The 124,139-nt window shown below is 36.5% G+C and overlaps 2 protein-coding genes and 3 long non-coding RNA genes across 6 annotated transcripts; 3 read left to right on the forward strand and 2 right to left on the reverse strand.

The window, feature by feature from the left end:
* Positions 1 to 25,080: 25,080 nt before the first annotated feature.
* Positions 25,081 to 28,468, reverse strand: LOC144421951 (uncharacterized). Its single transcript, XR_013475063.1, has 4 exons — positions 27,877 to 28,468; positions 27,254 to 27,340; positions 26,270 to 26,492; positions 25,081 to 25,762 (listed from the first exon to the last, which is right to left on the reverse strand). It is a non-coding gene; the product is annotated as an uncharacterized LOC144421951 (long non-coding RNA).
* Positions 28,469 to 34,451: 5,983 nt separating this feature from the next.
* On the forward strand, positions 34,452 to 76,134 carry LOC120327022 (uncharacterized). Of its 2 annotated transcripts, none has more exons than XM_039393399.2 (20): positions 34,452 to 34,595; positions 34,913 to 35,140; positions 36,666 to 36,747; positions 40,670 to 40,859; positions 41,160 to 41,222; positions 42,777 to 42,822; positions 42,896 to 42,986; positions 46,862 to 47,005; positions 49,404 to 49,482; positions 55,213 to 55,294; positions 56,168 to 56,307; positions 56,501 to 56,880; positions 57,754 to 57,817; positions 58,555 to 58,883; positions 59,503 to 59,606; positions 59,868 to 60,085; positions 65,625 to 65,718; positions 65,926 to 66,076; positions 71,390 to 71,526; positions 75,003 to 76,134. In XM_039393399.2, the coding sequence occupies exons 2-20, from the start codon at positions 34,953 to 34,955 to the stop codon at positions 75,352 to 75,354; spliced, it is 2,934 nt and encodes a 977-aa protein (XP_039249333.2). In that variant the 5' UTR covers positions 34,452 to 34,595; positions 34,913 to 34,952; the 3' UTR covers positions 75,355 to 76,134. The 2 variants fall into 2 exon arrangements, with proteins under 2 accessions (XP_039249333.2, XP_039249332.2); XM_039393398.2 differs by having other exon boundaries at positions 34,455 to 34,595; positions 34,832 to 35,140.
* A 550-nt stretch (positions 76,135 to 76,684) lies between these two features.
* LOC144422149 (uncharacterized) lies at positions 76,685 to 82,332 on the forward strand. Its single transcript, XR_013475157.1, has 2 exons — positions 76,685 to 79,292; positions 79,815 to 82,332. It is a non-coding gene; the product is annotated as an uncharacterized LOC144422149 (long non-coding RNA).
* Positions 82,333 to 93,834: 11,502 nt separating this feature from the next.
* On the forward strand, positions 93,835 to 99,333 carry LOC120326873 (uncharacterized). The gene is made up of 5 exons (XM_078111543.1): positions 93,835 to 94,069; positions 94,566 to 94,723; positions 95,102 to 95,300; positions 96,825 to 96,923; positions 98,426 to 99,333. The coding sequence occupies exons 1-5, from the start codon at positions 93,866 to 93,868 to the stop codon at positions 98,627 to 98,629; spliced, it is 864 nt and encodes a 287-aa protein (XP_077967669.1). The 5' UTR covers positions 93,835 to 93,865; the 3' UTR covers positions 98,630 to 99,333.
* Positions 99,334 to 118,953: 19,620 nt separating this feature from the next.
* LOC144421876 (uncharacterized) lies at positions 118,954 to 120,225 on the reverse strand. The gene is made up of 3 exons (XR_013475008.1): positions 120,001 to 120,225; positions 119,783 to 119,850; positions 118,954 to 119,635 (listed from the first exon to the last, which is right to left on the reverse strand). It is a non-coding gene; the product is annotated as an uncharacterized LOC144421876 (long non-coding RNA).
* Positions 120,226 to 124,139: the final 3,914 nt, after the last annotated feature.

Below are 124,139 nucleotides of genomic sequence, written 5' to 3' on the forward strand. Positions count from 1 at the left end.
TTTATCTTGGTACTACATACTTTTGGTGTGTTTACGTATGGTTCACTGCATCGAGATTATTGGCTGATTACTTGATTACTTCTTGTTATGGTCAACTGTCTAGGGCGTTAGTCTGTCTTTAGATCTGTTCTCAAAAGCTTGTTAATGGTGCTATAGTCATTGAGTATGAATAATCTATTTCTTAAGTTTCCTACATTGGGATATTCTGTTCTGACAAAGCCTCATTTAAATGTAAGTGAATTGGTATATTCTTGCTTTGTATTGTGCCTGGTTGCCTGTACTCATTTTAATATTCATCTTTATTGTTTGTCAGGTCACTTTGTTTTACTGATATCTGGATTAAATCACTTTGGGAGAAATCTATTCGTTTCATTTCGGGATATTAGTTAAAGAGACATAGTAAACAAGGGTGATTTGTCAATGGGCAAAAATCCAAATTACTATTAAACATTTAAAAATGCCATTATCATGGTTTAAAAGGGGGGCCTCTAGACTTAACAAAAACGAACAAAGTACTAAAAGAGACTCAAAAAAGGCACGAAGAGGTCAAAACAACAAAAGACAAGTTACAACAAGACTTAGCAACAAAACAAAAGCTATTTACCCAGATGAGGAAATAACATCCTGAAACTCAAAAGGAGCTAAAAACTGCTCAAGCTGAACTCAAAACGGCAACGGGTGACCTAAAATCCATGGAAAAGGCCGCTACTAAAGCCGGTTTCAAAGTAACAATGGAAGAGTTCGACCAAGTCCTGAAAAAGAAGTTCGAACTGGGCAAAAGGCAAGGGCAAGTTCTACCTGAAAGTAGAAAAATGGAGCAACCGGTGTACGTAATAACGCCCGCGGCTGACCTAACACCGACGGCCCCGATAAACGACGAAAGCCCGCCTGAATACAAAACAGTTGCGGAAAAAAGAGCATCTAAAAACCAACTCAAGTCAATGGCGAGGGACCCAGAAATTCCCGAGGGCCCCGTCATTTTAATAGAAAAGTGATTAGACCACCAGACGATAAAGAAAGTATACCCGAAGCTGGAAGAAAAGGCGGTGGCTTATCCGGTGGTGAGCGTACAAGGAGTCGACGTGGTGAAAGATGGGAGAGTGAAAGGCGGGAGGTTGCTCACGACACCAGGAGAAAACCCTGGAGGAGTAAAGTTACTACCATCTCAACGAGCAATGTTAATACCTCAATCAATCTTCCCAACGCCTAGATTTAGCCGATCAGAAGAACAAGACCACGAGAGATTTATGAACAACAACTGGTGGCTAGCAGACGCTGGAAAACTTTTCCCTGTATACACCGGATCCAAGGGATACCAGGAGGCCAAAATAAGAAATCCTGAGATAGTGATACCGGCACCTGACGCTGCTCCACGACAGCGGCTGTTAGCCCGAAGGCTATCCTTGGATACTTCCGATTCTGACGTCACACCAGAGCCTTCCACACCCTGGAGCGTTAGTGAGATGATGGCAGTGATGAAGATGCCATCGGAAAATTCATATCCTTAGATGGATGGAATATGCGATGAAATTTATTCCGCACGGAGAAGGTAACACAATAGCGATCGATACTTGTCCAACGACATGCAAGAAAAGTTAAGTCAGGCTGAAAGAGTTGGAGATGCAAACCAAATTGCGGAGTTTTTCAATGAACCCAATCCCAGTTGGACAGAGATAATGAAGTTACTGGCGCTATCAAACCTTCAAGGGATTGTAAATAACAAAAGGGTGATAAACAGATTCGCCAGTACGTACACTTGGAAGCAAAGGCCCATCCAGGCTATCCATAGAGCGTTGAGGGAAATGGACATTCCATTCACTAGCCCTATATTAAGTGATCAAGATGATATAAGGCTATTCAGGAATCTTCGCGCTAAACTTCATCTCTCGCTTCGTCAATTACTGCAAGGGAAAGAACATTATGATTGGCACAGACTCTCGCGGAAGAACTAGAGCAATTCTGGAACTCGGAAGATCTCGATAAACAGGTGTAAGGTGGTGTGTACACACGCACAACTATATTGCATTTGTAGACTTTATTCACATTCGAAACACATTCCAGATAGATAAACTTAAAACAGTTAATGCACACAGTACCAATTCATAACAGCTAATGTGACACAGTACACGTGATAAGTACAGAACTTAGAAGTCACCTTCAGACATGAACGGACACGGGTCAAAGGTCACTATATTACATCCCTCCAAACTTTAATAAAAAAATAAAAAATTGACATCGATGAACGACAAACCATATGAAGACTTGATATCAAAATTTTAGGATTCAGCACACAAACTTTTAGTTCAAGTCTTCACACAGATAAATATCGATATCAACTTAATGAAATACAATGCAAAACACAGTACACATTAGTTTCAAAATACAGTTAAGCAGTCAATACTGTAATTCGTCCCATATGAAAATCTTTAAATCTACTTGGCACTTTTGGACATCTTCTAGGACGATCTCTAACACTTGGAACAGGGGGAACAGAAGGTGCTGGACTTTCAGCAATAGGATCTGCCGTTTCATTATCAACATTCAAATTAGCAGTATCGTCAGAAATATCATTATCATGTAAAACATCAGCACCAGTGATATTTGTAAAACGCTTGCGAAAGGTACAATCATTCACTTTTTTAAACAGAGAAGCATTTCTAGTTTTACTGCCAATATTGGGACTTTGTGCAGTAATCATAGAACCTTTTACATTTATAACATCCATAGGCTCAGGTCTATATGCTGAAGAAAGCTTATTGCTTCTATTTTGTCCCATGATCACGGAGTCACCAACATGAATTTGTTCAGTCGGCTTTAAACAATTTCTTGCGTCAGCATACATTTTCTGTTTAGCCCTATGAAAACAATCACGATCACGTAAATCATTATAATTTCAGGTAATAGGACTTTAATATTAGTACCATACAATAATTCAGCAGGTGGTCTACCTGTTGTAACATGGGGGAATGCTCTATAATTTCTCAAAAATTTATACATTTCCTGCTTCCAAGACTTGCCTTCAACCGTAGCAGTCTTGATAGCCTTACCCAAAGGTTTCATAAAATTTTCGGACTGGGCATTAGCTCTAGGCCACAAGGGAGTTATCTTTCTATGACGTATGCCACACAGTTCCATGACACGTCTGAATTGATAACTTTGCCAAGGAGGACCATTATCAGTTTTCACAACTTCAGGAAAACCTAGCATTGAAAATATTTTATCAAGAACAGGAATGACATAAAAATTAGACGTAGCTTTTACAATTTCAACAACAGGAAAACGAGAGTATTCATCAATAACAACAAGACAATAGTCTCCACTGGGATATGGACCAGAAAAATCACAACTAACAGCTTGCCAAGCTTTTTGTGGCAACTCACTCATGCTTAAAGGGAGCATTCTCTCATCTTTCACAACAGAAGCACAAGCAGCACAGCTTTTCACCACATTTTCTACCATAGCATCCATACCAGGAAACCATATCTTTTCTCTTAACAAAGATTTTGTTTTACTCATAAACAAAGATTTTGTTTTACTCATACCCATATGTCCCTCATGAACAATGTCAACGATTTTACGTCTCAAACATCAATTCGATTACCTCGTAATAAAATACCTTGCTCAGTCACACAAAGTTCACTGGCAATTTTGGCAAAAATAGACATTTCTTCACAATCTTTATACTTATACCATAAGTTATTTTGCAAACATTTTATCACATTCTGTATCACACTATCATTTTCAGAAGCACTTTTTATTTCACACAGTTTGATAGCTTTGGGACATGTATTCTCGCATACATAATTCACATATTCTTCTGTGACTTTATCAGAATGTACATTTTGCATTTCAATGGGATGCCTTGACATGTAGTCAGCAGGGTTAGTTTTCCCTGGACGATGTACAATATTAAAGGTGTACTGTTGTAAACGCAAACACCAACGCTCAATCCTGGCAGAAGGTTTAGCAGTCACACTAGAAAACACACTCACTAAGGGTTTGTGATCAGTAACAACAGTAAATTTTACACCATACAGATAGAGATGGAAATGTTCTATAGCCCAGCACACAGCAAGAGCTTCTCTCTCTATCTGAGAATAACGACTTTCCACATCACTCAACAATCTAGATGCATACGCAATCACACGGACATATTCATTATCAATGTCAGATTCTTTCTGGACTAAAACACAACCAAGTCCAACTGGGGATGCATCCACAATAATTTCAGTACAAAGCTTAGGATCAAAATAAGACATAACAGTATCACTTGTGAGACTATATTTCAATTCACAAAAAGCTTTTTCACAATTTTCACTCCATATAAAATCAACATTTTGTTTAGCAAGCTCTTGTATAGGTTTAACAATAGTTGAGTAATTAGGTATAAAACGAGACACATAGTTCGACATACCAAGAAAAGATTTAACTTGTTGCTTATCAGAAGGTCTATCAGCCTTGTTTATAGCTTCAACCTTATTTGGATCAGGTGACACACCTTTATCACCAAAAATATTTCCAAAAAACTTTATAGACGATTGAAAGAATGAACACTTTTTCTTATTCAAAGTAAGGCCACAGTCTCTTATACGTTGCAAACAGGCTCTTAAATCTTTCTCATGCTCAGCCTCATTTACACTACTGATATAAATATTATCTGAGATGTTTTTGACACCTCTTAAGCCGTGCAATGCTTGTTCAATCAAATATTGAAATTTTTCACTAGCAGCATTGACTCCATAATTCAATCTTTTATATCTGTATAATCCAATATGGGTACTAAAAGTAGTAATATGTCTACTGTCAGGGTGTAATTCAATTTGGTGATAACCCTGGTTCAAATCCAACTTGGAAAATACTTTATATCCATTTAAATCATGTATAAGTTCATCAACAGTAGGCATAGGGTGTTTTACTCTCTTTATTGCCTTATTCGCAGGTCGCATATCGACACATAGTCGAATGTTTTCTGGGTCACAAGGTTTAGGAACACATACAATAGGAGAGACCCAAGGTGTAGGACAATTCCCCACACTTTCACAAATGTCTTCATCACAAAGTTTAGCAACAGCACTTTCGACTTTTTGACGCATTTTAAAAGGAACTCGTCTGTGCTTTTGATGAACAGGGTTTACAGAATCATCAATATTCAACTTCAATTGGAAGTTTTTCAATTTCCCCAACCCTTGAAAAATTGAATTATAATCCCTTAAAATATTTTCAGTGAGATCCACTCGATCATTTGACACAGAGTTAATAATTTTCAAAATACCAAGATCACTAGCAGTCTTGAAAGAGAGCAAACAACCAATTGCATATCTAACAACATAGAATACAGTGTTGATGCATTTGCCACACTTAGAAGTTACAACTGCATGAAATTTCCCCTTCACAGACAAGGGTTTTCTACTTCCATAAGCATAAAGCTTAATATTTGCAGTTTCCAATTTGCATGGTTTACTGGATCTACTTTTTAAATTTTGAAAAGTTTTGTAATCGAGTACATTGACACTAGCACCACTATCTATAAGCATAGAACAGGAAACATTGTTAATTTTCAACTGTACTTTTGCAGGATTATTGTTATTGGAGCAATTACACATTGATCCATTCACTGAGAGAATATATTCATGATTCTCAGAGCTCATTTCACTCAGTTCATGATCTCTGCAATCATGTTTAGGCTCATTTTGCACACTGTTCAACTTGAGCTTGTTGAATTTACTATTCGCTTCTTTACAGAATCTAGCAAAATGACCATACTTGGAACAGGTATAACATCTGCGACCATATGCAGGACACATTTCTGCATGTGGATACACTCCACCGCAACTGAAACATGATTTTCGTTTTGTATGAAAGGTTTTACCTTTATTACTTTGATGCTTCTTTGTCTGATCTCTTGAATGACTAGAATTGTTGGATGAAATGTTCTTTTTCCACTTTCTTTTGTAGGAACTAACTCCACATATCCCTTGGATACTTGACTCACTCTCCATTGCACACAGTTGATCTTTAGCCAACTCCATCGCTTTTCCAGTCTCAAGAAATGTTGTGAGATTCATTGACTTTGTGAGAGCTTTCTTTCTTAGTTCTGAAGATAGGCAACCTTGTATAATTTGACTTTTAATCTCAGAATCACGATTTTCTCCAAATTCACAGTTTAATGAAATCTTCTTCAATCTCGTACAAAACTGATCTAAACTTTCACCTTCCTCTTGTTTTGAATTTCGGAATATATATTTTTCATATTCACTGTTTGACTTGGGAACGAAATATGATGTCAGTTTGTCTTTTACGTCTGAGAATTTGTCAGATTCTTCTTTTAATGTTTCATATATATCATAGCACTCATCACCCATATAGTGCAGTAAAAGATTCTTCTTCTTTTCTCTGTCATCTTCGGTATCTTTGTGGTTCATGGCTAACATTAAAACTTCAAAACGCGATAACCATTTCTTCCACCGGGGACCAGCATTTGATAAGTCTTCACAATCAAATGATCTGAAATCTGGTAGATTTGCCATCTTCTATATGTGGGTTGTAACTTGTAAACAGCCTAGACCACTTAGGAATGCAGTATAGAATTCTGGAATGTTTCTTAGCTTTTGAAACTGTACAACACTTAGTTGACTCTTGACTTCCGTTGACCACTACTTCACACCAAGTTCCGTAGGTCTTTCCCGTATTCGAGGTTGCACTTAGCTTCCTTTACCACTTAGGTTAACGTTATCTGTTGCCGTTGCTTCATCCTCGTCGCCAATGTAAGGTGGTGTGTATACACGCACAACTATATTGCATTTGTAGACTTTATTCACATTCGAAACAGAACACATTCCAGATAGATAAACTTAAAACAGTTAATGCACACAGTACCAACTCATAACAGCTAATGTGACACAGTACACGTGATAAGTACAGAACTTAGAAGTCACCTTCAGACATGAACGGACACGGGTCAAAGGTCACTATATTACAACAGGCACAGACATTTTAAGAGGACTTGAAACAAAAGGGGGAAGTTGTAACCCACCAGCATAAGTAATCGCAACTAGCACTCCTCCAGTTAACGTCCACAACATACACCTTGACCTAACTGCAATAAAAAACGTATCCCATAGATGGAGTAAGTGAAGAAGTGCAAAGGGCACTAGAAAGAAGGATGCGAGAGCCAAGCAGACCGTCTCCCGTACCAAGGAGGCAAGTACCTACCGAGCAACCAAGGAGAAATCCAGCCAGAACTACGCGAACAACTGACAAACCATGGTTGAGGGGTGCACCAAGAAGAGGTAAATAAAAGCAAGCTACATGGGGTGGTTTCACGTTACAAAGAAGCACGCCCGTGGCACTCAACGAAAGAACTCGTCCAACATCGAGCAGACATCAGCCACCGGTTGGAAGAGAGACGACGCCTAGCAATTCTGAAGAGGCCTTGTAGATTGCAGAGCGAGAAGGTTCGTCATATGACTTCTTGGCTAATACTAACATATTTGCACCATTGGGGCTGTACACAACACCTACTAACGGGCAATCATTGGCTGTTTGTTATTTGTGTAAGGCACCGGGCCACCTCTCAAAAAACTGTATTGTTAAAGCAATATTGTGTCTAAGTGACAAAGTTCTGGCCAAAAATGACGGTGGGCAATGGGAGATTGAAGAAAGAGCACGACCCTCCTATTTCAATCATGACGTTAAAGGCCAAGGGTCAAACAAATTGAACAGGGCCACCAAAAATGGAGAAGGGGAAAGAATTGATGTCTCCGGGCAAACTCGAGAAGTTGACGCTTTAGAGAGAACTCAAGAAAACCCTAAACTTGAGCCCAAGCAAAACGGGGGTCCCAGGACCCATGCTTGGGTAATTTAAGCGATTTATCGACTGCAGCGAAATCGCCTGTCATAAGCGTACCAGATAAAAGAATGAAGTGGGAAAATAGAATTTCAGTAGACGACTATGTGTTAAAGAAAGGATCAGCTGAAGCAGTAAGAACGGAACTGCGACGGTTGAGTGCGGAAGCAGTAGCCTTGGCACGAGAAAGGTACGTGTCACTGATGTAAATGCTAAGGAAAATACAATAATTACCGAAGAAGAGTGGAAAGTGATATACGAGTCCTATTCTAAAATACTGGAGGACTTGGGGGGCAACCTGAAGAAGCCCCAAGCCCTTAAGTACCCGTGCAAAGTTGAATTAAAGAACCCCAATATAAAACCATTTGTTTCAGGACCGTACAACTTAAAAGGTAAAGGACAAATGGAGGCTCTAGAAGAAGCAGTACAAAATTTTCTGGATTTGGGGGTAATCGAAGTTGGATTTGCAGAATGGAAGCTGGCTATATTCGTGGTACCTCAGAAAATGAATGAACGCCAAAGACAGGAAGGTGGATGGAAGCAAGCGTGGAGAGTTGTACAGAATCTACAACCTTTGAACGCAGTGATATAATCGGTCAATATCCCGCCACCTTTGGTACCTGATATATAACAGATGGTGCGGGGTAGAGAAGTATTAACTCTGCTCGATTTAAAGAAGGCTTACTACCATTTGGAAGTAACGCCGGGTTCCAAACAATACTTAGGATTAGCTATCAAGGGCGAACATTTAAGGTGGAAGAGGATGCCAATGGGGATAAAGAACGGAGTTGGCATTTGGTCCGCAAATATGCAAGAATGCATTGTTAAACCGATAACCGATCGATACAGACGACACATGAGTGACAAAAGTCGAGACGATGAGTCAAGGGCAACGCCGATAGAAGCCTATATAGATGACGTGTTCCTGAGTACCAAATCGGTAAAAGATCATTTGATTCTCCTACAAATGACATTTGTAACAATTGGCGAAAATGAGACTTACCCTGAGTATTGATAAATGTTTCATCGGAAAACGCAAAATAAATCTTCTTGGAGCCACCCTGACGGGAAAGCAAATCGAGGTGCAACCCGAGAGAATTCAGGCTCTTAAAGAATTAACTTCCCCTAGAAATATTTATGAGCTAAGGGGGTGGATAAGTGCCCTAAGGTATATTTCGGAACACATACCCAAACTGAGCTTGAAATTAGCTAAATTTGATGCTTTAACAGGGAAGGTACCGGCAACACGAGAGCTCCTGAGAGATTATAAAATTGCCAGAAGTCAGTTGGACAAGACTCAGGTACTCTATCATGTAAATCCAGAGCTACCACTGTACGTGGAAACGGATGCATCTGAAAACGGGTTCGGAGCAGTGATGTTCAATACTGAGAAGGGTGAGGAACCTCCGTTTAAAAGTGTGTACCCCATAGCGTTCTATAGCAAAAAATGGCTTACGGTGGCAGCCGGCAGTTACGACCCATGCACGAAAGAGTTAAAAGCACTCAAAGAGACTGTCGATGAATGGCAAGCTATTTTATATGGGATACCGTTTACGGTAATAACAGACAATACGGGGGTCTATGGCCTTCTGAAACGGATGAAACTTGCAAGAGAGCAAAAGTAATCTCGACCCAGCCCGGAAGTTTAAGAGAAACCGGGATAAAACTTTGGCAAACCCCTAACCCGGAAGTTATCTTGTGTAAAGTCCCAATACCCGGGAAAATGTTGAAATTAATAAACTAAATATAAAAGGGAAATTAGTGCACAAATAATATCAGCCTATCTATGCTAGTGAGTCATCAGCTTAAAGTGTTGCTCACCAGACTAATAAGATGATGGAAATGACTCAGCACAAACCAGAAGCATGCTTCTGGAGGCCCAAAAAATATACTCATGCATGTCACAATACCATTCCTTTGGTGCTGGACTGGGTTTGGCCAAGTCATGGCAAGATATAACAATATTATTATAGCTGTTCAACATTTTCATTAAAACAATAATGTGCAAGTGTGGAGTGTCCCAAGTTTTTGTCATCGGATACCACCAGTAGTAATTTTTAATATTTGGAAACTAAATGAGACTTGACTTGTTTTTGAAAAGATTTTTTGGACTTTAACGTCCTCAAATTTAAGGGAAGAGAATTCCAAAGTTTGGGTCCAGTAAAAGACAAGGAATACTGACTCACAGATTTACTCATGAAAGGTACGAATAAATCAGAACTACTTCGTCGGTTGGAGGTATTTTTGACAAGTATGTCGTTAAAGCAATTGGGCAGCGCATTATTATGGAAGTCGTAAGCTAGGGATAATATTTCAAATTTCATCATATCTTCAACCTTAAGTATATTTAGTGATTTGAAGTAAGGGTCTACACTTTCACGTTTTCTTTTACCAAAAACTATTCTTAAAAAATTATTACAAATACTCCGCAGTTTTGAGACAAGTGTTTTATTACCATGAAGCTAGACTGAACAACAATATCGTAGTAAGTTGTACAAGTAGTAATGATTGAAACATTGCTAGTACAGCTGATTGATCAACACACTGAGATACTTTGGCAGAAACTGCTAGGTTTCTTTTTGTTTTACCAATAACATGCATTATTTGTGATTTCCATGACAGATTTTCATCAAAGATAACTCCTAGAAATTTTATTTCTTTCACTCTTTCAATTTCATTGCCATTGAGCAGTAGTTTTTTTGAACAACTCACACTTTTATGCTTGCTTGGATGGAATAATACAAATTTAGTTTTGTTAGCATCAAGAGATAATTTATTAACTAACATCCAGTTATGAATGTTGGTTAATTCTTGGTTTGCAACTGTGAATAGATCTCCAAGGTTTTTCCCATGAAGAATCAAGTCAGTGTCATCAGCAAACATGATCGACTCAGAGGATTTCAGACACCTGGACATGTCATTAATGTGAGCTAGAAAAAATGATGGGCCAAGTAAAGATCCTCTAGAACTCCGTGCTTCATGAATCATGACACAAATATTTGTAGAGAATGAGTTGTCATATTGCACAATTTGCTTCTTGTCTTGAAGGTAGCTCCTGATCCAATTGAATGGGACGCCTCTAATTCCATAGAGCTTACTTAGGAGGATGGAATGGTCAATGGTGTCAAAAGCTTTTGAGATATCAAGAAATATTCCAATTGCATGTTGTTTGCATTCAAACGCCTTGGTCAGTTTGTGTACCAAAACATTAGCAGCCATAGCAGTGGAGTGATGATTGTGGAAACCAAATTGATGCGAGTGGAAAACATTGTTAGTTTCAAAGTAGTTTGACATTCTACTATACATTATTTTTTCAAGAATCTTAGAAAATTATGGTAAAAGACTAATAGGTCTATAGTTTCCAAGATCTGAAACACTACCCTTTTTAAAGAGAGGAAGAACTTTGGATGTCTTGAAGCTTTCAATGAATAATCCACTAGATAGTGAAAGATTAAATATATATGTCAGGATATCAATAATATGTTCTGGAACATATTTCAATATTTTGAATGGAATACCATCGATTCCAAAACTTGACTTGGGCTTCATATCGCGTATGATATTTTTTATTTCTAATGATGTAGTTGGCCTTAAGAACATGGATGAGGATTCTTTATTCCCAAGATATGAAATGTAATTTTTGTCACAGCCAGCTGGTTGTGGCATACAGTCGAGCAGGCTTTGTGCCACTTGGAAAAATTGTTCAATAAATTTATTTGCAATTTGTGTATTACTGCAATCAAGTCCAATCAAAGGACAAGAATTTGTTTATTTTTACCAGTAAGTTCAATAATTGTTTTCCACACTGCCTTGATGTTGCCTTTGTGAGAAGCAAATTTAGATTTGTAATAATTTGATTTCTTTTCGTGGAGCAATCGAGTATAAAGGTTCCTGCATTCATTGAACTGTAAGACTAATAGGTCTATAGTTTCCAAGATCTGAAACACTACCCTTTTTAAAGAGAGGAAGAACTTTGGATGTCTTGAAGCTTTCAATGAATAATCCACTAGATAGAACATTGTAAAACAGTCAAAAACCGATGTAAAGCTTGTGGAATGGTGTCCTTCAGTGCAAGAGCTTTGTAAAACCGCAAAAAAAAAGATTTAAAGCTTTTGGAATGGTGTCCTTCAGTGCAAGAACATTGTAAAACCGCCAAAAATCTATATATAACTTGTGGGATGGTGTTTTTAAGTGCAAGAACATTGTAAAACGGCCAAAAGCGATTGCAAGAACATAGTAAAACCGCGAAAAAACGATATAAAGCTTGTGGATTGGCGTCCCTAAGTGCAAGAACATAGTAAAACCGATATAAAGCTTGTGGAATGGTGTTCTTAAGTGCAAGAACATTGTAAAACGGCCAAAAAACGATTGCAAGAACATAGTAAAACCGCGGAAAACCGATATAAAGCTTGTTGAATGGCGTCCCTAAGTGCAAGAACATTGTGAAACCGCCAAAAACCGATTTAAAGTTTGTGGAATGGCGTCCCCAAAGTGACTAGAAACCAAGTGAGGACATGCATTGGTAACGTTATAAGCGTGCGTGTGACGTCACACCAGCCATTTTTTGTCCAGAGTTCTATCGCTGTAAGCGATAACTACGGTAAGTGATTTGAGCCTGCGATCGTTAAACAGTTGAATAAAAAAAAACGACGCTTAATAATTTGGACCAAATTTTCGCAGCGGCATATCAGATGAACATTCTTCTGAAAAATTAATTTAAATTCCTCAGATATCTCGGCTCGGCGGTATGGTCATTGGTCAGCATATACGAAGTTAAGGTTAAAGTCATCCAACTTCACTCGATAAATCAATACAATACACACAATAAGACCAAAAATATTAAACAAAGAGATGCATATTTTACTATAAAAATCCTGATGTAAGTATCGCTAATTGTACAGAACTTATTTTAACAAACTGACGGAACTACACTACGGGAACTTGCAACTATTTGTTCAACAATGTGTACATTGTCAAAATACCGTATTTTCCGGCGAATAAGTCTACCCGGCGAATAAGACGAGGCCTGCTTTTAAGCCTAAAAAAAATGGGTGTTTACATATAACCGGCCAATAAGTCGGGGTAGTAAAAACGCATCAACATCGGGATCTTAAATTACCTTGCAATACCTTTTGAGCGGTCGCCGCGTTTGCGCACTGGTTAAAATAGCCTATAATGACTTTTCTTGTAGCTTAATATTCAATCCATATACGGTTTGTTAATTCAAATATGATAATCACAGCTTTACAATTCCAGATTCACAGCGCGAAAATGTCGATTTATTTAAACTAACCAGATGAGGACGTGGGGGATGCTATCGCCGAAGGTATTCTATTGCCGGGATTCAATAATAGGGCGACACCAAAAAAATGAAAATGATCATACTCGCCCAATAAGACGACCCCCTCCCAAAAAAAAAAAATCAGGCCAAAAATTTGGGTCTAGTAAAGCGACTTATTCGCCGGAAAATACGGTATATTAAAAAAATATTCTACATGCACGAAATGAAGGATATCGGCATATATCAGGGTTAAAAGAAAAGAGAGAATTTATTTATTTCGTCAAACCAGAAAACATAATAATGATACAATAACAAATACGGTCGCACATGCATTTCTGTTGGTATTTGACTGAAATTAAAAATTTCCACACATATTCTAATGTTAATTCATTTCTTATCAATTGCGGGGCGCTGTCAAATCCCAACCCAACAAATCACCTTAATTATGGATGTTTTTCAATTAGGATAAGTCGTAGATAAACAATAAGGCCAATGTATCATTTGGAAACGATGTATCGCGGCCACGTAACATGATTACCTCTCCATTTACATGTATTTAGTATTTTATTACCTATCTCTATCCTTTGCGCGATCACAATATCATTGCGTGACATGGCTCTGTAGTACCCGCGATATATATTCATATATAACTAGAGCAGTGTTTCCCAACCCGAGTCCGCGGTCTCAAATGAGTCCGCAGAGCGTTTGAATGAGTCCGCAACGAGCCAGAAATTCACTTCGGGCAGCAAACGTTTTTGCGAAACTCAACTATCAGCCAAGTTACGATTTACGTCAGAATTTACATAAAACATAAAAAGCAAGTTTACTCACATAACATTAATCGAGTTAATAATTACTGGTTACTGAGTAGGGCTGATCATATATTCGAAAATTCGACTATTAGAATATAAATTTACTATTCGAAAATTTGGTAACAGGTGACGACAAGGTCACCTGCGCGTCGCCTAATCAAACGATCGGATTGCACAACTCACTTGCGGATTTCCGACGGAAAACACGAGGGTGCACACGCTTCGATAGATATCTAAATGGAGTTTCGCAAGTTCGAACAACGAGGAATAATTTTTTTTTTTCTGATGATAAGTGTCAATGGTGGCAACCCGAATTTTCTAAATTGAAAAGCGGCAATACTAAAAATAAAACGGAAAACACCTTAAATTTTGTTTTATGATGGTCCGCGACCGATTTAAAACGCTTTTTTAGACATTACGAATCGCAAAATTTCGGGTAGTATACGTACCAGGGCATTTTCCCTTAGAATTCTTTGCTTTACTGCCTCCACATTGGTACGTACAGTACTGGAGCACCGTAAGTGTTGTACGAACAGCTCAGATTTGTCGAATTTACAAAAATACGAATCAAAACAAAATATAATCAAGCACTTTACCACGCATTTTTGTGTCCACGCATTGTTATGATATTTTCTGAGTAGCACTGCTTTTATTTCGACAACACAACTGCAGATTAAAATGATCACAACTAAATTAATAATAAAGCAAGACGATGAATATGTATTTTTGATTTACTGATATACTTTAAATATATTTTTAATAAGTGCTAAATCAAGTTGTACTTTCTGGAAATTTATAGCAGATGGTAGGATTTTTCTAACGGCGATAACAAATTCGCAAGATCGAAAAAATATAATCGGGCAATATTATATATTCTCACATTATTATAGTCGCAGATTGCCCTGCCATTTTAAGGAAGTAATGCTTTCATCTTGTCGTAAGTCGACGCAACCGCGAGTTACCATGAACATAATTAAATTAAAATAGAAGGACATTTTAAATTCTCGTCGTTGTGATAGATTGAATATTGTGCGACAAAAATCGTCTTTTTTAACGAACGCGTAATTGCGGCGAATTTCCGATTTCAAAATTCGTTAAAATTCTGTTGTAATTGGTTTTATTGCTTTTTCACACAGAGTACGGTTGCAATAAACGCACATTGAGTCCGCAAAGGTTTTCGCCGGTGAGAAAATAGTCCGCGACCAGAAAAGGTTGGGAAACGCTGAACTAGAGACTAGAGTGCGATTCATTGTCGTTTTGCGGCATCATCTGGATATCCCATTTTGACTTCGGTAAATGAACAAAATCGGTGAACGATTAGAAGCCAAGTTTTCGTAACGACGCAAAGTACAATTAGGCATTGACGTTCAGGCGACGTTGTTCTGCGGAACGTTGTAAATTACGCAATCGCGAATTTTGTCGTTCACAGCTGGAGTTCCAATTATATCAGTATTGTAGCATCGGCCGCGTTTTAAATAATACCTGCTTTAAACGTATGCTTTAGGTTAAAGATGTTTCACACTTACCAGGGTAAGTGATAAGTGTTTTTCATAAGGAACGCAGAGCTGCTACGTTGCAACACTTTGGTCGCAACGTAATTGCGAAAGATCGCTGCGTAACGAAGTAATTGAGGAACGTCGCTGTTTAACTCAAGTTGGCGCAGCGGACATATGAAGAATTGGAGAACATTGAATAAAATAGCGTATACAATTTTACTGGTGCACGATAAATTCAATCTAATGATACCATTCGAAAGCTATTTTTAACCTCTACAAATGTCAAACTTACACAAGTGTATGTGTCGATATCGTATTAGATTAAAACAAGAACAAATCGGAGGTTTTGTCATTTAATTGAAAAGTTTTTCAAAAAAATTCACGCTTTCAATTTCGCCGATTTTTGTACGATAATCGGGACATTTTATCCCCATCTCATAATTATAATTAGTCTCCTAGATTGTCTCTCAAACAATATAAAACTTGTCTAAATATAATGTAAGGTTAGTGAGATATGAGGTTTCGAAGTTGCATAACTCACACGCGATACCTGTAGTAAGATAACTATCGCACGAGGCGTCCGATATGCATCGTCGCACACGGTGTCTCCACTTGGTTTCTAGTCACTTTGGGCGTCCCTAAGTGCAAGAACAATGTAAAACCGCCAAAAACCGATATAAAGTTTGTGGAATGGTATCTTAAGTGCAAGAACATAGTAAAAACGGGAAAAACCGATATAAAGCTTGTGGAATGGCGTCCTTAAGTGCAAGAACATTGTAAAACCGCCAAAAACTGATTTGAAGCTTATGGATTGGTGTCCTTGAGTGCAAGAACATAGAAAAACCGATATAAAGCTTGTGGAATGGCGTCCCTACGTGCAAGAACATTGTGAAACGGCCAAAAAACGATATAAAGCTTATGGATTGGTGTCCTTAAGTGCAAGAACATAGTAAAACCGCGAAAAACCGATATAAAGCTTGTGGAATGGCGTCCCTGAGTGCAAGAACATAGTAAAACCGCCAAAAACCGATATAAAGCTTGTGGAATGGTGTCCTTAAGTGCAAGGACATTGTAAAACCGCCAAAAACCGATTTAAAGCTTGTGGAATAGTGTCCTTGAGTGCAAGAACATTGTAAAACCGCCAAAAACCGATTTAAAGCTTGTGAAATGGTGTATGGAACCCCCGACGAGCTAGCTATTCACTGCTGCTAATCGAGTCTTTTTATAAAAATTATTATGTATGTATGTATGTATGTATGTATGTTTATTCGTCTCGTAAAAGCAAAAACACAGGAGTTAGTAAATATCAACATTGAAGACGGGATGTATACACAAGACCATACTGGCCTAAAACACATGAACGTGCGGCATACACCCTTTATGATAAGCATAAAATGCAATAAATCGAATAAGTATAATATGGTCCTTCATACAGACAGTTGTGCGAGGAAGGTGGATTAGGCAACATGGGTAACGGTGGAGTATGCCCAACTGTTTGTACAAAGGAGTTGGTAGGACAAGACAACATCAATAAATAGAGACAATACAACATGAAATATAATACATAATATATATACATAAAAATAAAATTTGGACATATAGCACCCTCGAATAATGATACCACATACTATAAATGGGAGAAATAGTCAACTTTATAGGAGAATGTGCATATATGGTATGTACCACTAAAGGGTGAGTGTCTTAAGTAATAAATGGCTAATCTAGCAAAAATGCGTTCCTTCCAGGCTTGGGGAAATGCAATGTAATAAGTTCTGTCAAGTTATACGCTTTTTTAAAGTACTTTGTATTTTATAGTTCTGAATACCGCTAAAAAAGATCAGGATTCAAAAAAAGGATATTCAGGTTGAATTTCCATAAAACCTATCATGATCGCATTTCAGCCAGACAATTCAAAGGTATAAAAGTATATTGAAATAGAGAACAATAAATTATAAAGAATATCATTTTGCCATGTCATGGAATTTCCAAATTGAATTAAAATAATAATAAAATATGGTATCCTGTGATGAAGAAAGGGTTAGGATTGTTCGATTTAGTGCTGATAATAAAATAAAAACAATAATATAATTGAATAATATGATATCCTAGAATAAAGAAAGGATTGAGATTGTTTAATTTGGTGCTGGGCGAGAATAATGGAATGAAGTTAAATAAAGCAGCATGCTACTTTAACAGTGATCACTGTCCCTATTGTTTGCTACATTTAAATTTTGTTTCTTTGTCTGATTATTTAGGCATGGTGATGAAATTAGAATGGTGTGCTAGTTATTGAATTAGTCCATTGTTTCATGTTGAATCCGGGTGAAGTATCCTGTGGAGTTATTGAAGTTGCCATCTGTTCTATGGCGACTGAAGATTTCGACCGGTTCCTGATAGTTGCCCAATCAAAATCATGTAAGGTTCTCCTTTTCAGTGTCGAATTCACCTTAAAAAATAATCTCAAAGACAGTAATATGTTCAAAGCAGAGAAATTTGCTAATATGACGATAATATATATTGTTTAAGTTTGGAACGAAATTCTGAGTTTGATTTTGACTTTTTGATGTCATTAGGTAGGGAATTCCAAGCTTTTGGCCCACATACTACAATTGATTCTTGTGAAATACTTTTACTGACGAATGGAATAAAAAAATTATCTTTATTTCTGCTGTTTGAATTTGGGTTTGCTCGGAACAAGCTGTTCAGACTGGACGGGAGTTCTCCAATGTAGCAAGAGAACATCATAGTACATAGTATCAGCTTCGTCAAGTTCATATTATGTCCCAAGATATTCATCAAGCAGGACACAGAAATCCATAAAATACACGGGTGTGAAACTGTGGAATGCCTTACCAAGTACCATTAAATCTTTAGGCTATTACGGTTTCAAATTATATCTAAAAAGTAAATATATTAGTTATTATCTCTCTTCCATCAGCCATTGATTGGAGTATTCAGTATGATTCGCCATCTTCTGTCCATAGCCCAGTAGTCTCATTTGTAGACTGTCGCCATGGCTGCCCAAAAAGCCGGAGGAACTATAGGTGTAAGGAGTCTATTTCTAAAGTACCCGGTACTTTAACTTTACCAACCTTGGTGCAACCTCTACACTAAAATGCCAAAATTCGTTATATTTTAATTTATTGAGCAAGCATATGCCTACCATTCTTTCGTAAATTTTATGCCCACTTACTATGGAGCGTATTGTATATATATATATATATATATATATATATATATACATATCAACGTTTTATGATTTATTAGAGCTTACCAACTTCTATTCAATTAATCACTTACAATTTTGTCTTTGGTCTAACCATTTTCCCCCCGCTTGTCGTTTGTCTTTTATGTAACTTACATACATTTATTCAAATATGCCTTTTTTATAATTTATAGTTGAGTTGTTTTTCTTTTTTTTTCTCTATTATATGATTTTAGTAAAGTTGCGTTTGCTGCGAATTTTTTCAATGATTTAAAATATGTTCATCATAACGACTATTGCATAGTCAATGTTTGTAGCAAATGTTGTTATTTTTTACACTGAACCAGTAACAGCGCTGTAGGTGTCGCTGCTTGAAGACCTAATATGGTCCCTCGCGACTCCTGTCGCACAAATATCATTATTATTATATTTATTTATTGTACCAATTTTTTGTGCATTTGATGTTTTTGTGACGACGAATAAATGATTGATTGATTGATTGATTGGTTCGAAGTTAGCTAAATCATCTACTCGTAGTAGCCCATACTCTTTGAATAGGTCATTGACTTTTTCTCGATTTCCTCTATGGAAAACTCTTCTAATAAAACGATTACAAACACTTTGAATTTTTTTTAGAATGGAAGATTGGCGATGAACATAAGCTGAGGCACAGTATCGAATATGGCTTTCTATTAGAGAGTGGTATAGGGATATTAAACAGGAAGTGTTCAAATTGTTGGCTATTTTCGTAATGGCACTAAGAGACGATCTTGTTTTCGATAGCACCAGATTTGTGTGTTGTTTCCACGACAATTTATCATCGATCGTTACACCCAGAAAACGAGTCTGGTTAACCCTTTCTACATTTATTCCATTCAATTTCAGATTTTGTTGCGGTGTTGGACACTTTTGCTTTGACGCGCTAAATACCATATATTTTGTCTTGTCTACATTAATAGTAAGTTTGTTAGCAGACAACCAAGTATGAATATTTTCTAAGTCAGTATTTGCTTTGGTCAAAAGTTCAGGCAAGTCTTTGCCTCGAAGATATGGTGTTGAGTCATCGGCAAACAGTATGATATCAGAGTGAAGAAGAGAATTTGGAAAGTCGTTAATAATGACTGAAAAGCACAATGGAGCCAAAATAGAACCTTGTAATGTGCCTACAGTCAAATTACAGTATGTGCTAGATGCTACATCATTATATATTACTACTTGTTTCCTTCCTGATAAATAGCTTTTGAACCAATTATAGCTCTGACCTCTCACACCAATATGGTGCAGTTCGGCTAGTAATATGTCATGGTCAATACTATCAAATGCCTTGGAAAGGTCAAAGAACATACTAAGAGTATACTCATTCTTATCAAATCCCTCTAAAATTTTACTGACAAGTAGAGATGTTGCATGGCATGTAGAGTGGTTTTGTCGAAAACCGAATTGCTTGGAATAAACGAAATTTTTTTGATCTAGGAAACTGTTGAGTCTTTTGTACATAATTTTTTCGAGTACTTTGGAGAAAGCGGGAAGTAAGCTGATTGGTCGGTAGTTTTCTACATTTTTTGCATTTCCTTTTTTAAATAATGGCATAACTTTAGATAATTTGAACTGGTTTATGTATTTACCAGATTGTAAGGAACAGTTGAAGATATGTGTAAGAGCACAGATACAATTCCAATGCATTGTTCGTATTACTTTAAAGGGAATTCCATCTATACCACAACTGGTTTTAGGTCGAAAAGATTTCATAATAATTTGGACTTCGAACGCTGATGTCGGGGCAAGAAACATGGAAGTTTTACTGGGCTGCCCCATGTATTGCTTAAAGCCATCCCTTATGGTATGAGGAAACCGTTCAATCATTTTATTCCCAATTGTAGAAAAGTGTGAGTTAAAATGATCTGCTATTTTGACAGGATCAGAGGTTTCCTGTCCATTAATAGAAAATACTTTTGTTAGATTGGGTTTAGAACGCCCAAGCAGATCGTTCATAGTACGCCAAGTTTTCTTAAGATCATTACGATGTCTACCTAGTAATCCCTTATAGTAATTTTGTTTTTTCACAGTTATCAATTTCTCATATTTTTTCTTGCATTCTGAATATTTGGATTTAGTCTGTTCTGATTTTTCAGTAAGATAATTTTTGTATAGTTTATGCTTTTTCTTCTGCATTTTTAAGAGTTCCTTGTCAAACCATTTATTAATAATTTTAGTATTTCTTTTCTTTAGAGGGAAACAAGTGTTAAAAGATTCAGTGAAATACTCATTAAAAATTCTGAAGGCTATATCGGGATCTGTTTTGCTGAACACAATCGAAAAGTCACTTTGTTCTAGCATGAGTTTAAAATTATCTATATTTGTGGTATTATATTGCCTAAAGTATCCGTTTTCTGTCTTGCGATGTTTTTTCTTCAGTGGAATACAAACTAGGACTGGCAGGTGGTCTGAAATAGAATCGACTATTATTGCACTAAGGGGTTTACAATCAAAGATATTAGTCCAAATATGGTCAATGATTGTAGAGCTGCTTTGAGTGATTCGAGTTGGCTTCGATACCACCAGATAAAATGAAGCCGAATTCATCAGCTCACAAAATTCGTCTACAGTCTTGTTATTTGTTTCAAGAAGATTATAACTTAGGTCTCCCATGATAATACTATTTTTCGATAACGATTGGAGTGTTGATTCGAGAATACTAATAAATTGATCATTGCTTTGACTATCTGATAAAGGGGATCTGTAAATTGTTCCACAGGTCACAATTCTATCTTTCAAATAAATGTCTACAAAAATGGATTCAAAAATTCGCTCATTCATAACTGAAATGTCAGGTCTAGCCTTGAAAGTAATATTGCTTTTGATGTATAGGCCAACACCCCCACCCTTCAAAGTCACTCGCGAATTTGATAAAAAAGTATAACCACCCAGGTTCATATGGGATCCTAGCTGGTTTGGTTTTAGCCATGTTTCATTGACTGCTATTAAATCTGGGCAGATTGTCATTGAGGCTATAAGAGCTTCAAGTTTGGAAAAGTTTCTTGGGTTAGCCAAGGAACGCATATTGATACACATTGTGATAAGCGGGTTCATGTTATCCTTGCATAGGGTATCTAAATAAGCGGCAGAAAGGTATCGACAATCAGACATACGAATTTTTGTGGAATCGCTCATTTCATCATTATCAATATTCGGTGGTGAAGCCTCAGTAAAAAATTCATTGAGAATTTCTGGGGTCAGAGTCGAGGGAGAGTCAACATTCAGGCATAGGTCATTTACTTCTGTATTAGATAACGAGCTAAATGGCAGGCTATTTTGTAAGCAAAGTCTACAGTACCAAGGTATATCATTTGGTTCATTACATAGTTTACGAAACTCTAGTAATTTTAGCCCACTACATTTTAGATGAATCCAACGACTACATTTATCACAGTAGATTCCCCTTTCCCCATTGTTTACAGTTTTTTGACATCCATGACATGGTAAATTTCTCTCATTGAGATTCATATGGGCAAAATAAAAATGAATAAATTCAAAAGTATTCTTGCGTTTAGTGCTGCTGTTCAGTCGGGATTAGGGCTGTTCTAGCGTATCATAAATTTCAATCTGTAATTATATCATAATATCTGATACTGTTCTAATAATTATTTTTTTACCGTTATGAAATCCATAAATGTCCCCATTCATAGTCCAAACGTTTTTAAGTCCAAGAACTCTTCTAGCTTCGGTGAGGAGTTCGACTCGTCGTTTTGTTAGCGATTTTTTATATAGAAATTTAATTTTCCTCCTGATGTGATAGCTATATATAGTACATGAGTTGGCTTGCATGTAACACCAACAGTTTTCATCATAAGCCAAACTATAAACTATTCAGCATTTGTACTTTTTGACATAATATGAGGTTATAGTAGTTACCGTAGGCGTAAACCCTTATATTGTTACCTGATAAAATTTGACTGCTTTTAGCATATGTACTTTTCATAGTTAACTTTCCCAATGATGCTCTTTATTTTCATTACTTGCAAGAATGGAATTACCAAAATGTCAAATTTCATCTCTGCATCACAATTGTTTGTCACTATAATAGTTACTATCATTGTTGTTCAATTCAAATGTTATCAGTTATGTGTGGTATCTATTATTATATTTCGAGATTTTTTGGAACAAAGTTGCCTCTAATTGCTCAATTTTCATTACGGTATATGTTGTGCAGTTGCACTTGTCATAATTGAATAATGTTAAATCTCTTAGCCAAATTGATTGTGCAATTCCAATTACCCTGCATTTCAGTCATTCCTGACTATATTCGTATTTTTAGTTGTGTTGTGTAATGGATAAGTTCCACTCCCATAGCTCAAATCACTTGTAATATTTCTTCTCAATACACACAACTTACTGCTCTACATTGTTGCAGGTTTGTGTCAAGGTCCTTTCACCATACCAGTGTTTATTTAATTACTATCATTGCTATTGTTGATCAATGGAATGGTGCTTCTTTCATATATTTTGGTGTATATGATATTGCTATGTGTTGTTGATTAATTAATGTATGTAGTAGTATGTGTACCAGTGGGCGGGTAACTGGTTTTGTTCGCCTGCTTTACATCGGGTTATATGAGGTGACTGAGTCCTGTTTGGAAAGAAACTCATTTGCTCCCAAGCCCTTGATGGAACTAAGATAAAGAAGGTCTGGATAGGATTTGGGTCTGGCCCAAACATGGTACACATACTGCGGGAGTTCAATTAATATTTTCATGTTTTTGTTATTTACTTTCCTAATACTGTGTATGTATCACTAAGTTGCACTAAAATATTTTCCACATTCTCGTCACATTAAAATTTTGTCCCTGATCCACTGTTTATATATATCCAATTATTTATTATTTCTATTTATTATCGTAAAGACCTGGATTATACTGCTGAAAAACTGGAAGAACAGGAAAGGAGGTCAAGACTCGACAACTTAGAGTTTCATGGCCTTGCACCATCAGTGAACGAAGACACAGATAAACTTGTAATTGAGGTTGGTAAATTGATCAATGTTGATATTAAACCATCTGACATCTCAATCACTCATCGCAGCCCAACCCACAACTCGAACATTCACAAACCTATCGTAGCCAAATTTACCAACAGGAAGATACGGAATAAAATCCTCAAGAGTCGCAATTTAATCAGAAGCCCCTCACACAGATCATCCTTAACTAACTTGTCCAAGGCCTTCATTGTGGAGAATTTGACTGAAAAAAATAAAAATCTCTTTTACCAAGCTAAAATTCTCAAAAAACGATGTGGCTATGCTTTCCTCTGGACATCGAACGGGAGAGTATTAGTGAAAAAAAATAAAGATACCAATACCATTTCAATATCTGATGAAGATGATCTGCAAAAAATCAGATAAGTGTCTCTTCTATTTGAACTATTGTCCTATATCTTTTATTCCTACTATGGAAAATTTAAACAACTTAGGCCAGATTTGTAGAGAAATACCCACATCCGCTTGTCATTTTATTATTCGTGTTACTGTTTGCGACAAATTTTTCTCATTTGATCATTACAACTCAATCTCATTTGATAGAAAGCACACACTTATTATCCTAAATCTCCTTCAAATCTATGTGCCCTGTATATGATTTAACCTCTCATCCTTCCCATGTAAACTGGGAATCTACCATTCTTCATACCCATGTTAGTTTACCACCATGTCGGCACCTCCAAATTAATGAGATCAACGAGGTCTCATCCAGCTTTCCACCCTCTGATCTCATTTTAGTGCATTTCAACATCAGGTCACTGCCAAGATATGCTGACAACCTTATCGAATTAATATCTCATTTTCATGTTCTCCCTCATATAATTGCCCTGAGTGAGACCAGAATCATTCATGGAGCCACGTTTGTAAATATCGATATCCCGGGGTACGCGTTTATTCATGTTCCCACCCCAACCCAAGCTGGAGGCGTGGGATTTTACCTCAGAAAAAATTTAGATTACCAAATCATCCAAGATTTTAACTTAGCATTTCCAAACTGCGAAGACTTGTGGATTGAGGTCAAACAAAACTCAAACAACCAGAGCCTAGTAATTGGTGTAGTTTATAAACATCCGAAAAGTAACATCCCATCATTCACAGGAGCAATGGCTCGTGTTCTTGGTGGGCTGGCAATGGCGAAAAGGAAATTTGTGATTCTGGGTGACCTTAATATCAACCTACTTAACACCCATGATAAATCCACCACCAACTATTTAGATATGCTGACGTCCTATTTCGTATTTCCATTGATCACAAAACCTACTCGAGTCACGCCATCCTCTCAAACCCTCATCGATCATATTTATACAAACGCCATAAACCATTGTTCTTCATCCTTTATTTTACTTAGCGATCTCACCGACCACTTTCCAGTAATGTGTACAATTTCGGGTATGAATATTGGCACAAAAACAAAGATCCGAATGAAGCGAGATATGACTAAATTTTGTAACGTCTCTTTTAGATCTGAAATTGAATCAATGTGTAATAATTACATGAGTGTTACTCTTACTAGAGAAAATTTCAATAGCTCTTTTGATGATTTCCTGGGTCAAATGAAATGGTTAATAAACAAACACGCTCCATTAAGACCCCTATCACGAAGAGAAAATAAATTATACTCCAAACCGTGGATCACTAAGGGAATTCGCAAGTCCATCATTCACAAAAATAATATGTTTAAAAAAAATTTTTTGAAAGGTAATACACTTCAGCGTCTCCACTTCAAAAAATATAAAAATATCTTAATGCACTTGCAGAGAAAATCGAAACAACTGCATTATCGCTATGCCCTCGAGAATAACCGGGGAGATATCAAACAAACTTGGAAAACTATTAACGAGATCATTAAGACTAAGTCCAGAGATGATACATCCATCTCAGAATTGAAACTCGAAAATGGTACCACAGTGACAGACCCCATCATGATGGCCAGTGAATTTAATGAATTCTTCCCAACGGTAGGAAAGAAACTTGCGAATAACATCCCTGGTAGCTCTAACCCTTCTACCGATTTTTTGGGTGTTCCGCTGCAAAACACCTTTTTCCTGGAGCCAACGACACATACAGAGATTCTTCAAACCATATTGAACCTGAAAAATGGAAAAGCAGTTGGCCCAGATGGTATTCCAACTTACTTTCTAAAACAAGTCGCTGATATCATATCGCCAACTCTGTGTCATTTTTTCAACTCATCTTTTAAATTAGGTATTTTTCCTTCATCGTTAAAGATTGCCAGAGTGAAACCAATATTTAAAAATGGCAAAAGAAATGACCCGTCAAATTACCGACCAATTTCCATTTTACCCTCCCTAGGCATCATTTTAGAAAAATTAGTTCATAGTCGAATGCTGAATTTTTGTAAAAAATTTAACTTGATCAATAAATGTCAATTTGGATTCCAAAACAATCACTCGACCAGCCACGCTATCTTGGACTTAACTTCATTTATTTATGATAAACTTGACAAAGGGGAAATCGTCTGTTGTACTTTCTTAGATCTGAAAAAAGCTTTTGATACTGTCGACCATGCTATTCTCTCTCAAAAACTTAGATATTTTGGCTTTCGAGGTGTCGCAGGCAAGTTATTAAATGATTACCTGTCCGGACGTTATCAATATGTGGAGTTAGATTCTCACAGGTCTTCGTTATTACCCATCCATTACGGAATTCCACAAGGTAGCGTATTAGGACCTTTGAATTTTTTAATCTTCATAAACGATCTTTCAAATTGTTCAAATTTCTTGAGCAAACTCTTCGCCGATGATGCCTGTCTGCTCGACAGTGCAAAGAATCTAACCTCACTGCAAGCCGAGGTGAACACTGAAATTAACAAAGTGTATAATTGGATGGTATGCAATAAACTTACTGTGAATGTTAAAAAATCTAAAGTTATGTTGTTTGGTCCTAAAACTCGAACCAGACATGAAAACTTTTCAATTAAAATCAGGGGTGTCACACTCGAAATTGTCCACTCTTTCAAATATCTTGGGCTTCTTATCGACGACAAACTAAATTGGAACACTCATACTACTGAACTGCATAAGAGACTGTCAAGAGCAGTTGGAATCCTGGGTAAGCTCAGACATTACGTCCAGGACTCAACTCTCCGAACCATATACTTCGCACTTTTCCAGTCTCATATACAGTATGCTATAACTGCATGGGGCTCCGCCACCCAATCAGCGTTGCACAGTTTGGAAGTTTTACAAAATAGAGCAGTTAGAATTCTCTCTAGAGCACCCATTCGATCTAACTTAAACACCCTATACTATAAGACCAGGGTGTTAAAATTAGCCGATATCTATCAACTAGAGATTTCCAAGGTCATGCATCAGTTTCATAGCAACCATTTGCCCGCTGCTTTCGACGATTATTTTGTTTCGCTCAGTAAAGTGCATGATCATAACACACGCTCTTCGACAAGGTCTAATTTATTTGTACCCAGATTTTCTCTAAGCAAATCCCAAAACTCCTTGAAATATAAAGGTGTGGTAACTTGGAATAATATTCCCTTAAACTTACGTAACTGTAGTTATGACACTTTCAAATTCAAATACAAAAAATTCATGCGCTCCCTTTACCTTTCCACTGCCTCTACATCCAGTTGATGTGGTCCCAGCAAATCTTTTCGTCATTGCCAGCTCATCATTTGTCTCGATCCAAATCACCTGTAACAAAACAATGTCTCGTGTAAATATTCGTATTGTATTTTAGCTTATAATTTTAATTGTGTATTCCATACTGATGGGCACAAGCCACTTGACAAGTATTTCTGTCACCAACACATTGTGGGTTGAGGTAAAGCCAAAAATTATATTTACTAAAATTATATAACAAAAAAATATTGCAGGCTTTTTGCCCTACTATTGAGCCCGCTCCTCAATGATCTTGGTCTCCTATTTAGTGTGTAATTTCTTGATATCTATTCTGTTAACTGCCAATGACAAATTCATGCCTACAGTCCAATGCCCATAAATACACTTATTGTTACCATGCCATTTTACATGCCTCAACTGGGATCCAAACTTAATTGGCATCCTTCTGATTACTTTCATTATGGGCAGTCAAGCCTAATGTTGTATTTGTTTTTACTATTTATAATGCCTCGGTAACAGTGATCCAGGTCAATTGTTTTTATCCTTTTGATTAACTTAATTTTTTTTTTTTAAATTTTCCTAGTCTACTTCTATGGTATGATACTCACTTCATTGTGTTGTATTAATACTGCTGAATATTTCGATGTATATTTTCCTCATGTCTATACAATTCCCGTATGTGAATCTTTGACTCCAGCATCAAAACACTTGTTAGTCCAGGTCAACATTTTAGCTTTCACACTACTAGCTTGTTTCTGCCTCAAAGTGTCAATATTTTGTTATTTGCATACTTGATTGGTACGGTATTCTATACTTTTACAATTTGTGTACTCTTAACATCCAGTTTTATTTCAATCTGGACACTTATATGCACATAATCGACTTGTGTTGCACTTTACCGTAGCCGAACTATTTACCTGCCATGACCACACTGCAAGTCTGTTTGGTTCACTTAATAATTTCCATGGTTACCTAGACTGTGGTGCATGGAGTCGATTTTCTTATTTTTAAACGGCGTTTGCTTGGTTTTTACCGGGTCGCCTTGACGCATCGATTGCGTTTCTTTATTTATTTATTAAGTAATATATTTTGTTCGATTTAATTATATTTATCACGTTTTTGTTAGACTTCCCCGTGGGTGCCGCCGCTCGATAACCAGAATTGGTTTTCGGCGTCTCCTTTCACCCTGGAATGCGGTCTTTTATATTTTCTTTATTTGTGTATGTAAAATTCGTACTTTCAGCTTGGTGAAGAAATAAATTACTGATTACTGATTTCAAGCCCAATTGAATTTATGAATTTAGTAATTTAGTTTTCAGCTAAATATTAAATTTCCATAGCATTATTCTGGTCGCTTTAGATTAACATAGGACACCCCCCTTCCTTTTTTGTTTTCTTCTATTTTCTTTCTTTTAAAAATACTCATAACAATGCATTTACCCACGAGTCTCCTAATTTTATTCAGAATTTTATTGTAAAAATATTAATGTAATAGTTTAAGTAGTTTTGTCACTGGTCATCTTTCAGTGTTATCTTAATAAAATCAGCATATATGGTGGGAGCTGACTTCGATGACCGTATGGTCGTATCGCTTCCTCCTGTCCATACCAAAAAAAAATTTTTTTGCTAGTGCTATTTTACTGATGACTATTTTTTACGTTTTTTGGTTGACGAAATAATAAAATCTCTCTCTCTCTCTCTTTCAGTAATTGAAAGTCCGGTCTTTTTCAGTCTTCTTTTCATTGAGTAGATCAAATTTTTGGTGCTTCGACGAACAAATTTGACTATAATAGGAACATTCCCTCTACTATCTGCCGGGAGGATATGCGTTACATCTATATCCCCATACTGTATGGGCCACTCCAATTTCAGGGATGAATTTAGTGTGTTCGCCACATATGCCTCAAATTGTCCATAGTGCCCTGATTTTGGTATACGTTTACAACCATGCAGTATGATACAGTTTCTTCTCCCATATTGTTCCAAATTATCAATTGTTATTTTGTTTTTTATGGTGCTTTCTTTAATTTGTACCACCATTTTGGTTAAGCACTCAAGTTTATTGGAAATGCCAATAGATTTCTCTTCCAGAGCATCAAATTTGCTTGTTGGAAGATTAGGTACCGGTATTCCATTATTGTTGACCTCCATGTTTGATTTTCCAGAATTCTGCTTTGCTCCAATTTGATTTCTCGTTGTTACTGGTATAAGGACGTTGCCAGAATTTCTGATCTCAGATAATTTATTTTCAACTTCGACTCTTGCTTTCTTTTCTTTAGCAATATCATGTTGCAGTTCTTGTTGTTGCTTTTGCAGACATTGTAAGGTCGCTAACACATCTTTCATGAGTTGACTATGGTTGTTGCTTTCTTTAAAATTCTCCATGTTGCGGTATTTCACGTAGTCCAATACGGTATTCAGTTGTTAGTAGGTACAGGTTAATAGTATTGTTAAGTTAGCTAGAACGTTAGCCTAAGTTAATCAGCAGCACATCTTAATTATACAGCGAATAATGCAGTTACTGTATTTTCGTTGAAGGAGCACGTGCATTACACGTTATAGATTTTATTCTTAAGTTTTGCTCGTTTTTCAGATATTCCTGTTATATGAGTTGTTCGTTTCATTGAGTGTTGTGTTTTCAGAATGCTGAAATAAATTGTATTGTATTGAGCACGACTAGGATTTCGTGAAAAAAGACGTGAATATCACTTTTTTATTGCGCATGCGTAACAGGGCCTTGCCGTGTTTCACGAAATAGCGTGTGCTGTCGCGCTCACTGGGTCACGGATGGGCGTCCGGGATTATACAAAACTATTCGATTTTGTTTCGATGTTTCGTCCGCAACCATGTTTATCCTGTGTATCGTGGTAATGAAATCTACCACGAATGGCAAGACTCGTCCATTTGCCAATGCAAGTCGGTATAAGTCAGTGAACATATCAAACATAATACAGTAATACAACCGTACCGTACCAGATACCGTAGGTTTGTAGGTACCGTATTGTACCGGTCAGCCAGCACCGGTACCGGTACCGTATCATGAAATCTTTCCATACAGTAAGTTTACACTCATCTCTGAATCTTGTGCTCAATATTCAGATTTTTCATCTTTGATGTCGGTCATGTGAGCATGTTGGTGGACCTAGACTAGACTACCGTAATGAGATAAGTTACGGTACCGTACCGTACTACTTCTGGTTTTATATCAGTATTGTTCATAAAAATTGGAAAGTTTAAAAGTGTTCTGAAGGTGCCGTACGGTTAGATGGAACCGGCACCTTACCGCTAGATCTATCGGGTCTAGTAGGCTATAGGGGTCTGGCGCGGCGGTGTGGCTCAACGGGCTAAGCGTTAGGAATACGCTCGCCACCGCACCTCTAATTACTCTGCGTGGGCTCGCAGGTTCGAATCCCATGCAGGGATGGTTATGTGCGAGAGGATTGCTGGACTCCTCGCCGTCGTTGGGTGGTTCACGTAACCGCTGGTCGGTTACGGCTTCCTCCACCACCAAGTCCAGGCTTCCGAAAACAAACAATACAGTAAAATTAATCCCATACCCGACTTGGAATGGTAACCGGACGAGAGGCCGTGGTTCGCCATATGGATAAGCCGTCTTATCGGCTTTCCTCTCCCCCGGGATAAATATGTAAATCCTATCCTATCCTATCCTAATTTAGTACCACATGCTCAACAATTTCTGCATATGCCAATCCTAACCCCCACCTGACTACGTCACCGAAAAATTACATCATTTCGACGTCACATTGGCGTATTAAGGCCCGCCAAAGTATGTGGATGGTCGTCCAAAACGCGCAGATGATCACCCGAAATCGAGCAAGCTATTTCTCTGGTTTTCCCGTCATAACGATCACGATAGGAGAGAGATCGCCGGCGTTAGCGAGTTCGCAATTGGCGGCGCAGATGCCATTTCGGGCGATCGTAATTATACTTTGGCAAGCTCTATGACGTGTTTGTGACGTCGTATTGACGTAATTTTTGGATGGCATAGTCGGGTGGGGGTTAGGAATAACATATACAAAATTGTCGAGCCAGGCCAACTAGAAGTGGATGTGGTACTAAACTATACCAGACCCGATCCATCAGTCCTCCAGTCTGACGGTAGCCTAGCTGTGTCTATGTGTAGACAACAATACCTGAATACGGTACCAGCTGACAATCCTATACCTGTATACGGCTATAGCTGTATAGATACCGTACTGACCCGCGGCGGTGTGGCTCATTGTGCTAAGCGTTACCTTACTGCATTAGGAATACGCTCGCCACCGCACCTCCAGACCTCTGATTACTTTGCATGGGTTCTAATCCCATATAGGGATGGCTGGATGGTTATGTGCGAGAGGATTGCTGGACTCCTCGCCGCTGTATGGTGGTTTACCGACCCCTGGTCAGTTAGATAGATCTGTAGATAGCTTATTTCGAAAACTCCATACCGGTGACAAACATAAATTAAAAATGGAGATTCTGGAGGGCAATCAAAACCTATAAAAAAGTTTAAAACATGAGAAGTATATCATGTGCCTGCCCACGGCCACCAGCACGCACACAAAAACACAAGCCCAATTCAGCAATTAAATGAGGCTTGGGCCGAACTTAACAAACAAAATACACAATAGTATTGAACTTTTGGGCTGTTGTATTTTTAACAATTACGTTGATAATGACCAATACCTACAATCTTATGCAAAGATAATGTGGGAAGTGGAATGTAATAAATTTGTGACGATAGTCATACTTATGAAGCCATGAAAAACTACATGCTAAATTGGGCATTGCGAAAAAGGTGATAAGTGGTTTAATATACAAACAAATGCAAAACCATGGCGGCGAATTCGGCGTGCTGACACTCATAAAAGCAATTATCAGGAAAAACACTAATCACACGTGAGCAGGTCTGTAGCCTAATTGATACATTAATAATGTGGCCAACATCGTTACCTCAGAATTCCGTCACTTATTTTCAATTTTTTTTATCCTAATAGTTTTACCATTAATTATGTTGCATGTGGCATTAGGATTGTCGTTAGTTAGATCACTCTATGTCCCATGTGAGTGGTGATTTGTAAAGCATTTGCTTCTTTTAAAAGAGTCCGTGTATTTATCTTATTATTACATTGAAATTAATGATCCGCAATTCAGATTTGGTCTTATAACGCAGTAACGATAGAATAGAAACTATAAATATGACCATATTTCTAATAACCATATATTGCAGGCACAGAAAAGAACTGTCCGCGCCTGTAGATATCATGCCCAGCAAAAAGATTTAACCATGTGTGCTAAGTTGTTTATTTTAGCCCCTGAGAATACTAAAAAAATGAAGCATATTTTGCTATGTAACGTTGTCTAAGTCTTTGGTGCAAGTGATTAAAAATATTGCAAGGGGTGCTTCAGATGTTTTGGTTGATTTTGTATATTGTAACTCATATGTCAAACCTGTTTTATAAAACCTATTTTTTTTTCCCAATTTGTCACATATCAAGCATTTGTCTCACAAATATATAGTGTTAAAGGGTGAATTTTCTGTGGCAAAAAGACAAAAGTTGATACTTGCCTTTGCCGCATCAATTAGCAAATGGATACAATCGCCAATTCTACAAAATTTATCATGTAAACAAGTTAAGCTATAAGGAATATGAACTGTAGATATGAATTTTTTTAGAATTTCAGTGTTTGCCTCTCTTGTCCTGATACCTTCGATTTGTATTTTTCCATTTGCAGAAAAGCAAAAGCCACTTTATGATATGTTATCTTTCATAGTGATGGGCAATATAGAATAATTTACTATTCTAGAATACTTGAATTGAATCCAGAATACAGAATCCTATTCTATTTTTATTGTTATTCAAATGTGGGAATTCTCCCACCATATTTATGGATTACAATTTATAAAAAGCAAAATTGTGAATGTACTTACAATTCAATTGAAAAATACCCTGAGCATTGGATTTTATTCATTACCAAACAGGACAATGAAATATAAGAATTTTACTCAATTACATTTTGCTTTGACTTGTTCAAATTTTATGTGATCCCTAAATACTTATATGCTAAAATTATATATTATGCGCATTATACACTTTAATACTAAATTGTCAAATACAAAAAATAGTTATGAAAAAACATTAAATTATTATTAATGTAAGAGCGCCGGAAACACACAGTCAAGACCGAGGCCATTGCAATTTATGGGGCAGCACTTGCTGGGGCGTGTTAATTAATGTCGTAAAATTAATTTAAAGACTATCAATTATAATCAAGTATGTCAATGTGTTTATTTTCTGCGACCAACAAATCAGCCTTTCGCACACGACTAACGGACGAGAGTTTGTATGCAAAGACCAGCAAACCAACGCAAAATAAGGCCAAACATCGAGTCTCTCACCGCTACAAAACCAAATATGTGCCAAATATCCAACACAAGTAAACAAATATTTTTCATGTCTCGGTTGGTGTAAGATTCAGGGGTAATTTCAACAAATATATTCAGATTTACTTTGTTAATTTTTGTATAACAATTTTGTATATAATTTGTTAGTTTGCGGCCCGCATCGTCAATAAATTTCAAATAGTGGCCCGCGACATATTTTGAGTTGGAGACCCCTGATCTAAATAAATCGCAAATAATGTTTTATTATCATCTAATGTCTGGTACACATCATTTTCTGGGAGAACTCTAAGCCTGCAAAAAGTCATTTGATTTAAAATAAAGAATGTTTCGCGTATTCCAAAAATTTGAGATTGTTGCAATCGGAAAATCGCGGCAGTCGGCACCAATAATGATTATTATTATAACCGAACTAGATAGTAAAATTGTAAAACGCGAAAGTGGTACAATAACGCCATCTTCACGTTCTGAATATGCAAGCTGGGATTACTGTGTTTGACGTCTGCCACATTTGCGGGTTCGTTCTGAGAAAACACAAGTATAATCAGACGAGAGAGATTTCGTCGTGAGAGAACTCTCGCCACTGATTAATGAATTAGAAATCTCAAATACAAAAAATGACGCATGGCGTCGAAGAGGCGGAAACTGAATTCTGTTATCGGATAATTTGGATTCAAATACTTTGGGATTTGAATCCTCCGGATTCGGTATTCTATATTGCCCATCCCTAATCTTTTATCATACATTAATATATGTTTTTCATTATTAATTTCTCTATGTTATTGATTATTACTACCACAGCTATATATATTCTTAGTCCTTCATCTCTGGATAACAAAGAAAGAAATTATTAAATAAGAGTGCTCGAAGACGATGAAGTCTGAAAAGCGTGTTCTGGAACAAACTTAACAACTTCAATAAGTCAGTCATATAATAATTTTTTTAAGAATTATAGTAATAATATGTTTCATGTGTCTGTGTGTTTGTTATGTTTAGTGCATGTTTTACTGATGTAACATAGATTTGTCTATGTGATGCATTCACATACATAGAAACTAATTATTTGTATGTTACTATTGTTGTGTACAACAAATGTTGGATTGATGATGAATGTATAGTATTATACATATTGTTTTACTATATTATTGGAATTTTAGACGTAAAGAAAAGGTTTTCAAATTACAATGAAACTTCATTCAAGATCTGCAGCTGTCAAACAATGTAATTAAATTATCAAGGTCTTGTGGCAAAGGGTGTGTATTATTTGCTGAAAAGACAATGAACAACTCTGGGAGTGACACTGTTGCACTCATTAAAGATAAACCCTTGGGTGAAAAATGGCTTTTCACTCCAGACCAACTTCAGAACACACCCAGCAGAAAAGATAAAGTTACTGCAGAAAAAGAGTTGAATTACCGCCAACAAGCTGCAAATCTCATACAAGATATGGGCCAAAGACTGCCTGTGTATCCTTTTAGTCAACATGATTGGTACATGTTTGTTTTACTGCATTTATTTAGAGGCAAACTGCCTGCTATATTTTACTTCCTTTACAATGATTTCACTCTCGATACTTTCCTCTAGAACAGTGGTTCTCAAACTTTTTCTGCTTGCAGCGCAAGCAAACAAAAAAAAATTTGCGGCACAATTGAAAAAAAAATTCTTATATCTAGAATTTTATTATTACCTGGTAATTATAAACAAATATTTCAATGAAATGCTAGTGGGTTTTTCAATGCGTAAAATACAAAATAGGTTGTTATATTGGCACTAAATCCTGCGCATGTAATTCAATGTGTCTGTTTGATAGGATAAGTAAACAATAATTTATTTTACCACCCACAGTAGCCAAACCCTATGAGTTTTCAAATTGAACATCTAGATTACTAGCGTCAGCACACAATGCATCTGAATCAATTAACGCATCTGGCTCCAAATATCCATTCATTATTATGTGGTATATCTCTTTTTCAATCTGAAATGATGTGCACTATGAATAATGCTTATTAAAGACTATTTTGACCTGTCTGCCCTGCACGCTTGAGGTAATAATTACATAGTATCGGAATATCGGCTTTTTTGGAATATCAATATATAGGTATCGCTTTTTTTAGTTGATATTGGCGACAAAAGTGGTACCGGTACATCTCTAGTTCACAGACCCATGGAGATGCAAATGGCTAGATCATACCGATGATTGAGTAGGATTTGCAAATGGCCAAAAGTCGTCCAAACTTGCTTTCCTGTTAGCCCAACTAATCGCACAAGACAACATGGTGGAAGTGGACATCTTATTTACAAATACATTATAGCATAACAATCCAATACAGTTGTAATGTGACAATCCCCCTTACTTCTAATGGATAGTGCGGACTCTAGTCTCACAAGCTTGCTTGTCTGTTGCCTGCATGACCATGTGTAATACAAATGGCTTATTATCTAAAATTCTGTAAAGCTTCGTGGCACATCCGAGAATCTCGTTGCAGACAGTTTGAGAAATGCTGCTCTGAAGAGTCAGCAATTGATGCAAGGCTAGGAATATCGATATTTTGTAATTCAGTTTCATTTTTTGAATAATTCTGATCCCAAATGTTTTGAACAGATTTATTTTTAATAAAAGAAACCGTAATTTTGATGAACTGCTTATAAAAGCATTGATTTAAGCTTTAGTTAATATTATTTCTCTTCAAATCTCAATATATATTAATGTTAGGCTTTCGATTTATTTTATTGGTGTGTTTTCTGACGTATTTAACTCAGGTATCCAATCCTATGAAATCAGACCTATAATAATTTCAGTATAACTTGTTTTTTTGACCTGTCTTATGCTAAAATTTATATTTTTGTGAGCCCAGTATTAGGCACGTCAAACTTTTCAGAAGTTGTCTGTGTGTTCTAAATATGGCAACTGCAGTTTTAAACTTTTACTGTTGCACATGTTTAAAAATTTTTTCCTTAACTTATTCATTCAATAATGATGATTACCAACAGCAATCAATTGACAATCAATACAGCAATCGTTTATATGCATCGCTTCTACATGTTCCATTCATTTCAGGCATTTTCCAGATTTGTAAGAAATGTTTTTGAGTTATCTTGTTACTGTTATTACAGTGTTTACAACTACAGATTCATATTTATGTAGCACTTCCACCATCTAGACCATTTTGGGCCATATGGGGCTCTATTTCATTTGGACATTATAAATTGCTGATTGAGTACAGTATATAATTCTCTTTACTCGTCTATGCTTTTGTACCTGTTTGTCCGAATTTGGTCTGAAAAATTTAAATTATAATAACCAACTGAAAATTTTCTCATTCTATGAGATTGAAGTTTTAGTAATACAGGATCTCTTACAATGCCATTATCTAACTTCTTCAAAAATGATAGCAAGGCACATTTGTCACATATTCTAGACAGAATTCTACACTTATAGTCACAATATGGTCAAATTTAGGTACTGGTAAGTGGTAACTTCGTCAATGAACCTCGTTCCTTGTTTGGGTACGTACTGTATACATGATATGGTACACAGCAAATTTCAGGACAAATACTTCAACATTCAGGAACGCCACATATGCAACAACAGGCTTGCAAATCCGTGCCCGAAAACGAGAGTCTAGGCATACTCTCGTCGACCTCCTAACGGAATTCAAAAGATTCAATGACGTCATAGTGACGTCACATATACTCCCGTCCCAGGAAAATGTTACGCGAGTCAGGCGCGAGTCAATGTGTCTAATTATATCTACGCACACACTATCTACACACCTACTTTCGCTCGATAAACACTACTCCGTCGGTACCCTCGTTCTGCGATATTGCTACTTGCGAGCGTCTCATTAAATACTAATCAAGATAGCTGCGTGCTCTGCGACGCCGTTCCCGCACGACGTAAATGACCTAATTATATATCTGAAACTGAAATCTATAAAATAAGTTCGCATGTAGCAGATGAGTTCATGCAAAATAAACATCGCACAGAAAGAACGAAATTGAATATTAAACGCTAATCGCCGCCCGTCGACTTCGCATCATTTAAAATGTATAAAAAGAAAGGTTAGAAATTGTGTCGACGAACAAAGAAATGCGTGAGACGCTTTTAGGTTCACATATCACAGTTTTAGTCTTCTTCCGACGAGCTATCGTCGATGTTTATTAGTTGAGGCTGTACCAAGCTGGGCTTTGCTGTTTCCAACCCCCCTAAAATTGAATTTATACGTAGTTTCACGAGACCTCGTTCAGACGTCCCATCGCTTCCCATGAATCGGGCGGAAGCCTTGTTGACCAGATTTTCTCGAATGGCCCCGTCTTCGAACTGTTCTTTTCGCGTGGCAATTAATAGAAGATCTTTTATCATATTGTGTCCGAGATGTGATCGCCAATCAGTGATAATTCGCCGTAAACAACTGAACCCTCTTTCGACAACAGCATTTGAGAATGGTAAGCAAAGCACTAACTCGACAACGATCAACAAATTTTTATATGCCTCCTTCTTTCGCTGGTGCAACTTGTGCCAAAAGTCGGTAGTGCTCAAATCTTTGTAAACCTCATTTCCCTGGACGTCATACTTCAAATCATCCCATTCTTTCAAGCATGCACCCTTCTCGCACCCAGCTGCGTGTAGAGGTACTTTGAAGTACTCAAAGACTTGTGAAAGATCTTGATTGCCATATTCAGGGACGGACGCATTAATCCCGCCATCCGACATCAAGATTTCAGGGTACAGCCATGATAACTTACTCAAAATGTTTTCTTGTTCTTCTATTTTTGTAAATCGCTCGTCCAGGCAATCACGCAGATTTCTTATGCATTGCGATCTTGTTGTTTGGGATCTCTGGATGATGGTTTCCTCTGCAGAATGAAAAACCACGCTTTCCTCGTGTTCCAGGAGTCTGGCGGTCGGTGTTTCACGCCTTTTACAAGTAATGCGTATTGCCTTCGTTTGTCCACCATCTTCGTGTCTGGTAAAACGGAACGGAAGCGGAGTGCAATTTAGGTCGCCCCTGTCATAAGCATCGAGCGCTTCTCTCTCTGCAGGACCGCAGCGAAGTTCCATAGAAGTTAATTTCATTTTCAACCGTTTTATCTGCTTGGTAGCGTCAATAATGGATGACCCGTCATAATCTGATTGTATTGCGATTGACGTGGCAGATACCCAATTTACGATATCCTCGTATTGGCGACATAGGATATAGAACTTGAAGCTGTGAAGATTAACAAGAAATTTCTCAGCCTTCATATCTGACTCAGCCTCCCTCTGGTTAGTGAAATGATGTATGTAAACAATCCAATTTGTTTTTAGCGCATGGAGTGCGTTGAGTGTGTGTGCCACAAATCTTGTGCCTTGCGACTTTGGTACACTAACAACCGTGGTCTGCAACTTTTCTGCGGCATTACATACGGCGGCCCATTCTTTAGGGCTATTCCGAAAATGATAATATATGTCAATAAGGAAGTCAATAACTTGTTTGAAATGGGGGGTCAATGCGTCTTTCGATGCTAGTTCAATTCGATGTGAATAGCAATGTACTTTGATTAGCCGACCAGGACACACGTCCTCCCATTTTTTAAGTAAACCCGTTTTACGCCCAAAGTTAACAGCAGCGCCTTCGGCGCCGGCCCCGATAATTTTTGAAGAAAAAGGCTTAATAAGTTCCACAAGATTTTCAATGGGTGTCTCACAATTTGTTGTTATATCGGGAATCAGGAAACTCAACAGAGAGCGCAATGTAGCGTGGTACAAATTGTTTGCGTCCACTCGAACATATTCCTTCATTGAAATCAAGTCAATTTCGTGTACAGCTGGTTTGCATTCGTGCGCTATTCTTATGTAAATTAGTTCCGACTCGTACGATAACTTGCGCTTGGCGACTGTTGACCCATCCACCATCCAGCTAAAAAAATTTACTTTTTCGTGCACTTCATTTCTTATTGAGGACAATATCTCCTCCGCGAGAATATGTATAAAGGCTTTACAACCTTCTCTGTTACCATATGACGTGGTTATTTTGCCGCCATTGTCTGCGCACAGTTGTAATAAGTCCGCAAACGCATTGAAAGGCAGTTCCTTCCTAGAGACATACAGTGCAGTACGAACAAGAGGTTTTATGGCGTTCTCTGCCCTCTGTTTTTGGCAGCCCCATAAGCGAGCGATACTTGTTTGCGTCAGGAGCTTCCCATTCTCAATTTCGACACACTTTAAGTGGCCCTCGGAATTGAGGTGTCGTTCTAAATTATATCTTAAAATCCAGTTGGTGCCATTCTCCCCGTAAGTCGTCACATCATTAACAACTTTGCCTCCATAGCCGCGCTGTATTCTGTCACAATGTTTTTTGCATACAATGCATGCTGCATGTACGACTTTGGTATTATCTTCGTTGAAACCGAACGTAAAACTGTCCTTTAATCTGTTTGGCCAAAACTTCCAGGCCGCTACAGAGACGGACCTTGATTTTTCCTCCATTTACTCTAATCATACAATTTATAATATCTCCTTTGGTATTTTTAAACAAAAAAAAACGGTGTTACGCAAAGATACCCTTTTACCGGTAATTTACAACAAAACAGCCGTTAATATAACTAATTAATTACACTAGCCCCAATCTTACCGACATCTCATCTTTGTTAGTCTGCAACACTTCTATTAAATTCATAATACGCATTCGCAGTCTGCCTTATTACAAGGGAACATTCGCCAACGCCAAGTCGTCCGGAGGCGTGCCCGTGCTTGATTCCTCGCTTTTCGCTCTAATGTACTATTGTGACATCATAAACCATCGCCCGCAAACGATTTTACGTCACTAAAGAATAAAGAGAGAGAGGCGGCGGAAAAAATCGCCTCGGACTCTCGTGTACTGCTGGACGCGAGTAATGACGTTTTTTACGGGAGTAATAGCTAGACTCGGGTAGGGCAAAATACGCTAGACTAGAGTATGACTCGCGTACTCGCGTAAATTTGCAAGCCTGCAACAACATTCACTCCATTTCAGGCCATGGCACCAACAGCATTATTTCTGGCAGCAAAAGTTGAAGAGCAACCAAGAAAATTGGAACATGTTATCAGAGTTTGTCATTCTTGTCTCCACCCAGATAAACCTCATTTGGATGTTCATTCTGACACTTATTTGAAGCAAGCACAACAACTTGTACAACATGAACTGATTATGCTGCAGACTCTAGGTTGGATTCTACCGTAATCATATTTGTGAGGTGCAACTACAATCATTGATCATCAAAACCATCATTTTGTGATCATTAAATTCCCATGCCATTCAAAACTGTTTTGAGTCCAATACTTAATAAAATGACTGTTATGGTTATCATATGCTATGTGGTGATTGATACAAAAACATATATCTATTTGCCTGGCTGAGCCACTCTGAATGCTACTTGAGATTCCATACCTTTGTGGTTAATAAGATAAGGCATCTTCTAAATTTCAGCTCAAAAAGTATTTTTCAAATGATCTTCTATTTCTAGGTTTCGACATATCAATTGACCATCCTCATACACATGTTGTCAAGTGTACTCAACTTGTGAAAGGTATCTATTCAATTCAACATATTAATGTGTTAATTAAACCTAGGGGTGGCCTATACACAGATTAAAGATCATTCTTGTGTAGCCTATCACATTAAATTAGGCTACATGGAATTTAAATGTAAGAGCTTGCATATTGATTAAAGTAATTGTGAAAATTCAACAGTTCACTCGTGAAAAACACAATTGCTTTGATTAGTGTCTTTTTCACCTCAATCCTTCGCTCGGCCAACTTTAGTGTCACATTCATTGTAGTTGGAGGAAGAGCTTCTGCAATCAGATTCATTATTGTTGGTTACAAATAATGATTTTGTGGATATTGAAATTTGAATATTTATCTATTCTTTCAACTCTCTATAATGTTTAGATGAGAAGTTAATAAGTTAGACACCCCCCTAACGCCTGCCTAGAGCTTTTTTTATAACTCTCCTCTATGCCAGGGCTACTCAAATGGCGGACCGCGGTCCCAATCCGGACCTTTCGAGTATTGGATTTGGACCGCACCTAATAATTTATTTTGGATCATTAGCCCCACTTTTTGAATTTCCTATTATAAAATGACTTTCATAGTTTTGAATATATACGAAAAGAACTATAACACCATAATAAACAATTTTAATTTGCTACTAATCATTAGTCGGTCGAGGAAGTGCTCGTTTAAGGATGCCGAAATATCATTTCTGGAAAGACCGGACCCAAATAATTTTGAAGTTTTGTTTGTGGACCTTCGATAAAAATAGTTGAGTAGCCCTGCTCTATGCAACACCATTAACTGCTCTTCAATTGCTTGCTGGAAAATTTTGTTGACACAACAAACAAGCTCTACCACTTTCTTTAGGATTTTCTGTAGTTATTTTAGTCATTTAATAGATTGTAGTATAAAATGGACGGTTATTAGATTTGCCACTTCTGAAACATTTTTTCTAATTGAATCTCGAATCTGAATCCATTAGGCTTTCTATGAAAAAAAATTTTCGAATAAGGTTTTTGAATAAGCTCAAAGTCACAACATAACAAGCCCAATTCTAGTAGAGAAAAAACTGACACGCAACCATGCTATAGCAAGGGTGGTGGAGTTTTTTCACTGAATGTGTCATGATAAAAAAGAATGTAGGCCCTAGATATATCGAGCGCTTCAGTATTAGCAACTCGTAGCTTTGAGCGTGCAGCCCTGTATTAAGATTGAGGTAATTTGATGGAATTCATATGTGAAAATATACTCAGTGAACAGCTTTATTATGTTGGTATGTTATAAATGTAACAGCACAGCTGCCAGTAGTCACACACCAGTTTACATGACTGTAGTATCTCACGTATTGTTATATTGGCTTATTAACCCCCCTCCCCATTTTAGAATTTTTGAAAAACTAAAATGTCGACCGATCAATGTTTGTTTCTTTTCGGTGTATCGCTGTCTTTTTTCTAGACCATGTAAATCTGATTCGAATCAATCCGATTCCTAAATCCAAAAGGGGAATCCTAACTGCAATGCCAAATGTTCATAATAAATTGTGCAATGACACCCATGTATTTATATTCTGTTTTTTTTTTTATTAGCGAGCAGAGATTTGTCCCAGATGGCTTACTTCATGGCTACAAACAGGTACAACAACTATTTCACATTACCTTCTTTTGCTATTTAACACTAAAATGATATATTTACGTATTCATTTCAGTCTGCACCTCACCACATTCTGTCTGAAGTATAAACCAACTGTTGTATCTGCAATGTGTATTCATCTCTCATGCAAATGGTCTAATTATGAGGTACTGTAACATCCTGAAATCTTTACATTTCATAATGAATCTACAATATCCAATGATATAGGATTTCATGCACTTATAAATAGGGGTGAGAAATTTAGAATATTGAATCCAGAATCGAATCCCTAATATGACATGAAAAGGGATGGCCCTTTTTTGGGTCATTTTTGCAATAAAGTCAATCAAAGTAGATATAGTAAAAAAAACTTAAACATTTCAGCTCTGAATAGTTCAATAATAACTGCTACACATAGTTTTTTTTTTGTCTGCCCAAATATTGAAAAAAAGAACTTTTTGTCACCAATGAAAATCCTTAAAATTTGTATTTTTCAATAATCCTAAATATGAGCAATCCAGGCATTAATCGAGGCACTTTTTTACTGTTTTGTGATTTTCAATAGACATACAACGATTGAAATGGGCTGCGACCACTTGATAATGTCCTAATTGTTGCATAAAGTCCCTATGTTTTTTTTTTCACTGTTCAACGATATTGACCAAATTGAACAATAATAAAGTGCTAGATGAAAGCACGAAAAGTTGTAGTCGCAGGCCGGTGTATGACCAGATAATATAGTAATTATTTTGTCTTTATATATTCAAAAACTAGAAAGTTACTTAGTTCATTGATCTATGAATGTGACAAAATTTTGTTGTTCCGGTTTCAAAAAATGTATTCTTTGTAATTGCAATTTGCAGGTACTTTTTTCAGACGAAACAGGATTTCATGTTGGTTGCTTGATTTATTGAGAAACAAAATACAGTAGAGAATGTTTACTGGTATAGAAAACTTGGACATTGTTAGATAAAAATGAAGGCTCTTCTGGAAGGCCCAATGAAAATAACCACTTTTTTAAAGGAATCCAAAATTAAATACAGATTATCATATTACAGATTAATGGAATAATATATTTAAGTTGAAGGTATACAGAAGGATATTTCCATGACGAATACTGCAAAGTTTAACGCTGCTGAATTCAGTGTCATTATAATTTGTGGTTGAGGGGTTGATATTTAATAAAGATTTTATTGAAGAAAGCTAGAGTGACATTTCATTATGATAATACAGTGTGTGACATCGACTATAAAGATTTAAGACCTGAAATTTCAGATGAGGAGAACATAGAGAATTCGAATTATATAGCAAGTAGCCTATCTGAACTAGATGTACTTGCCGATAAATTTTATAAAGAATAATTTTCACCAGCAACAAATAAGAATGACACTCTGGAAATATTCATAGTCCGAAAGTCGCAGAAACTTATTTGCAAATCTATTTGTTATCATAACCATGTGAGAACTGGACCCTTTGGTTTTAAAGATGTGTGATCTTGCGTCAACTGTTAATTCGAAGCAATATTGGGTTTTCCGCTGATAAAAGCTGTCATAGTTCATTACCAAAGGCAATGGTAGCAACCAAATCTTTCAAGATAATCTTCACATGACAGGCTCTCATAAGGTGGTAGAGATATGCAATTTCAGAAAAAAACACAGAAAATAACTTTCTTGTTAAATAACTTGACTTAAAATAATATTACTTATTATGTTGATGGTGGTACATTCTCTAATTACTAAAATATATGTTTTTCAAGTTACCAGGGCCTTCCGGAAGGCCCTTTTCAAGGAAAATTTTGAAAGGGTCTCCCACCTAATTATCATGTTGTTTGTTTTGGATTTTTTCTTAGTTTTTTGTGTTGTGGGTTTTTAGAAAAAAAATGTACCAAACCTAACTGAACATATCAAAAAATTGATATTTTTATTGAAAATAAATAGGTCAGTGATGAAGAACTAAATTGTTTTATAGATATTCTAACCCATGTATATATTTATGATGAACCAGGCAATTAATTAATACCATAAACTAAGCAAAAATCAAACTATATAAAATAAGGTTCTAAAACCATCTGATTAAAACAGCATAGTATGGCATAATAATCTTGGCGCCTTACAGTGTCTAAAATATCGCAAAATTTATGATGTTTTTCATTTATTAACCTCTTTCTTTCCGATAGATCGATATATTGGTAACAGTGTCATCCTTGGTCATAATGTGGCAATAAGATGTATTTTCAGGTTTGTGTTGTGACCAAAGTATTTCTGCATTAATATGAATCAATTTAAGCACTCAACCATGATCCTTGCTTGATCCGAGTGTTTATAACCACGGAAACGCATCATGTTGCTTTCGTATATTTTACTACATGGTGAATTTTATGTGTGTAAATATTTCAAAGCTTAGAAATATACAAAGAATTTGGTCTGACTTAACTCTTTTTTTCCGAATCTCCCATATATTCGCACTCCACCATCCTTGGTCATAATATGACAATAATAGTGACAATGGGGCTATTTTATGTTTTGTGAAGTATTCCCGCATTAACTAAAATCATTTTAGGCATCCAACTATGATCCATGCTTGATCCAAGTGTTTGTAACCACGGTGACGCCATCATATTTTTTTTGTAAATTTTTTATTTTACTACTAAGTGAATTTTATTTGTGTAAGTATTTCAAAGCTTAGAAATACACGAAAGAATTTGTCATTGCTCCAAAGATAAGTAGTTTTAACGAGCGAGAAATACTGTCGCGCACATAATAAACAAACAAAGATTCCAGACATCTATCGTAAACATGCTCTCACATAACATTGATTATTTCGTGTTTCACTTGCGAAGCCCACTCTGGTATTTCTGCAAAGGTTACGTAACGCTCGTTCGAAAGAGCACTCGAAATCTCTTTTTTTGTAACACATGTTCACCGCAGCGATAAGAGTGAGAAAATTTTTCTTAAAATTTTTCTCTTATATGCGGCATGGCGTAATGAGAAATAGCGCGCCGAATATCTGAATACTGTTATTAAAAAACGACAAAAAAAACTCTTTTCAGCGGGATATTGGGGGCGTTTCTTTCATGTTTGATTAACTAGTTATTACATATGATAAAATGGGTACAAAAGTCGATTTGGAACAGCGGAAAAAAAGGGATTTGAAAGAAAATTATTTTGGACGAGCAAGCGATCGATTTGCGGCACATACCGTTATAAACAAAACAAAAAAGGAGATGACCGGACAGCGCTCATATCTCTTCAATATCTCGCGTTTAGTTTCAATTCCAAAACCGGTCTGGACTTGTCTGAAAGGTGACGTAGTGCTCTTTTACGCGAATATTTTTAGATTTCTTCCATCTCGCATGTGTTTACTACAGTGCTCATAGTTAAAAAACGTTTTTGCAAAATGTTACATTAAATGTTTGTTGGATGCTTCCACATTTTTCAAAAAATAAAGTTGTAAACAAAAATCCAGACGTTGAATGTTTCATGAATATAGTTTGAGAAAAATTTGAATTTGGCAAACTAAAAACCACTTTGCCCCTAACGACACCACTTCTATTTGGGACTCAATAAACAGTATGTACGTTTTGGGAGTTTGTTCAGATCATCCGAGATTGGCACATGCTCGCTCGGTCATTCAGTCATCTAGATTCGATTTTTGCAGATTAAAAATTACTAAATTATTCTGTATCACCCACCCTTATTGATAATGTGGCCTAATTATATTGTGAATCATTCATTTTATACAATAGAAGTTAGGGTTTAATAAAAACAATCTACCATTTTATACATATCTTCATTATTTGAATCTTTCAAATGCCTATGATAACCTCATTAAAATGAGGTAAGGGGCATTAAACTTGCTGGGGTTGTATACTAATTATTTACATCAGCAAACATTTAGCACTAAACTTTAGCAGTTTACTTATCCTTTATGTTATTTGTGTCATTCATAGGTATTGCTTATCTGGTAATAATCGAAACAGGGAATGCTGTTAATGTAACGGTCGGTTTTAGCAAGAGGTCATATTATCTTGGCATTTTTTCAGATTCCTCTATCCTCTACTGGCAGAGCATATTGGACTTATATGGATTCCACAATTACTGAAGCAATGTTAGAAAACATCATTAAAGAATTCCTTGACATTCTCAATCTTTGCCCAACCAGGCTGAGAAAACTTAAAAATTATAAGGTGTGTATGTGGTTCTGCATTTTTTTGACCTTATTTGTTTTATCGAGCTGTCAAGCGATTCAAAATTTAGTACATCCTCGCATATGAGCCGATCTCGCATATAAGCCAACCCATTAAAAGCGGCACTAAAACAATGAATTTATAACAATTCACATATTAGCCAACCCTACAAATCGTAACACGCAGTGTCACAGCAAATGGTTGTAGAAGAGAATTATGAAAATGCTCAAAATCCTTCAAATTCATCCTCACCATCACTGTCAAACTCCCCAAAGAGATCTTTCCAGTCCTGCAATGTATATATAGAACCAGACATTTCTTTGGTATTTTTTTTTTAACTGTACTGACCGTCCAATCGTCCGTCCAACACACAAGCGATCATGTGTATGACAACCAATTGTAGACTGGTATTGCTGCCATAGTGTAAACACGCAAATGACCATGTGTATGACCAGCCAATCACAGACTGTTATTGCAGTCATAGCGTAAACATGCAAGCGACCACAGGTATTACCAGCCAATTACAACTGTTATTACTGTCATAGCGTAAACAGGCGAGAGATCACGTGTATGACAACCGATCACAGACTGTTATCGCTGTCATAGCGTACCAAGCGGTGCTCTGCGTGCTACATACACGTTCTTACCGTGAGAACACAAGCATGGTTCGAGTTGTAGCTGTTGGAATTAAGTTAGCATGATGTCATTTTGTTTGAGCGCGATCAGAGTTATGCGCTTATAAGCCGATCCTTTAGTTGATCAGAGGTGTGCACGTATAAGTCGACCCCTTAGTTTGGCAACATTTTTTTTAGTTTCAAACTCGGCTTATATGCGAGGGTATACGACTGATTAATTATTCAAATATGCAGTATGCTTTGTACAAGGCTAGCAGCTGTGAAAAAACAAAAGGCTATGCTGATCAATCACAGTCACAAGCATTCAAACATTCACATGAATGGTTTGTGCTTATTAAATATCACCTTTGAGAATCTTTCCACATGGTAATAGCTTATTTAGGTAAAACTATTTTATAACCAACGAAACTGCTAAAAATTCCTGTGTATATTGAATTGATAATTTTTTGACTGATATCTCAAGCATGTGAGGCTAAAGCTTATGCTACCTAAAATCTAATGCAGTGCTTTCCAAACTTTTTGTACATTCGAGACATGTTCCTGTTTATTTTTTAAATCCTTATAACAGCAACCCTCAATTTTATTCGATATATGAATTTGGTGGGATAAACACATAATTTGAATATTGGGTTGAAATAAAGACTGTCAAATTTTGTCCTCAAGTATTTTTAGGTTATAACATTTCATTAACTTCAGATGAGTCATTGTTGAATAAGACTCTTTTGCAAATGTATGTGGTAGAAAAAAAATCGGAACTTTTCAGCTATGTTCCGCTGAATTTTTGAAATGTGAGGCTGTTCCCATTTGAATGTAGGCCTGTACATAAAAATTCAGTAACTCCAAGATCATAACTATTAATAAAGTGATGACAATCAAGAATAATTAAAATTGTTGTCCTGTAAATGGATACATATTGTCACATATTGTTCCAAGTCCAGTTGGCGAAACTCAATTTCTCAATTATCATATAGTTTGGAAAGCACCTATCACCTTGTCATTGTATATTGAAACGATTTCCTGATGAATAACTTAATAAAATGTTAAATTTTGTACAGTAAAAGTTGCTTTGTTAAACAAACTTCTGAATGTCTAATGAATAGCATATATTTTGAATTTAATTGAATATCTAATTTATAACATATTTAGCGTTATTACATTTTATCACAATTCGATGCATTTCTTTTTCTCTTTGTCATGGACAGGATCGCACTTTGGTTTACTTGTTGGGAAAACGTCATGAAATCTTTAATGCTCACAGCTCCACATTCCCCCTTAAGAGGCGCTACAGTGTCGGTTAGTCAAAGCCAAAGTATGGTGACATCTGATGTTAATCATTAGATTTCAAAAGCGAGTCTCAAGTTTTGAAATGAACTAGGTAGACAGCAAAAAGTCACCCTTCGGTATATTGGCTGGCGATCCCGACACTTTGTGCTCATTTAAGGGAGAATTAAAGCTCTACAACATTCTGCACATAGCCTTTGAAAGCCTTGTGTTTTCAACTCCCTCCTATTGTTTCTTGAACTAAATTCAGGTAAATAACAACCCTCTTTGTTTTGAAAATTTTGATTTGGTGTTCATATTGCATCTTTCATTGAAAGCATTTTTGAAAAAAAGACTCAAAATATTGAAAATCTTATATCTTTCCCATGTTTGTAATTGTTTGAATGGGTGTACTGGGCAAATATAAAGGCTTTCTGAGGCTTTTTCGTAATTCTAAAAATCAACTTCTGACATCCCTGATGAATGAAATATTAAACATCCAGCCATCATCAAGAGATGGAGGCGGAGGATCAACACCCCAATCGAAAGATGGCCAACAACTCAAATTATCGACAAGTAAAGGTAAGAATTGTTTCATATACAGGCACTAATGCAGTTTTATAAACTGTGGTAATCGTACATGTCCTGGAAACTGTTGGCAATCTTGAGGTTCATGTAGTAGTTTAGCATCATAATATGTTACCCTTATATTGAAAGTTAATGGTAGATGAAGATGCGAAACCTAGGGAACAAAATAATTTTAAGTGCAACTTTTTCTATAAAATCCTAGCCAGAGGTGGAAAAAATAAATTAAAAACGAAAAACAATGGAAACCAATTTTTAAGGCTTTGAGTTGATCAATCCCAAACTAAGGGTTCCACTTCAGAACACTTTTACCAACATGCGTCTCATCTATTGACAGCACACATTTTAATTTGACTATAAGTCTGTGATTCCCAACTTTTTTTATTGACTTTACCTCTTTTGGAACCCTTCCCCCCTCTCTATGAATACTATATTATTTATTGAATCTCTAATGAACCGCTTTTCAATGTAATGCGCAAGCTGCATTTCCATTTTTGTACAGTTCAAGTGATTTATCATAAAAAACTGAATTATTATTAGTGCTACACAATATGTACTCAATATGAAGTGCTTACGATATATACATAGAGGTTACAGGTTGGTAAGCATTGCAATAAGTGTCTAATGTCACCACTTGTGCGTTGTAATATTATTTGACAAGAAACTTTGCAGTAGCGGCAGGAAATTTTTGTAGAAGTGGCAGCTTCAAAATGTCATCTGATTATGTTCTTGGTTTTTTTTCAATTTCAAGTGTTGCACGTAAATCTCGCAACTGTAAGGGCCCTCGTTTTCATCTTCTAATACCAATTCAATTGTTAACCTGGAAATTTGTCTACAGAAGGTAAACATTATATGAAATGAGTAACATGAAACTACGATTTATGCATTTTCATTTCTGTATTCACCGGTACCGCCCAGGCTGATTTTGACAGTATTTTCTGGTCAAAACTAATACACCTAAATAGTCCAACCCCAGTAAATTGGTTTGAAAAATTAAGTCTTGCAAATCGGCCTAATAGCCGGAAATATGATACTCAGCAAATAGTAGTAATAGTGCACTCAAAGACAGTTATAAAAGTTTCAATTTTGGGCATAAAGGGGTAATTTAATAGTATTTGAATTGATCCAAGATAACTATTTTGCAGAAAACGCATTAAAGCTTAATATCCTTTCTTGTGTTGGACCTACTAATTTAAATTCAGCATATATTGTGAAACTGAAAGGGGTCGCGGTATGTTAGAAAATATCCAAAGGGGGTCGCGAATTGCGACACGAAAAAGGTTGGGAGCCACTGTGTTAGATGAAATATATTTTTACATTTCCAGCTACAAGTTTTTTGTCATTGTCCAATCAGTTGCTTTATGGGGTTTGACAGAATTGCACAAAAGTTACACACAAGACTTACTTAGCGAATATAGAATATATAGTAAAATATAGCGTGACGCTACGGGGCGACAAGTCCACCATTAGGGCTGTCCAAAATCGAATATTTTTTTGATTCGAATCGAAGCGAATATTTTTCTCGAATCGAACCGAATAATCGAATATTATTGCGCAATCCTAAATTTGTCTCTGATGTACAATAAAAACTTCCTCTTCAATACTGTGATAACGTATGTGCAGTTATATCTAAATTATTGCAAATATTTTGCATAACTATGTTTCCAGAGTTATAAAAGGAGATCACAAGCCTCCTTGAACTGGTCAAGAAATTAGGGTTTCAAAAACTATCAAGTTTTAAGAGTTGGAAATTGCACAGACTCTTTTATTGCCCGTAGTTGCTATTTCAGTCCTATTATCATTATTATTATTATATCAATATTTTTTGTGTAATTTTCAGTAAAATGATAAACAACTATTAATATAGATATAACTGTTGCCCAAAAAATTCAAAATTACATTTCGGGAACTCACAAATTCAGAGCTAGTTTGATGACATTAATATTTGATGACCATATTGTTGCTGTACAACAGCCATCAACTCACAAGAGTGCAATTATTTGTCATAGTAATAAATGGATGAAACAAAGTATTGCCATTAGATAAAATTACAAATTCTATTGGAAAAAGTTATTGGAACTCCAAAACGCGCCTGTACCATGTTCCTATGATTACTGACTCAACAGCTACAAATCGATTCTATTTATAGAACTGGCGTTTTTGCTGACACAAAATTTGCTGACACAAAATTTGCTTTTTTCTCCTTGTGTTCTCTCAAAAAACGTCACTTTCCATTTATGACCATGCATGAAATGGATAATTACATGTCACCGGGCAATGAGAGAGACCTTTATACAGCAAGGAAAGCGATAGAAACATGTTTTTGCTTGCCCGGTGAAAAACGCGGTGTGAAGGTGGTTGTGAGGCGAATTATGTACCAAATTTTAGGATTCGTAAATTGGCCGAATTGCGATTCCATTCGATTTCGTATATTCGGTTCGTTTGAACAGCCCTATGACCACCATGCATTAACGTTTCATTGTGTTGTGTTGTAAATTGTGACGATGGTACATCAAGAGCCCATACTACTTTCTGTTGCAGTAGCTGAAGGCCCTCTTTATGTGTTGCTCAAGTTACATATTAATAATGTATCACTGTAGATCTATGCCAATAATATTCATATTGTGTGTGACACTGCGGGACATTTTTCACTTTGGAACAGCAGCCACTATCATCTCTTAACCCTTTCCATGCGATTTTTATTTTTTATTAAATAATCGTATTGGCTACGCCGACTTTATGCATTTGTACCCCCACAACTAATCGATCGACTAACGAAAAAGTAATGATCCTCTGCTGCCCACTGACGGCTCGTTGGAAAGCTTATTTAAAGAGCTTGCAAACGGCGATTAAAAAAAAACGGATAGAGAAAAGGCATTTTTTTTTTTTTTCGGGTGTTGAAACTTCAAACCGTGATAAAAAATAGAAATATTCGCTAAATCCTTTACTGTTACCGCTTCTTGGTTGGCAAATAATAGCATAATATTGCTGTAGCAATTTCGTTATCTAACTCAAAATACTTCGGTAGATGGAAGAGATAATATGTCTTCTATTACCACCCAAAAAACATCGAAATTTGCATAAATTTCAAAAACACTCCCTCGTTTCGAGGCAAATAAAATTCCCATGGTAAACGAAAGCGAGATTTACCGTCGCTTATGTTAATCTCGAAGAAGACTTCTTATCAATAAACTAAAACGCGGAAAAACTAGATCAACAGTTTGCGACCGATTGCTAAATAAAACAGTGGAGTACATCATTGTACCCGCCGCAATGTAGCGAGTTTTGTCGTGGGTACGTATACGTGCCCACCGCACGGAAAGGGTTAAAATTCTGGTAATAAATTGTTAAATAGCTGAAGACATTTCCTACAGCTCTGCAAACACTTAATTAATAATAAGCTTTATTAAATATCCTGCTATGAAGATTCAGGAAAACATTGAAGGATAGTCTGTAACCCTAAAATCAGACCGAAAAATTTGAATGAATGCGCTATGGTTTGTGATGAGTCCTAAGGGCTGTCCAAATTCGAATAATTTTTTGATTCAAATCGAATCGAATGTTTTTGTGCAATCCTAAATTTGTCTCTATTATACAATAACCGCCTGCCCTTCGATGTTGTGGTAACGTATGTGCAGTTACATCTTACTTACTGCTGGTATTTTGCAATACAATGTTTCCAGATTTATGAAAGGTGATCACACGCTTGCATGAACTGGTCAAAAAAAATTGGAGGACTCCAAAATTTGGGTCTCGAAAACTGTTGAGTGTTAAGATTCAAAAATTGCAATCTCAATTCTAATGGATTCATTTAATAGGACATGTAAAGCCTGTAAATGCTATTCTAATCCTATTCACTAGTCTTATGTTTTTTTGTGTAATTTTCAGCAAAATAATAACAACCATTAATATAGATAGAACTGTTGCTCAAATTCAAAATTGCATTTAACAAATTCGAAGCTAGTTTGATGACAATACTATTTGATGACTATAATATGCAATCAAAATTCAAGAGTACAATTATTTGTTATAAGAAATTACAAATTCCATTGAAAGAAGGTATTGCCATCATAAGGATCAAAAAAACTTGTTTCAGCTTTGAGTTGCCTGTACCATGTTCCTATGATAACTAACTCAACAGCTTCAAATCGATTCTATTTATAGAACTATCGTTTCTAATTTGCCTTTTTCTCCTTGTGACTCTCTCAAAAACGTCATTACCGATTATAACTTTTAAGTTATTATGACCATGCATGAAATGGTGTACACTCTCAAAAACGTCATTACCGATTATAACTTTTAAGTTATATGATGACCAAGCATGAAATGGCTAATCACGTGCCACGGAGCGGGCATTAGGAATGACATGTTTATCACAAAATGAAGGCGGGAGAAATATCGGGAAACCAATTAAGCCGGGAGCGAGAGTGGTCTAAGCTCGAAGCGCCGCCGCTTGTCCGATGAAAAACGTCCTGCAAAGGTGGTTTCCGCTTTCTGTACCTAATTTTAGTGATTCGGAAATTAGTCGAAAAACGATTCGAATAATTTGCGATTAAATTCGAATTCGAATATTTGGTTCGCTTGGACAGCCCTAGTCCTAATTATATGCTTCAGCCAAACAACACAGACAAATTAAATATAATCACTATGGGTTAGTTATTTTACTTTGAAATTAGATAAAATTACAGATTTTGTCTAACATTTAGGCATTTGGCCAGCATTTGTCATTTAGGAATGGTAATTTAGATAGGGAGTGGAACGTTCTTACAATTTTTTTATCAAAATTCTTTACTATTTTCTGACTCTGCCCTTCTCGATAATATATGGCCTGCAACATTGAACATAAACATTAATATAACTGGATGTGAAAAATTTGTAATATTTATTGTACCAGAGCTTGGACTTATTGATGTCTCTTGTTAGCAAATGCACTCCGTAAATACTAGTGCAGATAAGTTCATGTATTACCAGGACGATGTCCTACTGCTAATATAATAAATAATCCGGTAGTTGCATTCTTTTTCAACGCTTGGAGGTAGCACTCTGATTCAAATGTCTTTCGGTTGTTTGAAAGTAGTTTTGTAAATTTGTTTGGCTTCTTGTTGCAGTAATAATATTGTTGTTGTATGGTAATTTTATTTCATATTATTTACATGAGCTGCGGCGAGGAATGGGTATTATTGTGAAAGGCGGCCTTTCGGGAAGTACGTAATATTGCAGTAAAATATTTCACATACAAGTTATTCACATACACAAATTTGGATGTTTTTGAATTGCATTCGAGTTCGTCAAAATTTAAATATTTCTTATACGTTAACTATGCGTTTCTTATTGCGTTTTAACTATGCTCATTACCTTTGTCATCTTATCGACGATGCTTGTGTAATAAGCCGTTTTTCTCATCGTACGTCTGATTCCACGGAAAAAAAAGATTTAATTATTGCTGTCCTCATGGCAGAATGGATACCCGTGAAAATTTGCAGAACCGGTATAAAGATGTTATAGTCTAACTAATCATGTCACACTTACGAAAACAATGGGCGATTATATAAAATTCACCCCCTGAAAATTTCATGCACATTTAGCGACTATTTCAGTCCTCCAAAAAGTTCAAAGGGGATGGAGGGAGGGGTTTCGCTCTGAAAACTTTGTAGGCGGGCAATGAAACTGGTTAGCACCACTTTTCTGAACTGCTAACTCTCAATATGATATCTGTTGTGCCTTTAGGTTACCAACCTGGACCACACAGTGCACAAGTGCCACATTCGTCTTTGGAATCTCGAACAACCATTTCTAATCAAAGTCAAAGGTAGTTTAGTATCAGTATTTCAAATGAATAAGCTTAACATATTGCATTATAGCACTGGGGCTGATTAGTTACATTGTGTATATCGCCAGGGGGGCTAAGTCACATTTTTGGAAAATTCACTTTTTTCAATATTTTGGGGTTTTGAGCCATGCTCTACAAGGTGGGGGTCTTGAATCCTGAATTTCTCAATAATAAAAATTTTAGCTGGACTTGGGACTATAATATTTTGTAGAAGTTAAGAACAGAATGGGCCTAAGTCCAGCTAAAATTTTTATCCTGAGTAATTCAATAAGTAGTCTTGCTGCACACTAGCACAAATATATTTCTGTAACGTTTCGTCTGACCAAAGTTAAACTTCCTCAGACATACATATTTCCACTAAAGCAAGAACAGCGATAATAAAATTTTAATTATTGAGAAATTCAGGATTTAAAGGCCACCACCTTGTAGAGCATGGCTCATACCCCAAAATATTGAAAAAAGATAGTCCTAAGTTCCAATATGATGGGCATGAACATCAGAAATGAAATGTCCGAAACTTACATCCCTGAGAATTTGTTCAGTGCAACTTAGGCCTAAGTCATCTTGTTTTAGTTTGCATCCCATACAAAAAAATTTCAGAAGTTGTTGAGAACAGAATGGACCAAAATCCTTTATGGGGGTAAAAAAGCAGGAAGGATTTAAAGCTGAAGTGCCAAAAATTATTGATTACAAAGATATTCTCATCCACAATAAAAAACCAGAGCTCAGGTCTTTACTAGATGTGAATATCTAAAATTTCAAAAATAAAAAAATTCCAAATTGTTTTTTGAGTTTTTCTCAAAACTTTTTATTATGTAGTATTTATAAGCAATTTTTACTCAATGTTTATAGTGAGCAACAAAAAAAGCCTACAGCTAGCTTGAGTTTGGCAGAGTACAAAAATAAAAGAGAGAAGGAACTTCAGAGCAAACAAAGTATCTTGCCTTCTGAAAATTTATCAAAAGTATATAATCAACGTGAAGTCCGGGATAGTAAGTTTTGTTGTGCTCTTTTCATTAGTGATTTTTTTGTTTTGAAGACTGATGACAGCTTACTGGCTACTGTTGATAAATGTATTCTTTTTCCTGAGTCCTGACTCCTGTTGTACTTGAAATGTGCTTTTCTATTGTGTTGGTGTAGTGTGCGGTGATCATCATCAATAAATACTATAACTCTTATATTCAGCTTTGGCACCACATCATAGTCATCAACCTGCTATTAGTAGTCAAAAACATCTACATCAACGTCATGGCCAGATTGACAATTCAACAAAATCGGACAAAACTTGTAGTGGACTCAGAGCCCTCTTAACTGAATCAGAGTCTGGCAAACAGCCTGTTAAAATGCAATCTACCTCTGCAAACCATCATTTAAAGCCTGAAAAGAAACAACATACACCGCAGCGCCCGCCTTCTGTACCTAGTGCTATACTTGGTCTTAAAAAACCAAAGCACTCCACAAGTCAAGTCTCCAAAGATTCTCTCCACTATAAAGGTCATCTACAGAATACACATCAACAAGTCCATCGCAAACAACACTCCAACAAACGGCCAAAGGATTCTGTAGTAAATAGTTCCTTGATATATTTTGATTTTTGGGCTTGCTATTGCTAGTACAGTGCTTCCCAACATTTCTCAGTTCGCGACCCACTTATATTGCCATTTTTTTTTTGTGCAACCCACAATAAAATTGTAACATGTGGGAAAAGAAACAATGTATCCACATGCAATTTACTGTTAATGCGAAACTTGAGCTTGCATATTGGATATTATCAGATCAAGTCGGGGGCTTGATAGGAGACAAGCTCATGTGCAACGTAGCCTTGACACTCAACACATTGTACTTTTGGCTCAGTCATTTTCTGCCCAAATGAAACCACATTTGATGTAATCATAGTCATATTTTCTCACTAAAACTTTTTGAGCTTTCTTTTTCTTCGTTACCTTTTCTTATAGAAAAACTAACCATTTTGTGACTTAACAAGAATCAAACAAAGTTAGGGTGTTTAAATAAAGCATATCAACCCTGGTTTCATTAGTGTTATTGTTACGGAATGATAATGCCACAATTCCCAGATCCAATTGAAAGCTGTGTGTAACATTTGGAAATGCGTCGCGACCTATCTTGAATAGCCCCCCACTGATGGGGGAGCACTGTGCTAGTATATTACCTAATACTTTTGTAACATGAGTATACATAAACCATTATTTGATATTAATCGATTCAGCTTGTTTGGTTTTTTGAAACTTTTATCCAAATCTGTTTTAAAATGTTCTAAGCTTGATTAGTATGAGATCTTATATTTGGAAACTTCAGTTTTAAAAGAACAATTTCAAACATCTCAATTTGTGATGATCATCGCTTTATGGATATAATCATTTTATGGATTTGCTTGAATTAAGCATATTAATTGTAGTGATTTGTATATTTATTTTTAGGTTCAACATCGTTCAGAAAGTAACTCTGCTATATCTTCTGATTGCAATACTGATTTACCAAATGGTATGTGCTTTTTTAAACTTGGTCACACCTAGGGCTGTCCAAAACCGAACAATTTTCTGATTCAAATCGTATATTTTCGTCGAATCGAACCGAATATTAGTGCGCAATCTTAAATCTGTCTCTGTTATACAATAAACGCCTGCCCTTCGATGTTGTGGTAACTTATGTGCAGTAACATACATCTGACTTACTGCTGGTATTTTGCAATACCATGTTTTCAAAAATTGGATAATTTCCATAGGAATGGGATTTGTGAGAATTGATTTCAAGAACTGTTTTTATGCAAATATCAGCTAAGTTTATTACCTTTGTTAACAGGAAATATATAACACTAGCTGATTCAAAATTTATCTTTTTTGATATATTAGGAATAAATCAGAATATTTTCATCTTTCATCATTTCTAAAAAACAAATTTAATTTAGGAAAATTGATAAATTAAACTTTTGACATTGTAAAAAAAAAAAAAAACGTGTTTATCTCAAGTATTGTATGTTTTATGTATGTACATAGGTGTAGGAAAAACAGGTTATGTATTTTGCAATACTCAATTCAATATTTATTGGGTCATAATCATTTCTGTCAATCCTTATGTTGACCATGGACCAGTATTTCATATTCTAAAACATTATTTCAGAAGTGTATGATTTTGCCCATCCCTGAATTTGTTGGCAAATCGGATTCCATCAAATTTCAATAAGGTCAAAGTTAAATTAACAAAAACATTTTGGTTTTTAGACGACACTTCACTAGCCGGCGTAGAGCAAAAAATATTGGAGCAAATGATGGCTGAAAAACCACTAGTAACAGAAACCGCAACTAGCTCACAAGAAAGGCATTCTGCTCCAGCTGTCAAGCATCCAACACCAGCTGCCAAGCAATCGACACAATCAACAACGCCTAGTATTCCTCCTCTTAAAGATAATAAAATACAACCTGGAGTTTTTATTCCGAATAAGGAACAAATGCCTGGCCACATGTCACGTCAAGGAAAGTCTTCCTATAAAGTAATGTATCAGCAATATAAAAAAAATCCTGATGCTTTGTGGCACCAGTTGAAAACTAAGGTACAGTCTCATTGAGATTTATACTTTTTGAATTAGATTATGAATATCGGGGCTGGGGATTTGGTTTGAAATTACAGTGGTCTCGGCTCCAGCTCTGTTGCCTAATTTTTTTCAAGGTTTAAACGAAAATATTGGTCAGAGACCGAAGACTTATCGATCGAAAGTTAGGAGATCCCCCCAAAACAGCGCTCTTACTCCATAGTGACACCTTGTTTCCCATCACTAATTAATTAATAACTCTCTAATTATACGCCATAATTCACCCAAAATCAATAGGCTCCTGGTCCGAGATATGATGAATGCACATGCAAAATCTGATACAGATTCAATCTCGCTTTCGTGAGATATCGCGTGCACCTAACAGACAGACAGACAAAAACCTATCAACATACTTACCGATTAAAATCGATAAGTAACAAGAAATAGACTTTCAACATATTCAGAAATAGTTTTGATATAGAGGCTCGTGATGTGTGACATGAAATGCATCTGCATTGATTATTACTTTATCACGTTGAAGTATTTTTCGAAACATGCTAGCAAATAGAAGGAGGATTGAAATTAATATTATTATTATTTGGTCAGCTTTGTTTGAACGAAGTGCTGTTGATTTTCATAGGCACAAAGTGAACCTTTGACTGATGAAGAAAAATTAATATTGCATAAATTAAAAAAGAAAGAAGAAGACCGACAAAAGAAGGAAAGGCGACACCACAAACACAGGTTTGAATGTGATTTTGTTAGTTGAATTGATTATTTTTTATGAGTATTAAATGATTCACTAATCACTAATAATGATACTGCTGTTAGGGGCCCCACTCTGTAATAAACAATTTATATGTGTCATGTTATTGAATTTTGTGGTTAAGATTTTGTGACTGGGAAGTGCTTATATATATATGTAGTCGTAAATTTGGGATTGATAAGATTGTTACATGTCAGTGATACAATTTGCTGTTTCTAATAATGCTGTTAAATTCTTAGATCAAATCGCTCACAGCCCATTGAAAGTGCGAGCAACAAGGAAGGGGGCGATGTGACTACTGGAGGTGGACTCCTCACTGTTAGAATCAAACTTCCTGCTTCTGTTAGGGCAGAAATTTCAAAAGATCAACCAGATAGTAGATCGGTGCCTGGTTCAAGTTCTGGCTCAAGTTCAGAGGTAGCGATTTCATCGCCAAGTGGAGTAATTTCCAAATCTGGTAGGTTTGAAAACCAAATTCGATTCTCAAACCAGTCTTTCATTACTGCTTCGGATGAAAATACGGGGTGAGGCCAAAAACCTCTCATATAGTTTTATCAAAAAAATAGACTGGTAAAAAATCTTTATTACATTTTTAACAACGCATTTGATTATTTTGTGTAAGCTACTTTTTCATAAAAACAATGACTTCAACTTAATCACTAAGTGGAAGCTCAAGCGAACGTGCTGGTCATCCCATGTCACTGTCCAAATAAATCAAATGCGTTGTAATGAGTCTTCGCAAAACATCCATTGATTTTCTTTCATTATGGTAAATTCTTTACATTATCTTTTTTTAAACCGTATTGTTGCGTCTTCGAGTTCTGGCATCAAAAATTTTTGCAGTATCTCCACACGAGCTGAAATAACCGAAACTGTCTTTCCTGCTCAAAAAAGTATGATCCCCAAAACTGCCAACTGCACACAGCACTGATTTTTTCACTTGCTTTGAAGAGGCTTTTCATTTAGCTCTCCAGGGCTACTTTCTGCCCAGTAGGGAATATTTAATTTCATTGACAAAACCAGACAAATGAAAATGAGCTTCATCACTGGTAATCAGAATATCATTAGCAGGAATGTTTTCAGTTACAGATTCTCTTTTAGTGAGAAAACATTCCACTATAAATGCAGGGTGTTTTGTTTACTTGTCCAAGCCATATTTGTGCTTCAGAGATTTTCATAAAATATTGACAAATTACTTGTTATTAAAATCTTTAAAAATCAAAAAACAAATTGGCAGATATAATAACCAGCAAAAATTTGCTATAACACTAACAACTTACCATAGGCGACCACAGCAATGAATTTAAAAGCAAATTGTGTCGTAATTAATTTTTCATTCTTAGTTTCGATAGTGGTCGAGCATAGCGGGAAATGTTTGCATTTACAGCATATGAAATAGCTCTAGAATATTATTTACTATCTATTGGAATTTTATTATTAGCCTGGTGTCGTTAATGATAATATCGTTCAGTTTAAGTTTGCAGTATTAATTTATGAAATGTCATTTCATTCCAGTGCGATCAGAGTTATGCACGTATAAGCCGAATTTTTAATGTGATCAAAGTTATGGCCGTATAAGCCAGCCCCTTAGTTTGACAACTTTTTTTTTTGAGTCTTGAACTCGGCTTATATGCGAGGATATATGGTAGATGTGTTTTTTTTTATTCTTGTTGCCTATAATAATAATTCAGATTTTTTTTTTGGAACCTGATATCATCTAGTTTGATTTTAACTTTTACTTAGTTTATGGTATTAATTAATTGCCGGTTACCCATGAATACAATCATGGGTTAGAATTTCTATAAAACATTTTAGTTTTTTATCGCTGACCTATTTATTTTTAATAAAAATTTCAATTTTTTGAAAAATTTGATAAAAATCAACCTTTATTTCACAGATGAAAAAACCTCTGTGATCTAATATTTTCATGTTTATGAATTTCTTGTATCACGTTGTAGCACTAAAAAACTAACAGGCTAACAGAAAAAACGTAAATACAATTTTTTTTGTAAATTACAAATTTTTCATCAAAAATTTCAAATGATCAGTTTTATAAGAGGGATTACTGTTTAATTAACTATATTCAGTCAGGTACATTTTTTTTTCTAAAAACCCAGAACACAAATACAAAAAAAAAACTAATACTAACACAAACAACTTGATGGATGGGAGACCCTTCCAAAAATTTTCTTGAAAAGGGCCTTCCGGAAGGCTCTAGGACCTGGTATATGGAAATCCTAAAAAAGCTCCAATTTTCAGTAATTAGAGAATGTACCACTATCAAATCAATAAGTAATATTGTTTTAAGCCAGGTCATCTAAAGAAAAAGTTACATTTTTTGTTTTTGAGTAGAGGGAAGGTGTTCCCTAAATGAGATCTGTGCATTGATTTTCAGTAAATGAAAGACAAACAATCACTCATTGAAAGTCAGCGCCTACTTGGACAATAAAACTTCTAATTTGCAATGTTTGCTTATGTAAAAAATGTCATGCAAGATTTGGTTGATATGTTGTCTTTATTAATGAAATATAACATTAAAAGAAGAGTATTTATCAGTAGAAACCCCATATTGCTTTAAATTGACAGTGGTTACAACAAGAGCACGTTAATTACACATCTTAGAAACCAAAAGATCCAGTACTCGCATGATAATGATACCAGTGGCAAATTTCAAATAACTTTCTGCTACTTGCAGTCTAATCGTATTTCCAGAGTGCCATTTCTTATTTGTTTCTGGCTAGCTAAAATTATTTTTTTTATAAAATTTATCGGCAAACTCTAGTAATGTATCAATGTAGGAATGTATTTTCTATACCGTTAAACATTCTGTATTGCATCTTGTTTCTCAATAAATCAAGTAACCAACATGAAATCATGCCTCGCTAAAAAAGTGCCTGCTTTTACATAGACTTACTATCCCATTAATAATTCAACCTTGGTCCTTAGGCTCCGTCCCAGCTTTGCCTATCATTTTCTGTTGTAAGGGGATTGTATCCAAGTCTTAATCAGACTCCATCAGTTTCTTCGTCTGAGAATGAAAAAACATTCTCAGTGAGTTTACTATCACCGTCTGTGCTGCATTCTAAGTAAGCACTTGGCAAATCCACTAACTTTCGTCTCTTTCTCGTGTTCTGAATCCTAACTCTCAGTGTTATTTGGGTGCTACCTAAACTGGTTTCATTCAAACCAAAGCTACCCTCTGCATTGTGCTCAACATAATCTGGGTTGTTATGGTTAACAGAATTTCCTAATTCAAATTTTTCCTCATCAGAAACTCCAAGTCTTAAATCCTTATAGTCAATTTCACATACTGTATTATCATAACGAAATTTCATTCTAGCTGTCTTCAAAAATTTAAAAGTATAACTCAGAACCTCATCTAACCACGAATTATAATGATACTGTATGTAGCAGCATTCAACTTTTGAATTAAAAATATCCTTCTGCATAGCTTAAACTCAATTCAAATATATTTATTATGTCAATCTGTAACAAAAAATAATAGTTTGTATTAATTTTGGCTTTTCTTTTGAAAAACTGGTTTTCCTCCTAATATTAAGATTCCACATCAATACCTATAACTAGGGCTGGGAATGGTTAATCGGTTAACCCATTTTAGATGGTTAACGGTTATGATTTATTTTAACCGTTAACCGACATCCCAGGTACATATCATCTTTATAATGTACAATTTCTTCAAAAATGATTACGTTATCGAAAATTTATCTCATGTGGCGTTCAATTCAAAAGAATACCACTAACTGTATTGGTAAGGACCTAATAAATGTGAAAAATATTTGAAGTACCAAGATTGCTGAATATGAAAATGATGAATTCATAAAAAGTTTTCTGTAAAAATATTTTGTTCACTACTTTATTTCAAAACCATCTATTCAATGTGCGCAGTCGATGCTGTTTTTCTATATGATATCTCGAAGTAGAATTTGCACATCGAGCACTGAAAATTTGTCACATAAATGACATTTAATAACTGAATCGGGTTTTACTAAAATACTTCCATATGTCTGCTACATACCTCGAAACTATCTCGATTCATGAATAATTTTGAGAGATACCGGGATAAGATCACGCAAAATTGCTTTGTAACCTTGTAATAAACTAAAATTATAAATTATTACGTCAAACGTCACGCTGCGGTTAACCGGTTAATTTTACCCAGGTAACGGTTAAAGTGTTTTTCTTAAAATTCCCACCCCTACTGATTATTTTCATGGGGCCTTCCGGAAGGCCCTACATTTTTTCCAATAATGTTCAAATTTTCTATACCATTAAACAATCTGTATTGCATCTTGTTTCTCAATAAATCAAGTAACCAACATGAAATCATGCCTCGCTAAAAAGAGTGCCTGTTTTTACAAAGAATACATTTTTTTAACAACAAAAATTAATTTCATTTTCTGATCAATAAACTGGGTAACTTTCTAATTATTGGAGATATGAAGACAAGTTAATGACTATGATATCTGGTAATCCCCTGGCTTGCAACTACAACTTTTATTGCTTTCATCTAGAGCAGTAATTCCCAAAGTGGGCGAAACCGATACAGAGGGGGGCGAAAGAGTCGAAGGGGGCGATTTCGCGAAACCTGTTTTTTTTCGGCGCATCGTGCACTTGATTACTGAGTGCTTTCGTAGGTTTGAAGCACGTGGGCGATTATCACACTCGAAAGGATTGCTTCACTCGTCTCCGCCGTAAGGTACGGTAGTTTGCGTATCCCAATGGTCAGCAAAATACCGCCCAGAGTAAAATAAACTGGCCCGGGACGCTTCACTGAGTGGACCTTTCCACGACCTTTGACCCCGGAAAATTCTTTCTTTACATTACCATTTTAAAATTTTCGGGGCTTCTTTTTAGAGTGATGTCATGAGTTGTCGCCTGTAAAATGGGGTATTTGTTTCAAACTATCATTCTGATTCATACCATCCAACAATCTTTTTTCTAACAGTACCGGTAAAGAATTTTAGCCTAGTCTATCTATCACAGCTATTTCTACACTAATTTTTGATTACTGCAATTAAACTGAAACTCCTAGTAAGACAAAGTGATCATTGAATTATTTGATTCATATCCGAATTTTCGAAACACAACTAAAAACTAACGAATATAATTCAAAAACCTGAAAATGAGGTAATATTTACGACCACACCTGAAAATCTATTTGATTGAGAAAACTGTCTTGAGCGGATCCAAAAAAGAGGGCATTGTTACGTTTATTTTAGCATCTTGTTGATTGGCCAATGTCACAAAGTAAACAAGGAAGTCTATGCTCGGGGAAACATCCATTATACAGACAAAACGCCGGTTTCTCACGATGAATTAATTTTATTTATAATCTACGCTCGAGGAGGATTACCTTTTTTTTACATAACAGAATTTATCGTGAGACACGTTTCGACTAAATTATATTATATCCTAACAATTTAGTGAATAGCTACTCGTTTAAAGAGCCTACAATTTAATTATAATCAGACAAATGGCAACACACAGAAACGTCGATGCTGAGTGCATGGGTTCAATATCGCAGTAAATATTCAAATATATTGCAATGCAATAAGGAAATAAAATTCATATTTTATTCGAGAGATTCATCACTGCTTAATTTTTGTAAGAATGTATCTTCTTAAAGATCTTGATCAAAATTTCACAAACCATGCAAAAATATTCACTTCAATGTTTGGAAGTACATATTTGTGCGAACAATTATTTTCGAAAATGAACATTACAAAGAGCAAGCAAAGAACTAGGATAAGTGATACCCATTTAGAAAATGTTCCAATCTTGGCGTTGTAAAGCTATCAAGCGTGATGCAGCAACAAGACTGTGTCACATTTGATGTCATTGTAATAATTTTTCAATAAGATGTCTGAGTTGAGTTCATGAATTGTCGCAGTTTTCGCGCGCTGTTCCGTTTTTAACTTCCGGAAGGCCCATTTTTAGTCGAATTATCAATAATAGGTATTCTTTTAAAATTTCAGGCAGGAAACGAACTCATGGCTTAGATGCCGGTGGTACATCTGATCCAATTTCAGCAAAGCATTCAAGAAAATCTGATGGACATCGTCATCAAAGGTAGTCTTGTTTTTGCTGCATGATTATGCAGTGCTGTGGATTTAGATTTTCTACTATATGGAGTCACATTGTCAAATTAGTATATACTGTGCTAGGCAAAGTCATCAGGATAAAATAGTCCTTCATATTAATACGAGTTAGATTCTTATTCTCATGCACACAGTGGCCTCCAAGCAATTTCTAAATTATTATTTACACTATTTTTAGCCATCACTCTTTCTCTCACAAATCTACAAGAAATAAAGTTCGACATGGTAAGCCAAGCTCACCACCTCAGGCAAATCATCACAAGTCACAACACGGTCAGAAAATCGACAATGCCACTTTTCAACAAGCCCTTGTTGATGCAGTTTCTTTGGTGAGATGTCAAAACTTTTGTTTTCTTACAACATTACATCCATTTTTTTGTACTCATTTGAAATGTTTACAATCAGCTCTACTTTTTTATTTGTTCAATTTACTTTTTTATTAGAGACAAATAATGGGTCGGGTCTTGTTTGAAACCTGTGGTTGTAATAGATTTGGCATGTGCTGACATAATTATTAGGGCTGGGCAAAATATTCGAATTACGAATATTGAATCGAATATTGAAATATTCGAATGGCATTTTACAATTCTAATATCGTACCATGTGAACTGCGCCGCTTGGCTTTGACACGGAAATTGCATGTCTCCAAATCAATCGTGAATTGCGTGAGAATTCATCCATGGCGCTTGGTAACAGACAAAAGCGACAAATTTAATAAGTGTTGTCTTTGCGTTATGGTGTTATTTGCCTTCTTTTTGCGACTAACTTATCGTTTAAATTCACTATTTTGCAAAAAACACATCGACCGTTCCGTACATTTATAAACATCAAACCAGATAGGAGGTATTTACAATAAATTTTTCAGATTCTGTACTCCGTATGTCTGATGAAATGTTGTGACTCGAACATAATATTGATTAAAATTAAAAGGTAAAAAGACGTTTATGACGAGTTATATAAATGGATTTGGATTTACAAATGACCAGTCAATATTTTACTAAATGATGAGAAATTACATACTTCCTATGATGTACTACTTCTTTAGTGATCCCTTCCATTCTTGGCCAAGTTATGCTTCGAAAATGTGAACATTTTACTTGATCATGCATGACCGAGGAAGTGTTAAATCGTAAACAAGAGTAGAACGTAAATTCAATCGTGAATTTCGTCATAACAACGCACACTAGCTAGTTTACGAATTGTTGCGCCTATTATTATAATACTGTATGTGTTGTATTTTGAAGCATTTTAGCGATAATAATTATGACGTGACACTATCAAAATCATCGAGAGTAAAGTGCTGAGTTTGCAAATTCCGTAGATGAAATTGTGAGTTACTCGGTAATGATTTTAGCTACAATAACCGTCGGGTATTGTTTTGTTCAAAAAATAAACGTTACAATTTGAAGGAATAAGTTATAATTAGCGTCCGACCCTCTGTTGGGATCAAAAGCCTCATGACTAGGGATGTAAGTTTCAGAATTTTAAATCGAAGCAATTCGAATCGATTCGAAGCAATTTAAGAAAAAAGGGCTTGATTCTATTTGAAAAATAATTTTATAGATAACACAAGGCAATTGCACGACACAGCGGCGCTGCCTCAATATTGACCAAAAACGTTTATTTTTCCTACGTTTACAGCTTTCCAAAGCTGTGACACCCCCAGAGTCGTTATATTTCATATTGGTTGCAGCTTTAGAGGCACCAATGATTTTGCTCAATTTTGTTCGACTGCTTAAAATGTCACAAATATTTTAATATATAAACGTTTCTTCAAATTATCTGCATAATATTAATATAATAAAACATCATTGCGTTATACATTATTAATAAAAACATGTTTGCGATGCTTCCCTCGTTATCATTGTTTCTTTTAAAATCATGACGCATACAGTACCTACTATCGTTTATCATTTGGATGAATTTTGAAGGTCCACTTTAGAAGAAACAATCGCTATACACCCGGTATTGTTTGCAAACATAATTCTCAAAAGTTAATATGTAACTGAGTATACCTTTATGTAACAAAAATAAATCTCATCCGTAATATATTTAGTAGTTGATACAGCCATGCTACGTGCTTTTCTAATAACTTTATTCATTCTTTAAGCTCATTATTGTTATTTTATTAAAATTTATACTATATTTCTTCCAAATTTGAAGAAAGTAACACTAACATGATGATATACTAAATCAGGGGTGCACAACCTTTTTGCTATTGGCGGCCACATTGCATTTATTTTATACAATACGGCCGCCAGGAGGTTAATAGCGCGCCTTTGGCTTTATGACGTCATAACCGTGTATTTGATCCGTGCGAGGTGCACTCTGCCCAATTATGAAGTATGTAGGACTACTTGGAAGTATAATATTCGCGTTTTAGTAGGATTTTTTTTTCGGTGGACCTATTCTAGAGCAGATATATTCAGCAAGTTGCATAATGGTTGCACAATTTTGAAAAAAATCGAAAGTCGGGGAGGGGCGGTCGCCCCCCCCCCCCCCCCCCCATTTTCTTGTCCCCAAAAGTATAATAAAATGTCAAATATTTTTATGAATTTATTCTATAAAAGTTTGCAAAGAATTGTAGCAATTTAATGACTCCTTTGGTCTTGCATGTGGGCAGATAAACTTGCAAAGTGAGGTAACTGGCAGCAAATACACCATCTAGATCAGTGGTTCTCAAACTTTTTTAGTCCCAGAGCCGCATTTCAAACCTCAAAGGTATGAAGAGCCGCACACAAACAACGCAAGGTAAAATAGCAACAAACCTTAAGCGCGTAATTAAAATACCAAGTCATCGTAACAACAACACACGTAACAACTAGGGCTGGGCCAAATATTCGAATAATAAAATATTCGAATGGCATTTTGCTATTTTAATATCCGGTACCACATGACCTGCACCGCTCTGCTTGGACACCAAACTCGAGCGTCTCCAACTCAATCGTGAATTGTGCGAGATTTCCCAATGGCGCTCGCTATGAGAAAAATAGGAAAAATTTGTCTTTGCGTTATGGTGTTATATGCTTATTTTTGCACTTATGGTATCCTTTCAATTCATCGTTTTGCAAAAAAAATGTACCGACCGTTCCGTAAATTTAGAAACGTCAAACCAGATTAGGTATTTAAAATAAATTTCCCAGATTTAAACTCGGCATGCTTGGTGACATGTCATTAGCCATTTCTTGCATTACCGAACATAAAGTTGCTTAAAATTAAATGTTAAAATGACATTTCGGCGTTTCATTGTGAAAAATGCGATTTTAGGTCGTTAAAACACTCTAGTTATGTAAATAGCATCGATTTAAAAAATGACCAAAAGTTTTTCCAAAAGCTGGTATGAGTTACTTGTATGGAAAACATTCATTAAGTTGTAACCAGATAAGAAATGTCATGTCCTACTCCCTTTAAAGCACTTTGTATTAGCTCTTTAGTGATCCCTTCCATCCTTTGCCAAGTAATTTTTCGAATATGTAAACATTTTACTCGACCATGCATGGCCGTTGAGCCAAGAGTAGAACGTAAAATCAATCGTGAATTTCGTTGTAACAATGCACACTGACTCGTTCACAAATTGTTGCGTCTATTATCATCGAAAATGATTACAATTGTTAAATTTTGAAGCATTTGGGCAGTAATAATTAAGCCATAAGGCATGATATAATCAAAATCATCAAGTGAAGTGCTGAATTTGCAAATTCCGTAAAGAAAATTGAGCATTACTGAGTAAGTATTTTAGCTATAATAACCATCGGGGTGTTGTTTTGTTGAAAAAAAAACGTTAAAACTTGAAGTAATTAGGTATAATTAGAGTCTAACACTCTATTAGGCACAAAGGCCTAGAAATGCCTTTATTGACAATTTATTTAATCGCTATTTTAAATCAACTTTTAGGATTCACGCATTCGTAAATTTGCTAGGTTCATCTATCTAATACTAAAATACCACGAACACCATAGAAAAGCATGAGAAACTCAATTATCATTATAATAAATATCTGCATCTCGGTTACCGTTCACTTGAAACAGACACGGTTAATTTACAAGCGGTGATAAGGAAGATCGAATCCAAGGCAGAGGATAAAACTCAGAATAGAATTAATTTGGTTTTGAAATCAGTCCTTAAATGTATTCAACAGCTGTCGCTGATGAGAACGCAAGGGTATACTAGAAATATGGAATTTCGATATTTGGCGACCGCTTATTCTTGCAAAAACGAGAAAGGGCGGAAACATAGAATACCAACTTTAGGATATCGCCGTCAAAACTATCGCGGTGACAATGACAATCAGCCATTATGATAAAATTAACCATTAAAAACGATTTATTGCCGACTTTTCATTGTTTCTAATAATTTCCAAATGGACTATCGGCCTCCGACGTTCTGGATCCCTGTTATGTATAAAAAAATATTCAAATTATTCAATTCGAAAAAATTTTTGCTTTTTTGATTTGATTTAATTAGGCTTTGATTTCTAATAAGTTTGTCAAAACGGGTCGTAATCGTGGAGGATGCAAGGTGCAGTAGCTGCTTGAGATGATCGCCAGATTTTTCGGGACTATTTTCGATTGCTGGAACAAAATTAAAATGCTCTAGAAATTAAAATAATCATTGAGTTATTTGATTTATACATAAGATCTGGAAATGCGACACAAACTGAAAATCCACGAAAGCAAGCCAATGATTACAGCCATGTCTGAAATCTTTCCAGTGAAAAGTGTCCGAGTGTCCGCAAAACGCTCACTGTTGCGTCACTATTGTATCTTGTAGGTTAGTCAACGCTACGCAAATAAACACGGGGGAATCCATTCGACTAACTAATAGACTTCAGCATTTTAATTTCGAGTCAATGATTAGTTTTCAATGAAAAATTTTCTTCGAAAATAATTAATTTTTAAAACATTAACGGGAGCCGCAGGGAAGGTTGTTGAGAGCCGCATGCGGCTCTCAAACCCTAGTTTGAGAATCACTGATCTAGATTGTGAGTCTGTGACGCATCGTGTCGTCTGACTTTTTTGCAGTGCTTCTGTTTTGCTTCAATATAAGCCAGCATAGCCGCCAAATCCTATATTTTGAACTTTTTTTTCATAGGATTTTGTATGTGGACGGCCGCATTTATTTTCGCGGTGTGTGCATGCGGCCGTACGGCCGCAGGTTGTGCACCGTTGTACTAAATAAAATCAGATTCGGAAATATTCTAATCGAAACATTGTGATTCGAAATTCGATTCGAAAAATTTTTTTCGAAATTCAATTCGAAAAAAAATATTCGAAACTTACATCCCTACTCATGACAAGTAGAAATGCATAACGGCCGATTTATTCAATCATTATTTTAAATCTAAATTAAGGGTTCACACGATGGCAGATTTGCAAAGTTATCTAACAAGACAATAACACCGAATTTTCCAAATGGAGTATCGACCTTCGAGGTCCTCGATCCCTGTTGTATTTAAGAAAATATTCGACTATTTGGTATTGGAAAAAATATTTGATTTTGCCCACCCCTAATAACTATATAACCACATATGAGTTAAGGAAGTATGAACTATATTATGCATGTCAATATTTCAGTTGCTTAATATGCCAATTCACTTACCGGGTATACGTTATTGCGTTTTTTCATTATTATATTTACTCCAGGTTCAATCCGGCCAGACAGCACCAGGCAGAAGTGGCTCAACAGATAAAGTTGTTCCCACTGTCACCCTGAAGCGGACTGGGGCTCAGAATGGCAACGGAGATTATATAGCTCAATCATCTTCACATAGTGAACATAGGTATAGTATATGTAGTAAACAAACCTTTTTGACTTTAATGACTGAATATCTGTCATCGGCCCATTAGATTTATGGGGTGGGGGAAAGATTCAAATTTATCACTTCCATCATTTTGATATTTGACCATGACCTGCTCTCATTATAGGGTGTAGATATGTACTGGTAATAGGCATGGGTTGTCAAGTAACTGGTACTAGTGATTGGGAACTTTGATTTTTGTGACCATGTGGTTAACCATAAATGCTAACAACTTTAAAATCCTGTCGAACAACACAAAATGCAACTAGCAGTCTTTCAGCAAAGATCGATTCTTTCGACAAAAATGTTTCTTTGTCATTTTAATAAAAAATGACCAAAAACAATTAAATTTTTTTCATGCCTTGTGACTGATAAACAATCATTCACTTGATGGATGCTATTTAAGTCAGGCCTGCCCAACCTTTTTAGTCTCGCGGGCCACTTTCACATGACGAAATTCATTGCGGGCCGCAACCTTTAATACCAGCCAAATTCTTATTTTGTTAGAATTTACATAATACATAAAAGGCAAGTTTATTAACATAAAATCAATCAGGACAGTAATTAATACTGGTTACTGAGTAGGGCTGGCAAAGTATTCGAATATAACTGCGGATACGCAGTGGGGACATTTTTAGAAATTTTATTTAACACAAACAAAAATACAGGACAACGAATCCCGGAGTCAGTAGCTAAGATATTGTTGACTTTTTATTTTACTTTGGCGATAAGGAGGTTCAAAGTCGACACGATAGAGAGCAATCAGAATGAAATTAATTTGGAAATTTAGGCTCCAAACGCAATTGTGTTCAGCGTTCGTCGCCAATGATCGCACAATATATTTCCACTTCGGCGCACAGTTCTGCGAGAAATAATAAAAACCTAACGTTGATGTCGCCCAGTGCGCAAGACTTGATACATACATAATAATAACCGGCATTTGGATGTAGATGGCGGGAATAAACACACCAAAATTGCGAAACATACTTCTTAAGCCTATACAACATAGTAAAATTTAAAAAGTCTGTTCACAAACTCATCTATGGGGCGGGCGGCAAAAAACAATCTGGCGGGTCGCATGCGGCCCGGGAGTCGCGGGTTGGGCGGTCTTGAATTAAGTAAAAGGATATTAGTGACGATATGTGAAAGTTGTTTTGTATTTTGAGTAATAATGTTTAGAAATGAAGGCAATTGCTCCAGTATGAGATCGATTCGCTAACAAAAATCAAAATGTTCTGATTAAAGGCCGGTAGCCCTATTTTTTATTGTACACGAATAATTACCCTTTCATTGGGGGCAAACTGCGATGCTCAAAACCAAAAAAACTTGTGCTTAGATTTAGAGCTCGACCGATATATCGGCCAACCGATATATCGGGCCGATATTGCGTGTTTGCCGATATATCATATCGGCCCAACCGGCCGATATATCTGGCCGATATATATCAGCGTTAGTCGCTTTTCCACGTTCTAAAAAATGAGTATTTTTCCCCGGGAAATATCTGCGGCCGAGCGTTTTCTTTTTTTGACTTCTCTCATTTTGCCTTTCAATGAACAGAGAGTTCTCTTCTATATTTCTCTCTCTCTTTTATCTCTTCGTGCGGCGCAAAATCCTCGCCTTCGAATATCTTGCGTCCCCACTAGGCTTGCACGTAATCGACAAAAATCAATTCCGTAATTACGGAAAAATTGATTACGTAATGACCCCGTAATTGCGATATTTTTTCACACGTTTAAACCTATCATAAAAACCATTTGAATCCACTTCTTTTCCGAATGGGACATCGAAGTTTGGTTTTCATATTACCGACAGTACTACACGCCGGCGACAGATGTTAAAGACAAATACCAAGGAGTGAATTCAAATTAAATTTATTCTGATTTTTATCTTGTTTTATTGTGTTGGCTTTGATTTTCTTTATCACCTTCGCAAATTAACCGTCCCAATTTTATGCGATCAATTTTATCATTACCGACACTGGTATACGGATATTTATGAAACGATAGTTGCCTTTTTTAAAATCGACTTTCGTATTGAATAAAAATTTCGGGTTTTTAAGTTATTAATCAACGACAAGCGTATTCTCTCGTTTAATTATACCTGCGCTTGCCTCGCGACGAAGACTTGTTATTGCTCCGTTTTTTACATTATCCGACTTTGCTACCTAGTTAGCAATTTATAATAATTATTGATGCTGAATTATTGACGATATTCCGATTACCAAGCTTCATTTTATATCAAATCATTTCGAGGCCTAAATGTTATAACATTATTTGCGATAAATTTAGATTAAATATTAATTATTTAGCCGGCGATAAATTCTTACCTGTAACTCGTTGTAAATTAATGCTAATAAATTTTATTTTGTTTTTTAATGCGCTGTGATTTGTATTAATTAAAGTGATTGAGTCGGGAAAAGAAAGTAGCCTAGCCTTCTCTCCTTTTGAGCGCTTATAGCGGCGGTAAAATTCGTTTCATGTCTGTTTCACGGAGAGAAAAAAAATACGCCTTCCGGAATTACAATCAACTATCACACATTCCTATTTATCATTATCAGCGCCGAATAAAAAAGATACCAAATCGTGGACACAAAAAAGTCTGTCGGTGTTAATTGTATTACAGTGATAACGCTTATAATAATATCGTTTTGACCGTGAAACCAAACGCTCAAACGGGGTGGCAACGCGTCATGCCGGCTCAAAACGGCTGCGAATACCGGAACTCTTAACTTCTTCTACGTGTTAAACTTTTAATTTTTTACAATCGACGGAATTGACTGCTTGGAAGGAGCACGTTTCAAATGCGAAAGCGCTCGACCAATAATTACGACTTTACGTAATTTGTAACTTCCCTTCCGAACTCGAAATAATTCCGTAAATTACGTGCAAGCCATTCCTTTTTTTCTTTTGTGCATTAATGTGTGTTCTTATTATTTGCTGTGAAACTTTTATTAATGATGCAAGCACTGTGTAGGACTGCTTTATTTTTTGACTGAAACTGAATGTTTCTTTCTATTTGTATTTACTGCGGGTTCAGGTTGTAGATATCGGTATGTCGATATCGGTTATCGGTCACTAGTTGGCCGATATATCCTTATCGGTATCGGTGCCAAAAAGTGATATCGGTCGAGCTCTACGTTAGATTGTATCATCACAACCATTAACATAAATGTGATTTTCAAGTGAAATTGAGAATTCGATGCCTTTCACTTGATTTGATGAGAAGTGGTTACCTTGCTTGAAAAACCTCACTTTAATTCATTTCTAGAAATTGTCTGTCATATGTTACAATGCAATGAGAACTAGCACATGATCGTAAGCCCATTGAAACTCAAAAATTAAAATAAGTATATCCTTTTGAGGTGCAAATACTTTATGAAAATGACTGTATTTGGGTCAGTGGTTGAACAGCACTAATCTATTCGATGCTTTTTCCTAATTCTACTTTTTTTTACTCAGATTATCGAAAAGAATAGGATTCGATTCATCTACACCTGTGTCAGAATTACCGCCAGACAATATATTTGACACTGATGTGGATGACAATCCAAAGCAATCTGAACGCCAACTGTTATCACCAGAATCTGGTGAGATAAGAGATGATGACATCCAAACTATCACATCAGCACGAGATCAGGTTTTTGAACAGTCTTATAAATCAAAGGAATCTTACTTGCAACACCAGCAGCGAGTTAACCCAAATAATAATAATCCTCAATCTATGTATCATCAGTGGCCATCGATTACAAATAGCGATGGTCATCCACCATCATCATTTTCTGATGGTCGTGAAAATAATGAAAGCAGATAACACTTCAAACTGATATGTGATTAGAAGATGATATTATGTGATTAGCGAAGATTTTTGCTCTCCTGCGTTGTATGCTACGATGAATGCATTGTGGATTGGGCTGTCTACTATTTCGAGAATAGAGTTTTATATCTATACTTTCGGTTCCTTCACGCACGTTGTGCGTTTCGGTGTACCAAACCTTGTCTACAATTGTAGCTGACCTGCTGTGCCAGCATCAATCAATCAATTACTGTTTCTTGAACTCATATCTACCGATTTATTCACAATTTTTTTATTGACTAGTCAATGTGGGATGATCTTGTTTCTGAAAATGTTGTGCGAAGTTCTGGCATATTTTGGTTTGTGAAACAGTGCCCCATTTCGTTTTTGTAATATTTTTTTTACCTGTATATTTCTTGTACTGTAGTCAACGTGCATGCACATTCGTTAGCTTTCTTGCTCTTTCAGAATGTAAACAACATTTCAACGGCCTGGATAAACTCTTGAGTTTTATTTGTGGAATACAACAGCTATGCTTATTGACATTCTTAGTTTTAGGCAGAGCGCAATTTGAATTACTGAACCTGAATTCATTTCCATCCCTCTAAGTCGAAAATGAATTTTATTCTAGGCATGAATCTTAATAAAAAAATAGGTTGCTCCTGAAACAATTTTAGGACAGCAATTTTCTTTTATATGTCTTGTTCAGTATTGTACTTTGAAAATGATGATAAGCTTGCACATTAATTTCAAATGACAAATCCGTAGGATACTATATATATAGTAGACTATATTATAGCACGAGTGTGACATTAGGCAGAACCATTGTAAGGTACGGTTGTATTTAGGATAGGACAAACGCATTTATCCTGAGGAAGAGGAAAGTCGCATAAAACACTGGGAAGATGTTGGTTTGGTATGTCATTGACAAATTTCCTAGTAAATAAAAATAATTATTTCTTTGCACGCATACCAGAGATGGGTGATATCGTAGACCAGTGGTCGGGAACCCACGGCTTGCAAGCTATATATGCCTTTTTTTGGTGACGGCATAAGACTCCCGGAAAAATCTAAGGCTAAGCTTACTATGATCCTTTCCCTGAACTTTGACCCCTGAAAAAATTCTCCCTATACAGGTCATGGTCAAATATCAAAATAATGGAAGTGATAAATTTGAATCTTTCCCCCACCCCATAAATCTAATGGGCCGATGACAGATATTCAGTCAAAAAGGTTTGTTTACTACATATACTATACCAGGGGTCACCAACCCGTTGCCCGCGGGCACCAAGTCGCCCGTGAAGACAATATAAGTCGCCCGCATGTCTGTTCCAAAATAAGCATAATAACGGCGCTCATAAGTAAGCTACATCAATCAATTTTTGTCATACGATTCTTGTATAATTCGCACTTTTGTCTGTAAGTGGGAACTGACACTATGTTAATTATTATTGTAATGATCATCCTGATTAGTATTTGACCACAGTAATGTGATGGGTCATTCAATACTCTCCCAATTATGCCATCACACTGATGTCAATTCCACGAACCTGCGTTTTTTTCTTGTTCGGATTTGTGGAGCAGCAATAAAACAGTTATTATAATTTTGAAGAAAAACGAAAGAAAACCTACCATTTTCACGATGAGTGGGGAATGAATTTCCCTTTACCACCTTACGTATGTATAATTTGCGGGGCGATTATAGTAACGACAAAGCGGAGAGATATTTCACATCTTGTTACTATCCATTGGTCAGCGCAGTAAGGGCAGAAAAAGCTAGCCTTCTAAATCAAACAGCAATTCTATTTTACGACACCGGTGTTTGGTTCGAGCTATCTTTGTGAATCAACATTTTTCAAAACAATCAGTTTGAAAATGGAAGTGCCATGGATAGTGATTTATTTGCTACGTTGTGATAATCGTTTGATTTTCTGAAGAATTCTCAAGTGTATCAGTGTTTTAATCTTACTAAATACCAGTAATTATCAATAATTGAAGCTTAATCGAGCATATTGACTTTTTGGAAATGTGAATTGAAAAGGTAGCCCCCGGCTCAAACTGTACCCAGAAAGTAGCCCTCGGCTCCGAAAAGGTTGGTGACCCCTGTACTATACCTATGTTCACTATGTGAAGATGATTGAGCTATATAATCTCCGTTGCCATTCTGAGCCCCAGTCCGCTTCAGGGTGACAGTGGGAACAACTTTATCTGTTGAGCCACTTCTGTCTGGCCGGATTGAACCTGGAGTAAATATAATGATAAAAAAAACGCAATAACGTATAAGTGAATTGGCATAATGAGCAACTGAAATATTGACATGCATAATATAGTTCATACTTCCTTAATGATGAAAATTTATCAGAAACATGGAAAAGACCGATAGATATTTTCATGCTAGCCAGCGGTTCTACTAGCAAGTCAAAGGAAGAACAGAAGGCAATCTTCTTATATTGCGCAGGTGCTCAAATGATTGAAGCTGCCGAACACTTTGTATACAGTGAGACTGAGGACGAAAATGACCCTAAAGTTCTACTACAGAAAATGGCTGAACACTGTAATCCTCGGAAGAATGAGGTGATGGAGACATTTCGCTTCTTCAATATACAGTACAAAGACAAGTTTGATACGTTTCTCGTTGAACTTCGTAGTAAAGCCGATTCCTGTAATTTTGAAAACAAAGATCGAATGATAAGAGATAAAATCGTATTCTCAGTAAGCGAGTCGGAATCCGAGAATATCTGCTACATTAAATAGTTGATTCAAGAATAGTTCAGAGTGGAGCACGATAGCTTATTGCCCTTATTCTACGTTCTTCATTATTTTCAAATGATTTGGCCGTTTTATCTTTTCCTCTTTATTATGTGAATTATATACATATATATAATAGTTTGTTTGTAATCCTCATTACCCTCTATCATTTTTTCGTAAGAGTCTCCAAAATTGCATTTTTGTCTTATATTGCTTTTAGTTGCATATTTCACCAAACTTGCCTTTCCTATAATTTTTCTGTGCTTTTATCTTACTTTCCTCGCATTTTTATTAGTTGTTGGTAAATATTCCGAGATAGTTAATTTTCTGTTTTACTGTGTCATAATCTCAAATATTTCGAATGTCGATGTATTTGTATCCGTTGGGACTTATTCCTAGGATTTATTCATTTTATCCCTCATTCAATTATGTTTATTCTAACCTGTAACAGCGCTGTAGATGTCGCTGCTTGAAGACCTTCTTAGGTCCCTCGCGACTCCGGTCACACAAAAAACATAATTAGTAGCCTACTGTAATTTATTCATTGTGTCTCATTTTTTGTTTGAAGTTGTTTTTTGTGATAACAGAATAAACGATTGATTGATTTATAGATAAATTACAAGAAATTCTACTGCGGAAGACTGATCTCAATATGTCAAAAGCCATAAAGATTTGCCAAACATATGAAATGTCAGAAAAGCAAGCGACGGAAATCCGTGCAACTACAGAAAGCGAGCAACGAATTTTGTTAACTAAAAATAGACAATACCGAAATACGAACTTAGCTCTGAAGCACAACAAGAATTCCGAAAACAAACCAAGAGTTCAAATTTTGTGGATGAAGACAGAAATTCGGGATATCCTTTTGTCCTGCCTACGGAAAAACATGTCACTCGTACAATGGAAGAAATCATTTCATGGTGAAGTGTAGAAACGCAAGCTATGTTCGACAAATGAAGAAACATGACCAAGATGAGGAAACGCTTGAAGATGGCCATCAGCGTGTCCAGAATATAAATAACAGTTCAAGAATTACTGCTCTGATGGAAGTCAACAATTATGAAGTGAGATTTCAAATTGATAGTGCTGCAGATGTCAACACAGTATGCGAGAAATATGTGCGGAAAGACCAAATTAGACCAACTACTGACAATCTTGTGATGTGGAATAAAACGAAAATGAAGCCACTCGGTGAGGCAATTTTAAAGGTAAAAAATCCTCGAAATAAACTGTTGTCAAGAATAATTTCAACTGTCTTTTGGGGGTAAAGAATACAAAAGATGGGTTTGATTACAATAAACAGAGATAAATTTATTGCAAATGTTGACCTACCGCAAACTTTTGGAAACTTGGGAATAGCGAAATTAAAAGTTAACCTGATTTTCAACCTAGAGTTTCACCTTGTAGAAAAATCCCAATAGCTCTTCAAGATAGAGTTAAAACGGAAATAGATAACCTGGTAAAAAGGGGAATCTTAATACCGGTGGATGAACCTACTGATGGGTTAGTCAAATGGCTGTAACTTAGAAACCTAACAAAAAGCTTCGAATATGTATTGACCTTCAACCTTTGAATGCCGCATTGAAACGAGAACACTACCGATTACCTGTTCTTGATGATGTATAGTAAAAAAGTTTTACTAAGTTTGTAAAAGAAGCATATTGGCACGTAATATTAGATGAAGAATCGAGTAAGTTAACGACAATGATCACACCTTTTTCTCGTTACAGATGGGCTAGACTCCCATTTGCTTCGAATGTGAGCAGCGAAATATTTCAGAAACGTTTAAATGAAGCATTGTTCAGATTGAAAGGTGTTATTACGATTGCAGATGACATCATAGTAATTGGATGTGGAGACACTAAATCTGGAACTGAAGCAGACTTGAGAGAAAACACGAGAAATCTCCAAATCAGGTACCGAACTAAAAACATTAAATGATACCAAAGCAAGAACTATGAAAGAAGAAATAACTTTTATGGGCCATAAAATTACAACAAGTGGGATAGAGCCAGATCCTGCTAAGACAGAGGCCATAGTGAAAATGTCATCGCTAAAGGATGTCAGTGATGTGAAACGATTTTGTGGTATGATTCAATATTTATCCAGATTTTTACCTAATCCTGCCAGTGATCTAGAGTCAATTTGAAACCTTACTAGGAAGAATGTTAAATGGCTATGGGACGAAAAGTGTGAAAAAGCTTTTCAATTGGTCAAACGTAAGATTACGAAATCGTCCGTGTTAGATTATTACAACCCTAATCTTGACCTAGTTCTACAGGTTGATAGCAGCAAAGATGGTCTTGGTGCTGTTTTAATGCAGAATGAAAAGCCTATCATCGAATATGCATCCCATGGTTTGTCAAAATCTGAAAGAAATTGGGCTCAGATTGAAAAAGAAACTTTATCTGTTGTATTTGGACTTGAACGATTCAATCAATATAGCCTACCTATGGTCGCAAAGTTATAATTCACAACGATCATAAACCTCTCAAAACAATTTTAAGCAAACTATTAAGTCAAAAGCCCAGACGTTTACAAACTCTTATGATGCGATTGAACAGATATGATATCCAATTCAAATATATGCCTGGGAAATCCTTATTAATTGCTGATACCCTAAGCAGAAATTTTATCGGAAATTCCAAACATTTTCCACATATTTTGAAAGTAGACGCTTTAGTTAGAGCAAATTCCAGATGAAAGAATTGAAGATGTGAAGCAAGCTATGATGAAAGATGATGAATCGATGAAGTTACTGAGATATATCAAACATGGATGGCCCGAGCATAAGTATGACTTACCTGACTGTGTAAAACCATATTTGTCGATAGGAGATACATTGAGTCATCAAGATGCTATTATTTTGAAAAGTGAACGTATATGGATCCCAAAATCTATGAGTAATGAAATAAAGCAACAACTTCATTTTTCTCATTTAGGGTATGCAAGTATGATGCGCCGTGCTCGTGAAACTGTGTTTTGGATTGATATGTCCAAAGAGATTGAGCAAATTGCTAACAATTGTTTTTCTTGTCAGCAGACGAAACCAAATAATCAGAAAGAATCATTACTGCAACACAACGGAGGAAGTGTTCCTTGGGAAAAAGTTGGAATTTATTTGTGTGAGTATGGAGGAAAAAATTATTCAATCACGGTTGATTATTTTTCAAGTTTCTTTGAAATCGCCGTGATGACGACGACAACTACGAATCAAATCATCATTTGTCTGAAACGCCATTTTGCTAGACATGGTATTCCAAAGATATTAATCTCAGTTTATGGAAGATATCTCAACTCGTCAGAATTCGATAAATTCATGAGTGATTGGAGAATTCAGCATGCTACCTCTTCACCTGCGAATGGAACAAGCAACAATCAACAAGCGAATGGAAAAGTTGAATCGTCAGTGAAAATTTCCAAAAATATGCTGAAAAGGTCTGCAACACGAATGAAGATCAATTTCTAGCTCTTCTAGAGCTCTTCAGATCGATTATACCTACAATTACGAAACCAAACGAAAATTAGGACTCGAAACGCCTGCGTCGAAAGCACAGCATGAAGAAAAGTTATGACAAATCTACAAAACCGATGCGAGAACTTAATTTGGGCGAAGCTGTATATTTCCAACATCCAGAACGGAAGGAATAAAGGAACTATTGTGAAACGAATTGCTCCACGATCTTACATTGTCAAATCGAAGGATGGTGTTACATACAAACGAAATCGTGTTCATATCCGTCCTGATGAAAGTTGTAGTATCGAAAAATATGAACCAAGTATTTCTTTCTTGTCTGACTATAAGCCGAACAACCTTCCGGTTGCCAATGATAATTCTCGACTTCTGATTTCGAATGATGTTCCAACCAGACCTCGTCGAAATCGTAAACCTCCTTTTTGGATGAAAGACTATGTGACTCAGTAGTGACTTTAACTTGAAGTTGAGTGCTGAATAATATTGCTCATTTATGTGTCTTAATTGTGATGGTCATGTTCATGAATTATGCAATAGGTAAAGGTGAACATTTTCTATTCTGAATTTGAAAATAATTTATGAAATTTATCTTAAACAAAGAGGGATGTTGATGATGGCTAATAATGCCTTGTCGAGTAACGTCCCTAATAATTGATTGTGCTATCTGTCTAGTGCTAACCAAAGTGACCAAGGTTTATAGTCACTTTGCTGCTAACGTGTCGCAGTTGCGTCACTCGCTAGTATGTTCTGTTGCTGTAAGCATCTTATGTTGTGTGTTATGATGGTGTAATAAAGAAGTGTAAGCGTATTAAGTTGAACCCTTATTCTATATTAGCTTGGGTGTAGAACTTAACATATAACCAACACATTATTAACAGACAATATACACAAAAGCGAAGGTGATGCCATTTAATGAGATATCGGCATTTGTTTGCCGGCCATTAACTGTTCCCAATCTGGAGATTGTATAAAACATGGTAAATATCACCATATCCAGTGATTTTCGATCTTTTTCGAAGCGCGGAACACTTTTTGAATCGTGAATTTTTCGCGGAACAGCAAACGTAAATTTCCAGTTTTGTGGAAACTAACGAATAAGCAATAATCTCTATCAGTTTTAACGTATGAATGAAATTACGAGACCAATTGCTTATGTCTCAAGTTGTAAAAAGATGTAACAAATCCATGACTTACAAAAAAACAAAAGTACGCTGAAATAGGAATGAGAATTAATTAAAAGTGGCTGTTCGTAGTAATAATAATGCAATGTTAATATGATATATGTTTAGATTAGAACGCATCGTTTATTTTGATCGGAATTTATGAAAGGCAAACACGTAGAACTATTTCTACGGTTGTCATTCTGGCGTCAAAAAAAAGACTAAATTTATTTTATCTTTTAAGGATACCCTACGAGTCAGGTTTGCAAACTGTTCAAATTTTCAAAAAAACACCATGAAGCTATTTTTATAAATTACACTACGAAAAAGGGTCAATGTTCACGAACATGTTCAAAATGGGGTCTGAGCGGAATTTGAATTGTTACGTTTCTGTTTACATTTAGCTGTATAGTCATTGTTTCAAATTTCGGACATCCGTTCATGTGCAAACATACATCACACGCAACAAAATCTTCTCGAAAACTCATAAAATACGCCAAAACATATTTAGAGAATTTGAAGACAACAATTTGACGCGGAACACCAACATGTCAATCATGAAACACCAGTTTTCATTTGTAGGGTCTGTGAATATTAGATTGTGTATACGCTAGTAGGGCCTTGTCTGTTTTAGGTCACCTTTCTGCGGACCGGTAGTAACTTTTCCGCGGACCGGTAATAGGCCGCGGCCCGGTGGTTGCCGACCACTGATCTAAGAGAATTATCAGACCGGCATTGTGACAAAACTAGGGGATTCTGGAACATATTTTGTGACATCACAAAGCAATATAGAAAAGCTTTTCGTCCGTTTGTACGTACTAGTTACAATATTTGTCATATTTAAATAGGATTAGTAAGGCTAGTTTTTAAAATACTACAAAGTACAAAGATGCCTACACGAAATAAGGGTGATGAATGTCGTAGATTTCAACTTGTGCTGCATGTGAGCAGCCGTTCAAGGCCCGCAGCGTTAACATGCAGCATCAGAAGTCACATTAAATGTATATTGACATTGTATGTGTTGACTTTTGATTAGAATTTCAGGCCTGATTAAATGAAGAAATGTTATATGGCTCGCACGGAAATGCAATTGAAAATATCTATCTATAATGGCCAGTGGCGGCGCGTCAATAGGGCCAACCGGGGCAATGCCCCGGTTGTTTTTTCGGTATAATAAAAAATATTCGAAAAATACCTCAATATCGGTTGCACAGACTGTCTACACTAGCCATATTCTCCCGACAAGGTTCATTTTTCGCTCGCAAAGCCTTCGCCGAACGTCGACGGGGCGACGCCGATTTTGCCCCGGTTGCTCATTGTATATCGTATTCTCTCTTTTATCTTCCACTCGCCGCGTTTGTCTCGTTTGTTTTCTGTTTCTATTACTAAGTCATTCGGGCTAGCCCCGAAATTATGACGACACAATGCCGACGTTTCTTACAACAACGTGTTGACATATTCACGCATTCCTTCTAGGGATGGGACGAGTCCGGCATTACAGAGATTCGACGAATCCGAGTAATAGGTCAAGGACTCGAATCGAATCTGCCGAGTCCGTGACGTCATAATAGAAAAGCAGAAAAACACGTTTTTGACCATGCTACAGCATCGTGCGCTCACAAATATACGTCGTAGCTCATATTTTTTGCCTGATGGTTCCGCAGATAGCTGTTGAATCATTTTAATAATATCTTTTTCTCTTTTTGGCGACCTTAATACAAACGTAAACGTGGGCCAATGTGCGCCTTGGCTGTGAACTGGATCTCCAGCCCACCACCTTGCGTCAATTCTGGTCGGCTATTCAGATATTCTTACATGTTAATATGAAAAATAAAAAATCTTTTGACTACAATGCTTTCCCATAATTCCAGATATTTCTAGCCGTGAATTTACTATGTCACGTGCGCATATGGTAGAGAAATGCCACTCGTCGTCAATACATTGTGGTACATCCGCTTGCAATTTAATAGTTCATCTAAACGTTCTAAAACTCTCCATGCTTTCCATTGCCTTTTTAGCGAAAGGATTTCACGTAGTAAACCCGATTTAAAAGAGGTATTGATGAGATTCCCCATTGGATTGATTCAGGGCATGTTTCATTTTTACGCGAATCTAAAACTCAAAAATATTGCGCTAACACATATTTTTTTGTGTACCACATGTATACCGAAAAGAATAGATAGTTTGAAGGCGACTGGCGCAACATCATTGTTATAAGCGATCAATAGTTTTTAACTTGCGTTATATTATATGGATATCTGTCGTCGTTTTATTAGGAGTGTTTATAATGCACACGAGGGATATTGTTACAGATCTAACTTTGAATTTTACTAGTTAAGGTATGTAGTGGGATTTAAAGAGGTAAAAGTACAAACATAGGCGTAAATTAGTAAAAACAGAATTGATTATGGACTCGGTAAAAACGACGTGGACTCGAAATCGAATCCGAGTCCAAAAAATGCCTGGATTCGACTCGAATCCGAGTCCGGATCCGAATCCCGGCCCATCCCTAATTCCTTCTCGTTCGTTGGTTGCTTGAAGAGTTGATAGTTTCCTCGCCTTCGTTTTTGTCGCTTGTTTCGCTATTTGAATCAGTTAGAGACCTTTAGTCCATTTGCTTTCGATTTTCCACATTCCTTTTGAGCTCCTCACTTCTTTCCGGCTTCGCATTTCTTAGCCTTAGACCTCATAATGAATAAGGTTGATGCACTACTTCGCACTCCGTTTTCGCAGCTGCCGCTGGAACAAAAATTAGAGGTACAACGTCTTGGGCCTTATCAACCAAAAAATTGTTCACTGGAACAATCCCATGACGGAGGAAAGCGTCGGCGTACATTCTGCGCAGAAACTTGGTATAAAAAACACGAATGGTTGTGTTACAGCGAGGACAAAAATGCACTTTTTTGTTTTTATTGCTTACTTTTTGCTACCGGCCGTGACTCACGTTGGTGTAAATTTGGTTTTAGAGATCTTAAACATCTTTCCGAGCGTGCCAGGGATCATCAATCTTCTATGGCATAGGTTCTCAAAGTGCTCCGTACGCGAGCTATTCGATTACTTTTCAAAATATTGACTTGGCTAATTTTGTAACAGTTCAAAGAAGCAATAACAGCTTTAATAATATCTGAAACAATATATAGCCTCGAAATATGGCAAAGAGGCGAAATTAAAAAATGAAATTATTTATAAGCTGGAGCGCAGCCAGGCTTCTGAGGAGGGGGTGGGAATGGAATCGGAAACTTCCGCGCGACATTCTTCGCGATTTAAAAAAAAAACGGATTGCGAGATTTCTGTTGCGTAAAATATTCAATCCATGACCGATGCGAGCATTTAATTAAAGTGTCTTGTTCTAATAATATAATTGTGCTCGTCGTTACTCACGTTTGATTCGAGATTACTATTAGGATTACTAAAATAAAGGATTACTATTCTAAAATAACATAAAATACGTGATAAACTGCCAACTATAAATAAATTGGAGTCGTATCTTTGCGATCTTGGGATTTGTCAAACTTCATTTGTTCTTTTGCACTCGAGATTATTTTTAAGCAAGATAATAATTGACATTTTAATCGCCGTTTAAAAAATCACAAGGTCTCGGCAAAATACGAACGATTGAAATTAATTTATTGCATGCGGCTCCGTCGGTGGTTTCAGAATGAAGAAAAGGTACATCGCGCGCACAATTGACTGTGTTACGATTTCGCAGTTACTACGATGAATCACCAGAGAAAACCTAACATAACACCAAATTTTGTGATTTCCAATGCCTATATAAAAGCGTTTTTGATCTGACGTGAGACTGCTGAAATAAAATTTATAGTGTGATCTTTCATTTTAAGTTTTATTATTTCAGAATATCGTTTTTCAATCAAGAAATTTGAGTTTCGAATTTACCTCTTTATTAAATTATTTTTAGCGTTTTGTCGCCGATGACTATAATATCATCACGCTAATAACCGAATTGCGTAAGTCATTTTTAGCAGTTTTGATAAAAACGTAAAAAACCTCCTAATGATATTGTTATGCCATTGAGAGTCAATAATTTGCCATGGTTCAATTTTTTGATCGTAGCCGGATTTAAGTTAATTTGTATGACGCAGTTAAGTGACGCCATAAAGGCGCAGAAAATGTGTTTATGACTTGGGCACATACGCAATTTTGCAACTTTACTATATGCACCAGTCCTGAAAACTAAACATTCCAAAAACGAATGTAATTCTCAGTATCTACAATGTCTAATCCCCAAAATAGCTAATCAGTTTTAATTTCAATATTTTTTATGTTTAAAAATATATATTTCATCAATATAAAACGTTCCGCACACCCACCGAAAAAAGACTAAGATTAAATATAAAGAATAAAACAGCAATGCACCCAATATATAAGCCAACCAAGGTGAATTGGACTCGGACAGTGAATATCACAAGTGCACGCCTTCCTATACTGTAGTATAAATTCAAATTAATACGCGCTAAGCTAAAATCCGAGATGCAAAAACTCGTAAATACTTCGCCGAGGTTATTTTGCCTTCGTGACGTCAAAATAGCCCTGCGGTAACAATGATAATTCATTATGAGGAAACAATTGCACAAATGTGCATGTCATACTAAATCTTCATTTTTATGGGTTTCGGAATTCTTAATATAAAATCTGAGTTAACAGACAGGTGCGCAGCATCACATAAATACCTATTTTATAAAAAAAAACTCAAAATCGCCAAAAATGACTTACGCAATTCGGTTATTAGCGTGACGATATGGTAACATGTTTTTCACATTGAACTCATAATTCCCCACGAGAACAAAAAAGCAATTATCGTCGTCATTGTGAAACAATACATGTACGTGCCGACGGAAATTTTTGATTTAGGGAGAATAAACACCGACGTAAAGATGTTAAAAACATGCCATGCTGAGGAGAACCATCGGAGAATGTAACAAAATACATTAGCGCACGTTATCAGCGGCTTTGTAAGTCTTCTGAAAATGTCGAAAGGGTAAAGATTCGGTCCATAATTTATTAATATGTTTATCAAGTGTCAAATTTACAGTTTTAGTATACATAATTTATCTTTGAAATTTAGATTTATTTATGACTTGTATTAACCCTATTAAAAAAGGTTGTTTTTTCCAATCGAATCTCGATTATCCCGAATCCTTAAGACAAGTCATACCATGTCCTGACTAAAACTTCGCATCTGAGAAACGCAGTATTGGCTAAAATTACCTAGATGTTTAGCACTCTGATCTGGAATGCTACGGGCTATAAGTTCGTATACATATGTTGATAACCGATTTTATCGCGGAGGGATTTTATACGAATACCTCGAACTCTTCACAGTTGATGGGTGCAGAGCGAGTAGGCAACCGAGCTATGTTTGCCCAGACGTTTTTGGTACGTACTATAAATAGGGCTAGGATAGTTAACCGATTTTAGATAATTACCGGTCACGATTTATTTTGACCTTAAACCGACATCTCGAGTACAAATCACCTTTATAAACTATAGAACTTCTTCAAATATGATGAGTTGATCCCAAATTTATTACCCGTGACGTTTAATCAAAAATATATATATATATATCACAAAGTCTATTAGTAAGCACCAAATATGTAAAAAAATAATCGAAGTAGGCCTACTCGTATTAGTGATTACGAAAATTTGGTAATGATAAAACTTCAGAATCAGTGTCCGGTCAGAATATATTGTTCACAATTTTATTGCAAGAGCCTCTATTCAATTTCATTCAACAAGTGCACATTCTGTCACAGGAATATATATATTAGCATATCCATATTTTTGGCAAGTAACGACGAACGCTTTGAATTAATAATTTTTTCTCGTGTTAATAACACTATCTGATGGTACTCTCCTATCATATTGTACGGAACTGATAGAGAGATAGTAGCTCCTGATCGCAGTTAATGCTGTTTTCTTTATGATGTTCCAACGATGCATCGTCATATAAATGGCATTTAATAAGGGAATCTGGTTTTACTAAAATACTTCCATATGTCTTTCAAGAAAACCAACTTATGATGCTGTTATAATGTTGAGATTACCGGTGTAGGCTTTAGGGATTTGTTCAAAATAAATTGTTTCAAAACAATTGTTTTAAATCAATTTTTTTTGCCTGTTTTGTTCAAAATGGCTGTACTATTTGATTTTTTTGTATTGAATAGGTGAAGAAAAATGGTTGTAAAAACTTACCAAGCGCTTCCTATTTGCAATAAATCTTTCAAAACGCCACAAATGTCGATAGAGGCCCATGCAGACCTTCTCAGGCTGTAGTTCAGTGGTTGGCGCAGTAAGACGCAACCGATAAGCCATTATGTGAATGACCCTGCTGCCATGAAACCATCTTGCGAAAATTGAAATGCGATCAAATAAATGAGTTTGTATAACCTTGAAAAGCTCTATCACTTCGACCATAAAAACAAAGTATGCTAAGCATAAATTAACCGTAATATTGCCATCATTTTATGAGAAAAATGTCAATACATGAACTCGAAATTCATATTATGTCGTCATAACAGATTAGTTGTGGCGTCTTTGCATCAGAGGACTCTTACAATTAACAAAAGCTAGGCTAGGGTGCCTCATCGTTTATATCAGTAAATTACCGCCGATAAATGCATATTCTTCATTATCGCAACCCACTCGTTTTGCCAAAGGACTGCACTTGAACTAACTGCTTTTGTAAGAGGCTCGTTGAGCTAATTTTCATGATTTTTCCTACTCAAAACGTCCCTCTCGGCTAAACATTCCGGGTAAAATCTTATGACTTTGGTGGAGATACAAGCGTGGCGATAAATGTACGCAATAGAAGTAAAAGTCAAAATAGTCAAAATAAAAAGTTTTACTTACATTTTTGAAATTATAATTCCGGCTGTGTGCAGCTGCCAGAATGTAACGTTTTGGCGTAGTTTCGCGGCGATGCAAGGGGTATTTCAATAATCAGTACAAAAAATACAGGAAAATTTTGATTTAAAACAAGCTCTTGTTTTAAAACAAGATGTTTTTTTAGAATTGATAAAAAACAAAACCCTAGTAGGCTTGCACGTAATTGACAAAAATCGATTCCGTAATTACGGCAAAATCGATTACGTAATTCTGTAATTGCGATATTTTTTCACAGATCCAAACCTATCATAACAACGAATTGAATCCACTTCTTATCCGAATGGAACATCAAAGTTTGGTTTTCATAAAAATTTCGGGATTCTAATTTATTAACGATATTCCGATTACCATGCTTCATTTTACATCAAATCATTTCGCGGCCTAAATGTTATAACATTATTTGCCATAAATTTAGATCAAATATTATTTATTTGCGCATAATTCAAATACCGTGCTTATTTGGCATGCCTTCTCCGAAAATACAAATTTATATCGCAAAACAATGTATTTTGTGACATTTATTTTACACTCAAGAAAAAATTAACTTATTTTTCTATCTCAAGTCGACGATCCTATCGGTCAAGATTGACACAAGTTTGGTCGAATGCTTGTGGTATTTGAGTCGACGATAAATCAAAATAAGTTGCCGCATTTGGTAATGACAGTTAATCATATTTGGCCGAAATATAGCGAGGCATTGTGAAAAACATATTGAGCAAGGTCAAGTCCAGACAGATATATAACGATAAACCCGGTAACAAAACATCAAGATTTTGTAATAGAAAATGGATCTCGCACAGAATAAACACACTGGCTCATACTTGATTGTATTTAATAGTAGTTAAATTGAGAATATTGAACTGTTAAAGACAAAAAGATGATCGTCAAAACTCTTAAATCTCGTTGCTTTGGTTGAATATAATCCAATGATTGGGACATTTCCAATTAAACAATTAGCGTTTTTTGTATTTTATGCAATGTAATTTATGTAATGAACTATGAAGATATTTCGAGGTTAACGAGGCATTAATAAATAAATCTGAGAAAATTGTTCGTTCACTGTACGGAGAGGATATGAAGAATGTAAATGATACCAGGGCACGTCTTTCCAAAACTGGCAAACATATGGATTATACTCTTCCACCCAACAATGATTCACTGAGGAAGCATGTTCATAGGGAAACCGATAATTACACAGACATCTCATGAACTCTCGATGGCAATATGGTCGATGAAGACAGCCGGGATGGTTTCAAATGTAGGCCCCTAATATAAAATCGGATAAATTAAAGTAGAGAAATCAGTGACAGAAATACATTTGTGTTAGTGTGCAGCAGGGCTCTTGAATTGCATAGTGCTTATGCTGTGTTGTTGTAAACCTTTGGTTATTGATTTTCTGGGAACCCCCTTATATTCAATTTCGCAACAGGAGTGAGGAACAACCTGTATTGCAATGCGTTCAGTATGTTCATTTTCATACAAAACTAAAGTATTTATTTAGTTACCAGATGTGCGCTACGAAACTCATTTGATGGGCGTTTTTTACGGCCTCGTCTAACGGCCTATATCCATGGTAGGGATCTACAAATGTTTAATAACTTACTTATACTTTTTAACACCGTCTTAGCATAACTTAACTAACAAAACTAAAAAAGACGATGGAAAGGCTGCAAACTGAGATTCATCCGCCCACGAACAGTTGATCAAATTAATTGTTACGTCATACAGATGTCTGCGTTCATTGGCCAATATTGCCGTAAAAATAGAGAATATAGGGCAGAACCTAGCGCATATTTCTTGTAGTAAAAGCGTCTTTTTCGTAAAACGTGCAACTTTTAGAAATGGGAACAAGGTATTATTTGTTACTAAACTACTAAGGAACATTTTAGAATTGTTTCCAGGTAGTTCCCTCATGTGCGCTACGAAACTCATTTTCTAGGCGTTTTTCAGGACCTCGGCTCGCGGCCTAATAACAGCGGTAAAATTCGTCTCATGTCTGTTTCATGGAGAGAAAGAGAAATAAGCCTTCCAGAATTGCAATCAACAACCACGCATTCTTATTTATCATTATTAGCGCCGAATAAAAAAGATACCATATCGTGATGAAGAAAAAAGTCTTGCGTCGTCGTCCAAGATGCGCGATCGTAAAACGACGCTGTTTTTTTTTTTTTGTAGATGAATTTTCACATCAAAAATTTTTCTCAAACGGGGGTGGCAACGCGTCAGGCAACGCGTCATGCCTTCCCCACCTGCGTAACAAGAGAGAGAAAAACGGCTACGAATACCGGAACTCTAACTTCTTCTGCTTATTAAACTTTTTTTTTTTTACAATCGACGGAAGCTCTGAAGAGAGCTCGTTTCAATCGTGAAAGCGCTCGACCAATACGTGGCGCGGCGGTGTGGCTCAACGGGCTAAGCGTTAGGAATACGCTCGCCACCGCACCTCTAATTACTCTGCGTGGGTTCGCAGGTTCGAATCCCATGCAGGGATGGTTATGTGCGAGAGGATTGCTGGACTCCTCGCCGTCGTTGGGTGGTTCACGTAACCGCTGGTCGGTTACGGCTTCCTCCACCACCAAGTCCATGCTTCCGAAAACAAACAATACAGTAAAAACTAATCCCATACCCGACTTGGAATGGTAACCGGACGAGAGGCCGTGGTTCGCCATATGGATAAGCCGTCTTATCGGCTTTCCTCTCCCCCGGGATAAATATGTGAATCCTATCCTATCCAATAATTACGACTTTACGTAATTCGTAACTTCCCTTCCGTAACTCGAAATAATTCCGTAAGTTACGTGCAAGTCTAACCGGTAGATTTGATAAATTTCTAAAATTTACAGTTACATACATTTTTAATAAATACAAAATATAATTAGAACCGAAAACAGCAGTGTAATCGTGTAAGTTGTAGATTTGAGCTGTGTGAACAAATTCAGGTAACCCACTACTTTAACAAACAAGAGAGCTACGCCCAAATATATGGACACGTCTGTTCGCAGTACAGTACGGTTTACCGTACCGTCAGATCACAGTCTACAAATATATTCACACCAAGCGAAGCAGTACAGTAGGACACAAAATAGCGTCCGATGTCCGCAGAACGTTTAATGACGTCATAGCAAACAAAAACAAATCTCACAGAGCTAACAGAAATATTTGAATTAAATAAAAGTAATAGCCATCTGGAGAAAAATTTCATCTTTAAGCAGTACAGTAGGACACAAAATAGCGTCCGATGTCCGCAGAACGTTTAATGACGTCATAGCAAACAAAAACAAATCTCACAGAGCTAACAGAAATATTTGAATCAACTAAAAGTAATAGCCTTCTGGAGGAAAATTTCATCTTTAACCAGTAAAAATTTCGAAATAATCGGTTCAGTAATGAAAGAGAAAAGCGGATTTTTAGATTTTCCACTAGATGTCCAAAAAGTGTCAAAGAACAACAACAACAAGACCAACATAATATTGAAACGATCGTTATGTCCATTTCGTGTCCAACAATAAAATCGCACTCTTTTTATGGGGGCATGACTGGTTCCTCAGGTTTTAATTTCGGTTCTGTTTGCTCGGTTTTGTTGTAAAGTGGAATTTCCTCTATGATCTGATCATATGCTATTTCGAAAAAAGTTATATAAAATTTGTTGCAAACTTTTTGTTTTTATCAGGCAATATATGCTTTTGCTTTGTAAATGTTAATTTTTGTTATAATGGACCTTTCCCCGACCTTCGACCCCCGGAAAATTCTTCCTATACTTTACCATTATAAAATTTTCGGGTCTATTTTAAAAGTGCTTTTACGAGTTGGCGCCTGTAAAATAGGGTATGTGTTTCAAACCATCATTAGGATCCATTGCATACAACAATCTGTTTTATAAAAGTACCAGTAAAAAATTTTAGCCTAGTCTATCACAGCTATTTCTACACTAATTTTTCATTACTGCAATTAAATTAAAACTCTTAGGAAGACAGTGTGATTATTGAATTATCTGATTTATATTTAGGTTTCCGAAACACAACTGAAAACTAACGAATATAGTCCAAAAACGCGAAAACGAGGCAATGTTTACGACCACGCTTGAAAATCTGTCTGAGTGAGAAAAGTGTCTGAGCGGATGTAAAAAGGGAGCATTTCAACGTCACTTTGAACATCTTTGTGATTGGCCAATGTCACGAAGTAAACAAGGAAGTCGATGCTCGGGGAAAGGTCCATTGGTAAATACCTTTCTTGTTTTGTTATGTCAATTTCACTTGTCAACATTTTTTCGGGTGTTAATAATGACACGCCTTCATTGCTGCCAAGAATTTACTTGCTTCAAGAGTGGTACGTAAGTAGCGGCCGGTTTTACAAAATGACTCTGGCGCAATCGCTATCGATTTCGTGGATTTGCACATGTGTGTTCATGGTACTCATTTCATTAAAGTTGGAAAACAGAGGGCAGGTTAGTAGTGTTCATTCAATCCTTCTGGCGCATGTGCTTAGCATTACAGCGTAATGGGAATACGGTACCGGTACAGTGGTTCTCAAACTGGGGTCCGCGAGGAGGGTCGCGTGTAGTTTCGTACCGGTACGGTACCGGTACCTCAAGTAATTCTAGTACGGTACCGGTACCGTAGTATGCGTAGCATAACGATTTTTGCACATGTCAATCCTGACTACCGGTACGCCATTTAAAAATTACGTCAGTCAGTACTGGTACCGGTACCGGTACCGTACGACGTCACAGGCTCGTCATACAGCTTGCCAAGGTACGGTACGGTATAGGGTACCGGTACCGTACCTATTTCCTCTCCCCAGGATAAATAGGGTGGTGTAGCCAGTCTGCGAACGATTTCATTCAAACCGCTAGGGTGGTGTAGCCAGTCTGCGGACGATTTCATTCAAACCGCTATAAAACAAAAACCAATGTTTCTAACCCGTTAATTTTTTCACCGTAGGTGCATTGGCATTCATTCTACACGCTAAACCTCGAATCAACTTTCTACGACCAGGGGTTAAAGCTATACAAACCACCAAAGTACGACACTCTGAAGACGTATTTGCGTCCGAACGACCAGTGTGCGACCACGGATTTCAAGCCTTGGACATCGATTCCGCTGCGTCGAGACTAGGGCATACGCAGCCATGCGTGAAAGAAATTGTCTTCTAATTGCATTTATGACCATCATATATTTTAAGAACATGGTTATTTCGAACAAAACTCGTCAAATTATAAACAAATCACCGCATCACAGCAATCAAACAGACAAAAACACGGTGGTCGCAAATTGGTCGACAAAGATATTATCGACGTATTGGAAATGCGCACCCCCCTATTCCCCCTCCTTTAAATATGGAAACGTGAAACTTTAAAGATGGTTAAAAGAAACACAACTCTACCCACCTGCCAAGTTTCATATTTTTATCTTTATATTTGTATGGATTTTCAAGCTTTTTTAGAGAGAGACAATGGGTAGTTGGCGACATGAAAAAATAGTATGTTTTTTTTTCTTCGGTCAAGTTCACCCTATGTAAATCCTATTCTATCTACGGTCGCTCAAAATGACATCTGCGCCGACTATAAGGAACTCACTAACGGCAGTGATCTCTCTTATATCGGGATTGTGCGACAAGAGAAACAGCTTGCTCGATTTCGGGTAATTATCTGCCCGTCTTGGATGACAGTTCGTAAGGTATAGTTTGAAGGGCCTTATTACGTCACTGTGACGTTGTAGTGGCGTAATTTTCGGACGACACGGTCATGTGGGGGTTAGGATTAATATATGAAGAAATTGTTAGGTTACGCCCATTAGGTGAGTGAACACGTACCACTTTTTTTTGGCAATACCTTCTAACTTATATTCTGTATGTTTTGAACCTTATCCAAAGTTTTGTTCACTCTCCTGATTTCATAGTCAGTTTTTATTTATTTGTTTTAATCAACCGTTTTATCGCCTTTTTGCTGATTATGGAGTCGTAATAAACTTATCTTATGGGTCTAGTATAGTTTAGTACCACAGGTACTTCCGGTTGGCGTAGGATAATAAATTTTGTATATGTTATTCCTAACCCTCACCTGACTATGTCATCCAAAAATTACGCCACTACGATGTCACAATCACGCCATAGAGCTTGCCAAGCATAGCTACTACTGTACTATCGTCTGAAATGGCATATGCTCCGACGATACCGAACTCACTAACGCCAGCGGACTCTCTCATATCGGGAATGTTGCGACCATTGGAGGTGTTGTATACACTTCAATGGTTGCAACGAGAGAAAGAGCTTGCTCGATTTCAAGTGATCGTCTGCTCGTTTTGGACGACCATACGTACACTTTGTGAGTATTTATTACGCCACTGTGGCGTTGTAGTGACGTATTTTTTTGGTGACATAGTCATGTGGGGTTAGGATTGACATATGCAAAAATTGATGAGCCAGGCCAACTAGAAGTGCATGTGGTACTAAACTATACCAGACCACGAAACTACACTAGACCCAATGCCGATTAACAACTAAATGAACCTCTCATGAAGTTCCAGACTTTTTTGTTACCTTTAGCGCGTTTTGTTTGCGGCGATTAAATGAACTTTGATCGATGCAAAAATACGCATCATCGCCATCGTTCTGCGAGACGGGACTGTGCCCCAGTTGGGATGTTCTGTTTAAATATTTTTACACTTGTTTATTCAAGTTTTTCTCAAATGGGGCCATTCTGTCAGTTGCACGCTAAAGTCTGTATACCGCCTGAGCTATTTAACGTAAAATCGTATGACGTGCACCTCCCCCCGACACCCATAATAGGGTGATTTGGGTAACTGCCGGCTTGTGTGTATTCCCTTGCCACTGAAGTATCTGACTATTAAGTCAATGCATTGAAAAGAAATAACTAGCTATCTAATCCCATACCTGACATGGACTAGTCACCAGACGAGAGGCCGTGGTGGTTCTCCGTATGATTAAGCTGTCTTGTAAGCTTTCCTCTACCCTGGAATAAATATGTAAATCTTATTATATGTAGTTTTCCTATATACAAAACTGCATTTGCAAACTGCTTTTAATGAGGCTTTATTTGGTAGTTTAGATACTTCACTGGGGGCGGGGGCTTAGACTTTGGAAATAGCCTGATCTATTCAGCCTCAGTTTTAGCCATTCTCATTAAAACATCTACATGTATATATATTCACCCATCTTTAACCCATGGTCTTGTTTTTCAGTATCTATGGTTTGTTGTGTTCATTCCTCGATATATCATTTGTTTCATTGATATAGTGTGGCTGATTGTACGAATCGTCAAACATGTTAGAAATTATCAGGTGCGTTCTGCTCATTATTATATCAAATTTTAAGATATAAATATTTTCCTGGGACGAGTGAGTGTGTCAAAAGTTTGATTTACAATTTCAGATATGCCAATTTGCCACACTTCGAGCCCATTATGTAGATTGCACCTAATACACAATAATTAAAATAATATTTTCAGATTGTCTATTTTCAGATTGTCGAGTAACTGTCTCTGTAATTCTTCTCTGCTATTCATTCTATTTTATAATATGGCATTGCTTGTATTTGTTGAGATCATGCTATGTAGCAAAATTCACATTTCTGACATCTTGGTATATTTGCTATTGAATCCATCAGCATGTCTGATTGTGTTGTTCCAATCTTAAGACTTGAAAAAATGTGATATTTGTCTAAATGCCTCAATGGGCTGAATGTATATTAGTTGTCAGTACTGAAGTATTCTTTTTTATCCAACTGCATAGACAAGATGACCAGTCTATTCTTGATGTGAGAATACCTAGCCCGGTAATCATTCCAGACATCAGATCATTCCATCATCCCCAATTTATCTTCAAAGTTTTAGACAAACAAATTCAATTTGAAACCTATAAATTGATATTAGAATTTCAATTTAAACAAAGTTTATAAGCTGAAAAGGGCCATTCCAAGCAAAAGTTGAATTCCATCAATTTTTTAAAAAGTGTAGTGAAAGTAATTTTTTTTAATTTTTGATATCAAAAGACATTGGAATTTTATTGGACTGCATTCATTTCATCGAACAATTTAAAATTTCACCTAGGTTTTTGATGGTTTATAAAAAATGGCCTGAAATGTAGAAATTTTGGTATAATTGACATATTTTGTGAGGATTCTTGACACAAAGTGTTTGATTGTGTGGTACAGTTATTTCATATGGAATTGACGCACTGGATTTAAGTTAATAAAGTTTGAATGTTTGCAGTGCTGTAGAACATTTCTTCACCCATTTAACGATTTATTACCAGAATTTTAAGAGATGATAGATGCCGCTATTCCGAAGTGGAAAAATGTCCTGTAGTGTCACATACAATAAGCACATCATTGGCATGGATTTACAGTGTTACATTAAGTAACTTGAGCAACACATAGAGGGGTAGTTCAGCTACTGCACCAGAAAATATTATGGGCTCCTACTGTACCATCGCAAAAATTTACAGCACAACACAACGTACTGTTAGTGCATGGTGGATTTGCCATCCTGTAGTGTCACGCTATATTTTACTATATTTTTTTTATCTTCTAAGTAAGGTTGGGTGTAACTAAATTTTTTACATATTCAATAAAGCAACTGATTGGACAATGAAACAAAACATGTACCGGTAGCTGAAAATGTGAAAATATATTGAATTTAACAACATGCTAAATTTCTGGAATTGTCCTGTAGTGTCACTTGGAATAGCCCAAAAGAATAGATTTTTTTTTTTAATTATTTGTTTATGCCATACAATGTGAAATTTACTTGAAAACCTATTTTTATATGTTCCTTTATTTACAGAATCCACAGGATGTTAGTATGAAGCGAAAAGTTTGGTATATCCATGTCTCGGTTTTGGAAATATTGTTCGAGATACTTGTTTGTTTGAGATTGGATGGCATTGCATCAATAAAATTATATTTTGCTTTCATTCCCCTCTGGATTCTTTTAATCGGACAAATGGTCAATTATTTTCACTTTCAAATTCTGGTTGTGAGAACGTGACTATGATTCCTTGAGAATTATCACAAAAATTCTCAATCTTATATTCTTAATTAATAGCAGGGGTTCAAACCTTCTTGGCATGTATTGTCTTGGAACAAGGAAATGCACTATTACAGCCAAATTTAGATCAATGAAATTGTTACTGGTTGCTGTGCTGATTTATTTTCAATGATAAAACATTCATGCTGATTTTGTTTGTAGAATGGTTTAAACTAACAAACATATACTAATTCATAAAAAACCTCATGGACGTGATGCAGGGCTGTCATTAAAATGGAAACCTGAATGATTGAAGATTCTATTATTACCAAGAACCTTTTCCAATTCCAACGGATATAATTACAAACAAATACAAATTACAATGGAAGAAATGCAGGATATTGTGAAAATAAATCAAATCATATTTTTGACAGGGTGTTTTCATTTACTGAGAAAAAGTCTCAGGAGGAATGTAGCCTGATGGGTAGAGGGGATAGACTTTTGATGAAACACTTGAAGAAAAGAGCGGACAGCAAATTGAATTACAACTATCCAGTTTTATCCCATTGTCATATTAGCGTGTTTATGTTAGTTTGCATGTTTCATTTGGTGACAATAGGTTGGGATTTAGAATAAACTTTCGAGATTCGCATGCAAATGACTTTTACCAAATCTGCAGATGTCCGATTAGTAGGTTAATAAAGAAAGATATTTTTAAAAAGCGAGTGCTTGTATTTTTTTACACATACTTTAACTATGCATATTGGGTCGTTATCGGCAAAAAGGTGATTGAAAACTGGCCATGAGTTAGGGATAGGATTTACATATTCATCCCGGGGGAGGAGGCTGAACCATTGTAGCGAATGTACATTGTGTAACTATGAATTATAATGTATTTTTAACCCTTTCATTTTAATAGTGTGTTCCATTTCCCACAATAGGTCATTTTATTGTAGCAACACTGATTACATGTACTGCCTTTTCTCGTATCGACCAATTTGATGACGTATCGTTCCGGCTTGCCGAGAGGGCTGCATAATATTGTGTTTAGATCCACTTCTGTTTTACTGCGTTAAGTGTGATGTGTTTTGATTCACTCCTGATTTACTGTGTTAAGAGTTAAGTGTGTCTCAATTTTATCTGTTTTCGGAATTTGGATTGTGCATCTTCCTATAATATACAACAACGATTAGCATCAACATTGTGTGCTTATTATCGTCTGAAGGAGTCCAGATTGGAGTCACATTCCATAACGCGTGTCAAAACAATAACGCGGGAATCGAACTTAAACATATAGGGTGATAGTCTTTATCCCATCAGCATCTCATCTCTTTCTCCCTATATTTTGGTGACCTCCGACGTGTAAAGACACGCAACCGCTTGGAAATTCAATTCAACAAGTTGGAAAAATCAATTCAACAACTGGAAAATCAACTTCATGATGGCAATTCAACAATGAAGACAGCAGCCTTTCCAAGTAAATACCTTTTCATAAATATTCTCGAGACGTTTTCACGGACAAAGGATTCAAACGAACATTATATATTGTTATTTTACTGTAATGTGTAATTTTTATATAGAAATGCCAGATACACACTTTATGCGTTCGTCGCGTTCCGTCGCCGCTAGATTTTAGTGTTACGCATGTCAAGTACCAGACAGTCGCAACGCCTTAAACAAAAGCAAGATTCAGAAAGCAGACGCTCTGATTCAACCTCACTTAAAACTCAACCACAAAGGATAAGTGTAGCAATACAAACTACTAAAATTCGTCCACGCAAAACCACACAGTGCACAATGACATCTTCGCCTACAACTACAGAACATATCTCTTCTGAGAACACTACACCAGGATCATCAAGCTCTTCTACATCTTCAATAACTACAGAGAATGTCAGTTCTGAGAACCCTACACCGCGCTCATCCAGTTCTTCCACCTCTTCGAATACGGAGACGGTTATGTTGCCTGATAACTATAAAAAATTTTTGACCTCGAACAAACGCGAGCCTATTTGGGAGCACGCTGTCAGGCAATGGATTGATAATATATATTACTGCTTCATTCACATTTTTCGGAATCATCGATCCTGATTTTAAACTCAAATATGTAATTCAGAGTTTCACGCCAGACCAGTATGCTAGAATGGAGGAGTTTATGCCAGGTCGAGACACTAAAATAACGAAGGATGATTATGATAACTTTATTGACACTATTAAACAAATTTTCGAGTTGAATTTCATCGACCAAATCGAGGCGTTAGGCCCTAAATGCAAGAATATGACACCTACCCAAATATACAGCTTAATTTGTCGTACACTAGATTTTCATGCTTCAAAAAACCCGATTCCGGAGCAAATATTACGGTTTTATTTTGTTCAACTTGTACCAGAACCAGTGGCGATTTTCGTAAGGCGACTTTTTGCAAAAAGTGGAACAAAACGCTCCATGGGTCAAATTGTAGACATGGCAGAAACATTCTGGGATACAAATTCCGCATCAGGCGTTGCTACTAATTCTAAAACAACACCACAATCTGACACAAGAGCTTATTCAGAGTTGTTGGCAGAGATGGAACAGCTTAAAACTCAGTTAGACAAGGTTACACAGGAAAAACAGCAAACCTACCGCTCAAATTACAACCGTCAGCAGAGAGGCAATGATTACCAGGACAGACCACCTCAGAGATACAACAATTTGAGAGGACCGCCTAGACGCGATCGCCAATATCGTGGTCCGCCTTTTCGACACAATAATGGACCGCCAATGAACATTTATCAACAAAACACGGACCCCAATCTCTGTTACTATCACGCGACTTTTGGCGACAAAGCTTACAAATGCAAAGGTGTAGGATGTGCCATGGCTCCTCAAAATTTTCACTAAGATCGGGTCAATGTTGTCGAAAACCCGAAAGAATCTGTGCAACATCAAACTCAGCATGGCAACAACCAACTTCTCTTATGTACATAATTGATGAATCGAGTCGACGTCGATTTCTTGTCGATTCTGGGTCATTTCTTTCAATTATTCCGGCTGATTTTATACCTATAAAGAAACCACTTAGTCATTCCCTTTATGCCATCAATGGTACGAAGATACCATGGTATGGGACTCGTTTGTTAACTCTTGATCTTGGAGATGGTCTTACCTACAACTTTGAATTTCAAATCGCGAAAGTGCGAACCCCTATCATTGGCATTGATTTCCTGACCAAATACAACTTATTACTCGATGTGGGTTCAATCCACGCTCTCAACACTACATTAAAGGCAGGAGAACCTTTATGCCGACAATTGCTGCTTCATTCATTTCACCTAGCCACGATAGTCGAGTTACAAACTTACTACGGAAATATGAAGATATTACTATTCCTAAACATACATCTGTTCGCTTTAAACACAATACAGTACATCGAATACAAACAAATGGACAAATTATTTCATCCAAACCAAGAAGAGTACCCTTTTACTTACAAGCTTCTGTGGAACAAGAAATTAAAACTTTATTAGCCTTAGGAGATATAATTCCATGTAATTCCGTTTATAATTCTCCAGTTACCATCGTTCCAAAGCGGGGTTCTAATGCTATCAGGCTGTGCCTCGATTTTAGACTTTTGAATTCAATCACGATCAAGGAAAAACACCCCGTGCCACACTTGTACGATTTTGTCAATAAATTGCATGGCTGTCGACATTTCACTACACTTGATCTCACAAAAGCTTATAATCATATTCCTATCTTGGAATCGGATCAACCAAAAACAGCCTTTTCCTGCAACAATAAAATGTACATGTTTAAAACTCTTTGTTTCGGGCTAGCATCTGCCCCAGCGACGTTCAATTATTTCATGACCGAAGTTTTAGCGAACATCGACAATATATTTGTGTTCTTCGACGATATTCTCATTGCAACCAAAAGAGAGGAAGAACATATTAGAACACTAGATCAAGTTCTAGAACGCTTACACATTTATGGACTTACTATAAATCCAGATAAATGCCATTTCAACAAATCAGAAATTAAATTCTTAGGCCATCATGTTACGCCCGAAGGAATACAACCCTTAGCCGACAAGGTGGAAGTATTGCAAAAATATCCTCAACCGAACACATTGAGAGAATTAAGATCTTTTATTGGTCTTTGTACATATTATAATCGTTTTGTAAAGAACTTTGCTACCATTGTACGACCTATGAGATGACAGTTGGGAAGCCTAGTAAACGTTCTCGAATCAAATGGAATGATGAATCTTTGAAAGCTTTTGATGACGTTAAACGTGCTTTAGCCAATGCTACGCTGTTGGTTCATCCACATCATCAAGCACCCATTTCTTTAATTACTGATGCATCTGACATTGGAATATCAGGTGTTTTGCAAATGTTTGAAAATAATCAATGGAGACCTCTGGGCATGTTTTCGAGAGCTCTTCGTGGCCCCCAGAAAACTTATTCTACTTTTGGCAAGGAACTTTTGGTTATATTTGAATCTATCAAATATTTTCGGCATGAATTGACAGGAAGAAAATTTCAATTAATCTCAGACTCGAAAAGCCTGGTACAGGCTATTCAAAGTCCGAAAGAGCGATTAATCCAACGGGAGGCCCGTCAGCTTGGATACATATCAACTTTCGATTTCACAGTAAAACACATTGCCGGTGCATTGAATATCGCAGCGGACACATTGAGCCGAATTGAAATTCACCCCGCAGAGCATGGTGGAATAAATGCCATTGTACCTCAACAGGAAATTATCCCGTTAACTGACATCTATAACGCACAACAAAACGACCACGAGCTAAAGCAACTTTTAACGAACGCAAGCAAGCATTCTCTACAGTTAGTACAATTTCCAGTCCCAGGATTGGCGGGAAACATTATTTGTGACGTCAGCCTTGCTGGCAAACCTCGAACATATATTCCAACTTCATTACGATATCGTATTATCAACCTAACTCATAATTTGTGTCATCCAGGAATATCAGGGACTCAACAACTTATAAAAGACAGTTATGTCTGGCCGAATATGAGTAAAGACATCCGTAAGTTTGTTCGTGAGTGCATACGATGCCAGAAAGCAAAAGTTCAACGACACATACGCACAGAATTGAAAAACATCAAAGTTCCAGATGAACGTTTTAGCACTATCAACGTAGATTTACTTGGACCACTCCCCCAATCTCATGGTTATGTTTATTTGCTTATGATAATTGACAGATATCCAATTTGTGTTCCATTGAAGGACAGTTTGACTAATACAATCGTACACGCTTTCACTAATAATTATATAAGCCATTTTGGTGCTCCTAGTACCGTTATTACAGATAATGGACCGCAATTTACATCAACAACTTGGAAAGATTTCATGACATTCCTTGGTTCAAAACATATATTGACAGCGCCATATCGTCCTCAAGAAAATTCTTTAGTTGAGCGTCTCAATCGAACTGTTAAAGCTTCTCTTAGAGCTTGTGAACATCCATCTGACTGGTTTCCGAATTTGGGTTTTGTATTACTTGGTATTCGATCAGTTGTTAAAGAAGATTTGGGTTTCAGTCCGGCTGAGTTAGTTTACGGATCAACATTACGCCTTCCAGGACAGTTTGTGGAACCGCAACCAGACGCGACAAATACTGACCCTCATACATATGTAAATAAACTTAAGAGATTTTTCAGAAATCTCTGTTCAAATCCAACACGCAAACAGCCTTCAAGGAAAACTTATATACCAAAGGACTTGAGAAATTGTAGCCATGTTTTTATCAAAATCAGTCGATCAAGAAAAGGACTGGAAAACTTCTATGAAGGACCCTTCCAGGTCTTAAAACGTGGAAGTAAGCATTTTATCGTCGACCGGAACTCAAAGCCGTATGAATGTTCAATTGACAACTTGAAAGTTGCACACCTACCAACTTCTGACCTATGGCATGCAGATATTGAGGATAGGAATCTTGGCGCCAAATCAAATGAACGACCGGCGAGCGATGTCACTGTTTCGCGCCCACGGACTTTCAATTTCAATATTTCAAATAATAATGATACGATATCCGATACAAGCACGAAACGATCAAATTGCGATGCAGAAATTCATTTTACAGATTCAGCACATCGACTGGGGCCGTCTCCGGAAATGTCAAATCAGCAACAATCAAATCGGCCGCGAAGGCTGAGAAAACTCCCACGCCATTTAAGCAAAGACTTTATTCTATCAGGCGAATTTCAGATGGATATCTGATGACCATATTTTACTACACAATACTTTGCTTTGTCATGCTTTGTATGAGTACGCAAGCCGTTGAGGGACCACTGAAATTATGTCACAAATCGTGACATGGACAGACTTACGACATACGCAAACTAGCTATTTGTAACCGACACAAACTTCATACAATGAAGAATTGTTCAGCAAACATCTACGAGACATCTACCCTTCTTACAAATGTTGATACTAAGATTTGTAAACGTACGACCTACTGGCGAACCATTTCATGGCTGTTCTTCGTCGAGCGCAACCAAAAACACGTTCAAATACCTCAGCCAATGCGCACCCAATTCTGGTTTTTGGCCGGAAAGGTGTGTTTACATTTGTTTGGAATGTTGAAGATACGAAAGCTTGTAGAGCTCGCAACTTTCCGAAATTCAACACTACCGAATTCTTGTTATATTACAATGCATCGGGCAATCTTACCGATTGGAAAAACCGATCATTGCAAACCTTCGAAACTTGTTCTCAACTAACGAAATCTTGCATTGAATCAAACGAAGTCTATTGTGCATACAATGGCTTTGTTTTAAACGTAAATGACAACTGCCAAGACATTGTCAGATTACGTCATAAAGGCGTGGCCGCTATTTGACCTCATTTACGCTTTGTTCGTTGTACCCCTGCTTTACATAGGTTATTTCATCTATCGAAGCTTGCCAAACTGCCGAATGTCCGTTCGTTATTAATCATCTTGTATTTTATCACTTTAATCGTTTTGTATTTTATTACTTTTCTCCTATTATTATCCACTATAAAACATTAAAACACCTTAGTATAAGAATTCAAATATAACAAAAAAAAACATACAAATAAAATAATTGTGCAGTGTCAGTTTTCTTTTCTGTGTAATTACTTGTTATTAATCAATGCCTTGTTTTTTAGATATCACGAGTTCTTTTACTTCATACAGAATTTGATTCAGGTTCAATTTCAGGGATTCAATGGTTCAATAATCTGTCAAATTACTCATTATTCAATTTGCAGGATTTTTTTTCTTACTTATTATTTTATTTCAAATAACCTCTAACGCCAATTTTACAATCTTAAACACCAAACCAATTTCGGTGTAATTCTCAAGTACTAAATCCGCCATTTTTTTTTCTTCTCAGGTCCTTCCTTTAAACATCAAAGTGTTTTACATTCTTTTAGGTCCTTTCTTTCAAGTATTGTCGCCATTTTGTTTACTATTTCGTTACAATTCCATTTTAAAATGTTAAGCATTTCTAAGCAACATAGAGAGAGACCCTTTGAATTTTTTTTCTCGTATTTTGTTTTCTCTCGTAAACGGCGTATATTCTCTTGTATACCTTAACCATTACTCATTATATCGTACTAATATTTTTTATTAATTCGTGTTATTTTGTTTTCTTTCACTTCATCTCTCGGCGGCCGGACTCCAAAATTTAAAAAATTATCAAGTTAATTTTTTTTACTATCGAGGGGGAATTGTGTAGCGGATGTACATTGTGTAACTATGAATTATAATGTATTTAACCCTTTCATTTTAATAGTGTGTTACATTTCCCACAATAGGTCATTTTATTGTAGCAACACTGATTACTGATTACATGTACTGCCTTTCTCGTATCGACCAATTTGATGACGTATCGTTCCGGCTTGCCGAGAGGGCTGCATAATATTGTGTTTAGATCCACTTCTGTTTTACTGCGTTAAGTGTGATGTGTTTTGATTCACTCCTGATTTACTGTGTTAAGAGTTAAGTGTGTCTCAATTTTATCTGTTTTCGGAATTTGGATTGTGCATCTTCCTATAATATACAACAACGATTAGCATCAACATTGTGTGTTTATTATCGTCTGAAGGAGTCCAGATTGGAGTCACATTCCATAACGCGTGTCAAAACAATAACGCGGGAATCGAACTTAAACATATAGGGTGATAGTCTTTATCCCATCAGCATCTCATCTCTTTCTCCCTATACCATAGTTAATTAATTCCTTGGCGAGTGCAATAATTATGTTCAACAGTTCGCTGAGCAAACTTTTTCATGTATTGCAACGTGCGCCTGGTTCGAGATTTTGCCTGAACTAAGTTGTTTGATGGATATCCGAGTAAGTCGTGTGCGGGTTCAAAATGACGACGTATTCATTACAAGGTAATAACATCAAGATGTCTATTTTACCGCGACAATTGGTAACAAAAACTGGTTTCCTCTCGCAACTGGTGTCTATGGTTTTTATCGCCGTTTTCTCGTCAACCAAGTCGAAAATTGAAATTCCAGGAACGCTCTTTTGTACAAGTCGTCTTTAATCTCGATAGTCCGTAATATAAGGAAGTCTTAAGAATTTTAGTGAACATGTTTTAATTATTAGCCGCGGCATAACTTGGATATCGATGAGACGCACAGCGCCGAAATGAACTAGCAGTTTTGGTACAATCTCCCTTACCCGTTAGTAACCTGGAATGACGCGGGCCTCAAGCAATGGCGGAGATCTTACTGAGCGCGTACCGGCTTGTTTTTAATATTTAGGCAATTATCGTGTCACAGTCGGTTGAACGGATATTTTTATCGAATGTAATTTATTTAATTCATGATATTTTTGTCTTCAAGCGTATTCCAGTAACTTTCACCCACGGCGTATTCACAAATTGATTTTGTCTTGCTAAGAATATCCTGTTGATGTAATTCAGATGCAATTGGGATGTTTTTGTCTCTTTGACCTATTCTGCTAGATTGAACATATGCCAAATATCTCCTTTTCAGCGAGATCTGCTACAGTAATGAGCAGTAAGGTATTTTTTTAGCTGGGGTTGGGATCCCAAGATTTAAACCATTTTGCTAATCCCGATGTCTGGAATGATATTTGTTAAATCACGGAATTTCAAGGTTGTCTCTGTAAAAGTCAAGGCGGTGCCGAATCGGCCAGGATTCGAGTCAAATCCATGCATTTTCGTACTATGATTCGATATCGAGTTCACGTCATTTTCATCAATAATAACGACGCATGAAATCCAAATTGGGCTAAGTCCATTTTTCTAGTTTTGAGAAAAACGCAAAAAACGTTTTTTTTTTGTTTCTTTTTTTTATTTCTCTAATACCTTACATCGAGGATGTCTAGTTTTTATGGTCCACCAAAGTTACAATGAAGGCCATATTTAGATGGTATAAAAAAATTTGTGCTCCGCCCCAATTTTTTTTGGGGGGGGTTTTTTTTGGACTTAACCCTTTTTGGCTCTCAATTTTCTGGACCAGAAACAATTTTATTGGACTTAGGGCCCCTTTATTATGTTATTATAGAGGCTGGTATGGACTTAGCGCTTTATATTATATTTTTTGAGAGGAGCTATGTCCAAAAAACGGACTTAGCCCCAACTTACAATGCAGTTATCCAGAGCTAAGTCCACTATAGTAGACACAGCTCTGTTTAGTTCTCAAATGCCCTAAAAAAAGCAGGGTTATGTCCATAGCTGTCTTGAGATCTAGAGCACCTAGAGATAAGGCAAATAGACCAAAATGTAGAGCTAAGTCCAGGAAAATCAGCAATTGAAAAATGTCATTTTTTGGAAAAGTGGACTTAGCACTGTTTGGTTTTGAGGTGTCGATAAATTCTATTCTAATTTACGCCTCCGTTTTGTACTTTTACCTTTGTAAAGCTCAGTACATTTCATATATATATATCTAGTTAAAAACGACGACATATATCCAGATGGAATAATGCAAGTTAAAAACTATTGCTCACTTATAGCGATAATGTCGCCGCCCAAACTAATCTATCCTATTGTAGCGTACCGGCAGTCTATGTAATAATTATCCAAGTTCAGAATATCTTCCAATATGATCTGACGTCAAGTTTCCTCTCAATATTCACTTCAATTTATACTATTTTATTTATTAATTAACAATCTCAACACACATGAAATACTCCAAACAAAACGACAAGCAAACAATTAAGCGACAAGTACCAGGCAGCACAATGCAAGAATAAAGAGGACATGCACGGGTCACATCACCTTGTTTACTGGACGGCAAAAAAAACAAAAACGTCCATTTGGATCTTGTCAGTTGCAAGTCGGATTATACATTTCCGTTTCGTTTGGCTGTTGAAATTGGGTATTTCGTATTGTTCCGTTGACTGTACGTATAATATAGACCAGGGCTTCCCAAACTAGGGGAAACGAATTTTAGGGGCCGCAAAGAGAACACCAATTTTACACAAAGTACTATATATATTGTACTTTTTTCAGACTCTTGATTCGAAATACAATTATTATACAAATAGTGTAAAACAAAGATTTCACGATTCCGAGTTAATACTTCATCATAATACCGTGTTTTTCCGAAAATAAGACACTGTCTTCAATTTTCTTTCGAAAACAACACTAGGGCTCATTTTTGGGATATAGAGAATAATGAGATTTTCTATTATACAAAATATGAATACCGATTTCTATTTACTTATAAATAGCACGTTTTTATTCAAAATAACTGCTACTTATAGACTATAAACCATTTAAAAAAGTAGAAAAGATTTCTTGCTTCAACTGGGACGCAGTGGTTCTCGAACTTTATCGTATTGTGACACCCTTCAAAAATACGCTCAAGTTGCGACCCGTGAAAATACGAATTGATAGCTTTTAATAAAAGACCTTTTTCGCAATGAGTTTCATATAAACGAACAAACAAAACTTAACGACAGTCAGTGAAATCGCAATTAATGGGCCTTGGTAGAAAAGCCTGCTTTATATGAATACGAAATCGCAAAGAAGATAGGAGTGCGCAACGCTTTTTGAACCAAGGACAAATAATCTTTGTCTACAGAAAACCGAATTTCCAGAATTAAACTTTTCTATTATAGCAACATCACAGGTAAGATCGATTTAATCTTTCTTTTTTCTAGAGAAAGTAGAAGATATGGTTTGTTTGAAAGGTTCACGAAATTTTGCAACGTCCTAGCAAACTTGAAACGACGCACTTCCACGGGATTAATCAAAAAAAAGTTGCGCTATCGACTAAGTCTTTTTTAAGGTGAGCGCTTATATTGAAATCTTTTTTAAAATTCAGGCTTGGTCTTATCTTCGGGTGAACACGGTAGAATTATGGCGCTTGCATAACAATGCATATTCTGATCGTGAAACCCGATTTGCGGTTTGCATAACAATGTCTGCTTTAATCGTTAAACTAGCGGTTTCCGAAGACGATTTGCTGAGTGCGCCTCGAAACATATTACATCATCATATATCATATATCATCATATTTATTCTAAATGTTTAATTGTTTCAAATGACGTGTTTATGAATCAAAGTCATTTTGCCGTTCTATGTGTTTACTTTCTGTACGTAGGGTCTATTGTTACGTAATATAAGAGATAAACCCTACATGCTGCAATTTCGTATAGGCTGCAGTTCATTCATTTGCTGAACCGAGTTCATCAAACTTGAGTGATTTCTTTAGCATTTTAAATAAAAACCAGGCAGAGATGAAAATAAAAAAAATAAAAAATTTAGTACATATTAACTAACGATGACAAAATTGTGTTTTGTTTCGAGGTAGTATATTTTTCGTGTAGGTGCGCCATGAGTTATTTCCCTGATAATTGGCGTTGCACAAAATGCTGCCTTATACTAAGGTTGATCAATAAGAGTGAACAATTCGAGATAAGGACCATGCCGTCGGTAGCCAGACATCGTAATTCATCATTTAGGCCTGTATAAACATACATTGAGCCTTGCTATGCAGCGAAAAGCATTCGTACCCATGACACTGAATAATTGAGAATCGTTAATCTGAATAAATATGTGCTTGTTTTTGTTATTGAGTAGACATGTTAAAGTTGAGAATTAGCTGTGCCAATAAAACATCAAAAATGCATAATACGTGGACAAGGGCCGCGAAAAATTTTGATAAATTAAAAGGGGCTGCGAGCTCAAAAGTTTGGGAAGCTCTGGTATAGACAACGAAATGGATCTTCAGTTATATTCCACTGTTTTCAGAAGATCCGGAACGTCGCGCAATGTGGATATCATCTATTATCTTACAGATATGGGTGCGACCATGGAATGACAAAGTATAAGTTTCAACAAGACCACAGTAGCACAAGACCTCAGCTTGCGTGATTTGATAATACATCCTCAGTATCCATTTATTGATGCTTATCGTAATGACAAAGTAACTTGTGATTACTGTGGATTGGTGGAGATTAAGTGTCCATTGTGCTTGAACGAAAGTAACTTCAATACGACCCTATCAAGAATTTTTTTTTGTTTCGGTGGGTCTGGTAGTGAAGGTTTCAGTCTGAAGTTGGACACCGATACTACAACCAAATACAGTTGCCAATGAAACTTAACGAGGCGTAATATTGCGACTTTGTGATCTTAAAGAAAATTCTGATGGGTAGCCGGCTCGCCGCAATCTTTTGTTTAAAGAATATTATGAGATATGACTTAAGAGTCTAAACTTTTATTCGAGAGGGGTGTAACCCAAGCTAATTTGCAAATGGTATTCATGGTACCAAATGTATCACACACTTTACAGTAATTATGAACTATATTTGAAAAATAAAGCACATCAAAAATGTATTTTAAAAAAACAATTGGTTTTATCTGCAGATACCAGATTTATATTGAGATTGACTGACCATTCCAAAGCTAAATTGTACTTAGTCAAAATGCACACTTGATTCGCAAAGATTTGTGAATGCGCACAGTAAACCAATTTGTCTAACGTTTTGATTCCATAGGCAGGAGGTTGTGGAAAAATAATTCGACAATAAAGGCATTACTGTGAGGTCATAGGACGAGATGGCGTTAATAAACAGCACTCCTTGAAGGATATTTTACATATGCGACATAGCCAAATGCTAAAAAAATTGGGCTAGAGTGCTTTTCTTCCTAATAATGGGTCAAGCGCTAATTATAACTAATTCCTTCAATACTAAGGGAACTTGGATATTGTGTATTGAACTGCAGGTCCTTTCTCCTTGTTTACTTTCTACTTCGGATCCGTGTGTGGTACTCACTACAAGGATGCTTGAACGAGATAGTATTAAAGTAATAAGTAAAAATAACATGATCTCTTTCAACGAAATAGTAAGTATATTTGTGAGCTTTCGTTAGATCATGGTCTAACTTCTTCAAACAATACAAGATATAACTGTAAATATAAAGATCACAAGAATTTAATTTATTTTAAAATTAAGTTTTCTATAACTGATTTAGATGCTATGGTAATTCAATCCATATCATCTCCGAACTGTCGGTCTAACTGATGTGGTTGGGTTGAAGTTCGTCTATTTGGGTGGTTTCCTTTGTTTGCTTTTGAACCATGTTTGTTTGTATTGTTGCTGTCTTTTGATAGTACTGTTTGTCTTTTGGTTTTGTATTTGCGTTGAAGTCCCTCTCCGTTTGAGTTTTAATCTTTCCTATTGATTCCATGTGGTTGCCGAGTCTTCATTTTCTTAATCCAGAAATGCTCTTTGTTTTTCCTGTAAAGTTCGTCGTGGGTTAGTGAGTCAATGCCCAGGATATTAAAATCGTCTATATTGTGCCCTTCCCTGTTGAAGTGGTTGGCAACTGGTGTTGGAGTCCCTTTTCGAATATCCCTAAGGTGGTCTGACGTTCTAGACTTTAATTTTCTTCCGGTTTCACCTATGTACTGTTGTTGGCATTTTTTGCAGGTGATTAGGTATATAACAATTTTTGTGTTGCAGTTGATTCGTTTGAAAATTCGAAACTGTTTTCCGGTCGATGTACTACTGAATATTGAGATTTCGGATGAATGTTGACAGGTCGTGCATCCTTTTCTGTTGCATTTTTCAAATCCTTTTTGGTCGGTTTCTTTGTGCTCTACTTTCAATTTTGCTCGTACTAATAAATCCCTTAGTGTTGGACATTATCTGTAGCCTATAATGGGGGGGTTGGGGAATATTTTCTGAAGTAGGGCGTCGCGGTGTAGGATGTATTGGTACTTTTGAAATATTTTTCTGATTGGTGGGAGGAGTGGGTGGTACGTCGTGACCAGAGGTGTGTCTGCTTTTCGTTTTGTCGCCTTTTTTGGTTTCAGTATCGTGGTTCTATCCGTATTTCTTGCTCGCTCTATGGCTTTGTATTTTAGAGGTTGTAGACAGTTGAATGCGCCTGTTCTATGTTCTTTATCTTTCGTTTTTTGCCTCTGGTAAAGCGTCGATTTTTTCTGTGTTGCTGTTCACCGTTTTCCTTATTTTGGATTTGTTTCGTCTTAGATTTCATTTTTTTTCAAATTCTTGTGATCTTTATATTTACAGTTATATCTTGTATTGTTTGAAGAAGTTAGACCATGATCTAACGAAAGCTCACAAATATACTTACTATTTCGTTGAAAGAGATCATGTTATTTTTACTTAATTCCTTCAAGTTGTAACTTTTTTTAACAGAACAATTCCCCGATGATAATTATAGCTGAAATGTTACCCAGTAATTCGCAATTTTATTTACGGAATTTGCAAATTTACCACTTTACTTGACGATTTTGATAACGTCACGCCCTGATTATTAGTGCAAAAATACTCAAAATATAACGAATGTCATCACTTCCGATGATAATAGGCGCAACAATTCGTGAACGAAACTGTGTGCGTTGTTACACCGAAATTCACAATTTCTTCACTCCACCCACCATGCGTGGCTGAGCAGAAGGTTCACATTTTCGAAACATTACTTGGCCAAGGATGGAAGATATCACTAAAAAGCTAATTGAAAGTACATTAAAACGATTATATATGACCTCTCATTTCTTTTCTGGATATTGCTTGTATCTGGGATACCATGTATTGTCTCTGGGAAACGCCAATCCAACTTTAAATATTCAAAATTAAATATATTTTTTTCGAGTCGAATAGCTCGAATATTTTTTACGAATACCGAATAGTCGAATCTATTTTTATATATACACCACCGGGGTCCAGAACGTCGGAGATCGATACTTCCTTCGGAAATTAAAAAAAAAACATGAAAAAGTCGACAACAAAGCGTTTTTTTTTAATAGTTAAATTAATCATAATCGCTATTTGTTTTTGTCACCGCACTCGCTTCGACGGCGACTCCCTATAGTTGGTAATCTCTATTGCCGCGCTTTATCTTTTTGGGGAATATTAATTCTTGCGGGTCGGCGAACATCAAAGTTTTATATTTCTGGTATACCCATGTGTTCACATCGGCAACAGCTGTTAGACATTAGAGACTGGTTTCAAAACCCAAATTAATTTTATACTGGTTTTTATCTTTTGCGTTGGCTTTGATCTTACTTACCAATACATCCAAGTTTGCAAATAAACCGTTCCACTAATATTATTATCGACACCGGGATGCAGATATTTTTTAATAAAACAATAATTGACTTTCCTGTGCTTTCTGTGTTATTTTCGTATCAGATTGATGAACCTTGCAAATATGCGATTGCGTGAATCCTGAATGTTGATTCAGAATAGTGATTAAATAAATTGGCAAGAAAGGCATTTCTACGTGATTATAAGGCTTTTGTGCCTAATAGAGGGAACAGACTCAATTATAACTCTAAATATAACTGATTCCCTCAAGTTTTGACTTGTTTTTCAACAAAACAATACCCCGACGGTTATTATAGCTAAAGTAATTCACATTTTTATTTACGGAATTTGCAAATTCACCAGTATCTTGACGTTTGATGCCCTAATTATTACTGCTAAAATGCTTTAAAATACATCGAGCTTTTCGCGGAATTGTACGATCATGTTGTCTTTCTTAAATAATAACTATTTCAATGAATGTTCATTTTACTTTTGTGTCTTTATTATGATATGTCGGGTTTTAATTTATTTCAAATTCGAAATTGCCCTAAATACTCCAACAGGTGTATAAGTATAATATTATTATTACTTACCAAAAGGGAAGTTTGATACACATGATGTGTTAAGGGCGTCGTAATCCCCGTTTTTTTTTTTCTCAATTTGATTGTTCTACCTTCTGCTTAGAAAACAACGTCGTTTTACAGTCATCTAACGTAACTCTCGCGAGTCGCGACCAAATCTTTTTTGTTCTGTATAGCATCGCGTTGGCGCAATTTATCGCCACTGAATTTAATTGTGTTTTACGATAAGATATTCTCTGTTTGTTGGTTTCTAAACTTTACAAACTCGGGACGCAATTACTATAAAAAATACCAGTAATGTTGCACGGAATAACGAATCTGATTTTATTGAAATTAAAAAACACAAATAAGAGTTTTTCATTTTAAATGCACAACTAACCGAGGCTACATGTGATATTTGTGCACATGAACCATTGAATATCGCGACTGGATGTATGATATCCGAGAATGCGTACTTCTCTTTCAACATTAATTTTCAGGATATCAGCGTTCATGCGGTCGAATAAAATTTATTTATCAAATGGATTGGCATTACGAGACACTCTCAAAATTATTCGAGAACCACTATCATATCATTCGTTTATTTTTTATATTCGTTTTTTTATTCGAGAATCACCCTCGTTGTATTTCTTGTACCTTCGCGAAAGAAAACTCTTTGGTGTCATCGTTCCTATTAGTGTAATTGTAATATATGGAAACGTCGCAAGAGGTGTTGTGATGCGAATATTTTATACTAGGTCGGCAGTATTACAAAGAGTTCTATTTACGAATGCTGAAAGTACATGGCATTCCTAAAAAATTTGCCAGTAGGCAACATATGATGTTTTCTTGCCCAAAACTAACTCGCACGCAAACCAAGGCACGCCCGACATTTGAAAATTACAGTCTTTGCCATAGTTCTGAGATAGTATACAAATGGAAAATTAGGTCAAGATAGCTCATGAAAGAGGGGAAGTATTTTCAAAGTTATCATCTCTTAAATGGGGAGAGGAGGGACTAATTCCATGCATATTTTTTGGTTCCATTACATTTGAACCCATGACAATTGCACCTGTATGCTATTGCACCTATGGATTTTTTTTGTTTTTCGGATAGTTCTTTGGTTAGCGATGAATTCCCTTGTTTTATACAAGGATTTAAACGAAACATTCCTTTGACGGAAAGACTCCTCTTTTCAGCGTTTTTTCGAGTATCTATGCTGTTTTAAAAATGAGTTGAACAAAAGCTAGGGCACTTAACTTGTTAAAATCGATAAAAGCACTTTCGCACTTTGTTTTTCAACTGCGAAGCACTTTCGCACTCATAATTTCCTTAGAGTTTACACTGGTCAGACCATATTGGAAGATATTCTGAACTTGAATAATTATTTCATGGACTGCCAGTACGCTACACGTGAATCCTGAGTGTTATTTTGAGTTCAAATGATGATTTAATAAATCGACAATAATGGAAATTCTACTAGTCAAATAATTCCTTGGTAAAATTTGGGGAAAATTGTTACCTTTTTTGACTTTTCTAATTTTACAAAACGGTATTGGTGCGCTTTAAGCAAAACTAAGAATAGAAACAATACCCAAATATGACTCTTCAAATTTGTCGTTTCTGTTTGTTAACAAGAACCGTGGGGTGATTCCCGCGGAATTCAAGGAATCGGTTTAGAGCTTCGCGAGTTCCTTGCCCAAGAAAACAGGCGTAGGTACTGGATATATGAGTGGTAGCCTAAACGACACGCTAATACTCTCCCTAAAATGACATCGAAAGGTTATTGTTACGTAACGACACACGGCGCAGTGTTTTTTTTTTTTTTTTTGCCCTCCCCCCCTCAAAAATCGTGAAAAGTGTCCGCCCCTGATTGTCTAGTGCGCGCACACACACTCCCCAAGTGCTGCACACACATCTCCTACCGTCTCATGCCAATGAAAGCTATTTCCATAACGAAACAAGTCCGCATTGAAACAAGTATCAAGGACATAGCTAATTTAATTCAGTGAATGTAAATAAACAGTTTCTAGAGAAGGTTCACGGCGTCACTCGACGTGGAAAAGCATTTTCGGTGCTTAGCTTACAGAGTAGCTTAGTTTACTCTCATCTTCTTTCCAAAGTTTATACTGAAATGCGCGTCTGTAGGTCGATGTGTTAACTTCCAATCGTCTATTGGAAATTATCACTTGAAATGAATTCAAAAATTAAATCTCTTCGCGGCACACCAATTACCGACTTTCATACGACTCAACAGAGCGTGACAACTGTTGCCAGAACTACTTTTTGGGGGGACGCTGCGATTTTGCTTTGTATTCCATGTGGTTGGGCGGTACCGGTAGATGATCTGAGAGATGCTGTACTAAAGTAGGTTTTTCGTAATATGTCAGTGTCTTAAGGTATACGATAGACTGGTTTGACACGATATTTGGTCCTCTGATGGTACTGCAGTAGTACCGGTACGGGTGCACCACTACCAGGTACCGTACCGGTACTCAACCCAACCGACAAATAGACGTACGGTGGGTAATCTACATGCAACATAACATAAGTTAGTCAGTGTTAACTTTATAATATTGAAAAGACTGTTGAAGCAACAGTTACACACAGAAAGCTTTTCGGAGCAGGTATGAATAGCAACCTCGTGAAGTTTGTAATGGCGGGTTAGACCCGTTGTGGTATATATTTACGGTTAGACGACCACTGTGGGGTGTCTCACATGTCTTCTTCTAATCCTGTGCAGTGGTGCGTTAAATCTCTCATTTGTGCTCAGTGAAGGGTGGTGGTGTGAAACATGTCCCCTCAAAATATGTTGCTGGTAGCATCGGTCAAAGGCATGAAAGTTGGTAATGGATGCTTCTCCGAGCATCGATTTCCTTTTTTATTTCCGTAGCAATAACAAATCAGCAATAAGTTAAGAATGACGTAACAACAATGTTAATGATTTATGCCGCCGCTCAGACATTTTTTCCGCTGGGACAGATATTCAAGCGTGGTTATAATCATTGCCTCTTTTTAGTAGTTTTGCATTTCGTTTGTCAGTTTTAAGTTATGCTTCCAAATAATAGTTGTAAATCAAACAAGTTGGGCTACCTGTCATTGTGTCTTTGAAAGAACTTGGCTCGGCGGTGTGGCGCATCGTGCTAAGCGTTAGAAATACGCTCGCCACCACATCTCTGATTACCCTTCGTGGGATCGCAGGTTCGGACCCCATGCAGGGATGATCATGTGCGAGAGAATTGCTGGACTCCTCGTCATCGTAGGGTGGTTCACGTAACCGCTGGTCGGTTACGGCTTCCTCCACCATCAAGTCCATGCATCCTAAAACAAATAACTGGCTAACTCATCCCACACCAGACCTGGACTGGTAACCGGACGAGAGGCCGTGGTTCGCCATATGATTAAGCTGTCTTATCGGTTTTCCTCTCCCCCAGGATAAATATGTGATTCCTATTCTAAGATCATTAGTTTAGTTACACAATAGTCAAAATTGATACCACAAACGCTGCGACAGACTAGCCTATAATGAGCTATCAGTATCTATAAGCGGCACGTGGTTTATTGATTTGTATGAAAATAATAGTTTTGAACGTGTTGGCCAATTTGTAAGCGCCAACTGCCCCAAACACTTCCAAAATCAGCGTTAAAATTTTGCAATGATAAAGTAAAGACAAGAGAGCAATGCTCAAATATATGGACACGCAGAACAATTCCCCAAAAATCATATGCGGTGACCTAATAGTACCTGCATCGGGGACCGGGGTACCGTGACTGTCATAGATATTTTAGGTCATGTGACAATGATCCATCCTTCTTGATTATATTTAAACATCAATTGAAATATCTCGTGATATGGGTCAACTATGTACCGTATTAACGGATCACATACCTAACCACAGTCAAACATTTCACATAAAAACGTTACTAAATAACATTCGTCAACTTAACACCACCTGAATCAGGTTACAAATTTTGGTACAGTGACTGTCATAGCCGTTTAGTGCTGATGGACAATTCGACTAAATGGACAACTCATCAGATCTATCTGTAGTCGAGTTGTCTCTGGTGAGTTGCAGGGATGAGCGGAGTCAGAAATTTCAGACTCCGACCTGATCCGAAATCAAAATTTGAATTCGGAGTCTGGACAAGGAAAACTATGACTCCTGTTGACAAATCCAACTTTAACATATTTTAGTGTTCACAACAGCAGAAACATCAAAAACGTGCAGCGCTGATGCATTTTATGTTTATTACACACATCTGAAACATTTGAAAATATTCATTATTATATTTCCCAAACTCACATTTAAACCTTGGTAATAATTGATTTTGAATTGCTGAAATTTACATTACTGAAACCACATGGGGACTGACCATGTTTTATAGTGTTCACTACGAGCGGTGGCGGGATTCAAATTTTTGTCAGCCGGTTTCATCATAAAAGTAATATTTTTCAGTCTGTTCTGTTACAAAAGTCATATTTTTTGATTGATGCTAACCGGTTCTCTGATCTCATAAAATTCCCTAGGACGGTTCTATAGAACCCGCTGAATCTTACCACTGACTGCAACTGATCTCAACTTCTCAAAGTCTGCGGTATTACGTAAGCTAGCACACACCCATTACTATGTTCAATAAAACATCAAAATTACATTGTAAGATCAGATAGCACCTATGTATGATCAGATTGACTGCCAGGAGCCAGCATATCAAAACACTTAGCAGAAATGGCAGGCCTGTGGTATTGAGCACAAACAAAAGTCATGTTGTACATGAAGTGGAAGCCGCAACAATAATTGCAACACGTCGTTAACCCAGCAAATATTTTTTGCATTAGTAAGACCGCGACCACCATATTTCAGAACATGTTGAACGTTGTTGGGAAGGTTGTAACTTGTAATGCTTCTTTCTTGGCATATTTGTTGTTTCTGTGTTGACAGCAGAACTGTAACAAAAGAGCAACAAGTGAGCATAAACATGGCAGCTTGCAGGCATACAAATAAAATGGAATAAGTTAATGTGACTGCAAAAAAATAACACAGTAACAGTAAACATGTAAATGAACTTGGTATGCTCTGGCATTAAGACTTACATGCGTCACATGTCAAAAATTATTGGTGATGCTTCTTCCTTAGCATATTTCTGTTGTTTCCAGCAAAACTGTATTAAAAAAGCAAAAAGAGCATAAACATGAATGTTGGAGAATAAAAAGATGTATGTCAGGTTAGTTTACTGCAGGTAATGGCATCGGTAAATGAATTGACTTAATTTCACTGTTAAACATTTGATATGCTCAGCTCTTACACTTACCTGCTGCACATGTTGAATTTTTGTAAAGTTTGTAATGCTTTTTTCTTTGCATATTTATGCATTTGTGGTGTTTCCAAAAAACAATATAACAAAACAGCAAAAAATGAGAACAAGTAGGCTATCGCAGTTGTACAGACATGCTCATTACTGCATTGCATTAATGAAGAAAAATAAATATTAATTGAATTACCCTGCAGACACACAAGACTAAACGTAAATAATATCGGTGAGCTATGGTAAAATTGCAAAAGTTCAGGCAAAATGGACTATTCTTATTTTCACTTATAACTCTACTCTTTTACGGTATTAGGTGCGGTACCGGTATGTTTTTAACAGTCTATCCGTACCGTACCGTTCCCATAAAAAACTTTCAATTCAAACTAACGGTGGTAGAGCACAGGGACCGGCATATGCGTCCGCAGAACGTTCGGTGACGTCATAACAAACAAAAACAAATCTCACAGAGCTAACAGAAATATTTGAAATAAATAAAAGTAATAGCCTTCTGGATAGAAAAAATCAAACTTTAACCACTGAAAATTTCAAAGCAATTGGTCCAGTTTTCGAAGAGAAAAGCGATTCTATAATAATGATAGTGACGAAGAATAACAATAAGAAGATCTCTATCCAATTAAAGAGTCCAGCTACACACTAACACAACATGTTCGACATGTTCTGAAATATGGTGGTCGCGGTCTGTGTTTTGTGTTAGTGTGCAGCTGGACTCTTTAATTGGATAGAATTGTCATGTTTATTCCAGCTACAGTATCCCTGCAGTATACGCATACGGATCCACTAACATAAAGGCATAAAGAAAAGATAGGAAGTTAGTCTCGCGCAACCCAACTCAAATTTAATAAGAAGAGTGCCAGCATAAAATGCAAACGATCGCGGCGGTGTGGCTCAAGGCGCGGTGGTGTGGCTCAACGGGCTAAGCGTTAGGACACCTCTAACTACTCTGCGTAGGTTCGCAGGTTCGAATCCCACGCAGGGATGGGTATGTGCGAGAGGATTGCTGGACTCCTCGCCGTCGTTGGGTGGTTCACGTAACTGCTGGTCGGTTACGGCTTCCTCCACCACCAAGTCCATGCTTCCGAAAACAAACAATACAGTAAATCTAATCCCATACCCGACTTGGAATGGTAACCGGACGAGAGGCCGTGGTTCGCCCTATGGATAAGCCGTCTTATCGGCTTTCCTCTCCCCCGGGATAAATATGTAAATCCTATCCTCCTAATCCTATCCTATCGTTATATGGTTATGTCCACTAAAGCAGTGGTCGGCAACCTTTTTTAAGTGACGGACCGGTAAAGCCTGACGAAAATTTTAGTGGACCACCTTTTATACAAACGAACTATGCTTATGCAATAAATTATACGCGTTAGGAAACTTATGTTGACAATATACTAAAAAACGAAAGCCATGCTATTTAATGCGGGATCTGTTCCAATATTGGAGATATGGTCGACACCGACACATGTAACGTGTTTCATACAGCCTACTTCGATATTTCGTTTTTTGTAGTTATCAATATATATTGAAAACCAGGCCTCACATTAATAAGATGGTGGGATAAGTAACAATGCCTGTAAACCTTCTGTCTCTAGTCTGGGTATTGATTGATGTTTGATTGAACATTTGATTTTATTATTGTTTGTTTTGCCATAACTAATTTTTTACCCGATGTGCATGTGTTAACTTATGATTATCCTGATTCCTAAAGTATAGAATTAGCACTGACTAGTCATGACCGGTTAGCTATGAGCAAGTAGTGGAGTAGTCACTAGTCACGTTCCTAGCGAGAATCATTTTGTTCGAGAGATCTTATTCCAACTGATGTGAGACTTTCTTATACGGGCGTTGAGGAAACAATTGACCCAGCGTCAATGCGACATAATGACATGGGAATTGTTTGTGAAGTCAGACATGCTGCTGAAATGCGTTATGTTTGTCTGGTTTAGTGCTTTTTTGATCGTGGAGTATGTGGTTAGACTGTATAGGCTTCATTAGGGCCTTGTCCGTTTCTGTGTCACTTCTCTGCGGACCGGTAGTAACCTTTCCGCGGACCGGCGATGGGCCGCGGCCCGGGGGTTGCCGACCACTGCACTAAAGTGTTCAATAAAGAATCTTTTAATGGGTCAAGGGTCGGGGAAACATCCATAATTATTCCGCGGCACATTTAGTGTGGTACGGTGCCAGTACTGGCTACTGTTCTTTTTTAGGAATAAGAACTAATTGGGATAAACTAATCCCATTTTTTTCAAATGTCTCCATTGTACTAAGATTGGATGTACTCGGAATAGTGTTTTCAAACTCTGAACCATGCAATGAGAACTGGGAAAACTGACTACTGAATAATGTGAGAACTGTAATAAGTGAACTGAAAGACATTCCGGTTCCGTTATCGCTCGATGGAAAATGTCTTTTGGTCAAATTTAAAATTTTGCCCTTAGTCTTATATTGTGCAAAAGTATATTCTATCCCATTGTATATAGCAAAAATAATTAATGATATTATTGAGAAGTTTGTATTTGTTTTGTTCACGCTTTGTTTGTTTACCAAGTAAAACAGAAGCTCATCTAAATGCTATTATTGCTGTACCGGTATTGTATTAAAATTGTTTTCAACACTTTCGCTCATCAAAATTTATTTATAATTCTACAAGTAATCTTTGCCTGTGAATTTTACTTTCTCGTGTTTATGTACATGCCTGCATGCCTTTTATTAATTTTCAGTATAATTGCTGTGATGTGTTTTCTACTCGTGTGAGTGTGGGTAAATGGGCACAAATGCTTGCAGCGTTCGCTATAAACCTTTCTCGAGGTTTTGCCCATTTTCCCGATCTTATCGTCGCCCTTGTCTGTTTTTTATTTTGTGTTTTGTCTGTCTATGTTGTCAAGTTGTAGACGAAAGATCGAAATAAAATTGTATTGTATTGATGCTGTAATGGTAGAAATACCTTCAGACCTTTGGAATTGATACATACTGACATAGGTGGTTCATGTACAGATGTACCGTAACTGCTGGTTGGTTACGGCTTCCTCCACCATCAACATTCAACAGTGCAGCACACTATCCAAATTCCAAGAATTTTCCTCCATTTGGTTCAATAAAACAAACACTCAATGTGTCTCACAAACGAGGGGCATCTAGCACCGCGTCATATCGCGCCATGCTTGTCTCAATAATACTCTAAATTAATCGCGGCCGTCACATGACCAAGATTGTGATAAAATTTTTTTTCCTTCGGTAAATCGGATTATTTTTTCCAGAGAAATTCAATGATGACGTTATTAGATTGCGCTTCTTCGTAGTATTTTGCACAACTTCATTATACTGTATTTTTACCGATATTGAGGGACAACAATGACCAGACGTCTCCCAAAGGAGGGGTGTCTGATCATTGGTGAAATGGGTTTCTCTGAAACGAGACAATGTCACCCAATCTGTATAGTGTGCCGTACTGAATAGATTCTATGCAGCCATAATTCTGTAATTACTTTTCTTCGACAATATAACATCACTGGAACTGATTTAGAACAAGGAAAACATCGTACAATATATAAAACAAATAGTAAACGAGAATATCGGTCGGAGACCGAAGACTTATCGATTGATACTGCGGTTTCGATTTATGACTCTATAGTGACACCGCGTGTCTCATCACTAATTTATCAATAACTCGCTAATTATACGACATAATTCATCCAAAATCAATAGGCTTCTTGTCCGAGATATGGTGAATGCACATCCAGACATCCAGAATTTGGAGCAGATTCAACCTCGCCTTCGTGAGATATCGTGTTCATCTAACAGACAAACAAACAGACAGACAGAAAAATACCTATCAACATACTAACCGATCTTAAGATCGATAAGTAATAATTTGAAGAGTGGTGATAGAATGGTGTTTCTTAGAGATGGTAGTTTGGTAGGAGCTTGTTCAAACATACATTCAGACATTGTTTAAATATTGGCTAATAATATAAAAACTTTTAATTATAATATAAACTAATGTGGGACATTCTTTCAATAAAAGTTAAACCAAGGATTAGACATATTAGTGGAAATGATTTATTTGTACTTACTTCTCAAGAACCAGAGTTTATATCTCATTTATTTTGGAACTGTGTTCTTAC

Source organism: Styela clava, chromosome 4, assembly GCF_964204865.1.
Source record: "Styela clava chromosome 4, kaStyClav1.hap1.2, whole genome shotgun sequence".
NCBI classification, from domain to species: domain Eukaryota; kingdom Metazoa; phylum Chordata; class Ascidiacea; order Stolidobranchia; family Styelidae; genus Styela; species Styela clava.

What these genes read in the sequence shown, in the direction of transcription:
- LOC120327022 (XM_039393399.2), top strand. Translation starts at nt 34,953, where the DNA reads ATGAACAACTCTGGGAGTGACACTGTTGCACTCATTAAAGATAAACCC. An exon ending in TTCAGGCATTTTCCAGATTT is followed by an intron (nt 36,748 to 40,669) that starts GTAAGAAATGTT and finishes ACTCCATTTCAG; the next exon opens with GCCATGGCACCAACAGCATT. An exon ending in TACTTCATGGCTACAAACAG is followed by an intron (nt 42,823 to 42,895) that starts GTACAACAACTA and finishes TATTCATTTCAG; the next exon opens with TCTGCACCTCACCACATTCT.
- LOC120326873 (XM_078111543.1), top strand. Translation starts at nt 93,866, where the DNA reads ATGTCAATTTCACTTGTCAACATTTTTTCGGGTGTTAATAATGACACG. An exon ending in AGTTGGAAAACAGAGGGCAG is followed by an intron (nt 94,070 to 94,565) that starts GTTAGTAGTGTT and finishes TTTTCACCGTAG; the next exon opens with GTGCATTGGCATTCATTCTA. An exon ending in AAGCCTTGGACATCGATTCC is followed by an intron (nt 94,724 to 95,101) that starts GCTGCGTCGAGA and finishes GACATGAAAAAA; the next exon opens with TAGTATGTTTTTTTTTCTTC.